Source organism: Engraulis encrasicolus, chromosome 15, assembly GCF_034702125.1.
Source record: "Engraulis encrasicolus isolate BLACKSEA-1 chromosome 15, IST_EnEncr_1.0, whole genome shotgun sequence".
Lineage (NCBI taxonomy): Eukaryota > Metazoa > Chordata > Actinopteri > Clupeiformes > Engraulidae > Engraulis > Engraulis encrasicolus.
In genome coordinates, this window is record NC_085871.1 from 37,295,491 (window position 1) to 37,439,669 (window position 144,179).

The following is a 144,179-nucleotide window of genomic DNA, read 5'->3' on the forward strand; positions in this document are numbered from 1 at the left end:
GTGCGTGTTTCCAGGCGCTACCTGCCCGTCCTGCGGGGTTTCCCGGCCAAGTACATCTACGACCCGTGGAACGCGCCGGAGAACGTGCAGAAGGTGGCCAAGTGCATCATCGGGGTGCACTACCCCAAGCCCATGGTCAACCACGCCGAGGCCAGCCGCCTCAACATCGAACGCATGAAGCAGATCTACCAGCAGCTGTCCTGCTACAGGGGACTGGGTGAGTGTCTGGGATACTGCTGTTCACTATAAATAGTGTTGCACAAATTTACCATATACTGGACTACATAATACTGGAATAGTATTAAAGTAATTTTAAAGTAGTGTTTTCTAATTGTAGTCCTCCTCATTGGTAGTATGACTTATCATTTGTTACTTAACCTAGTATTATTTCTTGTCAAACAATTTATTTGACGGTCTGTGATCTCTGATTCTTTCTAGGCCTGCTGGCCACAGTGCCGTCCAACCCCAATGGGAATGGCGAGGGCTCCAGTGCCATGATGGGGTTCCCCAGCGCAGACAACACGGCACAGGAGGCTGTGGCCACCACCTCTTCAGGTGCGCTACGAGATGAATTTACTTATAGGAGACAATGTTAACTCTTAACATGAAGATGTTAATATAATATTGTGAGCCATTTTTCTGATGGTTGGTTATCTATGTTTTTCACACATCACCTAAGCTCCTGCGACTGCGCCGGTAGTTACAATGTCATTTTGCCATGTGATTGTAGGGTACCAGATGCAAATGGCATGCCAAGGAGAGTGGCACAGTGGGACGATGGCATACACCCAACCAGACCCCAAAACGGCCGCCAATCAACGAACAGGTGAGTCTCTCCACCAAAACACTAATATCTACTATAATAACGAGGACCACTCAAACAAACACATGGTGTAATATCATCGTAAAACAACAAATGGTCAATCAAATTAAACAGGAATAGGGAGCCTCCTTTAATCACTGAACAAAAGAATTAATGACAGTAGTAACTTTCGTATAAAGGGTTGTGTGATGTAATGTGACTCGAGGCAGTTTTGCTGTAATTTATGACACCAATAATGAAAATTAGAGAAAGCACCTGCGTGGTCAGGCAACAGCAGCAACAGTATGGTGTGAAATAAATGAAAATAAAAACGCCTTTGCGTTCTTGTCTTTGTGTTGTGGCAGGGTATCCAGGCAACAGCAGCGGGATGGTGTGCTACAGACAGGAGCCCCAACAGATGACTGCCGCGTTAGTGCAGCAAGGTATGTACTGTTGCCAAGCTTTTACATACGTGTACAATAGAGAATAGATGTCCATGTATTAATAAAGGACTTTTAATACGGACTTCAGAGTGCCTCGGACCCTCTCTCTCTCTCTACAAGTTTGCAACTTTGGATACCGATGAGCACTTGAAGATTTACACATTATTACCCCACAGATGCACTCATCCATTCTCTGTTTTCTAGAACTTAAATTATGCTGTCCTTATGGTGAGAAGCATCCAATAAATCAATCAAAATCTATTTATAGAGCACAATATCACAACTATTCAGTTGACTCAAAGTGCTTTAGAAAACACACACATACACATTCACACACCAAGAAATCTCCAATTGTCTGGGGTTCGTGCGAGGACACACACACACACACACACACACACACACACACACACACACACACACACACACACACACACACACAGTAATAATAGTCCTAATATAGATGTGTTAGTAAGGTAGCCTACTACCACTGGAAGCCTATGTAGCTCTACTTATCTGAAAGCCGTTATCAGATCTTCCATGCAAGGAAGACATCATGCTATCTTGTCCGAATTCCTTCATGCCTTCATCATGGTCATCAATGATCTCATCAATGATTGTCATCATTTGTAAATCTCTCTCCACTCCCACCCCAACCTCAGAGAAAGCCCTTCCCCCGTGCAGCACGCTTGCTCCTCAGAACAGCTTTTACTTAGTCAGACAGACGCAAACATTAACTATATTCTCTCTCTCTCTCTCTCTTTCTCTCTCTCTCTCTCTCTCTCTCTCTCTCTCTCTCTCTCTCTCTCTTTCTCTTTCTCTTTCTCTTTCTCTTTCTCTTTCTCTTTCTCTCTCTCTCTCTCTCTCTCTCTCTCTCTCTCTTCCTCCTCCTCAGGGCGAAGCCTGCCTCCAGTCAGCACTCTTGCTCCTGGCAAGCGGCATATGGAGGACTCTGGACACAGCACAGGCTCTAAGATGCAGCGACAAAGCATCACTTAGCAAGGTGAGGATTAGCGCCAATCACTGCGGAGCAGGGGGGTATTCCAAGAACCTTGCTCAGTAGTAAACCAAGTGAAGTTAACGTTGAGGTAGTGGTAAATCATCTAATAGAAGAGCCTGGAGTCCTCATTTTCAAACAACACTCATGGGCTATCTGCATGTATTAGCATGTTTACTGGTTAACTTCGAATACCCCGCAGGGTCTCTGTTCTTTTGCGTTAATAACAGCATTTAGTCAATTAGACATATATGTACAGTATGTCAATCACTGCTTTTAATTATATAGATATACTGTGCATAAAAATATATGTTAACGACTGGTTTTCGTTCATTATTTAGATGCAGGTTGCATATTATTCAACTTTAACATACATTTTGTATTTTGTTTTTTTTTTCTCCAGGAATTGGAATGAGGCCAAATCAAATCATGAACCCTTGAAAAAACTAATTACACACACACACACACACACACACACACACACACACACACACACACACACACACACACACACACACACACACACACACACAGACACACACAGACACACACAGACACACACAGACACAGGAAAAAATCTGACTCACAAGACAAGACACCCATGGACCGGTGAAGCTGTTCTCTCCCATTACCAAACCTGTTACATGTGCGTTTTGGAGGACGAAGGAAGACAAAAGCAGCCAGCAACATCCACAGATATGGCCAGACTGCACGTTTCTTTTATCTTCTTTTTTTCTTTCTTTTGTGTTTCCTGTAAAGCACATCCATGTCGTCTAAAAGCCGAGAACTGAACTGTCCATCACTGGTGAGGCGTGTCCTCTACGCACCTGACCAATCTCTCCTCCCCTCAGCAACAACATACTGCCCCGTGTGGCCACATGCTGCCACTGCAACACCTGATGTTGCCTGAGCCATCATTTGGAAGGCTCGGGCTCTGAAGACCTCTCTGTCTGTATATAAGGATCTGTTTTGGAGTTTGACTCGCATACAAACCTGTACATATTTGTTATTGTATGTGCATTCTCTCTCTGTTTCTCTTTCTTGCATTCTTTTTTTTCTTTTTGTGTAGTCATAGGGCCATTGATATATTTTTGATATAAAGAATCATTGTGAAATTGGTTTTACTCTGTTCTTTATGACTTCAAACATAAATGTTATATATATAAAATATTTAAAAAAAACAAAAAACAAAAAAGATTTTCTGACTTTGCCCTTTCGAGGGTAAACAATGCTCCGGGTCTTGCTGGCACACTTACCCCTTTCTTAGCCCCCTCCCCAATACTGCCTCTCATACCCCTGTGTTATGCCCTCGCCTATGCCTTCCCTGAACACATACACACAAGCCACTGTGTTTTTGTTGTTTGATACCCGCACTTCATATGGTTGAATTCCGCAACATCTCACCACATTATTTTCCGTCCCTAATTGCAACCCTGTCCCTTGGCTCTCCAATCCCCCCCCCAAATCCACACCCCACCCAACCCAATCACGGTGTTCTGCCTAAATGGGTAACCCCATCGAGATGAGCTATGAGTAGGCTTACCCCCTAGGTATCCACCCTAGGAGTGCGTTGTAATGGCTTAGTACAGGGGTGGGGAACCTTTTGCATTTGAAGGGCCACTTCAAATTCTTCCGAGGGGCCGTGAAAGTCCTCCAAGGGCCGTGCTATGAACACAAACCAGGATTTTCTCCTTCACTTTAGGCCTATATTGAAGGCAGCCACATTTAAACAAACACCACCTTCTTTAGGTTCCCTGAATATAACTTAATTGTATTGCAAATGTATTTTCTAAGATTCCTTTACAAAATGTCATATTTCATGTGAAGCTGAATAACATTAAAATTATATCGGAGGCCTCGAGACATAGGTTCCCCACCCCTGGCTTAGTACCTCAGCTTGACGGGTAGCTTATGTCGGACACCGTGTACCCATACCCCTCCTTTCTCTTGCTGGTATTGGCTCCCTCTCTTGTGATTATCATTGTGTACTACTTCAATGTATCATCACTTTGTGCTTCTTCCTCCTTTATGTTGTACTTGTTTAATAAATAAAATTTATTATAAATGTGACTTTTCGCCGTTGTCTTGTCATCACTCGCATCGAATGGTTTAATCAAAGCTGTCACCAGAGTTCGTGTGAGGAAAATTATGGCAAACTTTTTATTTTTAAGAAGTTTCTTCGGTCGCAAGGGTATGATGAGACTGACTTGGTTGTAAGTGTCAGATAAATTCTTCATGCAAGAGCAGGAAACCACTTGCTCTTGATCTAATTTTGTTTTGAGGAGTCCCGGTATGTGTTGTGAAATCAAACCTACAAAAGATTATAATCATACATTGGAGGTTAAGTAAGCATACGCCTATGCTCCGCTTTACAGGGATGTATCGTCAAGAGTACTCCTTTGAGGGAGAAGGCAGCTCCCAGTAAGAATGTTCTGGAGTCAGTTTCTCGATTATTGTCATTGCTAGCCGTCTTAAGGCCGTAACACCATTCCCTTGGATTTAGTGGTGAGCGTCGCTGTCAAGATGCACTTGAGTCGCTTGTACGAAGGACTTTGCTAACGACGATAGCAAAGACGCTTTCGAGAAACGGACCCCTGATCAGTAAATTGTGGTTTTGGGGAGTAACAGGGATAGGAAGAATATACAATGATTGAAGAGGGGCTGATCTTATTGAAATGTTTTGATCAAAACCATTAACAACCATTGACACTATTCTACCTTTTCTATTCTGCAGTAGAATGTGGGAATGAATGCAAAGTACATTTAAGTACAAAACAGAGGTGCAACATAAAACACTGATGAAATTACATATCAAGCATCTCTAAATCCCCAATTAGCAATTTTTGAATGTTAAACTTTTTCTCAATAATAATCCAGACATAGGTAAATCGATCTCCAACTCCTATTTATTCTTCTTTTCATTGCTCATTTGTCAAAGGCCAGTTCATAGAAAAAGAAACAGTACTTCGTGCATAGAGTATAAACCACTGAGCCATCTGATATGGAAGACTTCAAGCTTCCAGATTAATAGTCAACACATACTGTACATAATTCCTACAAACCAGGGTGTTCCCCTTGATTCATCTGATCGGACGCAATGCTTCAGACATTTGGCCATAGTGTTTCCTTGGATTAATTAAACATTATATTACCTCTGTCTCTGTTCCTCCCAAGTCCCATAGTAGTATGCCATCCAATGTTAACAGTCTTTACAAAAAAAATCTTAAGTGGAGTTCACAACTGTTACACACATAATGACACACACAAACATGACGCACATTTTCATATTGACAGTAGTGATCAGAACAACTGGCTACAGTAGATTAGTTATGTGTTGTGTTGTGTCCCTTCACTTTCCCCAGTCTTGTCCATTGAAAACCAGGATGCACTCCACTCATGACTATACGGTCCACCAGATAATAGCAAAGCTGTGAAGATTGAAACAATCTTCTGCACATTGAATTCCTTTTTGTTTTGTTTTTCATGGCTGTGTTTTCGGTCCCAGACCTGTGTCTGGGGGCACACAGCACACAAGCGGAACACAACTTTCTCCACTCGTGTGAAGTATACCCAGGGAAGGTCTTTGATTGAAAGCTTGGCAATTAAAACACGTGTGCAGATATCTTTGTTTCAGTCTCCCCTGTCTAGACTCTAGACCAGCCCTGCATTGCTTTTCTACACAGCTTATCACTGGTAAGGGGAAGGTGCTTGATCAATGTCACTAGGCTGAAACGCTGCAAATACACTTGCAAAAAATGAAGGCAGTGTGCAGGAGTTTTTTGTTTTTTTTTAACCTTGGTGACCCTGGGGTTCTCCTTCAATATACCTGGACCAAGGAGGTGTGCAAGAAGTCTTCCAAAGAGAGATGGAGCAACACGAGGCATTCATTTACACCGTCCACACACACATACATACATACACACAGTCACAGTCACTCTTCGGCGGACTTGAGTGGTGCCACGGGGTTGAAGATCGGCCTCTCTGCGCGCAGCTTGAGCCGGCCGTAGCTGGCCTCAAAGTCCTTCTTGCAGCCCACGATGACGTCCAGGCTTCCCAGGCGCACGTCGTAGCCGTAGGAGGCCAGCTTGCCGATGCGGTACAGCACGATCTGCGTGGTGAGCTCCAGCACGTTGGGCGTCTCCCGCACCTGCTCCGTGGAGCACCCGGCGTCCAGGAGCCCGTTGAAACGTCCCGCCAACATGGGCACCGAGTAGTACAGGAGCGCCGGGCAGCGCAGCACCATGTCTCTCAGCTCCTCCTTGGAGCAGTCCAACGCGGCCTCGACATAATCCATAGCCTGCTGCATGGAGACAGGGTCCAGCTCGGAGATGCAGGCCCGCAGGCTGCACACCAGCTGCAGGAGCTGCTCCGTGGTGAAGCCGCGGTCGTGGAGGAAGCCCAGGCTGTCGCGCCAGGCCTCGGCCGGCCGCAGCATGATGTACGGGTTCTGGCTCAGCAGCTTCTGCAGCCACACGCGCAGGTTGCCCTCGTCGCCGCCCAGGTCCAGGTAGGTCTCGCGCAGCGTGTGGATGACCTGTGTGCAGCAGAGGTGTATAAAGAAAAAGTATGTGATATTACACACTTATTAGACTAGGTATTCCACTGTGCCTAATGAGAATCTAATGAGGCTTCCTAGTCCAGGTAGGTCTCATACAGCGTGTGGACCACCTGTATAGAAGTAGAAGTCAATTCATTATGTAAGTACCACAGTAGCACATATTACATAGATGTTACACCAGGTCCAGGTCGGTCTCGCGCACCAAATGGATGACCTGTGTGTACAGACAGAGGTGTGCAAAGTAGAAATAGAAGCGGATTACATAGTTCTTCCATCATGCCTAACGGGTATCTAATGAGGGTCCAGGTATATTCCAAGAAGATGGTTCAGCAATAAACCAGCTTAAGTTAACCTTGAGGTAATGGTAAATCGTCTAATAGAAGAACCTGGAATCCTCATTTTCTTAACCAAATGACACCTGCAGGCAATGTATTAGTAGGTTAACTTTCTTCCTGGAGGTTAACCTACCCAAGTTCATCACTTAACCATTTTCTTGGAATACCCCAAGGGTTTGAGAATCCCACGGTTCAGATATTGTTTCAGATGTTTTATGTGTGATGCGAGCCTGCGAAGCTGTGACTGTAAATCCAAAGAAAAAATTCCCCTCTGCAGACAATGAAGCATACTTGACAATTGACATTACTCGAGTTTACCACCTGGTGGCAGCTGGCCTAATGGTTAGGGGGGTGGATAAAGACACAAGCTAAAGGGCAGCCGTGACCTAATGGGCTGGGCATCAGATAAGAGGATTGCAGGTTCGAATCCCACTCTTCCACTCCCTACCACACTCCATGGCTGAGGTGTCCTTGAGAAGGGCAACCTCACAACTCCATACTACTCCAGGGATTATAACCAATGCCCGGTAAAAATATAAGAGGTTCTAGATAAAAGCATGAGCTAATTGAAATGTAATGTAAGTGTAATTGTAATGTAACATATCATGTAAGTTTATTTCCTGGTTGCAGCTGTGGCCTAATGGTGAGGGAGGTGGATAAACTCAACAGCCAAATGTAATATGTGCAGAGGTGTCAAAAGTAAAAATAAATACAAACACAGTTTCCTTCCAATACAAGTAACTTATCTGAGTAATAAGTAGACCCGTGTACTTGTCTTACGATCAGCTAACTCTGCACTGGTTGGATCAAGTTTGTGGTGGGTCCTTGTTAGGCTTTCAGTGTTTTTCAGTAACAACACAGTCTATCTAACTCATTAGGTACAATGGAGTAAATGGTGTAACTGCTATGTAATGCCATGTGCTAATGTTGTAATTACGCCACAAATGCACTTTTACTTTTACTTTGGACACCGCTGGTAATATGCGTAATAATTGTATAGTAATGTGCAATAAAGTGTAATATCAAGTAACATTTACCTCCTGGTTGAGCTCCACGGGCCGGCTGAAGCTCTGCGGTGCGCTGGCCATCAGCTTGCCGATGATGCGCTTGCTGAGCCGCAGGCTCTGCAGGTAGCGGATGTTGGCACGCTGGTTATCGTGGTGCGCCACCGAGAAGAAGGAGGCAGGGAACTTCTCGATGATGCCCACGAGCTCCCTCCGGTTGGGGCAGACCGTCACCCACAGGTCCCGCTGGGCCTCCACGTCCTCCGGCCGGCAGAGGATGGCCTCCGGGTGGCTCTCCAGGACCCTCGCCACGCTCGCTGTGTCGGCCCCCAGGCCCTGCAAGACGCCTGCCGTCTCGTACACGTAGGTGGGACTCTCGAACAAGACCCAGCCCTTGAACTTGCGCACCTGACAAAGACAAAAGCTGTTCTCAGGTGTTTCTTCGTTTAGGTTTTCACTGTTTAATGTATTGTTAGTGCTATTTGAGTGTGATTTTTTTATTGTTATTCTTATTGTTTACTTTTTTTAGTTTTAATTTTTGGATTTTAACTCACTCTGGCCTATGGTGTTTTTTATTCATGTCAAAGTGTCTTTATTTTCTTTCTGTGAAGCATATTGTATTGCCCAAGTGTATGAAAGGCGCTATATAAATTAACTTGACTACCTTGCGGATGTCCACCGACAGATCGTACAGGGAGCTGACGGTGTGCTGGTTCTCTGCCAGGTTGCTGACGGTGACAAGAGGCGTGCTGCTCTGTTGGCGGACAGGCGGCTGCTGTTGTGTCTGAGTGCCGGGGGCGACAGGCAGGAGTCGGAGCCGTTGACAGTAGGCACACAAGGACGCGGTGGTGGCCCGGAACATGGTGTCCAATTTGGAGGCTGGCTGCAGGTCGGAACTTTGGGAACATGAGGAACACATAGATTTAGCATGGCAACTGAAGGATGGAAGCTGGCAACATAACCCTTCATGCAACCATAAAAAAACCATTACTGTTATGAAAGCATGACACGCAGTTGCATTATTACTAGTGTTGAGTGCCATTGAAGACTTTCCTATTACTACTGCTGCTACTTCTACTGTTCTTGTAATTAAACATCATAATGTTGTAATTATCCTCGATGTTTGCATTACATTTTTGTTTATTATAGGCTGCTTGAAGTGAGAAGGACATATATAGAAACTAGGCTATTATGTCACCGATGATATGCTGTGATGTTCTGACAACGCTGCCAGTGCCCAGCCTACTTTATACTGAGCAGCAAAGCCACATGGGGGTGTGAGTTTGGGCACTGCCTGTTACTTGGCAAAGGAACAGAACAACATGTTCCATAACCCCAGTTTAAGGATACGAACAGCGCGGGCACAGTGCGCAAAGCACAATACTGATATGCTACAAGGCTTTTTGAACATGTAGTGGGAGACTTTTTGTGCGTATGTGAAAACCAACCTCCAAACAGCTTACATAATAAGGAATATTACACTGATAAAGGGTTAAGTAACGAATGACGGTTGCTCGTTGAGTACACTTTGTTCATAATGTAATGCCAGTAGAGCTAATACACGTATCTATGCTCTTACGCACGAGATATCAATGCGAGGCGAGAAAGATGAGTTTTTTTTGTGTGCAATGCAGACATGCAAAAATATGCAATGGTTTGTTTGTTATATCAATTGTTATTGTTCAGCTGAAGAGAAGCACACAAAGCAACCAACACAAACTCACCAAAATGAAGACGACTGTTCTCTTCCTCGCGCAGTAGAAGTGTCCTCCCTGATCTTCTTTCAGTTGCACAACTGTCTCGGTTGTGTGTTTTTTTTATGTACACATGGAATGTTTCTGTCCAGACAGCTGACACAGTGTTACCGTTTCAGCGAGCCTGACGTGACTGAGCAAGATTTCATTGGCACAGTTGTAGTTACGCTGCTGTGCGTAATATGACCTACGTGACTGCGATTCTTGATCTGCGCTGCGCTTTCTCACTAAACAGCTTGGATAGGGGTGAGCATAGGACTGTTATGTAGGATGGAGAGCTAGAAGGGGCATTCAATCTTTCAGCAGATTGACGTGCTGTGCTGTCTCACTCATTCATTCATTCATTCATTCATTCATTCATTCATTCATTCATTCATTCGTTCGTTCGTTCATTCAAGCAACCAATCATTTTACAGAGACAAATGTATACAAAATTTAAATTGGTAACACTTTGCAGCATTGGTAAAAGGACAAGTTTACAATTTTGAACATTATAACATCTGAGTTGTCTGCCATGTTTAAGAGCCCACCTCACCATTTTTTTTAGATATTATTATTATTATTATTATTATTATTATTATTATTATTTTGCTGCTGTCTCAAAAAATCCGCTTTTTACATTTTTTATTTGTCATTTTTATTGCCTTTTTTTAATACCCCTGAACACTTGGTGAGTGCATGTTCTTGAAAACAAATGTGGTTTTAAGAACATATTTGGACATGACGGCCATTCTAAGTGGTTGGAGTGGTGGAGACAAAATCCAAATAAGCCAAATAACACAGCAGCAAACATGGAATAAGCTGTGAGGGGGAACTCTAAAGCATTGCAGACAACCAAAGCCAAGGGGTTTAATGTTCAAAATAGTGCACTTGTCCTTTAACACATAGGAGCACCATTTCATCTCAATGCAATGTGATACTTTTTAGCAGCATTTTATACCACCTTTGTTGAACTTTCAACAATAAACATGTTTGATGCTTCATTAAACATTATATTTTCATTAACTATGTTACATTAGATTAATGATGATTACATATCACATCATTGAATTATATTACATGATTATAGTACATTGCATGGATGAGGCATGCATGCTATTTACGTATTTGTCTGCAGTGAGCACTGTGTGCTGTGGAGTGCTGTGTCACATTGATAATGGGAGTGTCCCAGGTGGGCTTTCACTTTCATGCACACTATTACAATGCGCTTGGATGGATGTGCAAATCATATCTCTTGCTTCTTATATTTTTGTTTTCTGACACATATTTTCTTAGAAACAAGACTTTTGAAGTGATGGGTCTATTCAAAAGTGTCTGGTCCACTTTGACACCTGACCCCAGCCATAGGTTCTGATTAGCCCTTTATGGATTCCCTGCCACCGTTTCCTTCAAAAATAGGTGACGTAACAGCTCTTGAGTCTTGAGTGTTAATTACAATCAGATTGCTGGCAGGGTTTTACTTTCTCAATCCAGATTATAGACAATCAACTATATTACCAAAATATTTGCTAACCTGCCTTGACTGATTCGCACACATAAACTCAAGTGTCATCCCATTCCTAGGTTTCAATATGATGTTGGTTCTCCTTTTGCAGCTAGTAAGCCTCAACTCTTCTTTTAAGGCTGTCCACAATACAAGAGAGTGTGTTTATATGAATTGTTGACCCTTCTTCCAAAAGTGCATTGGTGAGATTACATCAGGTGTTTGTCGAGAAGGCTTGGCTCTCAGTCTCCGCTCCAATTTATCCCAAAGTTTTTCTATCGACGTCAGGTCAAGACTCTGTGCAGGTCAGTCGAGTTCATTTACATCAGACTCTGTCATCCACATCTTTACTGACCTTGCTTTGTGCACTGGTGCACAGTCATGTTGGAAGAGAAAGGGGCCTGCTGCAAACTGTTCCCACAAGGTTGGGAGCATGGAAAATGTTTTGGTATCCTGAAGCATTCAAAGTTAATTTCACTGGAACTAAGGGGCCAGGCCAAATCCTGAAAAATACCCCATGCCATTAACCCCCCACCAAATTTCACACTAAGCACAATGCATTCCGAAATGTGCCATTTTCCTGGCAACCTTCAAATCCAGACTCATCCCTCAGATTGCCAGATGGAAAACAGTGATTCATCACTCTAGAGAAAGCATCTCCACAGCTTTAGAGTCTGTTGGCATGCTTTATTGTCACTATATAGATGAGTGAGATGTTGTTTGGAAGCAAACACACAGATGCCCAGACATGGAGTTTAAAAGTCTGATGGCAGTGGGGGATAGAAACTGTCCTTCATTCTCGTAGTGCTGCACAAAGAGTGCTAAAGCAGCTGCCAGATGGTAGCTTAGTGAAGAGCTTGACCAGGGCGCGAGTGATCTTTAAATATATTGCTCTGTTTGTACAGCGTGTATGGAGGATCTCCTCAAGTGTGGTAGTTGGCAACCAATGATTCTCTCTGCTGTTTTAATAATGCGCTGTAACATCTTGTTGTTGTCGTGTGTGCAGCTGGTGATACCAAGATGTAGGCTTAGCTGTAGTCATTGATTCAATGATACACCGGTAGAAATTGGTGAGTAGATCTCGTGGTAGCTGGGCACTCTTTGGTGCCCGCAGGAAATATGGCCTTTGGGCCTTTTGGCTATTGCTGAGGCGTTGGTGGTCCATGAAAGGTCCTGGCTGATGTGCACTATCCAGAAATCTGAAACTCTGTACTAGGGGTAGGCCTACACAAGTTGACATGAATTCGAAGCTCTAGCATTCAACTGTGCAAAAAGTCGGCGGCCTCTTTGCGCTATCCGCCTCAGCATCTGACTCCTCCATCAGTTCACATGGACCACTTTGTTCAGTTCAGTTGTTGTTCCTAAACTCTTTCATTTTCTTATCTTAAAGTTGACAATTGATTGTGGAACATTTAAGACCAAGGACATTTCATGACTTGATTTGAGGAGAATCCTATGACAGTTCCATGGTGGGCTCCTGAGAGTGGTCCATTCTTTCAGAAATGTTTCAAACAGTCTGAATGCCTAGTAGGCAGCGGGGCCAGAAATCCTATCTTGCAAGTTCGTCGGAGTGATCAGGTGGCAACTTGGTTTTTGCTCATATATATCCATCAGAGTGCATAAATCAATATTCTAAGTGTTGCCATCGTCAAAAGTTGCACATTCATATAAAAAACAAAGGTTGAAATAGCGATTTTTGGTAATGTAGGAATGTCATTAAAATTGACCTCTTCAACAAGAAAAGTGTCACCAAATGAATTTGAATTGATCCACAAGAGCAAAATTTCACATATACGTGTGTATTATGCCTATCAATATTTCTTTATGGGTGTAATGGCAGTCAGGCATAGCGCCACCATGTGGTAGGTAAGTGAACTGCTTGAAATGCACTGCAGCTACTGTTTATTCCATATAGGAAAAAGTGGTGAAGTTGATGTGTAGATTCTATTAAACATGGCCTATGAGTGAAATGGCAGTTAAGTATAGTGCCACCATTTGGTAGGCGATTGAACTGCTTGAAATGCACTGCAGCTACTGTTAATTCCATATAGGAAAAAGTGGTGAAGTTGATGTGTAGATTCTATTAAACATGGCCTACTTTGTGAATGGTTTGTTGATGTCTTGTAAAATAAGGAAATTGTGTGGTGACAAACGTACCACAGGTAAACCGTTAATTGTTAATTCAACATTCATTGCCCTTTAATAAACAACGTTTCGGTACTAGACCATCATCACGCAATCTCTTTCAAAAGAGAAAGAGATTGCCTGATGAAGGTCTAGTACCGAAAGGTTGCTTATTAAAGACAGTACAGCGAAATGGTCAGTGTGCAGGAGTTTCTTTAACTATTGCTGAGTGACCCATGGTGCCATCTCCGAAGTTAAACATTCATTGCCCGACATGAATAATAATTAGCAGGTCATGGCTGATTGTAATTATGAACACAAAACACATAATCACAACTTAGTTACTGTCTTCTGCAGACAAAAGACAAAATTCTCAACATTTTAAGCAAGACTCTATTATTAGTTGTGTACTATTATTATAATTTATAATTATGATAATTATGCAAATATGAAAATATAAATCCAAGGTGGTCACAATTTTCCAGCATGGCCACCCTCTCCACTTGCAATAAAGGCCTGGAATAGTTCACTTAATGATGCAAGCATGCAATTTGGTACAAAATGTTCATCAGAATTCACTCTTTGAAAAAAGGTTGCTGGCCTCAGGGAATTCCAAGATGGCCACCTTCCACCAATGACGCCTTAGCCTATATTAACTGATTTGCAGTACAATTATTTTAAGAAAAAATATTTTATTATTATTTTAAGAAACAATTACTTTCCTATCCCCAGTCAGCTGGATTTTCTAACTAGTCTTGGCCTTATCAGCAGATGTATTCCAAAAAACCTTGAACAGCCTCATTTCCCATCCTCTGACAAGTCAAGTGGAGTGTACTGACTACTCATTGGTGCTTTGATGCATTGGTGGCTTTTAAATTCCACTGAGGAAATTGGCAAAGGTGTTGTTATCCAAGTTGACAAGTTGGGGGAACCCACAGCTTTTTTCTTGTTAACTACACATCATTTACAGTCCTTCCATTTTGGCCAAGTTGTACAGTAGGTAAGGACATTGGAATGATTGGCATGATGCTGTGCTGGAAACATGAGACCCTACATCTCCGATAGAATTGATTGTGTTTGATATATTTGACCCAGTCAACTTTGATTTTCCTGAGTAAGTTGGGAGCTGTATATCTTTTGCTGTCTGCATCAGACTTGGTACAACCAAAACTCTCTCTGAATGAGATGGTCCTAGGAGGAAGCCAATAGCCACATCTTTTCCCATGTCAAATTATGGTAAGGGAGATCGCAGCACCACGTCTGTGTAATGATAAAAGAAAGTTAATGCATGGTGTGACCTTTTCTTACTTTTCTCTGCCAAATTATACCAATGGCAATTTTCTCCACTCAATTCTAGATATGCAACACTCAAGGCTGATGTGTGGCCAAACCCAGAGCCTTCAAGTCATTGTCATCCACAAACTTTACAACACAATTGGACAAGAGAAGGCCTAATACATGCTGTTCTGCCATGCTTTTACACAGTGGTGTACTGTCTACGTATAGAACGCAGGTATACGCAGTATACCCTCTTCCAAATTTCAGGAATTTCAGTATACCCACTTAAAATTGATTGATCCATTACTTAGAATAGCACAAATATATACAGTATACCCACCTGAAAAAATTCTCAAAATATACAGTATACCCACCTCAAAAAATTGGTCACAGCCTTCAAAACCAATGATAAAGGAAAGTTGTTGAATGAGAGATTCAGCACTGCAGATTGTATGCGTGATGCGAGCCATTAACTATTTTGCAGAAAGGCCATGTGAAGGCATCCCTCCAACAGCAGCAGCACTGATACAATACACTACATAATATGCAACAAATCAAGCAGAGTGCCTGTGGGTTTTGAAGCATATGCCAACCAGAACTCAAAGAAATTAAATCCAACTGACGGGAGAAGATTGGCAAAGAATGAACAGGGCAGCCATTGCAAAGAGTAGTAAAAGTTTGCTAAGTGCGGCAGGTGCACATGCCTCAGGCTTGGTCTTATATGCATAGTCTAGTGAAGCTGCAAATGTGAAGTACAGTTCTGCTTAATCCTTTTACTTCAGTCCTGTCAAGATTTTGGCATTATATTGTGCAGTTTTAGTATTTGTGAATCATGTTTTTGAATAAGAAATCACAGATCCTTTTCAGACTGTATCACAGTATTGTTCTTCAGTAATTTGTTGATTTCATTGAAGTAATTGCATATATGTTAGTTAGCATTAGTAATTGTTGGTGGAGAGCATCTTGAAACGGAGAGCATAGCATCTTTGCCTTATTTATAAGTGGAGAGGGTGGCCATATTGAAAACGGTGGCCATCTGGATTTTATCAATGGACAATGCTCTTCTTTCAAAAGTGGATTGTAGATAACATTTGCAGTATTTCATGCTATCATAATTAAAGCTATTCGTGGCCTCATTTAAAAAATGGCCATATTTTAAGATGGCAACCCTCTGCACTTATAAAGAGTGCACACTAATGAACATTTGTGCCAAATCTATATGTGCACTTTTCTGTGCACTTACCGGTATATAAATAAGCAAAAACCGAAGTAGCGCCCCCTGTGGTGGCCAAGGGAGCAGGTTTATGCACTGGCAACAGACAGATTTGGATTCAGCACCCCCAAATTGACCAAGTTTTATTTATTTATTTTTAAGTTGCCACTAAGAGGTCACAACAAAACTCATTTTCCAGATGAGCTATGATTTCTGGTCCGCAGCCTATGTGTCATATTTTGGTATTTTCTTCCATCTTGAGTCTAGATTGTAATGTATATGTATGTTGTTCGATAATTCAACCAATTAGCTGTCATGTTTAGAGAAAAACATGGCTTGAAGTAAAGAAACAGTCCAAAACCAGCATTTTAAGTCAGTTTGAACTAGCCCCTGCACCCCCGCCCTGCACCCCCCCCCCCCCCCACACACACACCAAGTCTTCAGTTTCATGGAAAATGTTGTTACAAAGCAATCTGTAAAATGTTATAACTGAACAGGAAAGAAAACTTTAAAACTCTGTTTCTACCCATAAATAAGCAAAAATGAATATAGCGCCCCTTGTGGTGGCCAAACATGCAGGCTGGCGCCGTGGCAACAGGCAGATTTGGATTCAGCACCCCCAAATTGATCAAGAAAACATGTTTTTAAGTTGCCACTAAACGGTCACAACGAAACTCATTTTCTAGATGAGCTATGATTCTTGGCCCGCTGCCTATAGGTGATGAGTGACAGAGACTGTTCTTCTGTTTCGCCACGCTGTGGCAGCACTGTGCCTTCACTGCGTGGCGCGCAAAGTATTGTGGTACTTGGGTGTCATGACGCCAAGTTGAAAACAGAAAACGTCAGAACTAGTCGACAAGCACTGCTAGGGTCAGCAAACTAGTGCACGTCTCTGAGTTAGAATCAGTGCTTCGTTGAATTTTCATCAATTCATCTTTTATCTATGCACTTCAATAATAGGTAACGTTTGGTTCTTGGACATTTCAAGGAACGATGCTGTCAGAAAACGTTAGCAGAATGCTACCTTGATGTCTATGAGTATGCCAGTAGACTATCCAACTAAATTTATCTCTGACTTAAACGCTCTCATTATCTATTTCATATAATCCGCTGTGTTTATCTAACATAACATTACCTAGGCAATTTCGTAGGTATAACGTATTGTACGGTTTTGCCATCTGGGGTGTCGCATCTGTTGCCTTTGGGCAGTGAGAGTGAAACTCACGTGTGTGTAAAGGCTGAGTTGTAGCTAACTGTTTGCTATTTTACTTAGCTTTGATGTTCTGCATGGTGTGTGGCTTTCGAAACCACAACAGCGTGCTATTAAGGTGTGATGTTGTAAAGCACCAATTAGGCTTGTATAGTAGTAGCATGTTTTGACATCGCCGCTTTGGCTTGACATTGGAAGGCAGTTATGAGCAACGGGAGTAAAGCCATAGAGCTACAGATGCAGATGCGTCAAAATACGGAAGATCTCCACAACTTCATGAGAGAACTCGACAGCTGGGAATCGGATATAAAGAAGAAGGACGAACAACTGCGCTCCGGGGACAGTGGTGATTCCTCGGTATGACATTTTATTTTAGTCAAGAGTCTCAATTGGCCAATTGCTGTTAGTTGTTATGCTAAGCAGTCCTGGGGTCTATTAAGCTGGCTTGGTTAAAATCATAATACAAGAGCTTTTCTTCAGAAAATGAGGACTCCAGGCTCGTCTATCACATGATTTACCTCTGAACTTGAACTTATCCTGAACCAGCTTTGTAGTATAGTCCCTGAGGTTAATTTGTTTGTTGTTTACTTTGGTAGAAAACCATACCACCCATAAGAAATAAAGATTTCAAGAAGAAGCGAAGACCAAAAAGTAAAATTCCAGGGAAGGAGGCCAGCAGTGAAGACAAACAGCCAAGGATAAAATCATACGACTATAACGCCTGGGAGAAATTTGACGTGGTAAAATATTAGTTTAATTGTCTGTTTCATGCCTCAACCCCTCTGATGTTACATTGTTACTTACTTTCTCACTGGTTGCTCTGGTATGTCTGTACGTTTGTTTGTTTGTTTGTTTGTTTGTTTATGCATATTTATTTATTGTATGCAATTTGCACTGTTACAGGATAAAGCTCTGGAGTCAATGGAGAAGGAGGACTCGCCAGAAGAGTCTAATGAGTCAGATGCAGAGGATGTTACCCCTGAACTGCCACCTCTTAACTTCAAAACTGACCAAGAAGGAGCTTTGGCACAGAAGGAAAAGGTTTGTCAGTTGTGGTTTGGTTTCATATTATTGGCTGTTGTTATTGAGTGTCTCTGCTGTAACAGAATTTACAGTGCAGTACAGTAATTTCACCACATAGCTATCGGCTTGTTATGGACAGTGTTGTATAGTATTGCACATTATATCCTATTCGATTAAGACTCTGCCTCTGCCTCTGCTCTTTTACAGGGCAACCAGTTTTTCAAAGAAGGAAAGTACGACGAAGCCATGCAGTGCTACAGCAGAGGCATGGATTTAGATCCGTACAACCCCGTCCTCCCCACCAATAGAGCCGCATGCTTCTTCAAGCTCAAAAAGTACGTATTTTCCTCACACTTTCCTGAGATGTCACTGCACTTTTGCCAAACGCACTGATGGTGGTTTGACAGTGACCTTAAGCGCTTGCACTTGGATTTACATGCGCTCAGAGAGCGTGTGAACCTCCGCCCTCTGGTGGACAGAAACACATGCGCATCGTGACCGTACACACAAACTCAGACGATCACATAACCTCCTCGGCGGAGGTTAGCAAGATCTCTTCGACTGCTCCTCAGAACAGAACATGGAACATTCTGAAACATTTCCCTAAGGGATCATGTCTTTCTGTCTATCTGCCCCTGTCTTGTCTAAAGGTATGCTGTGGCTGAGGCAGATTGCAATATGGCCATCGTTATGGACAAAAAATACATGAAAGCATTTGCACGAAGAGGTGCAGCCCGCTTTGCCTTGAAGAAATACCAACTTGCCTTAGAAGGTGTGTGGAGAGAAATATTAGTAATTCGTCTTTGTTTAGAAAATGATGGATATCTGCTTTGTTTGTTTGTTTGTTTTTATTTTGCTGTGTATTGTTTTTTGTTTTGTTTGTTTTTACTGTGATTGAATTTTATCCACACACAGTAAAGTTTGTGGTTATGTTTGCATGATCAACTACCCTTTACATTCCTCTAGCACTAAGATGTATTTTTATGTGTTGCCTGGGGGTTAAGATTACAAGATGGTTCTCAATCTGGATCCGGGCAACCTGGAAGCTGAAAATGAGCTGAAGAAAGTGAAAGAGGTACTAAATAACTGCACCACCGTGAACTACTACACTTAACACAACACATGATAAAATGAGTCTTTTATTGGCGTTTTGCTTAACACGGCCTGTTCCCTTCCCTTGTCATAAGGCCTTAGAGCAAGCAGGAGGATCTCCAAAAGAAGTGGAGACTAAGCCAGAGGCAGAGACAGCGGTGGTGGAAGACCCAGGCGTGCAGAAGAGGCTGGAGGAACAGAAGAGAAAGCAGGAGGCAGTGTTGCACAAGGATAGGGTGAGCATCGCCTGTGGAAACGCTGTGAAAGATGGCAGTGTTCATGGCTGTAGAGGTGTTGCGGTACTATACAAAAAAACACATTCATTTTAATGTGTCAGGCATACATGCATATGTGGATGTGCATATGTCTGTGTTAATTTGTACAATTTGTGTCACACCTAATCATGTTGCACTTGCATGGAACGTACCAGTGAAATACTGCTGTAATGTCATGGCTGTTCCCCCAGGGAAATGCATACTTCAAAGAGGGAAAGTATGAAGCTGCAGTGGAGTGCTATAGCAGCGGGATGGAGGCAGATGGCACTAATCTACTTCTCCCAGCCAACCGGGCCATGGCCTACCTCAAACTGGAGAGGTACTGTATAAACCCTATTTGACCCTCTGCGAAAAAGAACCATGTGATGGCCTGTTCATTTGGCCTTAGACCTGTTGTTACCTCTGCCAAGGAGGTTATGTTTTCGGCCGCGTTGGTCGGTCTGTCTGTCTGTCTGTCTGCAGGATAACTCAAACTTATCAACGGATATGTATGAAACTTTGTGGAGTTGTTGGAAATGACCAAAGGAACAAGTGATACCATTTTGGTGGTGATCCGCATCACAAACCGCAACCAGGAGTTTTTAAAAGATTGTTCACCATTGCTAGCCTACAAATCTAGACGCCTGTAGTGACCGCAAATTCAATTGCGGGACGGGGCGAATTTTGACATTCCAGTTTCTAACTTCACAAAAAGAAGGCAGAAAGACTTAAAATAAATAATAGGGTGTAACGTAGTCAAATGTTCTATCAAACAGCTTCCTTGGCGGAGGTCGGCACTCTTTATATACTAAGTGCTTTTGTAGTCATTAGTGTTTTATCATGTGAAATTAAAAAAAAATATTCAGTTATATTTTTCATTAGCATTTCGATTTAGTTATGTTGCATTAGCTGTGCAACATAGATTATAACGCATACTGTACCTGCCTCAAACTGGAGAGGTACATGTAAATACCATGGCCTGTTCATTTGGGTGAAGGCCAGTTGTGATTAGTATTAATGTTAGTATCTAATCGTGTAATTTGGTTTGATTGTTTGTATTAAGGGTAGTTATGTTGCATTAGCAAGGCATCATAGATAATATCATGAATTATAGCATATGCTGGATTTATAGAGATAACTTGTATCAAACTTTCTTGCAAAAGTTCATACATCCTACCCTGATTCTTATCCTGACAAGTGTAATTCCTTTCATCAGGACAAAAGAGCAAAACATCTGTACTCACAGATTCTTGTTTTGATCATAAAGCATTATCAGTCTTTCAGTTGGAAGAAATGAACAATATGTAACTCTAACTCCTGTCTCTTCTTTTTTTTCTCCTGTGTACTCTCAGGTATGCCGAAGCAGAGCAGGACTGCAGTAGAGCCATAGATTTAGATGGCACCTACTCCAAAGCCTTCGCCAGGCGCGGAACAGCCAGAGCTGCCCTCGGCAAACTAGCCGAGGCCAAGGAGGGTGTGTACAATTAATTTCCTCAAATAATATCCGGGTTTGCTATTAACAAGAAAACACATTATAAAAATAGACACAAACTGTGTGCCAAAGAGGGTGTGTAAATTCCCATTCAAACTTGTTAAGATAATGAGTATTGTCTCTTGACCAGCAGAATGTGTTTTTTTGCTTGGTAATGTTGCTTTAGCCTCGCACCATAAGCCTGGTGATTAATGTCGTGTACATTGTTTAGATTTTGAGGAGGTGCTGAAACTGGAGCCAGGCAATAAACAAGCTGTGAACGAGATCAACAAGATCAAGATGGTAAGTTCACAGGCTATTTTTTGCCACACTAACAATGAGTATATGTCCTGCACACCGTCCATTACGTTGCAGTGATTGCATGTGTAATGGATGGTGTGTGAGATATTTACTTATTACTTTGAACCATTGGCTACATCCAACACTCTGAGGTGTGCAAAAGCATTCTATATGGTGTGATTTCGCCACACTGACATAAGTGACTTTAACTGTGTAATTTAGAGCAATTGGTTTCAATCTGTCTTTTAATGAGGTGAATGTTGTGTGAAGCTTTGTAAAACATGTTGGACTGTTCTCCTCTCTCTTCCTCAAGGATATAAATGCGGGAAGAACATCAACTGGAGCAGACAGCCAGAGACGAGTCATCCAGCCAATAAACAAACCACCTCACCTGCTCTCAACCGTTAGTCACCTCTCGTGCTGTTGTTTTCCTTGAGCTTGAGCATCTTTGATTGGCATCTCTCAGAATAATATTTTATTTTTGAGCGAAAGAGAGTAGATAGGAGGTACTCTGAAATGGAGTGAAAGGTGCACTGTGTAATAGTTATTTCCAGAAATCATGCTGCCCATTCACCACCATCACCATCAAATTCTAAGTATTCATTATGACTGGGAAAATTGCATTTTTAGATGCGTCCCACGCATCTCTATAAGAGGCTTTGGTGTCCGTCCGTCCGTCCGTCCGTCCGTCCCTCCGTCCGTCCGTCCGCCCTCCCGTGATGTGTTTCCCTCCCGTGATGCGTTTCTGAATTGTGATTCCCTCCTGTGATTCCCTCTTGTGTCCACAAGGTGGTAGTCGCTCAGTTTTGGCCTGGAGCTCATGCGTGCAAACCAACCGTGCTCTTTGCCAGTGAGAAAAACATGGCGGCACTTCCTGTTGATTTTCACATGAAAGTTTTGCTTAATTTAAAGTCCCTAAGCGACTATAAATGTTGTGGCTTCCATATATTGATGTAAAAGTGCCCCACGAAGTAATGAAGCACAACAAAGTTACTCCACATTACCATTTGACCACTCGTTTTTCTATGCTAACAGGGTAGCTAATGTAGCATTGTAAATGATCCAGGGAGAAAGGGGGAAATGTTGTGATTTCAGTCCGCCTGAGGCAACGATTTTCGTGGGGAAGATGACCTGCATCTCGGTGGCATTGAACCACGCCCCCGTGCCTTATTTGGCTCGCTCAGCACGTGCGTCCTCAGTCCAATCGCAATGCTTTATTTTCCCCAGACGTTTAATCGCATTTAAGTGAAAGTGCCATGTATACACATCGCAAAATAACTCTAAATCCGATCTATTTAAATCGCATTTATTAAATCGGACTTAAAAACATCATGTACACGTAGCCAATGTCTCATTGATTAGTTTATGGAACTTACGGTTTGTCTGTTACGGTCCACGAAGACAATATCCACGTGAAAACGCAAACGCCTGCAAACCACTGTTTTGACAGAAATACAGTTCACCTGTCGCCTACTCTGTTTTCTTCCCAAAGCGGCATTTAAAAGTATTCCATGAAATCCAACATCAACGTCACTTCAAATAGGTGACAGCATCATGCTCACACATGAAATAACACTTCAGTGAGGGGGGGACATCACTGCTCTCATATTAAAGTGAAAAGAGAATTTCACATTTTAGTTTATTTAATGTAGGCCTATGCAAAATCGCAAATAGCCTATTCATTGAAATCTGTCCAGAAAGGGTTGTAATGTTTGNCTGTTTTTTATGTTTGTAGTTAAAAAAAAAAAATAAAAAAAAAGTGATTTAAAAAAAAAAAAAATAGCCTAACAAAAATAGAGATTTTATGTTAAAAAAAATGTGATATGGGATGGACCGATGGCCCCCCTAAGCTAAATTCGCCTTAGGTCCCCACATTGCTAAATGTAGTGTAAGGGATTATTTTGAAAAGACAGTAACATGTAATCAGCAATGCATTACAGTTTTTCAGTAAATTGCCCAACACTGTTGAAATCCTATGGTACTTTTTCAAATCCAGGCTTATACAGTACATGGTAGGCTTATTGATAAATTGCCTTGACAGGTTATGAGGAGGCCAAGGGGGCGTTTGGGCAAAAAAGGTTCAGAACGGGCATAGACGGACGCATCTGTTGTCCGCCTGTCGGACTTGTTCATACATGAAAAGGTGGATCTTCTCCATTGTCTGCCATTTTAAATGTCCAGAAACAGACATAATGAAATGACGGAATAGAAAAGATTAAATTTGGCTAGACAACACCGTTTCCATGAGCAGCATAGTTGCAATACCTACTCTGTCCACCATCCTACACAGAATGCACCTTTAGAAATTCTTCACTCTGTTACATGTCAGAGTGATCTACTCTCTTACACTCAAGATTGAGTACCTGAAGTTTTATGTTGTTACCCCACAGAAGCAACTATTGCTCTCTCTGTAAACTTTTTTTGTACCCTGTTGGGCTTCACAGAAACCACTTCGACGGATTGAGATCGAGGAAATTGAAGGAGATATCGCTCCTGCTACAGAGGGTTCTCTGAGCAAGGCAGGTGGATCCACCATCTCTCTTGAACCTGGCGTTTCTGCAAAGGCTGGTCCCACTGAACACAAGACGGAGGCCCCTGTGAGCAAGGCAGGTGGATCCAGTATCTCAGTTAAACCTCAGGTTTCGGTACTGGCTGGTCCCAGTACAAGCAAGTCGCAGGACTCTCTAAGCAAGGCAGGTGGATCCAGCATCTCTCTTCCATTCTTCTATACTGTGATGTAAATATCCCTCTGCTTTTATATCTACCTGTACATCAGTGGCGGCTGGTAGTCTGTCAAACAGGGGAGGCTGTTCAATTACAATATGTCCAGAACGCAAATAAAGGGGGGGGGGGGTGGTCAATTTTGACACACATCTTACATTGGTCCTGAGCCACATATGGCCTCACACACTAAAGGACTCTTGTTGAAACAAATTTGTTAATCATTAATCATTATCCCCCTTGTAGCCTATTCATAGGGAAATGTTTTTTTTTAAAATTATTATTATTATTATCATCATTAGGCCTACCTCCGCCACATAATGATGTGATTGAGTTTGCCTTCGTTGTTTTTGTTCATTACTGGGTGCACGGCTTAACTTACCACTAGAGGTCGCAAAATCTTTAATTATTTACCAGACATTGCCAACACAGTAGGAAACAAGGACTCGCCACTCACGGGACTTGGCAGTTAACCAGTTGATCAGACACCACGAAAGCCCAAAAGAAACGGTTGTTCTTCCCTACCTTTTTCACCAAGTCAATATTAGGCAGTGCTCTGCTCTGCTCCTTGATATTCATTTTCTCCTCATAAGGACGACTGGAATTCGACAGAATTTAATCCACAATGCTTGGCATTTTGCATAGCTCTCTAGCGTTCTTGCAAGATAGCCCTAACGAAAAGTAGGCAACTTCAACTTTTGAATTGGGAGATTAAAAAGGATAAGGACGTGCCACTATTAAGACTTTATTCTCAACACTAGGTTTACAAGAATATGTACACAAAACTGGAGTACACCGCAATGAATAGCTTCCCCACTGGTTACCACGACGAAACTTCTCAGTCAAATTAATAACATATCCGCATTTCGAAATGAAATCAACTACTGCAGCCTACTGACACGGGGTTCACCCAATCACAAGTCGGAGCTCCAGTCTCCGGTCCCTCCCCCCTCCTCTCTCTTCTCCATTCACTCCCAGTGAGGCTCAGTCTCAAAATCAAAAAAAATTCACGGCAATAGCCAATAACCGTTTAGCATTTTGCCATTGAAAAAGCGTACAATCCCACATGCCATTGAAGTCCATTGAGACTCGACTCGCTTGCGTTGTCATGAGCGGAAAAAAAACTCGTGCGAGCCTCGGGATCTTATTAGGCTACAGATTGGTTTCATCTCTAAGTTGAGCACATGCATTTTCTATGGAGCTGGGTCTGAAATAGCAATGTTATTAAGTCGTGTTAAGCATTAGTTTACATACTATTCTCCGTGATTTTGGACAGGAGGCGGCGCCTCCCTTGTACTCAAAGAGGAATCGCCTCTGCTGTACATAGCCCACTGTGTTGCACAGTATATACACGTACCTATAATGTACAGTGTATCCCTGTAATGTCTGCACTGAAGTTCACTGCTTTCAGTTTCATTGTGAATGTGAATGGTGACAGTCATTATAACGCAGAGTAGTAGTATCGTAGTAAGAGTAGCTACTAGTATCGCACAAAATCAACTGGACCCAGATATAGGCCTTGGCCGATACTTGTCGATACTTAGTTTAGTTGTGGCCATGCATTTGCTCACATACTAAATTATAATACACACTGGTACTAAACATTCTAAAAATCAACTGAAGTGCCTGGAGCAAAGAATACTTTTTTGAATAAAAGGCATCTTATTCTATTCTATTCTATTCTTGAATCTCTGGTGACTGCACAGGCTGGACACACGGAGACCAAGACCCAGGGCTCTCTAAGCAAGTCAGGTGGAGCCGTCTCTCTCGAACCTCTGGCAACTGCAAAGACTGGTCCCAGTGAAAGCAAGGCTGAAGGCAAGGGTTCAGCACTGGACTCTTCCCCCTCGGCCAAAATACAGAAGATTGAGGAGCTCCCCGCCTCCATCTCTCAACCGCCCACCAAGTAAGACTCAGAGACCAGGGGTGATAGCAGTCCGGCGCCGCGCCGGAAATCCGGCGTAGCGTGGCTGTAGAAAAAAATAAAATAATAATTTCCCCAAAATTAATAAAATAATAAACTATCGCGTAGGCCTTCATTAATGTATGGTGAAAATAAATGAGCGCGCAACAGCCTGTTGTAAGAGACGCGAAAGGAACCCAAATGAGCAGCAGCCCATAATTGTTTGTATCATCCCGACATCTTACTGAAAAATGTATCAATTTGTTACGTCTTGCTCTTGAGTCACTCACCACATCACTGGCGGCAGTCTTCTAGTTCTAGTGAAAGGAGAAGTAGATTGGCTGTCAGTATGCACAGTAAAGAGAGTTCTAGGCCCCTACTGGTTACCCTTCTCAGATATTTTCACTGTCGACGGAGGCAAATCCAAAAATGGCATCTCGTTATACTGAAGAAACGGAAGAAAGTACTATAGGCCAAGTCTAGACCATTTGGATAAAAATTAGCAACTATTGTTAGCACAAATCCACATGGCTTGCTAGTTGTGATGGGTGTGTTGAACCGTGTGGATGTCAGTGGAATACTAGTGAAATTCTGTGATCAAGAAAACGTTTGAAGGTAAGGCCATTTAGTTATTAATTTGCCCACTGTGGCATGTTGGCTTTAGCCTGGCTGCGCGAGAGTCAGGTTATGTTGGCTTGGGCCCGAATGATTTTGCCTTGCGCAGGTTACTCCAAAAACCTGACCATAAACGGCTTATTGATGCGCATAAACGGGCTCAGTGAGAGTTTGTAATAGATTCGTCTATTTTCCTCATTTATGTGCGCTAAATGACTGCGCAATGTTGACAAACTTTGATGGAGATGGACGTTCTTTCAAAAAAAGTCTGTATGCTCAAAACGGTAGGCTATGCTATGCCCGTCATGATACTTTTTTTCTAGGTGTAGTGCGTAAATGTGGTCTGCATTGGAATAGAGGCTACCATTGCGACATGTCCAAATGACAATGGAATGCTTGGATCGCTAATGTTTGGCAAGCCTAGTTAGCCTACACCCCTTGTATATGAAGGTAAATATGTAGCAAAATGCACGAGCGCGCATGCTTGATTTGAGAACTTGTAGAATGAATTTGAGCACTTGCAGAATGGATTTGAGCACTTGTATGAAAGAAGTCGAGAATGTGTAGAACAGAAATTTGCGATTGCAAATCCAATTTGCATATTCCTGCGGATTATATTTGCAGTTGCAGTGAAAAAACACATGCACTTGCTTGAAAAAAATGTACGAACTTGCAGACTGAAATGTTCACCTGTGGAAAATTGTCACACACACGGGATAAAAATATTAATACATTTGTAGATTAATATTGCCATGGCTAGTGATGCCACACATCTATAATGACAGATACAACCACAACTTCGCGCCTCCAACCAAAAATCTCGGCGCCGCGAGTTTTGCAACATATCTTGCAACCTGTGTGTGGCAAAACAGATATGCACTTGAAGGGCCAGATCCAGTGTTGCCAAAAGAAAATCAGCCAAAGTCGCTATGGGCTTGCTGAAAAGTCGCTAGAAGTCGCTAGATGACGTCATGACGTTACGTATGACGTCACAATGTCACGCACGGCGCGCTGATCTACAGAAAACGTGCCCACATGCCTTCGTCCACAGTACAAATGGGCGGTGCTAGCTACTTTTTGGAGATCAGAGCTTATCTGCAGCCCCGCTTAACCGTGGGAAACGCTTCTGACGGCGGCGCAGAGTCAGAATTATGTGGAAAAACGATTCATTTGTCACTGAAAATGCACGTTTTAAAAAGTCGCCACATGCACCAAAAAGTCGCTAAAGGCGCTAGATGAGTTTTTTGTCGCCATGTGCCCGAGATTCACTGCGGTCGGTGCGGCCAGCCTGCTAGTGCTCATTTAAATTTGTCATATGCTTGTAGGGTAGACCCGAGTTAAGTACAGGGTACAGTTTAGGTAAATCAAATATACCTGTGTAACAACAAGACTCTGATCTAATTCCAAAGTGTAGGCATTAACATAACATAAATGACAGTCCCAAAACATTTGGTGACCATATCGAAGATTGTGTAATCTCGGTTTATGTTGACATTCGGTTCCTGCCAAATCTTTGTCCCATATCGCTTGCCGTAGTCTCATACAAGCAGATGTACGTGCATGAGAATTCCTGTGCGTATCACAAAAGCTGCCACACTGGTGCATCATGTGTCACGTCTGTCTCTACCCACCACTGGAAATGCATTGTGTGGTGTCGTGGGGAGGGACACTGATTTGCCTCTCACAAGACAAGCGAAATAGTCGCTAGATTCGGCCAGATTGAGCCTGAAAAGTCGCTAAGTCGCTAGATGATTTTTTTTGTCGCCAGAGGTGGCCAAAAGTCGCTAAATCTAGCGACAAAGTCGCTAAATTGGCAACACTGGAGAGGAAAAGGGCGCCTTCTCTCTCTCCCCACCCCCATAACCCCTCCCCCCCGTAACCCCCTCCTCCCCCTACCACACTCTACACATGCAGATCTGGCCCTTCAAGTGCATATCTGTTTTGCCACACACAGGTTGCAAGATATGTTGCAAAACTCACGGCGCCGAGATTTTTGGTTGGAGGCGCGAAGTTGTGGTTGTATCTGTCATTATAGATGTGTGGCATCACCATCCATGGCAATATTAATCTACAAATGTATTAATATTTTTATCCCGTGTGTGTGACAATTTTCCACAGGTGAACATTTCAGTCTGCAAGTTCGTACATTTTTTTCAAGCAAGTGCGTGTGTTTTTTCACTGCAACTGCAAATGTAATCCGCAGGAATATGCAAATTGGATTTGCAATCGCAAATTTCTGTTCTACACATTCTCAACTTCTTTCATACAAGTGCTCAAATCCATTCTGCAAGTGCTCAAATCCATTCTACAAGTTCTCAAATCAAGCATGCGCGCTCGTGCATTTTGCTACATATTTACCTTCATACTAGTAGGCTAGTGTGAGCTGAGTTCGTGGGTTTTGGTCTACTGTTGATTGAGGGATGGTGTTTTGCGTCATTCCTGACAAACCACGTGTCAAACTGATTTCAGGGAGATGTTTATATTAGTTATGCTGACTAAACCAACGCGCTCTGTGAAAACCCCCAAACAGCCTCGCACAGGTTCACACAGCCTTTCTCTCTCGCGCGCTCCCTGTCGTAGCCCTTCAGCGTAATCGAATCCAGTTATTCCACGCACGATGCACAGGTTGTATTGTCTGCACGCTCTGGGCTACTTAATCCCTACTCTCGGGCAGGGGGCAATTGTCAATATCAGACTCTCATGAACTTCAAATACTTGGCTTGCGTTCATGTGGCCACCACGGTGTCACCTAGACATGCAGTGAATGTTCATCTTATCTTCACGCCCTGTGCTATTTTCATGTAGCTTAATTCGGTCCTGTCTTTGTTTTTGTTGCTTTCTGTTATCTTTTCAACTCGTACATTGTAATGGGCGTGTGTACACGCGAGTGATTTTCATGTATTTTAATTGACTACAACCCAATGCGAAAGTCGCGCAGTAGTCACACAGGCTATATATACTGTCCTGTCCGTAATAACCACTGGTTCTGTCATCCGTGGAGTCGAAATATGCGATGTGAACGTGGGCCTGCATGTAGCCAATCATGCGCTTGTGCCCTAAATATCATGTACCGGTAATTAAAGGGCGTTTCCCTACAACGGAAAGGCAGGGGTTATAGCACAGCCCTTAAACAATCTGTGGTTATAGGTAGACCATGGGGCCACGAGTAGGCTATCTAAACGTATGTCCAGTAGCCTATACAAGTTATATGAGCAATGTCCCAATGAAAATGAAACTTATCAGCTTGCAGCAAATGTCATGTCATTTAAAAGTATTGCTCAATTAATTGGTTATCACCTCCTCTATTTTGGACAGAGTGTAGTTACTGTACTTTGGAGTAGTATTGCCTCCTACTGACCTGTCTTGGTATGGCTGCTACATAGCTTTCAGTTAATTCAATGTGGTAAAATATGCACCATGTTTTCAGAAATGCATTCTGGTGTTGAAATGTTGCATTGGTTCAATACCCACCTCAATAACTTTAGTGCAACATCACAAGCCTAGAATGCATTTCTAACTGCATACGTTGGTATTCGTTTTTACAGCTAGAATTGAACGTGGTGGTCAGTTTCTTTCAGCCAAGTGCTGTAGCCTACCAACAGGGAAATGATCTGTGTTTTCGTGAATAACACTATAGAAATAATGCAAAAATGAAAACATTATCTTAAATGTTTGAATAATGTGTTTGAATAATAATAAGGCCTACATTACGTCTCATATGCAGTATGTCCCGTCGTCCCCCGGCCCCCCCTCCCCGACCAGGAAAAAAGTTCAGGCTCAGGATTTTTTTTCACTATCACCCCTGAGAGACACACATATGCTGGATCTCAAATGGTGCACTTGTACACTTCAGTGTTCATGTTTCAGTGCATATGGCATATTAGTTACGCACTGAAACATGGTGCCCGATCCAGCAATACTGTTGTCTGCAATAGATCACTTTATAAACTAAAATATGTCAACACACACACACACACACACACAGAATACAGGGGAACATCAGGTATCCTCTATGGAAAGGAACGTTTCGGTTTGATGGTGTTGTACATGTGTACGATACTGGGGTTGATGTACATGTTTTTGGAAATCAGAGTGTAAGGGCATCGGCAGTTTTGTTGCCCTGTATGTCTGAAGGTTCGATAAGGCCACGTTACGAATGGAATTCTAATATCCGTAAATGCGAATTCAAATTGTCCATTGAGTGCACGTGTTTCAACACACTCTGTCTATAAATAGAAAGGTGTGCAGCACGCCGGTATCGCTCCACACAATATGGAGGCAGCGGCACACGTGGAGTCTGTCAAGTAAGCAGTGCGTGTAAGCGTTGTGTGTTCAATGCCTTTGTATAAGCACAAGGGCGGTGTGCCAAAAGGGTGCCTTTGATGAAGAGCTAGTTTTCACCTCGCCCCTGTTTTTGTCTTGAGAAACATCGCCACACGTCACGGATGGATTATGTTGCGAAAAAACAAACAATCAACATGATTATGAGCAGACCTTTGGAACACCTGTGCAATCAGCTATGTTCTGCTACTGTACAGTTAAAAGTTACAGTTGCGACCAGGAAGAAAGCTGGCGAAGCTAATGTTAACGTGGAGACTAGCTCGCTTGTGCCTACGTGATCAGAAGACGTGAACTTGCAAGGGTTTTTGTGTATTTTTTTGCCTATAGGACGGTCAAGATTATTGCAGGAAAAGAGATTGGGCAGGGCTGGCAAAGTACCTAGCCCAGGGTTAGCGGGCTGCCCCTCACCAGCCCCAAGCTGGCCTTTATTGATCAATTCTTCACGTGTATTAGACGTGCAAAGTACGGACTGCAAATGAGAAGGAGAGAGAAGTGGGGTAAGGTTGTGAAATGACCTAACCCGGATTCGAACCTGGGTCCTAATGGACAAATAGCCCATATACAGGTATGGACACAGGTGCCTTAGCGTGCTGCACCCCCAGGGCCTCTTTATTTTCAGATTTCTGCTCCTCCTGTTTTGTTGGGATGGTATTGGGATCCTGCGTAGTACTGTAAGTCCCATTATAGTCGCCCCAAGCTTAGTGTGTTGACCAGGCCTCTAAATGTTTCTTTTTTCATCACCAGCCAATATGGTTAGCAGATCTTACTAGCCAAACATACACTCACCACCAGTCACACTGGCTAGTAAGTTGTCTTTTTTACCATTATTTGGCCCTGGTGGCAACCTTTATTTAGAGCTCTGGTGACAACCTTACCGCCAACCAACAAGAACAATCTGAAACACCTTTTGTGAAAAGGAGTAGCCTCATAATGTGTACTGTTTCAAAAGTAAAAAAACAACACATTACTGCCATAGTAGTACACTGCCGTGGCATTTTACAGTCTTTAGTAATACATTACTACAACCTTCTCATACAGCAAACTTATGAGGTGATTAGTCCTTTCTACTGGTTGTTCCCAGGATAAAATCCAGACGGAGTGAAATGGGATTATTTAGCTATTAATCTATCACATGCTGGAACCAGCTTTTTGTTGAAACTAGAACTGCCTCAACAGTGGCATGTTTTTAAAAAGAATTAAAAAAACGTGTTATTTTCATCTGATCAGGGTTAATGACGGAACACCCTTAAAGGAAAAAATACAGAAACGACTGTAAAAACGGAGGTTATGTATATAACCACGGTTCTATGAGTTCCGGATGACCGCCAGAGCTTGGCTGTCACTCGGAGTGTACACGAGAAATTTTGCCAAAGAGGACATTCCCTGGGTGCACCGCTCTTTTGACCCCTACCCCGGGGTCACTGGGTGACGTCACCCAGGTCACAAGTGAATTTGTTGTTATTAAATACTCGACCTGCACGTTCCGTGTAATGGGTATCCATACTGTAAGCACCGCCTCTGGCGGTCAGTAGGAACGATATAGAATCAGAAAGTACACATTCTTACATGGTCTTACATGTGGACACAACAAGTATTTTTTCTCACTGGGATTTCCTAACTGGTCGATTTTCAAAGCAGCACCATAAGTCAGTTGTGTCAGTCATGTTTAAAATGTGCTTCACTGCGTTTCCCTGCACTTCAGGGGGCCTGAGGGTGATTGCATTGAGGCCGAGAAGACCAAACAGACGACAACAAGGAAGAAGAAATCCACAGACGCAACCTCAGCTACAGCCTCAGAGCAGGTCTCGCCAGGTCCGCAGGAGTCTGATGCCGATAGCCCCCCTCCCCCTCCGCCTCCGGCCAACAGCTTCCAGTTGGAGGCCGACCTGAGGAAGATCGGGAAAAAGCCCCAAGTGATTTACAAGTATTTAAAGGTGTGTGTGCTGTTGCCACGTTATCGGGCATTACCAGTGAAAAACAAATATACTCTTGTATCGACTTAATGTTGAACAAACAATCGCCAACTTGCCATTGTTGGGCAATCACGTGTTGAGTACCTGATGGAGATGGCAAATAATTTGAAACACAAACAAAAAGATAATCTTTTTTAATTGGTTCTCCAGAATGCTGTTCCAGGCAATGCAAATATGTTCAAATTATCATCAACATTAGTCATTGAGGCTACATATCTGTCCTGTACATGATGTGGTTTTAATCTTGTTGTCTGTTGTTGTTGTCTTGTTTCAGCAAATTGAGCCAGAGATGTATGCCAGAATTTTCCAGAACTCCTTGGAACCAGAAATTTTAAATCAGATTTTGAAGATCCTTCAGAATTACTACATCAAGTAAGTAATGTATAGAGTAGAAGTAAAAAAAAAATAAAAAAATAAACTCTCATTAGGTTCTCATTGGGTACAGTGGATAATATGGGGTTAAAACTTTGTAATATCATACGCAAGTACTAAAGTGCTAAATGTGTATCTTGTCACCAGGCGAGGCAGGTAGCTGCTAATTATGATCATCAACTTCAAACAACAGTAGCTATGATTTATTTCAGATATTCCTGGCCCAACTGACCCAAGAATAGCCTGTGCTTTTACTAGTACTTCAACTTCTACTGTATACATATCTGGTGATAATTATTTTGAAATTGACACTTGTGAATGGGTGTAAGGCTTTTCAGACAGATACAGCAAATGGTTTCTGAGTGTCTGTAAATGCTGACCTACCCTCTGTCCTCTTCTGTTTAGAAATGAGAAACCGGAGCTCATCCTGGCCATTCTGAAGAATCTGGCGAGTGTGAGACGATTTGACATGGCAGTCATGTTCATGTCTTCAAAGGAGAAAAAAGGTACAGCACAGTCGACGCACAGCTGAAGCCATGAAGACTTCTATCCTATTTTATAATTAAGCAATGAAAAGAAAACGATTCAAATGACTGAATGATGATTAAAATAAAATTAATTAACAAAATGACCGCAGTGAATTAATCTCAATTAGCGCACTCATTTGACAGCTCTGATTGTAATTACATCAGTAATAGTAATACTTATACTTCTATACTTTTCACACCTTTGCCCTTTGTTGCACGAGCCTGCTTGGAATGAAGATTTTTATTGTGTGTCTCTTGTGTGCCTCTGTTACAGTGATTCAAGATTTGTTTGAAGCTGTGCGGCTGGCTGGGCTCAAGGATGCATCGGTACATGACCTGCAGAAGAAGTATGGAGTATGACACTAACTCCCGCTGGTCTACAGTAGTTGTGCTAAAGGCAGCTTGCTGCCAGCCTGCAGAAGAGTCTCCTCCTACCTGTGTCATGTAAATGTGAACTGAACTGTGCTGCGGCCGCACCCCTGTTCTTGACCCTAACTTGGTGAATGAATGCTCAGTGGAGGCAGCAGGGGTGATGTAATGTACAGAGGCCATAAGTTGAGTACACTCAACCTGAATACAAGCGGGTCAATAAAGAGAATGATTTCTTTTTTTTTAAAAAAACCTTGTGTTTATTTCTGTGATGATGTACATGTAAATGTTAACAACAGGTGTGATGACCAGTTTCTGTTTTCAGGTTTAGTTTTTCAGTGATGTGCTACAATGTTTTGTCACAGTATACATAGGTTCGCAGTGTTTGTAAACACGATGTTATGAGGGGTGGCAAGACACTGGCAGCCAACCACGTGAGCTAATTTTTTGACAGCGGTTTCCAACAATCAGAGGTTGAATTGTGCGCAGCCAGGGGAAAACAAAAATTTAGAATCCATGTATTGAGAGGGCATAAATAGTACGTTAAAAATGAAGTTGAATATTTAAAAATGTACCCTAGGTTTAGAAATTAAGTGACCATGGCCTGCTAGTGAAACGGGGTGTTTCACCTGATAAAGCGGGCATATTACATGTCAACGGTCAGGATCAGTGGGAGAGAGAATTAGAGTGTCAATTTGTTTGCTTAATATTAATAAAATACATGACGGACAGTTTTAAACATCTCCAATAGTTAACCTCCTACCAATACCATAATAAATACAGGAATGCTTATATATGTACTATAAGCATAAAATGCTTATTTCTGGTGAGATGTATGGATAAAATGCATAGAAAGGTGAAGCAATCTGCTGTTCATTTGGGAGTAGATATTACCTGCAAGTTGTAACATTGAGAGTTCTATTTGCTATGGTTACTGCTCCAGTGATAACATTCTGTGCATGTGAGGCTCTCAGGGAGCAGGGAGGGGAGCAGGCGGCCGAGCACTCGAAGTTGGACTTCAGCACCACCTGAACTCAGTTTGACCCTGATAGGCTCACATCCCTTGGCCCTCCTGCAAAAACGAGGAACATAAACGCATGTACTGGCAATAATGTCCTGTAGTGGAGCAGGTGTTGTGTCGAGATGAGCTTCCCGTCAAGCATAGCTACTCGTAATAATGCACTACAAAAGCTCTTCTACACTTTTGCACTCTGCTGACACTTTTCAATCGTAAACTAGTGCCTGTTGGATATTTTGACCCTATTTTCCCGTCATGAAAAGAGGTGGTGATAATAATGTTATGTTCTATAATTATATAATAAATAATTATAGAATATGTTGTTATATTCACCAGTATGTAGTCCTATTGGTTTTACTGTAGTATGTGTGTGTTATATATTTACCTCCGCCAGGAGGTTAGGGATTGCCCGAGTTCTGTGTTGGTTTCTTAGTTTGTGCTCGTTCGTGACCAAACGGGGGGTTGGTTACAGTCCCTGGAGCAGTTTGGTGTTAAGTACTTTGTTCAGGGGCTCAGAGACCATGCACACACATTCATCCTACTTCATTGTGGGATTTGAACCTGCAGCCCTCCGATACAAACTCCACAGCCACGGATGCCCCACATGACACCCATACGGTATACCTGCCACTTGTACTATCATGTTTTTGCTGGTGGTTTCCTCTCCAAAGTGGTTGGGTTCCTTGCCTTGCCAGTTCCTGGCCATCTGCCATACCGGGCATTTCCCAGTGGACCCTTGAAACCTCGTGGGCCCCTATTTTCAGAAATGTTTAAAAAAAAAAATTTTTTTTAAATAAAGCCAAAAATGCCCGGGCCCTACAGTGTATCACGAAAGTGAGTACACGCCTCACAGTTTTTGCAGATTTGTGAGTATATCTTTTCATAGGAAAGCATTACAGATATTTCACTTTCACACAATGATTAGTGACCTTTAAGTTTTAACAACATATTTAACCGCTTAGTTTTTTGTACACTCAGAAAAAAACAAAATACAGCCATTAATGTTTGAGCATGTACTCACAAAAGTGAGTACACCCCAGATTAAAATCTGGTAGAGAAGGGGCCATGTTGGCTCGAATCGTCTCGAAATGAAAAGGGATTAAAAGGGAGGTCATCGGTGCGCGTTTCAACCTTTCTTTGTATTGAACTTTTACATTTTGAGTGTGCACCTGGCTTAAATAGATTGGTGTGAGATTTGAATGCAATCCTATAGAGAATATCATGATCTGCTTCAGTAGTCACATTGCATGTTGACATGCATGTTTCTTTTAGGTGTATTTGAGATTGCCAATGTTGACAGCATTCATGCATCCCCAAACCATGTCAGCCCCACTACCATGCTTGGCTATTGAGAGGATACACTTTTTTTGTAAAACTCACTTGTTTACCACCGCACATGCTTGACACCACTAAAGTAAATTTGTTTATATTGGTCCGTCGGTTACCTGTGTTCCACTCAAGTGTGTGACACGAAGCTAGAATTTAAGGCTTGTGATTGGCTACTTATCATGTGAATGTCAATAACCTGATACAATAATAACCCGATTATGCTGGATACATGTCTTCAGAAATCAGTTTATTAGCCAAAAACCTACCTGTGCAAATCGGATTTCTCATAAACCGATAACGGCAATAAACCGATTATTGAAACGGTTTATTCAGTAACTGAGCACTTGAATAAACCGGTTACTCCAAAAACCTGATTATAAATGGTTTATTGATGTGTATATTAACGGGCTCAATGATTTAAGCCTAGGAGCCCAACTGAAATATTCAATTTTCATATCAATCAAGTGAATAATCCAAATACATAGTGTCAGTGACAGCTTGGATGATCTATCTCAATACGGCCATTTCAAAGTAAATTTGTGTTCAGATATCTGTCCAGTCTGGAGTGTAAGATGGAGAGATAGGCATTTTTATGATTCAGTAATTATCAATAAATATGCAATACACCATACATAGGCTACAGTATAGTCCTATTGACAAGTACTGTTTCTGTTCTACTGTCTACTACTTTCTACTACTACTACAGGTTGGCTACCTAACCACCCAATGAATTGATTGCTCATCATTTCTTATTAGTGGATGTGGTCTTTGGTGTGTGGTCTTTAACAACTTAAAACGAGAGCATGTGAAAATCTCATAGGCTTTGGAGCAGACATCTGTGAAAGTAGCCTTCAAGTTATCAGATGTTTAGAAATCAATCTTCTGAAAGCCAGTTAAAAACTTACCAAGTGATACAAATATGAGGAAAGAAGAAATAGACCACTTTTATGCACCATGCACCAAGTATGCCCCAAATAGGCTGAAGTAAATAAGCAATGTTCATATGCTGAAATGCATGGAATGTGTAGGCCTATGTGTGCCTTGCATGTGAAGAAAATGAATAATGATACACTTAATATTATATGCCATATAACTGTTGTTTTATATAGATGTTTCTTCTTTGTGCAAGGGTAAAGACCCCCCCCCCCACACACACACACACACACACACCATTTCAGACCCTGCAGTTTTGTTTTAAATAAAAAATAAAAAAAAAACAACAACTAGATAAGTGCTTCTCAACCTGTGGGTCAAGACCCCCTGTTTTGGGGGTGGGGTCATGATGTAAGGACTCTCAAAGTAAAAGACCATCACTGCATCCAAAGTAATAATCAAACAATGCTAAAAATCAGCCAAATTGTCAAATAATAGCCTACTAAAGAAAGACACATTGTTAAAATAGCAAAACTACAAGCCCACTACGCCTCCCAATGTGAGGAATTCTGGGTTTGTAGATCAGATATTCTCTCAATATCTTTACATGAGAAATACAGTCACACAAATTGGGAGGTTCCCAGTCCAAATATGATCATTTTGGGCGGTGACGGCCTAAAAAGGTTGAAAATAACGGTTCTAGATGGCGGCCATCGTGAATTTCGCTGTCAAAACGAAGTTTTATAACCAAAATGATGTCAGATTTGGAATCCTCATGGTTGACTTATGTGAAAAAGTGTCTTCATACATGATTCTAGGTCATTCAGATCAAAAAATATTTTTTAGAGATGCCGCCGGACGCCATTTTGAATTTGGCTCTCTAGCAAAAAATGCCGGGATTTTTGCGGGGGACATGGGGGCTAAATCTTTTCTAAAGGGTCCATAGAGGTCAAATCAATCATCAAAACACTGTTGCCAGAGGATGGTCACGGAACCTCCATTTATGACCCTACTATTGTAATGCTCACACTACCCTGGACTTGTCAGTACCTGAGTTTTTTTTTTCCGAGATTTTGGTCATTGTAATGGGGGCAGCACTTTGTTTACATTTAAAAAAAAAAACATTTATTTATTCCCAAAAACATCCGAAAGGTTATACAACATCGGCAGACAACTAGCAAACAGCGTAATTGTATGTAGTTTTTCTGTGCGTTCCGGGACCTCTGTCCAACTCATCATCGCTGTGATGTCATATGTGTTTTGCGTTCCAGCACCTTGTGATTTACAAATTAAGCACTGGTTAATTATTTAGTAAATATTAAATTTGGCAACATGCTGCACAGTTCCAATGAGCAGCCTAGTTGCAATTACTAATCTGGCCACCATCCTACAGAGTGCACCTTTAAATCTTGTCAAGTATCTTTCTTGTGGGTAATATGCGTTTTAGTGTGTTTTAGTTAGTGCCATACTTTGCTTGAGGAAAAGTGCATGCTAAATAAATGTGGCACCATAACACCTTAATCCATCATATCACTCACCATTGGCACGTAGTGTACAAATACTGAAGAAGTATGAGTCATGGCATACTGTAAATCCCCTACCTACCTGCCTAGCTTCCTATCTGCCGCCTATCTGTCTACCTACCTACCTACCTACCAAGCAGAGGAGAGCAATCAGAAAGCCATTGGCTATCAGCAAGTCCATCACTGGCTATTTCCGTGTGCTGAGCCGAGCTCTGAACATAAACTCTCACTCAGAGACGTTCATAGCATTGTGTCCTCATTTATACCCCCTAACTCTGGCTCGAATTGTTGCACCAGTCTGTATCACAGGGCTTTTTCTGAACGGGGAAATAGGGGCGCTCCACCTTCATACCTCCGCGGGTGCACCCTCATACTTTTATTTATATATATATATATTTATATATATTTGAGCGCCCCTAGTAAATTTCTCATTCACGGGAAGAACACCCCCCGCAACCTACCATGATGCTCCCTCATGCCAAAAAATCCTAGAAAAAGCCCTGTATCAGAAGTACAAACCAAATGCTTGCATGCCGTGTTTATCAGGACCCAGCTGGCGGCATTATACGGAGTTAGGAGGGCCACTTGTGTGGTTAAAAGGCGTCGAGCACCCCTGCTACCTATTATGTTCTCAGCAGATCAACAGGTGTAAGACTGATGGAGTATAGTAGCTACGCTGGCTGGCCTTAATGCTTTGTTTGAGGGACACATTATGCAATGATAAAAAAAAGAATGACCTAAGTTTCCTTGTTTGCTTGACAAATAGACAATGTGGGTTGGCATTCAATCTTACTGTAGGCTGCCTTCTCAGGAAATGCGCTCAGAGAGGAGGCTGGCAGACTGCACACATGAGGTCATTCCCACTTCATATACTTTTAATTGATCATCATAGTAATTGCATATGATATGTCGAAGATTGCGTAAGATATGTCTAAGTGCTCACACACATGTATGTGAGGCACATTGATGTATTGCTTACACGCACATGCGCACAAACACACACACACACACAGACACACACCTACTGCAATTGCTCTCTCTGTCTCTGCCCCGCTCTCTCTCTCTCTGTCTGTGTCTCTTTCTCTTCCTCTCTATATATCTATCTCTCTCTGAGATCTTGGTTAAGAAATTTGAAAGCTATACAGGCAAGGTGGTGATACTACATGAAACAAGAGTGATGAGTTTGTCAGGTAACTTTGTATTTGCTTGTGAGCAATTGTAAAAGAATAACACACATCTATTTCCAATTGACATCCTATTTGACCTTTACATGTCTGCTCGTCTGACACAATCAGGCTTTTAAAACACGAGTCACAGTACACTTGCAAGTGAGCCATGGCCCCAGCCAGGGCTATGACATCATTTAGGCTCGTGTTTCGCAAACTTTTCAGTTGAAGATGAAGATGAAGATTGTGCACATAGTTTCAAAGTGAGAGGTCCGCACACTTCAAGTCCTTTTTGTTTCCTTTTATGGCTGGATAATGTATCGACTTCACAGTCTTCATCAGATTCTCCTCTCTTCTCTCTCTCAAACTTTTCAGACCATTTCTCCTGACAACAACAATTCACAGTCCACCTGTCAACTGAATTGATAGGCATGCTCACAGTACTAGTTTAACCGTAGCAGATTTGTGGACAAATGGTTTCTTTTTCTATATGAATTACAAGCCTGTCTTATTGTATGGAAAGAACACATTTAGATGTTTATCCTTTACATCTAAGAATGTTACAGATATAACCTAGTATGCTAACGTGTTGGAAACGCTGACTGCATTTGTAGAAACTTCATGGACCACTGGAGGTTTCTGTTGGACCACCAGTGGTGCCCGGGCTACATTTTGAGAGTCACTGACTAGGGCTTCTCAGTGGGACTGTAGTAAAGGGGAGGTCCGTTGCCCTGTCTGTTTTTGAACCTGGGTCTCCAAGGTCCCAAGCATCCTCTGACCACAACACCGTAGAGCCAGTTTCCTCGGTACCATGATCAGAGCACGTTAGTTACTCCAAAGGCCTGGTTTTGAAGCAGAGCAGGGCAACTGTCCTTCCCTTGCAGGATTGCCAGATGAGGCTGACGATTTCCAGCCCAAAAAATTCTCAAATCCCACCTGGGATTCTATGGCCAAAAATTGGGCGTTTTTTCTCTCCAAAATCCTTTTTTTTCATGCACACGGCCATCCTAAGCAGAATCTGGCAACACAGTTTCCTTGGATAAAGAGACGGACAGAAATATTGCATTATAGCTCATACTTTTATCCAAAGCAACTTATTAACAAACCGTTATTTAGGAGCAGGTTAGTGGATACAGTCCTATAGAGCAGTGGTTCCCAAACTTTTCCCCCTGCGCACCCCCTTTTACATTTCAGTGTGGTTCGCGCACCCCCTAAGCGAATGTTGCACAACCGCACATTTTGAGCAAAACTCAACTGACGTTTTTTCTGCCATCATTACAATGGAACTTTTTGCATGACAAGTCTAGGAGTTACAAATTACACTTCAAGATGGATCCTTCCAGCATACAATTCACCGAACAACATGTAATGTTCATTAATTCTGTAAAAACACACATCTCAGCCAGTACTCTATTCAGCTCGCGCACCCCCTTGTGGCAGGCCGCGCACCCCCAGGGGTGCACGCACCCCAGTTTGGGAAACCCTGCTATAGAGCAATGGTGAGTTAGGTGCCTTGTGCTCCAGGACACGTCAGCCATGGGATTCAGCTGTAGGCAAGGTAAGGGTGGGATCTACTCCATAGTTTTATTAAATAAAGCGAGGTTTTGGCCATCTGGCCTTCTTGAAACTTCTTTGAATTAATCCTGTAGCCAGTACCTCAACAAAGACATTTGTGTGCGAAACTTTCCTAGGGTAGGATTTGAACCTGCAATCATTAAGCCAAAGGTGCCCCAAAAGTTTTGGTCAATTATTATTCACATTGCCCTCAAAGAGCCATCTTCCAATGATCTGAAGCACCAGCCCCAGTAGTCACCATCAGGGCCTCTGACAGCCTCGACCGGAAGACCCCCGGGCCTCTGTTGCTATTCTGCAGATTCTAGGCCCCGTCTATCCTATGGGTCTGGGAAAACGAGCCAATTCGCCCACACCCACCCAACCTCCTCATGCATGTAAGTGGGCCTTGTCACAATGGTTCTTGTCAATGTTCCTGGATGTTCCAAATGTTCTAACACGGCTATTTGGTGTTCCAGTCAGCCTATCTGAGGTGGGTATCTCGAGCAATGTCAACACTGCCGGGAAGTGAGCATGCCGATACAAAGGACACGATTGTGTCTACAGGGTTTTGTAATGTATCTGTTGAAGAGGGATGACGTGTATGTCATTATTAGCATTAGTCACTATTGACCGAGGTGCAGACTCAGACTGACTGCTGGGTGGGTCGAATTAATTTATCAGATGGGTGTTTATTTGTCTCCCCCACCCCCAGTTTGACCCAGTTTACATAAGGTAGAGTTAAGATAGAGCTCTGGTTTTCATTGTAACATTTTTAATGTATCAGCTTTTAGCACGTGAAACCCTGAATGGCCACGATAGCAACAGAGCAAAGCTCAAGGTGCGGTACTGTGCGGTACAACTGCCATGTCCAATGTTGCCACTTGTCCCCATTTTACCGCATTTTCCCGTTCTTTAATGCTCTGTGCCAGGGGAAAATATATTGAAGAATGTCATTCTTTGCAGGAATGAAGAATGTTGTTGCTTACAAGCAAAATGACCGATTGGATTCAAAATGTCTTCTCAAAGAGCACTTTCTCACCAGACATTTGGCATGCCTTGCATGGCAACCTTCAGAGCCTGTGTGTGTGTGTGTGTGTGTGTGTGTGTGTGTGTGTGTGTGTGTGTGTGTGTGTGTGTGTGTGTGTGTGTGTGTGTGTGTGTGTGTGTGTGTGTGTGTGTGTGTGTGTGTGTGTGTGTGTGTGTGTGCCTGCGTGCATGCGTGCGTGCGTGCGTCAACTTCCTAGTTAGGATATTGGACTACAGTATACAACTAGATTTTCATTGGTTGGTTGGTAGTTAGACAGACAGACAGACTGATTGAACAACTACAATCCCTTCCTTGACCTGTAGCTTAAAACGTAAAGGTTCCTTAAATAACCCTCAGCTAGTTCATGGGAGAACCCAAAGGTTCCCTGGAGGTGTCACAAAATTACAATAAGGTGTAAATATAACATGTAGGCTATTATTAATGAAATTACTAGGATATAAGAAGTGACAAATTCTTGTACAAGATCTACACAAAAGAGTTTTTGACAGATATTTAATACTTCTAATCAGATTTTGATGTTAAGTCCAGCAGAGTTCACATCTATTTTTTTCTGACATTTGAGTGCACATTTTGACAAATGATACATTTTGACCAAGTTGCACATTTTGACCAATGATATATACAGTAGGTTACCCTAATGTCATTGCGTGATCATAGTTTTGCAGGTGTGCTATTGTATCCTTGAATGTCAATATGGTATCAGGTCAGCCAATCATCTATCAACTTAGACCCATATCAATCAATATTGCCAGTGAGGCCTGTGAGTCATAACATTGTCAACATACGGCACCGCTAATCTATTCTGCCTTTTGAATGAGGGCAAGGCCCCTGTTATTTGATGTAATTTTAATACTCAAGTTGTAATTCATTAGTAAAGACCCTGTACTGTTTTGATGCATTATTAAAGAATCTGTACTTCTGTCATAGTAGTGTAGTACTACGGAACCAGAGAGAGTGGATAAGAGAGAGATTCCGTTGGCCCATTGTTTCCGGGTTCTACTATCACAAGGGGGAGGGGAAGGAAATCCCCCTTTAGGCAGACCTAAGGACTGTTCTATTCATTCTAGGAGTATTATACTCCTAGAATCTCTGACGGTACTAATGACCTTTCGATGAGTGGTACCTATAGTTTCACTGGAGGAGCGGTGTACATCATGACGCTACTGACTCAGGCCCGTAGCCAGCATTGTGGTGGGGGGGATCTTTTCCCCCCGAAAGTGGACTTTATTTGGCTCCCGGCTCCAATGTTTCCCAAATACACGAGCACACTAAAAATATTTTAATTTAGACATACTTTATTCATTATAAGTTTGTCACAAGTCTGTTGTTGCTGTCTTTAATTGTTTGTCTGTTGCTCCCCACTCTTAACATAAATGGACATGAATTGCTTCAAATGAGCTATTTCCCTATATAGTGTCGGCCCAGTGTTGGCTCAGTTACTGCTATCTGACAGTTATTGTCTATGAAAAGGCCTTCCAGTCAAAGTGGGATGCAACGTATTTGGGGGGTTCGAGTGGGGGTGGGGGATGGGAGGGGGGGGTTCGAACGAACCCCTCGAACCCCCCCTGGCTACGGGCTTGTGACTATCTCTTTAGCTGGCACCCCAGAGGAGGTTGGATGGGCCAGGTATTGCAATGACACTGTCTGTCTGTCTGTCTGGTCACTCTGTGTGTGTACATGTGTATTTTGTTTGAAGGGGGTATCAAACACACACCAAGTCAGACAGAAACTTAGGCCAGGGATGGGCAACATTCATGATAAGGAGGGCCACATTTATTCATGGCCACCATCGGAGGGCCACTTGACCACGGACCTGACTGCAACTCACAGAGCTCGAGGTGCAGTTGGTTGCTCACTGATGCTACAACAGATGAATTTAGTAGTGGTTTGAAATAATCTTGTCATAACTTTTTAAGTTATAATTTATCTAAGGGCCACACTGAGTGAGGAGGCGGGCCACATGTGGCCCCCGGGCCTCCAGTTGCCCATCCCTGACTTAGGCCAACACACAGGATCATGAGCATATAGGGCTGGCAGGAAGGTCACGTTGCCATTTCTGATTGCTCTTGTTGTTTTTGTTGTATCCTCAGTTTAGTCAACGGTTATCAATATGACTAATATAAGTACAACAAAACTTCAGCTGAGTGCTTTCCTGTGTAGAAAAGAACTTCTGAAACACATGCCAATAGACATTTGTTCATGCAAATTCAAAATGAATCTTCAGACAAAGTCAGTCATACATTTCGAAGGCACATTTTATTTTTGTAAATAACATATATAATACATATTTATACATTCATTGTATTTACAGTTTTTCATTTTAGTTACATTTCACAGCACGTGCAATAACCAGACATATTATTATGTCATTATATTATTATTATTATTATTATTGTTGTTATTATTATTATTGTTGTTGTTGTTATTATTATTATTATTATTATTATTATTATTATTATTATCTGAAACGCAAGACAGGGCCATGTGCAAAAGTCAATTTTCAGATGAACAGTAAGTTTACATGGTGCAGGAGTGTTTTTCCACTCCTGAAAGTGCTTAACAATGTAGGCCTCACATTCACACTCACATTCACACACTGTTGGCAATGTCCAACACACAGGGAGCAATTTGGGGTTAAGTATCTTGCTCAAGGACACAATGAGGGTCAGGCAGAGCGGGGCTCGAACCTGCAACATTAAAAGGCTGCTGAAGAGGCTCCTCTACCACCTGACCCAAGGTTCTGCATGTAGACAGTCTGTTACGTACTTAGCATCCACACCATTGAGGATCTGCAGAAGAACACATAAGACACCATTCGATTAAGTGGAAAATAAAAGGCATGTAGTGTTTTCTAGAGAAAAGAATGCTTGCGTAATGGTAGAGTAAGTACTTGTAGTAGTTCATTTTCAATATGTATGCTGCCCAAGTGCCCATTCACAAATATGCTTTTTTCATGAATAAGCACTAAGGAACAAATTATTAGTTACTGGCCTAACTAAAGTAGAGGAAGTTTTGCAAAATAAAAAAAAATAAAAATAGTGTATATGGAGAATTGGGTGGTATAAATTCTAGAAATTAACTAATATAAAAAAATACCCCACCTGCAGCAAGTATGCCATGCTAACAGAACCTTTTAAGAATTTCCCTGAATGTTGGGTTGCAGCAAGTATGTCATGCTTCTTAGAACCTTATAAGAATTTCCCTGAATGTTGGTCTAATCCGTTTCTACGATAACTTTTATAAAACCTTCACAAGGCATTTATAGGTAGGGTAGCGCCTGACACAACTTTACAATTTGGTATGATGCTTTATTGTGCCTTATTGGTTGAGGAAAAAAGTTGAGTATTACCTGTGACATCAACTATGGTATTGGTGGCGACAATCTTCTTGGTGGCTGTGTTCTGTGCTATGCAGGTTATGGTTTCCGTTGCTACGTAGTGGCTGATAGTCAGCTCCATCTTGCTGCCGTGTATCGTTCTCCCGTACGCCAGCCAAGAGTAGTCACAAGGCCCAGGGCTGCAGACTGCTGAACACTCAAAAGTGGATGCCTGTCCCACCTGCACCGACTTTGGCCCAGAGATGGTGACTTCCTTTGGGCCGTCTGCAAGACAGAAGTAAATGCATGTGGCATGGGCAAGCATGTAGAGTAGCATTGTGTAGTATTGACCCCGATGGGAGATGAAAGTGTCAAAATACTTAGTTTGAAAATACTTCTATTGAAGAGCTTTGTCTTTATAGCCAAGTCAAGTCAAGTTGGAATTGAAGAACTGAAATTACGTTTTTTTTTTTTTTTTACTTTCGCAGGCATAGACAGACATACTTAAAGTTAATATTTTGATATGAATTGATCTTTGTGTGTCGTTACTCACCAGCCATCTCCACTGTTATCATCACATAAGTCCTGTTGTAGGTTTTTGTATTGTATGGTGCGCAGGCAAGAACTCCCACATCAGCTTCACTCACTGATTGGATGGAGAAGGTAGTAACATTGCTCACTGGGTTACCGTTAAAAAGCCAAGCATAACGGCACGGTGGATTACACTCTGCTGAGCAGGAAAATGTTGCAGAATGCCCGGGAAGAAGAAAGGCTGTCTGATAAGGCAACAGCTTCTCGGCCGGCATCAGCATCATTTGTGGATTTAGTGGTCCATCTAGGCAAGGCGAAACAAGGCAAAAAAAAAAATCTATATCATGCATCCTGTCATCGACCAAACCAAAAGGAATATAATGAGCAATAGCGGTAAATCATGAAGATGACAGGTATAAAACACTCATAATAGAGATAATAGGATGAAAGGATAAAAAAGTAAACAAATCGATACATAAAAAGATAACATTTATAAATAAGTAAATAAATAAAAAGAGAGAGTGTCTATCTGCAGAACTGGTTTTGATCAGCAAAGTACAGCACAGCATCTCCTATTCAACTGGGCAGCTCTTAGTAGGCCTTATATACACAATATTGAATGGAATTAACCCTGAAAATGTTACACAGACCAAAGAGTAAAATGAACAATATTTTTGAGTGTCTGAAACAGAGTTCATTTCAACCATTTAGGAGTTGTATTAACACTGGTATTTTTACTGTGTAGATGCAGGAGATTGTTGGCTATGCACTGCCATAACCCACGTTTCATCGAGCAGTGGACACAGGAGTTAAAAACATCACCACTTGGCCAATGCATCATTCAAACCCATGCTATGTTTTAAAGGTCATGGGTGTAATTATTGTAGTTCATGAATAGACTAATATTTAAGTAATACACAAAGCTAATATTTTTCCTCTGACCAAATGTCTGTGACTGGTAATTCAAAAAGGCGAGCATGGAGAAAATCCACCAATTCATGCATGAAAAGTTTCAAGTTATTATGAATACTTGATAGTGGTGGTGAATGTAGGCCTACATGAATAAGATAACATTTGTGGATGGGCAGCATACATTCTGGAAATGAGTCACTGAAAACTTTTTAAAAAAAATTATTACATGTGTGATCACAGTTCGCTCATTCTGAGATACTCACATAGAACATTCAGCTCGTAGGGGACACCGGGGATGACTTTTCCTTGGTCAGTGGCATTGCAGGCGTACACACCCGAGTCGGACTGCTGCAGTGGCTTAAATGTAAGGGTGGCGTCATTGTCACCTAGATGGACTCTGTCACTTGTTGACAGAGGTTTGCCATTCTTGGTCCACCGGATGAGGGAGTTTTGCGAGGCCCCATCACATATCAGGGTGTAAGAACTGCCTAGTACAGAATTCGTCAGAGTGACGGGCCGTACTGCGATGGGATCTGGGGGGATGATAACATTACATTACATTACATCACATTATGCTTTTATCTAAAGCAACTTACAGTTATTATTGCAGGGTATTGGTTACTGTCCCGGGAGCAATGTGAGAACCTGCAACCCTGTGATCTACAGTCCAAGTCCCTGACCATTACACCAAGACAGAACATCGTGACCAATTCAATTCCAATTCATTTTTATTAAGCATAGCCCTCTATAACAGTAGTCTACGTAGAACGCAGGTATACGCAGTATACCCACCTGAAATTGTCAGGGATTTCAGTATACCCACCTAAAATTGATTTATTCAATATTTGGAATAGCACAAATATACAGTATAGCCACCACAAAAAATGCTCAAATACACAGTATACCCACCACAAAAAAGTAGACAACACCACTGCCCATAAATTATAACTCAAAATACAAAATACTAGTCTGTAGCTTTGCACAATACACTCAGCACAAATCCACCAACACTCATACGCAATCGTGACCAATGGTGAATCATTTACAGCTCAAACAACTCGTGGTCTTTTTACACTACAGTATCAGTAGACAAATATCCTACACACCGTCCATTGCACTTGCACTTTTATTGCTCACAACAGTTCAGAAAACTCACCTGAAGAAGGTCTGGAAGACCAAAATGTTATGAGCAATACATTTGCGAGAACTAGTGTCATGGGCGGCTATCTGTACTTGTTTACCATTGGTTTCATTCAGAGCATCCATTTTAAGGTGTGCAAAAGCGTCCCATAGTGAACACTACAGTATCAAACATACAGTCATTTCAATGTCGGACTAGGAGAAGGAACAGTCAACCTCCGCAATGTGTCACTTACCATTAACTTGCAGAATCTTTGTGCCATTTATAGTCCGGCCAGACAGAGGGTTTGTAACAGTGCACACCAGCTGCTCGGCCTTATGGTACTCATCAATGTCAAGGACGAGAATGCTTGCAGCTTGAGCTTTACCCACTTTGAAGATAGGCACCTGGACTTGATTCCCCTCGTACACTTTGCCTCGGAAATGCCACGTATAGGTGCACCCGGGGGTGCAAGCTGAAGCTGAGCTGCACAAGTATTGGACATTGTCCCCTACAGTCACAGATGTCTGTCCATAAATGTACACAGTACCTGGTCCAGCTGTAGAACATCAAACATACAAAAAACAGCTGATTCAGCAACTGGGATTTCATGTTTACCAACACCGTGCCTGCGCATGCCAGCAAGAGGCAGAAAGGGATCTAGCGCAACTGAAATGAAGGAATATACATTTAATTTGAAGGGGGATGTTACCCAAAAAATGATCTGATAAATTCTAACATGTGACATCCACAACAGTTCGCTCAGCATCATATGCCTATTGTACTGAACAGTAAATAGTGTGTTTTCATTGCCAGCTAGTGCACTGCGCCAACTAGACAACTAGTCACCTGCAACTTATTGTTCATCATAATTATGACAACAGTATATTGATGTAATGAAAAGTTTAATCATTGAGGAGATGAAATCACTTCCACGACACAACATAGTTCGTTCAACATAACATAGTTCGTTTGTCTGACAATACATAGCCTAATTTATCTTCTGTACATAATGTTGAGAAAAACAACAACAAACATTAAAATTATGAATGAAAAATTATGAATGAATTATTGAAATACTGAAAGCATTTACTTACATGCCACAAGTACAGATGCACTCGCTTCCACATAAAGCTGAGACAGAATGTTCTGAGCTGTGCAATACACAGTTTGTTCTGCAATGTTTTGCTCAGGTGTTACGTAAGTAAAAACAGTGCTGTTGATTGCTTTTAGTTTTCGCCCATAATTTGTCATAGTATAGAGACAGGAAGGACGGCAAGTAGCAGTGCATTCAAATGTAGATTCAACATTTGGAAGCAACATTTTTGGAGCCTTTATTGCCAAGTTGGAAGGCCCCTCTGAAAAGGAAATGCATCAAGAAGTCAGACAATGATCATTTAAGTGCCTTTATCATGTCTTTGGCTGTGTGCCATAAATCTAAGAAGGCTTTTTTTTTTAAATGCCAAGACGTGGTTGTAGTGTGTGTAAACCAAGTGGCTTAAAGCTGGGTTAGCTGGATTACTGCCACCACATTACATAAGGTAACATATTTCTGAAGTTTGTGTGGTGCATGCCCTCGTGGAGCACATCCTTCCAAGTGTTTTTGGTCATCAGCAGGATTACCAAATGTGACTGATTATTCCCAGTCCAATAAATGCTTTAAAAAAACGGCTGGAGGCAGTAAATTAAATAAATTATATTGAGTTCTATGGCGATGAATCTACAGAAAAATCTGCACAATATGTTTTTGTAATGCACAGATGGTCATCCTAAACAGCCCAATTGGGCGGGATTATGCCCCAATCTGGCAACCCATCATCAATCATCCAAACAGCAATGTACCTCCAGCGTCGGCCTACATACCTGCAAATTGAAAGGTCTTGCTAATGCTGGCAGTCACTCCTGTCTGTGGGTTCGTAGCTTCACAAGTGATGACTTTTGAAGGGACATAAGTAGTGAAGATGGTGTTGAGCGGGTTCGAATAACTTGTCTTCCCGTCAAGGGTCATGGTGTATGTGCACCTTGGGTTGCATTTTGCAGAGCAGGAGAAACCATAGGGGATACCTATGGTCACATAATTTGGACCACTGATCTGCACGTCTGTGGGGTCACCTTTCAAAAAGACATTAAAAACATTAAGAAAAAGCATTTTATTTGATGTTTTGGATTATTGTTTCAAATTGAATCAGTGTCGCTCAGTTTAAGACTTGTCCGCTCCATGACACAATAAATTGACTTGTTGAATAATTGTCTCAAGAAAAATGGTGCAGTGGCAGATTTAAGTATGAAACCACTTCATTTGACATGACATAGTACTCACTTGCTGCGAGGAGCCTGTAGCTGGTTCTTCTCCGTAGCCTCTCACTGGCAAAAGCTCCTGTCACACATCACATATAACATTATGTCATTATGTAAAACGGTGACACAGTAGCCTCTTTGTGCAGATGGGCTTGCTGGCAGGGCCCATTCACTCTTCGCTGAAAAGACTTACCTACATCTTAACAACAACGATATGACATTACCAAGCCTGACATTACCAAACCTTTTGGTGACAGTAGGTGTGACATGGGCTCTACGCAAAGGAGTTGACCCATGGAGACATGGCCCCTGTTATAAATTTGCTGTACCAAAATGGCAATGACCAAGTTGTGATGTATTACTAAAGGCCCTGTGCCATGTCATAGTACTATTAGTACTATGGCAGTTAAGTCTTTTCCACCACCATTACTGCGCCCCACTGATGGAATGGCGTGCATTATGCGTCTACACTTTTAAAAAATGTTGGTTTTGCCACTTACCTGCCAGGCAGGCAGACAGCAGAAACAGACAGGTGGTGGTGGGCATCATGGCGATGGTGGTGGTGGTGGTGGTAAACGTGGAGATGTGGATGGATGGCGATGGATCGATCCTATGGTTCTCCTACTCAACTCGGCCCTCTGCGGCTGTCCTTTATACTCCACCTCTTGGGCCGCGTCGGGGCAGGCGGGCAGGCGGGTGTACTTTGAGCAAAAAAAAAAATCATATCTGGGAAAAGAACACAATCACACAAGTACCGTACACGACCTTTTCAAATGGGTTATCAAATCAATCCGGGTTGCACAGACTGTATTCTTAAGAATAGGTCAGAAGGGTTGGCTGCTCTATCAAAAAGCCATTTAGTCATGGTGTTGCCTTTTGTTGAGAGAGGCATTAAAGGCAGGGCATGCCATGATGTGATGGGAAAGCTATTAAGAACGATATAGTTCTGAAAGGCATGATACGGTCCCTGGTGGGGGAGGGGGGGATGTCCACCTTTCCCTTCCTTACCAGTCGGTTAAATGATATAGCAGGAATATATAGTACCAAGATGGGATCAGGAATAATATTGCAGGAAGGTAGGGCTTTCATGCCAACATGGGAAATCGGGAATTAGATTCTTAAAATGCATGCTAACCAGGAAAGAAAATTCAGCTTCCCTTAAAAAGTTGGCTAAATTATATTGCAGGAAGGTACGCCTATAGTGGTAAAATGGGAAAGTTATCGAGAATTAGATACAGCAGTTATACAAGGCATGCTGCCCAGGAAATAAAAAACACCTACCACTTCCTTACCAGTAATGTCAGCTAAGGCACGGCAGCTAAAGGCAAGGCAAGCCTATTTGTATAGAACAGGTGTAATTCGGTGTGCTTCACAAGAAAATAAAAGTAAAAAAGAAGTCAATTGTAGTGGGTGCATTTTTTGTGGTTCCAAACCTTTGCAGCAAAGGAGTTAAATGCTGCCTCTCCACACATTGCTTTGACTTTTGAAATAACCTGCAAATTCTTCTCCGTTGACCTTAGTGACCAGTTGGTGCATACTGCTCAAACATATCCAGTAGGCTAAATTGTACTGCAGGAGTAGAGCCAAAAAAACGGGCTATGACAACAAATATCAAGGTTTCCTGCATTGATTAATCATTAAGTGATCTGAACATCCACTATGCCAACAAAGTGCTGGAACCAATGCCTTGATTATTGTCACTTTCTCAGCTTTACATAAGGATAACTCTCGTCAAATAGAGGTCGATAGAAAACCATGTACAGGAGTCTACTAGAAATTCAGACATTTAAACAAAACAAAAGATGAGCTCATATTTGAAGTAAAGATTAAACTTGATAGGGAATGCCAGTGAGCACCCCTAACCACATAGGCCTACTGAGATGCATACTATCGGAAAACATGTTTAGGGCAGTTTTTAACAACATATTTTTTGACATGCCCATAGACAGCCATTGTAAAGTCAATTGAGACAAAATCAAAATCAGCCAAATAATGGAGACAGCAGCAAATATAAAAAATGGATAGGGGTAGGGCTGGGCAATATGACGATATATATCATTATCATGATATAAAAGTGTATATCGTGACCTTTCTCCTTTATCGTTTATATCGTGATTGTAATTTTATCAATTTTATACAATTGAATATCATTTAATTACATTTCATGTTGTCACAATACACACTATAAGTTAATGTAACTGTAAAAATAAGAATAAAAATATCAATTTTAAAGAAAGGTTGTTTTGCGACATGAAAAAATAAAGAGCAAATAAAGAGAATAACTGAAAACGAATGTAATTGTGCTATATCGTGATATATATCGGTATCGTGATATAAAGTAATCCATATAGTGATATTGTTTTTTCCCATATCGCCCAGCCCTAGATAGGGGGCTCTAAAGCATTACATACAACTCAGAAAAGTGGCTTTATGTTAATAATAGTGCAGTTGCCCTATGAGGGAATTTCTAATGTCATCTTCTAGTGGTGATTTATTAGTACTGTAGTTGGCCACTGGCACTATGTATATATATATATATATATATATATATATATATATATATATATATATATATATATATATACAGTGAGTCCAATATGTATTTGATCCCTTGCTGATTTTGTTGGTTTGCCTACTAACAAAGACATGATCAGTCAATAAATGTTATGATAATATGTATTCTAATATGGAGAGACAGAATATCAAAAAGAAAATCCAGAAATTAACTTAAGAGAATATATATTAATTTATTTCCATTTCATCGAGCAAAATAAGTATTTGATCCCCTGCCAACTGATAACAGTTCCGGGCCCACAGACCAGATGGACACTTCCGATCAACTTGTCATCTGAATTAAAGACACCTGTACATACTAACATGCATAAAAGACACATTGAATCAGCAGAATCAGTCCATAGTATGAGTGAATCAGTCACACTCCAACCTCACCAGCATGGGAAACACCAAAGAGCGGTCAAATGAGATCAGGGACAATATTTTAAACCTGAACAAAGATAAAATGGGCTGCAAAGCCAGAAGAAAGAGACTGGGTATTAATGACCCAACTGTTGATGCATTTCTTCCAAAATGTGAGGAATACAAAATGACTATCCATCAGCCTGTCTGGGGTTTTATACAAGATTTGACCTTTTGTAGGGATTTGATAATCATGAGAACAGGAAGAAAGCACCCTAGACCTGTACGGGATGAACTAGGCAATGATATCAAAGCTACTGGGACCAAAATCACTGAGAAAACTACTGGTAGCACTCAATGCCACAGAGGTTTAAAATCCTCTAGTGCACACATGGTACCTCTACTTCAGAAGGAACTTATGCAGTCCCACCTGAGGTTTGCCAACGGGCATCAGACTGGTTTAGGATATGATAAGGAGGCACTGTAGTCAGATGAAACCAAAATCAAGCTGTTTGGCATTAACACAATTCAATGTGTTTTGAGAAAGAGAACTGCTGTCTATGATCCCAAGAACACCCTCCTCACCATCATGCATGAAAGTGGTATCATTATGGTTTGAGGGTGTTTGTCTGGCAAAGACACAGGACAACTTCACATCATCAACGAATGGATGGAGGGAGAAATGTAATGTGCAATCCTGAGTGCAAACGTCCTTCCCTCCTCCACTACACTGAAGGTGGGCCATTTTTGGATCTCCCAACATGACAATAATACACAACATACAGTCAACGCAACGAAGGAGTGGCTCTATAAGAAGCATATTAAAAGTAGTGAAGTGGCCTAGACAGTCTCCAAATATTAACCCTATAGTAATTCTATGGAGGGAACTGAACCTCCCATTTGCCAAGCTACAGCCACAAACTATTAATGTTTTAGAGATACTCTGCAAAGAAAAATGGCCAAAAATATTTTCTACTATATGCACAAACATTGTCATCAACTAAAAGAAGCATCTGACCTCAGTGCTAGACAACTAGGGCTTTGCCACAAAGCACTTTATCTTCTTTAGCTAGAGGGGTCAAATACTTATTTGCCTAAATTAAATACAAATAAATTAAAATATATTATTTTAAGCTATTTTCTGGAATTTCTTTTTGATATTTTGTCTCTTCATGTTTGAATACATATTATCATAAATTTATAGACTGATCATGTCTTTATTAGTGGGCAAACCGGCAAAATCAGCAAGGGATCAAATACATATTGGACTCACTGTATATATATATTGAGGTCAGGTCATAAATAGACCTTTGCCGTCATATGTGTCAGAGTAGGCTACTGTAGCAGCTCGTAGGTGGTCTTAGCATACAGTAATGACAGTACAGTTGTGCTGCTCTCGAGTAGCACAAGCACAAAGGTTTAAGGTTGAAAGGCTTAGATAATAATCAATAATACAGAGCGGAATGATATAAGTTATGAAAATAGTGAAGCGTTTCGTTGGAAAACAGTGTATCCACAATTTTTGACTTTTGCATTTTATTATTGGAAATGACTGTTCAGACGTCCTATCATCTATGTGTGAATTTTTGCCATTCAATTTTTTTGTGAACATACTTTTTAAACCTATATAAAATGGATTTTGCAATGAAATGCCTTACACAAAAATGTCAATTTCCCCAAATTCCGTAAAATGGATATATACCATTTTGCAATAAAACTCTTTAGTTAGAATGCTCTCTTTTCGCACTATGCATTGGATAGTGTCTTTAGAAAGCCCTGTAGCCCTTTGTATTACTGTAGATGGTATCGCAGGTGCCATTCACTGCAGTGGTGTAGTCTACTTTTTTGAGGTGGGTATACTGTATATATTATTCTATTCTAAATAATGGATTAATCAATATTAAGTGGGTATCCTGAAATCCCTGAAATTTTGAAGTGGGTACTGCGTATACCTGCGTTCTGCGTAGACTACACCACTGAGTCACTGTGCAAAAGCTTAAATAACATGATAGCCAACTAGTGTTGCACCGATACCGATACCAGTATCGGTGGATCGGCACTAAAATGGTGGTATCGGTATCGGCGAGTACCAACAAATAGGGTACCGATACCATTTACAGGTGCTTGTATGACACTTAAAGGGACACTGTGCAGGAAATGGTCAAAAAAGGTACTGCAACTATGCTGCTTATTGAAATTGGGCTGCCTATTGCCAAATTTGACCTTGACATGAAAGTTCACAAAGTGTTAAACAAATATTTTCTATTATGGTCCAAGTTCAGTCATTTTTGCAGCTAAAAATGGCTATTTTTGGTAATTCAAAATGGCAGACCGTGGAGAAGATCCCCCTTTTTATGTATGAAAAGTGTAATTTTTCCAGTCATAATGAATACTTAGAATTTGATGGTGGTGGCAAGTATTCATGAAAAAGGTAACATTAGTGAATGGGCAGCATGAATTCTGGAAATAAACAACTAAAAATCTCACACAGTGTCCCTTTAAACAGCCTCGAAATTAGTTAATTCATAAGAGGTATTTAAAACGTTTTGCTGGATTCACTTTGTATTAGTCTTCTTCCTGTTTCACAAAGGTAGACAGCAGCCTGACAAAGCCATGCAATGATTTTACATCCAAGTAGTATGCACTACAGCCATTCATATATTTACATTTCAAATAGGGTGGTATCGGTATCAGTATGGTATCAGTATCGGCCGATACTGCACACCCAAGTATCGGGTATCGGGGCCAAAAAATGGTATCGGTGCAACACATTACCAGTTAACAGATTTAAGACATTGTCATAGCCATTTTGGTTACACTGAGGTTACAACAGAGGCACTGTATGAAAGGCAGAGGCACTGTATTGTTTGGATTGGAAATTAATTACTTGAATAACACCTCAAGTATTCTGTCTCTGAAATGATCCGATTCCTAGGGAAATATGTAGGTCTAGACCAACAGAAGTTTGTAGTTTGTTTAGAGATCCACCACATCGACAACAAGTGCGAAACCAGCTTTCCATCAAGCTTTAGGTGGTATTTTAAATGGTTTAGACTGATCTCCCCTACAAGAAAATGGATTGATGGTTGTAAATTCGTCATCTGCCGCCAATCTAGTCTTGAGGTGCAGTGAAAGAGAGAATGGCTGATAAGTGGTGACGTGTCCACCTCAGACTTAGTCATCGTTTACGGTTTCTCAACGTCGAAATAAAGTTGATTAATTTCTTAATGCGTACTCAACCAACCAATCAGAACACACCATTCTATTTGAGAGGGCCATGAGGACATTTAAACTGTATGTGATCAGATTCAGCACTAATTAAATGGTCACTATTTTGTTATCTATTATTAACCCATCAACATTATTTAAAAACAACCTCTTGAATATTAGTCAACCAGTCTGTCTGCTTTGAACACTAACTTTTTTCATCTCTATTGTGATGACAGGAAGTAGGCCTGTGTGTATAGTCACCAAATGTCTAACGAAAGTACGCCACCCTGTGTTCAGTACATGGCAGGAACTTTGGTATAGGATTCAGATTCTGGTAGGTAGGCTACAGATCGAACAATGTGGTGACAAAAACTATCCCAAGACTTGAAACTCACGGCCACTTGAGTCGAGTGCCCTCCAAATGCATCATGAATGAATGCTGGAATTGGGTCATACTATGGTGACTGGTGTTGGTGGTATGTGATTTGTTGCCATTGTCAATTCCATGGTTACATGTTATGCAATCAAGGTGTTATGGTCAAGTTGAGCTGGGGGCTTTTGAGCATTTTTTGGGCTGGACATCTGACAACCCACTGTTCTTGTGAGACAAAACAAAATTGACAAATTTACAACATTCAGTCAACATTCATCATGTTTTTTCTGCTTGCACACTGAACTCTTAACTCTTGTTGGTATACCAGGCTGTGTTGACATACAGTTTCTTGGTCATTTACAAACATTTGTAAACATTTTGTGAATAATTAGTTCATTAGACTACCTATTTATTTATTATTTCAAGTATTTATAAGCTTTAAGCTTATAAGCTATTCCAAAGTGTGCCCATCCAGTTAACACCTCTCATAAGGGTTCCATGAAATATTGAGAAGTTGGCATGGCTCTGATGAGACGGAGAGTCGTTGATTTTTTTTTTTGGTCAAAATGTTAGCAGGTAAACTCAATCAAAAAAGTCAGGTGGACTGACAGCGGCATCAGATATGGAATGAGGCATTACTGAAACATGGATTACCAATTCATGGCTGCATTATTAGTAAGAGTAATGCATTGATGTATGGCTTACACACAGATGTATTTTGTTATCACAAAATGAGTGATGCAAGTAAATAACTGTTAGCATGAATTTCAAGGGCTCCTCATGGGTTTGTGTTTGTCCGTTCATGGTAGAGCATGTCATATTTTTATAGTTTGTTTCCAGGATTCATGCTGCTCATTCACAAATGTTACCTTTTTCACAACTACCAGTAGGCCTACTTACCACAACCATCAAATTATAAATATTATATGACTGGGAAAACTACACTTCTCATACATGAAAAGATGGATCTTCTCCATGTCCGCCCTTTTGACTTTGCAGTTATAGACATTTTACCGGCAAAACTTACTCTACTTTGGTCATGCTAGTGAATATTAGCTTATTACTTCGCAAGTACTCATGAAAAGATCAATTTTGGGATTAGGCAGCACAGTTGCAATGAGCAGTGTAGTTGCAATACCTACTTTGGCCACCATCCCCCTACATAGTGCATCTTTAAAGGGACACTGTGCAGGAAATGGTCAAAAAAGGTACTGCAACTATGCTGCTCATTGAAACTGGGCTGCCTATTGCCAAATTTGATCTTTACATGAAAGTTTACTAAGTAATAAACTAATGGCCCAAGTACAGTCATTTTTGCAGCTAAAAATGGCTATTTTTGGAAATTCAAAATGGCGGACCATGGAGAAGATCCCCCTTTTCATGTATGAAAAGTGAAATTTTTCCAGTCATAATGAATACTTAGAATTTGACAGTGGTGGTAAGTATTCATGAAAAAGGTGACATTAGTGAATGGGCAGCATGAATTCTGGAAATAAACAACTAAAAATCTCACACAGTGTCCCTTTAAGGCTTTTTCCAATGCAGCAGTGCTGTTTCAGGCCACCACGGGCACCCTTTATCACAAAATAATACAAGACCAGTTACACCTCAGTACACGGGAGTGTGCTTTCCATCTGTGTTTCCAAAGACCATGTGAGGAGCAGTTTGAGGGCTGGGGACAAAGATTTTTCTGTAAAGACAGCGTATGGGACCTATAAACATACATAACGGGTAGGCTTATATGTGCATATTATGTCTATATGACGAGCAGGGTAAGGGGACAGCAGAGCAGACCTTTCTCTTCAAAGACAGTAGCCTAGTAGGGTACTTAAGTGATGACTCGCAGATGGTGGACAGTGTTGCCAAATTGGGCGGTTCCGGCCCAATTAGGCTGCTTAGGATGGCCGTGTGTGGGAAAAAAAGGATTTTGGAGGAAAAAATGCAATGCAATGCAATTTTGTGGCCATAGAAATCAATAGAATTGGGCGGGATTTAGTGCTTCCAGGCGGGTTTTGAGAATTTTTTGGGCTGGAAATCATCAGCCTCATCTGGCAACCCTGATGGTGGACCCTTTTATCATAGGACACCTTACACACCAGACCACCGCAGTCTATCAAGTCGATTCAAGGCTTTATTGTCTGTGTCTTCAGATCATCTAAAATCATTATTGGAAATGTATTGGGTCTTGGCTCGATATTGGATGCAGTAACTATCACTGTAAAAATGACTTATCAGAGATAAGACATGATAACTTAAATAATTAATTCTGCTATAAAACTGTACATTATCAGCATGGTTTAACTTGAAATCACAAGCTTACCAGCTGCCTCAGAATTCCAAGTTAATTTAAATCCTTATTGTAAGTTGTGTAAAGCTTTGAATTGCGGCACAACACAATTCCACACAACTTAAAATCACAAATTAACCAGCTGCTTACCATAGGGATTTAAATTAACTTGGAATTCTGAAGCGGCTGGTATTTGTTTACAGTGTGAACACCTCTTATAAAGGTTTCAGGAAATATTTGAAGTTTGACATGGCTCTGGTCAGTGATATACAGTAAAAAGACTCTCGTTCATTTTTTTGTGTAGCCTCAAAATTTCGGCAGGTAAACTGTGTTACGACAGAGCAGCGTCAGATCGCTATAGAGAGGGTGGCATAACATATGATGAGGGGCCATTGCTGAGGCAAGGATTAGGATATCAAGATTACAGTATTGTTAAAAAATAATTCATTATGAGGTCTTGCGTCCATGACCAGATTTGTTTTTATATACAGTAGTATACTGTATATATTAAAACACTGCTCGAGACTGAGCAACTGGTAAGTATAAGTTTCAAGGTCTTCTCTTGTCTTTGTGTTAGCCCACTAAGTCTTTTTCCTATAGATATATTTAGGCCTTATGCCATCACAAGACAACGAGAGAGTGCGGTAGGAAATGAGCCGGAGAGAGAGGACAAAGATTAAGAAATTACCTTTGTTCAGAATCGAACCTGGGACCCCAGCCTACTGAGCCACCTTGCCCTCTCTAAGGCTTTTTCTAATCCAGCAATTGTGTTCTTGGCCACCATGTGGCGATCTTTATCACAAAACAAGACTGGTCAGGTCACACCTCAACACAGTGGAGCACTCCCTCTACCTCTTAGCCTGGTAAACCAGCACCACCCGCTGGGCGCCGACATTTTTCAGCTGCGAGTGGGTCTGGCCTCGGATCTGAGAACGTTTTGAACACTGTGCCCTGAGTCTGGCAAAACCAATTACAACGCAGAGATTTGTTTTGAATCAAAGCGGGCAGGGTTTTGAGGGAGTGATGACGAAGCTTGCAACACCGTTGGGAAACTTGGCACGGTTTGAAAAAAACAACAGGTTGTTCTCATCAGCAATCGTCTGAGGTAAGGTTCATTGGGGCTAGACTAAATTACTCCGGTCTCACATTTAGGCTGGTTTATCAGGCTATCTACCTCTCTCTCACAGTCGAGTTTTAAGCTAAACCTTGTGGCAAATGAGCAAATTCATCTATTTCGAAGTTGGTTTGACAAGTGTTCTTTTTCAGATAGATTTGTGTTTTAAATTACATTTGTATTTTAAATGTCAGATGAATGTCCAATATATTATTACTAACAGAGGACAGGGGGTTGGAGAGAGCTCTTATTGTACAGGTGTTTTGTGTCTACTATATGTAGGAAGCAGTGTGAAGGAATGCAGAGCCCTCTCTCTCCAAAGACTGTCAGGAGAGATGTTGTCAGTTGCTCTACTGCAGGTTGTAAGTGCAATTGTCTCTCAATGCATATAATATACGTACCTCACATCCTGTGATAATGGTAAGTAACTTTGTATAAAGTGCCAACTAGGTGTGAATTTAAAAAAGATGATCGTGATCAAATATAGCCAATACCTGAGCCAATCGTCTGCTGATGCTGTACCAATCATGTCATATTATGCAGTGCTGTTCTACACTTTTTGTGAATAATGTTTATTGAACTAAAGGAAATTTTACAAAATAACATGTCCCCTTCCAAATTGTGGGTATTACACAGAAAACAAACATATGTAGAACAACCCCAGCCAATGCTGTACTACCCTTGGTGTACTGCAGGCCTAAGAAGTGTGTGTGTGTGTGTGTGTGTGTGTGTGTGTGTGTGTGTGTGTGTGTGTGTGTGTGTGTGTGTGTGTGTGTGTGTGTGCGTGTGTGAGTGAGTGTGTGTGCACAAAATGAGCTGTGAAACGTTCAGAGATTTATTGGGTACATTGGCAAACATCGACAGTCATTACAAAAAAAATTACAATCAAGGTCACATGCAGTACAGTATCCGTTGCCCCATCATTCATTTAAATAGCGTCTAGTCTTTTCCACCTAAAAGAAATGGCTGAGAGTGTTAAAATATTGGTGTGGAGTGAAGAGACTTCAGTGGACTTTGTTTAAGCCTCTGTAGGGTGGCAAAGTGAATGCACGTTTCTTTCACACGTTGATGAACCACTGATTTACGGAAAAAAGAAAAGACCCAAAAACACTAAAAGGGGACTTTACTGTCACTGGATACCTCTCAAACAAATTGGATCTGTGTTTGTGTTTTCAATGCTCTCATCATCAACCGTCAGTACAATAGTGTCTTATTTTTCTTTTTTCCCTGTTTTTTTTAAATAATGCATGTGGGAAAACGTTTGAAGACATAACTAATAGAGCAGCAACCAGGGTGCTGAGGCCCCCTTCAGGGGTGCCGCGGAAACGTGGCTGATAAATAAATTGTGTAATATCATATTTATTTGTCTAAATTAATAAATTAATGCTTAGTCAGTGGAATCTTTTGTCTGCCATTTACGCACAATGAAGTAAATGTAGGTCGCCCCAGCAAGCTGCAGCTTCAAACGTAGGTTGTGTGACGTCTCCAAATGTGTTACTTTTCTAAGCTTGTGTAGTATCAGATGCAATGCCATGTTACGGCTTGTTGGTTTGGGGTGCCTTGAAATTTTTCATGAATTGAAAGGGTGCCTTGCCTAAAAAAAGGTTGAGAAACACTGTAATAGAGAACCGATAAAAACAACAGTATGAGAACAAAATGTCATTCACTTTGTGCTTTGAAAACTGCTCCAATTGGATGACCTATTCTGGAGTCATGAATTACATACTGTACATACAGCTAATCATACTAATGGCATATTTTGCTTCAATTACAATGCTCAACACATTCGATTTATGTAATTGTGTACAAACAGCGTGAACTTTTATTCTACAAAGAACCAGCCCTGTTTTGAACTTCCCTCTGTGGATCAGCAAACAGTAGTATTAATTTCTTTATACATCCAGAGAATGAGAAACAGATTATCAACTTTATTTCTTCCCACAAACAGCCAGCACTTAGCAGCCACACCAGCCAGCATCTGCAGAGGAGGAGAAAACAGGAAACATTGGACGAAACTTTATGAGGGTTGTTTGTAGCTCTTTGAGTGCCATGGACTTGAAAATGCGCCTTTTCAGAATGTAAGGCACAGTGCCAAAGATTTGATATATATATATTTTTTGAATTTGAAAATGGCTAGCACTCAATGAGTTAATTACCATTGCACCTGATCATCTGTACAGTGATACCATAGGCTACAAACAATATGTATGTAGTGGTTTGGCATTGAAATAAAACAAATAACTTATTTTGCTGTAAAAACACTGTAAAACTGTTAAAAGGGCCTTAAGAGGCTCTAGGTTAGACTGCAATGATAAGATAGCTCCAGCTCCTACATACGTATTAGATTACATTACATTTACCAGATGCTTTCATCCCAAGTGACTTAGGCCCGACATATGCTTAATGCTTGCTGCACGCAAGATGCTCAGATGCGTGCATACGGTGGGAAATGATAGCCCCATTGGCTGTCAACCCCCCTACACGATACCGCCAGTATCAAGTTTAGCAACTTTTACAGTGTCCTTCCTGTTACCACTTTTTAACCCATTATTTAAAAAGATATGGTTTCTATATTGATATTCACCAAATTCACAAGTAATATTCTTTCAAACTATATGATGTCTGCTCTTGTGACCTTGCACATTAGCTAGCCAGGACCAAATACGCCTGAAATTGTACATTACCATCAGTAACAAGAAGGACAATTTCAGGCTTATTTGCTCCTAGCCATATAGGTTGAAAGAATATTTTGCTCCTAGTCATATAGTTTGAAAGAATACTGCTTGTGAATTTGGTGAATATCAATATAGAAACCATATCTTTTTAAATTATGGGTTAAAAGTGGTAACAGGAAGGATACTGTAAAAGTCACCACCCCAAAAGTCCAATAAAATAACAAAATTCTATGTTAAATAAGACTGTATATTACTACTTTTTATGTGGTGAAAATCATTTTCCTGTGAGTGATGTAACCTCCTGTAAATTGTGTAATTTGGGGCATGAACCATTATTTTACAGGGGGTTCTTTATCTCAGTAACAGGATTGACATTAACTCAGGGGACACTGCAAAATGATTGAAAAATAAATAGATATTATACTTATGCATGTTGACAACATTGCTAACTGCTACATTACTCTTAGAACAACATAAGAAATAATGAAAACAATGTGATTTCATCTATAATGAACAAATGAGACACCTTGAAAGACAACTTTTTACTGTGAGGGACAGGAATATGTACCGATTCAGTGAATCCCCCTATTACTAATCAACATTACGTGCGCATTTAAAAAAAACTTTGTTGTTACCTGTAACGTCAACTGTTACACTGGCAGTGGCAGCCTCTTTAGTCTCGAGGTTTATCGCCTTGCAGACCAAGTCCTCCGTGGCCACGGAATGGCTGACGGTGAGCTCCACCTTGTTGCCGTGCAGTGTTGTCCCGTAGGCGTTCCAGATGTACATACAGGGCGGGGTGCACACAGCCGAGCACTCAAAAGTCGATTTCTGTCCCACCGCCACTGACTTAGGCCCTGAGATGGTGACATTCTTTGGGCCACCTGCAGTGAAAGAAAAAGCAAATGGCTGGGGGAAAACTCCATTTAACAAATTGTTAACCTTGCCAATGATAGGCAGTCTCTTTGTTCAGTCCTTGTTCAGGCTCAACTACTCCCTAACAACATTGCTATGGCATTACTGAGAGCCTTTAGTAACAGATTAAGACTTGCAATTGGTGACCAGCTGGTGATCTAGACAATTGGTGACAGTAGGGTTATGAGATTAAATAAAATGTATTTAAACAGAGTATTAAGATATTTTTTCTACTAAAGTGTCTTCATTAATATTTTTAGGATTTAATGGATGTATAAAAAAGATTTTAAAAAGTGACACAAATGGCTTTGTTTATCCAGTTGTGTTTCAGCACACACAGGCACCACCCTGTACACTATATTTCAGTATGAGTAAGAGGACACATCACCTTTATTGTGTGTGTGTGTGTGTGTGTGTGTGTGTGTGTGTGTGTGTGTGTGTGTGTGTGTGTGTGTGTCTGTGTGTGCGCGCGTGCGGGCACGTGCGTGCGTGTACGGCCGCCAAAGGGGAAAAAAAATAAAAAGTGACACCATCATTTCCAATTCCTTCATAAACTCCTCTAAAATAAACTATACAAGAAATATTTGTGTAATAACATAATGAATAACAAACTCACCGATCAGCTGAATTTGGGTCTGAACGGACACGTTGGCTTTGCTTTCAGAGTTAGCAACCACACAGCTAAGAGAACCCTCATCAGCTGAGCTGGCTGAACTGATGGAGTAGGTGGAGTTGGTGCCCACGATGTCGTTGTTTAAAACCCAAACGTACGTGCAGGATGGGGAGCACGAGGCCGAACAGAAAAACGTCACGGATGAGCCAGGGCGGAGGATGGTGGCCCTGTCCGCTGGATTGTTATCGGCCAGAGTTAGCTCAGGGTTCACTGGGCCATCTGTAAAACATTTTACAGAAAAGAGAAAAGTTAAGAGATCGAATTTATGGGGGGTGCTGTGGCGCACTACGCTGCACACTGGACAACACACATGAACAGGGCAGAAATGGGACAAATAATCAGGCAGGGCATTTTCATCCAAGACTGGTCCACCAAGCACTGAGAAAGACAATGAAGCCTGTGACAACATTTTTATCCATCTAATATGAGCGGTTTTGACCGCAACACCCACAATGAATATTTAAATCTGACTCGGAGAGGTCAGCTGTAGCAGCATGAGGGCTGATTTCCCTACAATGAGGGGAGGGCCAGGACAAAATCATCAACAGTCCTCTGGGCAAATGGCTTGTATGCCCTAGCCAATCCAGCCAACTCACATGAATGGACTACCGGACGTGTCCTTTGGGTCCCAATATCAAATCCGTCCTGGGTCAGTTCTCGATGCTTCCCAATCCCAACCTCTTTCTCCCACTTACTTCCTGTCACTTCCTTCACTATGTTATCAAATAAAGCCAGATTTTTTTTTTGTAAAGGTACAAAATGTATAATCACAGTGCTACCCTAAAAAGGCAAAGTGTAGTAGCTACACTAATATTGAAACAGAGAGAAAGCCCTTCAAAGCCTTAGTATTAGGTTGGATATGTATAATACCTCCCACCCCCCAAAAAAGAAAAGAAAAGAAAAGAAAAGAAAAGAAAAGAAAAGAAAAGAAAAGAAACACACTATGCACAGAGATGTACTCACAGATAACATTCAATGTGTGCATAATCCCGGGGATAACTTTTCCTTGCTGGGTGACAATGCAGTTGTAGAGGCCGTTATCAAACTGGCTGAGTGGATGAAAGGAAAGAGTGGTGTTGTTCTCCATCAGGCGGACTCTGTCATTAGTGGACAGTGGCTTCCAGAACCTGGTCCACTGAATGCTGTGGAATCCTGGAAGAGCCCCATCACAGCGGAGGGAGTACGTATAGTTCACTATGGCTGGTGTTGGAAGAACGGGGACGACAGCAACTGAATCTGAAGGAAGAGAAGACGAGAGAGGAGATTTTTTTGTTCATCATACAGGAAAATTGTTTCATCATTCAGGTACTGTTTTCACGTAGCAGGATATTTCTTTAGCAGGGTATTTTTTTCTCCTGTTTAGGTGTAAATGCAACATGTGGATAAAAATAAATCCTCCATTGTAACAAATGCATTTCAGCCCCCTAAATAGGATATTTTTTTTCTCCTGCTTTTTATACCTGGATTTTAAATATCTGCTACGTGGAAACGGAAGGCCAAAACCAATGCAACCAGGAGAAAAAAATATCCACATATGAAAATATCCAGCTACGTGGAAACGGCACCACAGAGAGTGTCATCACAGCTGAGGGAGTAAGTAGTAGGCCTATATAGTTTGCTATGGCTGGTTTTGGAGGAACCATGCCCATTGTGAGTCTCTTTAAATTATCAAAGCCAATCAGACTGCCAAAGAAAGACATCAAATCACAATTTAGAGTGGTTTGGGTGTCCCCAGCCCAGAGCCATGTTATTTACAGTTGTGACAATCAGGAGCCCAGAAGTAGATTTGCCACAATGATTTGCATCAATGTAGATTGAAACAGTGCCCAAATCAGCTTTTGTTTCCATAGACAAGCACTGTTAATTGGCTTATTTATTATGAATTAATTAAAATTCACTGACATTACATACATCTGCCAAATAAGATCTATTTTAGGATGTGGGCTACGTATACTCTGGTGTTGAAGCTATTTCCTGGCACTGACAGAGCACCATGAGCAGCCCTAAAGAGGGTGGAGTCCAGCCCTGAGCCGTCATTTTTGTGTATAAAACATGGACTTAAATGGTCAATGGGTTTATCCTGACTCTCCTTATAGAGGGTTCTGCACTGTAAAAATGACAACAGTTTTGCTATGCGGTGTTCCTTAGCCAACTTAAAATACCATGTATGTAATTTAGTATATCCCCAAAACGCGGAGCTATAACACTTTCAAGATGGCTGAATCTAAGACGGCTGAATTGTTTGGCCCTTAACTTCTGACTGGGTGGATGGACTTTTCCAACATTTCTTTTGGCTTTGTTTTCTCAATAGTAGTTTGTTTTAATTTAGGGATATATTATAGAGATATCAAAAATGAAACTGCTCATCTCTGCCCCAAAAGGCAAGCCCGCTTCCAGCATTTTCTGTGAGAATGCAATCTAGTTTTTGTAGGTTTTTGATTATTAATTGAGATGTTGAGTTGATATACAAATTGTAGTTGGATGGAGTCAAATCTACTGTAAAAAGTAAAAGAGGGCTTCAACTCAAATTTTCAAGGCAACTTACTGCATAACATCTTTAAGTTATAAGTTTCAACTTAAGGTTTTGGAGTAGGGTACTGTTATCACTAAGTTGAGTCGACTAACTTTACAAGGGTTGTCCAACTAAATGTTAACTAAGCTATAACAATCTGCTGCAACAGGGCTGCCTGGGGGGTTTTGCAGGGGCGCTTAATTTTTTTTAGAATGTAAGAGTCCCCAATTTACCCCTGAGACAGGCTACAATGTCCTCATGAAACTGTGGTAAATGGGTGGTAAGCAGAGGTGTAGGTTTGGCTCGAAAAGTGGTGGGGACATTTTAATGGCAAATTGTCCGGATATGCTGTTTCTACATTGTATTTGTGAAAAAGTGGTGGGGACAAGCTATGTTTATCTCAAAAGTGGTATGGACATGTCCCCACCGTCCCCCCCTAAAATTACGCCCATGGTGGTAAGGTAAAGGTAATGTGGTAAAACAGGTAATGAGCAAACTGTATGGTTTGATATTCTCTGCATCCATGAAACAATTCAGGACATTTTCATGAAACTGTTTACAACTTCTGGAATGACCAAAATTGTTGTTAAAGCGGAATTAAGGGTTACATGACAGAGCAACATGTTTATTCGGAATTAAAAGAGGAATAAACCACCCATTTTATTCAGAATTAAAAGTCATGTAAACGTAGGGATTTTTGAAAATACTCTATCTGGATTTATATGAGTTTACTTTAAAATACTGACAGCCTTTTTTCATCGTGCCATAACGAATTCTTGCCTCCAGTCATTCCAGTCATTCAAGTCATCACAGTCTTTGACACGCACACGCACACACACACGCACACGCACACACACACACACACACACACACACACACACACACACACACACACACACACACACACACACACACACAACACACCGAATCAACAATTGTCTCCCCTTACCAGTCACATTAAGCGTGTAGATGGCGCTCATGGACTTGCCCGACAGGGCGTTTGCAGTTGTGCACGTCAGCTCCCCTGAGTTGAATAAGTCCTTCACGACCACCACCAGCTTTTCTCCCAGTACCATGTTGCCGCGCCTCATGATGGGCACGGTCACCGGTGTCCCGTGCAGGGTCTTGCCCTGGTAATTCCAGGTGATGTTGCAGCTGGGGGTGCAGTCGGCAAAGCAGTAGTAGACCAGCGTGTCCCCTACCATCACGTTGGTTGGTCCTCGGATGTTCACAGCATTGGGTCCCTCTGAGGATCAAGAAGAAGATGAGACGCTAGATGTCAGACGTCACTCATGATTTCCAGCCCAGAACATGGAGGCACTAACTCCTGCCCAACTACTGAAATTCTGTTGATTTCTCTGGCAATAAATCTGCAGGAAAAACCCGCCCAATACATTTTTTTACCCGCAGACGATCATCTTGAACAGGATTTTCATCAAGCTTTCAGTCATTTGGGTCATTAACAACATTTGAAGCAGATGTCAGGGTGGCGCTGTGGTACAAAGCGTACAAAACTGACTTTAAAAATGCTGGAAATACAGTACATTTTCATGTGCCTCTCAAGAATGAATGCTGATATGTATCTTATTAAGACAAAAGAATATACACAATTGCACATAACAGATGTGAACAAGTTGAATGAGTGGAACTGTTCCCCCCAAAATGTTGAATGAGTTGAATTAAAGTGTTTTTAATTATTACATTGTTCCCCCAATACTATTGAAACCAACTTACGTGCCACTTGAAGAGTAGCTATGCCGGCCGCAAAAAGCCCAGAGAGAGTATTTCGGCTTTGACAAATGACAACGTGTTTGGTGTTGTGAAGTGGCACGGTGTAGACCAGTTCCCTGCCAAATCCCACTTTCTTGCCCTTGACAAGCCAAGTGTAGTTGCAGGATGGGAAGCACTTTTCAAATGAGCACTCAAGTGTGTAGTTCCAGCCATTAACCACCATTTCAGGTGCTCTGATGCTGACACCAGATGGTCCCTCTGAAAATAACATCAGTGACATGTTTGTCATTTTTTAAAATGTATTTTTTAAAGTAAAACGCTACACATTTGCAACCATATTTCAAGTAGTATGTTTTTTTATCGAAGAGGTATTATGTGATGTGTTTTGGTAGAGATATTTCTCTTTCAAAACATTAGCGTCCATGCACAACAGTACTATACCTGCCACTTTTACAGAGTGATGAGCTCTGGTGGACTCTCCAGAGGAGGGGTTGGTCACCACGCAGGTCAAAAGCTTTGACCTCAGCAGTTCATGAATGACAATGTTTGTGGTGTTTCCCTCTCTTGTCTCGCCATCCACTTCCCAGGCGTAGGTACACGCTGGGTCACACTGTGTACTGCACTCAAAAGGGTACGTGACTCCAACTTGCACCACATTCATACCGATGATTGTTGCTTTCCGTGGTCCGACTATAAGACAACATTTGTATATACTGCTATTGAAAATATGAAATATTATACAGCATGCTAGTCATGCAAGTAATCAAATATGTTCTGTAAGTCTGTTTTGTTGCGAATGAGTAGTAAATATAATTCAGCTCATGCACTTTTCTTTGGCTTTTCTTTCAGTTCAGGTCAAACATTCACTGAAAGAGAGCAGAGCAACTTCCGCTGACGCAAAATAAAAATGGCCATCTAAACACAGCCCGCAGAGCCTCTGATATAACGTAACCTTATTGTCTCTAAAATTGAATGACCAAGTCTTGCTACTTGAGACTCTTGGTAATGTCATATCAAAGTTATGATATAGTTCTCTGTCCCATCTAAACTAATTAAAAACTAAAACAAATGCAAATGCAATATATTTGTAGATAATGACTATATGCACGCCAATAAATATAATACAATGCTTGACATAAATACAGTATATTGCTTTGCTGATGATTATATTACATTACATTACATTACATTATATTATATTATATTATATTATATGATATTATATTATATTATATTATATTATATTATATTATACTTATTGTTGGATTTAAGCCTACATGGTTTCTGTTGGCTGACGTCTTCCACAGTTTTGCTGACCACTTCCACAGTCTCGCTGACCACTTCCACAGTTTTGTTAATGCTGGCCCTCTCTCCAGTACTTGGATTTGTTGCCACACAGTTCAGAACTTGTGGTGGTGATGGATCATGAATAACAAAGTCGATGCCACTTCCTTTAATGACCTCTCCATCCACATCCCAAGTGTAGCTACAAGGTGGGGAGCACTCTGCCCAGCACTCAAAAGTGTAGGAGACTCCTATTTTGACAGCATTTATGCCAGTAATCTTCACAGACTGAGGCCCAACTATAAGGCAAGACATTAGAATAACACTATTCAGTATTCAGTATTCAGTCACTGATTCTTGAGAAAGCTGCTAAAACATGTCTCAGCAATAAACTGCCAATTCTGTTGAAAATAAACTACATTTTCATGAACAAAATGAATCCAGGTAAAGACCCAGGGGTCTGTTACACAAATGTACAGTCGTTTGAAATATTTAAGTGTAATTTCATTACTTTCCATGGCTATAAACCTGCCCACACCCTGTAAAAACAGCTGTCCCAAGGACAGACATCATCATTTCAATTGACTTATAATGTAAAAATCACTGATATTATTGAATAATATCACCATGATGTGAAAGTCCATATTGAAGTGGTTCTGCAGATATGCACATAGTGCGTGTAAAGCAATATTTACTACTATTTTCTGATTGCTCAAAGTGTGTCCAGCATATTAGTCACCACCGTCAGATTTTTTTAAAATGACAATAAAATCAGGTATGCACAAGGTCATTGTCATTACTTAGGACCCCTTTTCAAACCTTTAGCTCTACTGAATACTTCACCATCACTGAAGCTCCTGTAAGTTTACTAATTTCTCCTCAATTTGTTAATTTGTTTGGACACTGGTACTGTCCCAACCATAAACTGTCAACACCGTCGGAGGTTTTAATAGTATTATGTTACATTAATGTTAATTATATATACTTTTTCAGAAGCGGCATGAAGCCCCTAAGAAACAGAGCGAAAACGAAGTGGCTAATGTGAGCAAAAAATGCACAATATGTAAAAGAGTGGTTTTTTGTCTCACACCGTCAGATGTCACCACCGTCAGATTTTGTTCCGCTCATCATCTTGTTCCATATTTTACTAAATTGTGCTGGTTAATGAAACATTACCAGACATGTTAGTAATAATTGTGACCCAAACTTATACTCCAGCCTCCACTGAGGTGCATTTGGAGGGTTTTTTGTCACAAAACCTGACGGTGGTGACATCTGATGTAGTTCACAAAAAAGCATGTGTTTTACATGTTTTTGACAAGTTTTAAGAATATGCGTCCAATAAGTATCTACAATTATGTTGAATTGTAAAAGTAATTCACTTAAATACAGTAAACATATTTTTTTACTTCTAATTCTGTCTGACGCTGGTGACAAAACCAAGAAAGAGCCCATTTTATGAAAAATGTAAAACATGGGGAGCTTGGCTAATACATTCACTGCACAGCCAAGACCTTCATCTATGAGAATACACCTCTATATTTAGGATTTGAACAACTTAAAACCTGTTTATGCCACATTTTCAATAATCTAGGCGTACTTCCTAGAGTATCTAACAAATGAAGAAAAATATGTGCACAAACATACTGTGCACACACAAAAATAAAGTGTTTATGCTAGATGTCATTGAGTTGAGAGGGCTATTTATTTTGCTAAATGTAGGCAATAATTAGGTCACTTTCACCACCTTCAGATTACTGTCACCACCGTCAGTTCTTAAGTCACCACCGTAAGAACGAGTTTTGGACATTTTAAATGAATGTCCCTACAAAATTTTCCTTTGGAGTTGTTGAATTATCAAAATACTAGCAAATTTAAGCCTACACGAATATTTGTGAAATTACAAAAAATTGTTTGATCAATTTAGGCATTAAGTAAGCATTGTCTGACAGCACATATTTTTAAATTAGAACACATGAAGTAGTATTAAAATAGAATGAAAGTGAATTTTCAACATTTAAAGGCGTATGTGTGAACCAAAAAACACACACAATCACTTAAAAACTCCAGATACATATGCAACCAAATCAATACACTTTTTATTGCTTTTAATTGTGTCTGACGGTGTTGACAAAAAACAAGGTATGATCGGAGAAAAACCTGATTTCTGAAAAAAATTCAAAATGGGGAGATTGGCCTTGTGCATTTCTGAAAAGCCAAGACCTTTGTCTACGAGGATATACCATATTATTTTGTAATTCACTTCGTTTTTTTCTTTCAAGATTACAACCTGTTTTAGCCACTTTCTCAAGAATCAGTGCAGTATTTGAGTGCCAATCCTGCCTTCATTCACATCATTCACACACAAATGCACATGTGAGAACGCACTCTCACACACAGAGACACAGACACAGACACACACACACACACACACACACACACACACACACACACACACACACACACACACACACACACACACACACACACACACACGTACGCACACATGTACACACACACGCACACACACCTGGAGGCAGTAAGTCAACATGACCCCCCCAACCCCCCCACCAAACCACACACATACACACACATAACTGTATATTAACTGGACTGAATTTAACTGAATTTGGCTGCAAGACCTACTGTACTTTGGTGAAACTCGTAAGCATTAGTTTAATAGTTAACATTCATTAAAAGATCAAATAATGACTCAAATGACACATGGAAATTACACACTTCAGTGATATAACTATTCATCCTCATTATCATGTATTTGATTTAAAACCAAACAAAAGTTTTGTAAACAATCTGTGTATGTCTTAAACAGTACATGTGATGGATGGCCACTATACTGCCCATGATTGCTGGGATGGACTTACATGTCCTCTGGTCGCCAGTACTCCGCAGTCTCATGCTGGCTCTACCTTTTGCAGCTGTAATACATGAAACATGCAAAATCACATTTGACATCCAAACATTTAGAGGACAGTCTGTCTTCAGAGGATAAACGTCTGGATACTGTAGTAGACGTTAACCTGTGCCCACATCAGCTGGATTGGATGTAAATTCAACAAGGCTGACACAGACAGCAGTTGCGCGCAAACCCTTCAAAACCCCTCAAAACAAGAAAGCCGTTTTCCAAAGGACCGAACGACAGACATTAAATAGTAGCTGGGTACAATAAAATAAACAATTTAAATTACTGTTGTTCATCCAGATGGAGCTGCATTTACACAGTGTTAAAGCCCTCACTCTAGGGAAGCCTATGTGCCTCACAAAGTTCTGTAGTAGTGAATCACTGAATTTGTGTATTCCACAGCTCCTGGCAGCATCTGCAGTGAAGGCACCTGGTCTATGTGCACAGGTAGGGGCCTATACAGTACCTCAATTACGATACACTGCGTAGCCCCTTAATGCACGGTGTACTTCCTGAGGCACACTGTTATAGACATTGAAACTTAACTACTATAGTACTACAGGACTATGACAGTGCACAGGGCCTTTAGTAATACATTACGACTTGGTCATTGCCATTCCGGTAACAGATAATTTATAATGCTGTGTCTTAAGGGGTTAATGTACTTTTTCTGACGCCTGAATTTTCCAAATCTTCAAATATTACTTCAAATATCTTCAAATACTCTCATCTCTCATCCACAAGATACATTATAACTATTTTTTGTACGCAAACCTTACCTGCCAGCCAGGTGAAGAGCAGGAACAGCGAGACTGCCGAGTGGGACTTCATGGTGCTCTGATCTGAGAACCGGATGAGAACTTTTGCACAAAAAACTCGCTCTGTTAGAAGGGTGCCTCCTATATACTCCGACTGTGTGGCAACAAACAGTTCTATCAGGCAGAGAAACAATGACTTTATCGCTCGCTGGCTCACTCACATCCAGTCGACTGCTGATAATCAAAAGCAAGTTAAGGGTGTCTAAGGCTAAGTGAAAGAGCTGCTCTGCGGGTCGATTAAAAAAGCATTTAATGGCCATGCCCTGTTGTGTGCTGGGTGTTGATGGTGTTTACTGGGCTTGAATGTTGCCATGTATGACTGGTTAGCGGAGATGTCAGGAGTAGGAGTAGATGTAGTAAAAACTAGAAGTAAGAACAAAACAACCCTGCCACCATTTTGTTCCAACACAGGTCACTTCACTGAGTAACCAGTAGACCAGATGCAATGTTTTACAAAAAGCTGAGTTAGTGCTGGATGGATCATATTGTGATCATATCAGTTTGGTATTTTTTCCCTCGTAAAAACACAGTCTGTTAGGCCTACCGAAATAGGTACAGTGGAGTAACTGGAGTAACAGAAATGTAATATCATGTGATCATGTACTTAGACCATGAATTTACTTATGTTAGGATAATATCGTTACTTTACTTCTGTAACAGTGGGATACGCAGGCAGAACTCAAATAATAACACACGCGCTTCACATGTCTCATATTTGAATGAGCCCAGCCACAGCACATCATAACCCTTGATTTCACACCTGCGAAAGCATTCTTGATAAGTCTAAATGGTCAAACCCAAACAATTTGTTTGTTCAATGCAGTCACCAAATCAGCTTGGTAAGAGTATGAAAGACACTCCCTCTATAGAAATTGTTCCATTGCACTTGAGGTTGCATGTGATAAAGTGTCGTGTGAATACACTAATCACTGTGTGATACAGCAAGGACAACAAGAGTTGTTGAATTGTGGGTGGGTCTCCCTCAATTGTGTACCTCCCACCTCAGACAATCATTACACAAAAAAAACTTATCTGAGTACTGTAAAGCTCAAAATGTGGATTCTCTCTATTTAAAAAGGGTTGAGCACTAAAATAATGAAATTGTTATAAAATCCAGACAAAACACCAATTCATGAGGACTCATTACGAGTAAATACATTTACATTAAATACATAACACACAGCACTTTCTCAAGCACAAGTTGGAGTGTTATCATGTTCAAATAAGGCCATTGTGTATGGGTACTATGAAAGGGGAGGCACTGATCAAGATCTATTTCATATCTGTGGCAGCTCTGAAATGGGTTCCTATGAGTTTGAATTATGTATGAAAAGTGTATGTTTGTAGTATATGAACCCATGCCCGAAATAACAGTATCCAGTAACACAGAATGTATTTCCTCATAACTATGTAGCACAGTGGTTATCAACCCTCTTTGAACAAACACCCCATTGACCTCATCATAAACCTGCCGACGTCCCCTGGACCTCATCATAAGCCTGCCAATATCCCAGAGGTGTGACCAAGTCACTAATGTGCAAGTCACAAGTAAGTCTCGAGTCTTTCCACTCAAGTCCGAGTCAAGTCACAAGTCAAGACACATCTGACCAAGTCAAGTCCAAGTCCAAGTCGTACCCCAGCCAAGTCAAGTCCAAGTCCAAGTCTCATTTTTTTTCAAGTCCTTAACAAGTCACAAAGGGATTTGCTATTTGCAATCACAATTTCGATCATAAATTCATTAGTATAATAATGAGACCTGAGTAAAAAGATGACAATTACTAAAACAGTTGCTGAGAAATCAGTCTAAACCAAACTACTGCTTGTGCTGTGTATGTAAAATGACATTTAATTTCATTTTTTTTCTCACATAAAAATACATTTCATGTGAATTTGTAATTAAACAAAGGAGCAACCATATGCCAAATATTTACTGTCCAGTGGGCAAATAGTCCTGTTTGCAAGAATGTGTGCGTATGTGTGTGTGTCCGTTCCATCATCTGATGGCATAAACCTATTCCACTACTCCACCCTGGTCTTGGTGGTGGGCCGGTCATATCTAGTCAAGGTTGTAAGTTATACAGACTCTAGCATCATAACGCTGAGGACAGGACTATGGTTAACTTTTTCACTAGGAGCACAGGCAGGGCCGCTGACAGCTTTGGCTGGAAGGTTTTGTCAAGACATTAGGGGGGCATATTACACTTCCGACCTGAAAATGCGGATTCACACTTTCAGCGTACTATGTTTGAATTTACCCACAAAGGCCAAGGGTGAAAGTAGAAGCCTATTCATGTCTTACAGGTGCTACCCACCTTCCCCCCCTCTCTTTACTGTAGTATAACACTCGATTAATGTAAACACTTTGGTTTGGCTTTAAAAGACGCCATTTTCCCTAAGGTACCATATTAAGCTCACCATTCTCATCAAGATATGACATACAGCAGGGGTAATCAATTTCTTTTTTTAAATTGAGCCCTGTGTGTGTGTGTGTGTGTGTGTGTGTGTGTGTGTGTGTGTGTGTGTGTGTGTGTGTGTGTGTGTGTGTGTGTGTGTGTGTGTGTGTGTATGCGTATGGGGGGTGGGGCTACACATGTGAGACAGGATGATGAGTTAACAGCACAGCTCAGCAGGCAGCCCTGTCTCAGCTGGTCCATGATGTTCACTTCATCCCATTTTATGTGAACCAAAAGCTGAGCATTGACAGTGTCAGAACTGTGAACTCACCAATGAGCACATGCATGGTGCAGCACTAGGCTATAGTCTGCTGTAGGCTACGTGCCAAATTTAGCCTAGTAGACACTTGTCCATATGGGCTAAGAAATGAGGACAAAGTAGGCCTAGTTAGTTGGATTAAATCCCTGGTAAAGTAATGATGAATTTCCTGAATTTCCCCCTGGGGATCAATAAAGTTACTCTACTACTCTACTCTACTCTACTATTGTTGAAGCTGATATCGGCATTGTCGCTTTCCCCCTCACATTCTCGCCGCAATGGCCCATCATCACCAACCATTTTTACTGCGTCACAGAACTTCGTTTGCACAGTCATTAATCCACGTCTTAATGATATTAGGCTACTAGACTATTCGCCAGCACGCTGTCAATTAAACATGGCGTTAGCGCTGCAGAATGTCAGTTATGGCAACGAGGCAACCTTGTTCTGCGCTTCTACAGTGTAGGAAGAAGGAAGGTGTGTAATGCCCTATCCAACATTTCGCTCTCATTTTCCCCGAACGAATATGCGCCTCGCGCCATGCTCTCGTCTCCCTGTTCTCCCCAATCGCACTCTCCTCCCCCACAAAGGCACTTGTATGCTGTTCATGCCTCTTCAAAATCACCGTCCAGGTTCACCGTCCAGGTCATAGATTGTAGCCAAACAAAGTTCTGCTTCTATGTTTCCTAATTTTTGTTAATTTGGAAAACAGGGTTACATCCCAGTTCTCCAGTGCTGGCGTCGTGTAGCTCTAACGTGTCATTTCCAAGCAGCGGTAATTGCGACTCCAAACTCCCCCAAAATACCAAACAAAGCATGTAGTTCGAACTGTGAGAAACATAAGATAAAGCGGTGTCGACACCACGAGATACAAGGTTCGCGCGCGCAAGGATTGGGCTGGGAACAGCACGCGAGAGGGAACATGCTTTTTATCCACGGGAGCCGACCCATGCCCATGTCTTGCGCTGCTCAGCAGTAGCTTGCAACCTCTACCTCGCATTACATTTAAACTTCACGATAGGCTGCATTAAAGATTGCGTTTGAACTGATGTGGCTGACATGTATCAAGGCTGAGTTTTAAAACTTTCAAGGAACAGGTAGCCTATGGCATTATCTTACCATTTGACACATGGGACACTGCTACTCTTTCAGCTGGCTGAGGCGGTATTCCAGGAATCAAAGATAGCCCTGATGTCCTTAGAAATGTTTCGATTCAAGTCATCGAACAACAAGCAGTGAGGTTCGGGGCGCATAGCTTGTTTATAGCCCTCAAGCGCAAGCTTCGCGGGAAGCAGTGTTGCTTGCGTTTAGTTTCTTCAAAGTTTTTCCAACAGCCATGAAGTATTCCTCATCTCGCGCCTTGACCAATTATTTGACAATTTTGGTCGTATAGGCTAAATTATTTCCCTTTGGAACCATTCACCCAGCATCTAAAGTAGGCAACCGGTGGAGCTCTTTTGATGGATGCAAGACCAAGTGTTCTCTGCTCGCCTATTTTCGATTGCATGCTGGAAGACTAAGACATGTATAAACGTGTCTTTTTGTATCGATTCTAATACTCAACCGATGGTGGCTGGTCAATGCAAAGAATGTTACCGAGAGGTTACTCTTTCTAGACTGAGAAGCGCGAGCTTAACATGCATTTGCAGCGCGTGGAGTTGTGGTCGTGAAATAGCCCTGGGATATCAAGCCATAGCCTACGGACACATCCTGGGTTGGGGGAAACTTAAAAGCAGGCCATATTCGTAACGTTTACCTCGCCACATATCCATCATAACGTGGTTTTGTCCGCGATGGTGGAAATTATTCGCAAGGCTGCACTTCACTAAGTGACTGACTCGCAAGCTGTGGGAGCGGAATATACTGTAACAGCCTTCGGGGGCTGAAGGCAAGCGCATTCATAAAGGACAGGGAAAGCAAAACGGATTGGCGTACTCTTTTATAAAACAACAATAGCCTAGATTAACTCCTGTGGTTCGGTTATGTCAGCAGTGTGTGCTTTTTTATTTCAACTGCTTAAATAGCCTAATGTTCAACAATCAATGTCCATCACCATTTAGCTAAAATATTTAGACAGCTTGGTTCTCACTGAATTTCTGTCGTAAGCGAGGGGCGAGAGAGCGAGAGCTTCACGTGTGTAGCCTACAGACGCGTGTTGCACATCACAGCGCCCCACCACACACACTTCCTACAACATTGATAGAAAATATTTGTTGATCACAGTGCAAACTTGCATAGCCTACCCTAACCCTATTAAGAATGCAAAATGAGTTGGGGCTGAGAGGGAGATAAATTAACTTCCGCGATGGTTTAAAATGTAGGCTATGTTTGTTCTGGAGACTCGCAAATGGTGTTTCACTGTTGCCGCTGGTCGCCGCGTCCAGGCCAGCCGCGCCCGGCTGCATCTTGCCGCCAATGGCATAGCACCGCTTAGGACAATGACTGTAATGATATCATATGACCACTGGGTGGCAGTGTGGTGGTTACGGCACTGTAATACATGAACTGTACGCAAGACACCAGAACAAGTGTAACAGGCAAACCATGAAGCCACGTAAATAAAGACTCCGACTGAGAACACGGTTTATCCCTTTATTCTACAAGTCATAACTTTACATGGTACCAGGAATGGATGCAATAAAGCCACCAGCGGCTCTGAAGCTTACAGGGAACCTTGATGCCAACTGGAGGACGTTTAAACAGCAGTTTGAGCTGTACCTGGCAGCGATCGATGTGGAGGAGTCCGCTCAGAAGAGGAAAGTAGCACTGTTGCTAACTCTTGCAGGGACGGAAGCAATAGAGGTATACAATACGTTTACTTTTACCGGCAGGGAAGACAAGAACAAGTTAGACGTAGTACTGAAGAAGTTTGATGATCACTGTCTGGCTAAAAAGAATGAGACCTACGAAAGGTACATCTTTAGATCTCGGATGCAACGGGATGGGGAGACGTTCGATGTTTTCCTCACCGACCTCAAGCTAAAAGCTAGAACATGCAACTTCGGTGCATTGAAGGATTCATTGATACGTGATCAGATTGTGTTTGGGGTACGTGACAAGAAAGTCAGGGAAAAGTTGCTGAGTGAGGCCGACCTAAAACTGGAGAATGCTGTGCAAATATGCCAGGCAAGGGAGTTAACTAAGCAACATGCTGAAAAATTTGATGGCGAAGATAAAGAACTAGCAATAGCCCAGCAGCCCGCGCAAATGCATGGGGACGTGGATGTTGTTTCCAAAGGACAGTGGCGCGGGAATGATCGTTTCAGGGACGTTAGGGGCAAAGGAAAAATACCGAGGAGCGGCGACAGAGAAGATAGGACTAGAGACAGAGAATTTACCTGCACACGATGTGGAGGCCAGCACAAGCCCAGACAGTGCCCAGCTTTTGGGAAAACATGCTCCAAATGTCACGGGCTGAACCACTATGCCAGAATGTGTATGTCAAAGGAGAAGGGCCGTAATGTCCATGTAGTGAATGAAGACAGTGAGCCCAGTGATGAAGAATTTGTGTACATGGTCCGTGATGGGGCAAAGGAAACACAGTCTGGCAGTGGAGAACAGAAAGGGTTGGCAGTAAATGCGGTGCAGCCAGATAAATGGGTGGCACCTCTGTTAGTCAATGGAGCCGTAGTAGTGTTCAGACTGGACACAGGGGCAAAGGCCAACCTAATAAGTGTAAAAGACCTTAAAGCACTGACAGAGAAGCCAAAAATTCAGACACGCACGGTCCCACTGAAAACATACAATGGCCAGCCAATTGAAACCAAGGGGGTGTGTCGGCTGACAATACAGGGGAAAGGCAAAGCACAACACCTCATGTTTGTTGTGGTTCCAGAGGATCACGAATCATTGCTGGGGGACAGAGCATGTGAGGACCTGGGGCTAGTGAAGAGAGTCTTCCAGCTCAACAGTGAAATTGAGCCAAACATGAACACAGCAAAAGACATAGCGCGCCAGTTTCCAGGGATGTTTAAAGGGCAAGGAACACTGCCCTTCACATACAAGATCCAGCTGAAAAGTGATGCCAAGCCAGTCATACACGCACCACGGAGAGTACCAGCGCCACTCCGTGACAGCCTGAAAAAGGAACTGGACAGAATGGTGGGTCTGGGAGTCATTCAGCCCATCGAGGAGCCGACGGACTGGGTGAACTCCATTACATGTGTAAAGAAACCCAATGGTGAGTTAAGAGTGTGCTTAGACCCCAAAGATCTCAATGAGAACATTAAAAGAGAACATTACCAGATACCAACAAGAGAAGAGATCATGAGTGAGATGGCAGGGGCAAAATTCTTCAGCAAACTAGATGCATCACATGGCTTCTGGCAACTGAAACTAGACCCTGAGAGTAGCAAGTACTGCACATTCAACACACCATTTGGCAGATACTGCTTTCTTAGACTGCCATTTGGAATTAAGTCAGCCCCCGAAATTTTCCATAGAGCGATGGAAACAATCATTGAGGGACTAGAGGGCACCCGGGTCTTCATCGATGATATAATTGTATGGGGCGCAACACTACAACAGCATAATGACAGGCTGCTGACCCTCCTGAAAAGAATTCAGTCTAGCGGGCTAAAATTAAATGAAAACAAATGCCAGTTTGGGGCCAGAGAGATAACATTCCTGGGTGACAAGCTATCCGGGGAAGGCGTAGAGCCAGATCACAACAAAGTCCAGGCTATTCTCGCCATGCCAGCCCCCACAGACAAGAAGGGAGTTCTACGAGCAATGGGAATGGTGAATTTCCTAGGCAAGTTCATTCCAAATCTGTCTGCAAAAACAGTAGCCATCCGTGAGCTGCTGCAAAAAGACAGAGGGTTCGAGTGGACAGACAGACATGACAAAGAGTGGGAGGCGCTTAAACAGACACTTACTAAAGAACCAGTACTTACCTTCTTTGATCCCTCTCGCAAAATCAAACTCTCCACAGATGCCTCCAAAGACGGATTGGGAGCCGTGCTGCTCCAGGCGGACGACGCTGGCCACTGGCGACCAGTCGCGTATGCATCAAGATCAATGACCGAAACCGAAATGAGGTATGCCCAAATTGAGAAAGAGTCACTGGGATTAGTGTTTGGGTGTGACAAATTTCATGGATACATATATGGGCTGCCTACATTCACATGTGAAACAGATCACCAACCACTAATCTCCATCTACAAAAAGAATCTGAATGACATGTCTCCCAGGATCCAACGTATGATGATGAGGCTACAAAGATATGACATGGATTTAGTCTACACACCAGGAAAGTACATAGTCTTAGCTGACGCACTGTCCCGAGCACCTGTACCGCCACAAGCAGTCACGCCAGATAGAAAGACAGAAACAAAATCATCCCAAGAGGTTGAAAGGCACATTAACTTAGTTGTCTCCTCCCTCCCAGTGTCGGACAGGGTGCTCAAGAAGATTGCAAAAGAAACAGAGCAGGATGAAACACTGCAGGCAGTGGCAGAAAAACTCAAAAAGGGTTGGAAAAAAGGGACACTTCCACAATTCTGTTCTATCAGGGCAGAGCTGAGCATTTCAAATGGCCTACTGCTAAGACAGAACAGGATCGTCATCCCTGCATCTATGAGGGAAGACATGCTGAACAGAATCCATGAGGGGCATCTGGGCATAGAAAAATGCAGAGCAAGAGCCAGGGATGCTGTCTATTGGCCAGGGATAAACAGAGACATCGAGACAATGGCCAGTAAGTGTGAGGCATGCCTAAAACACAGATACAAGCAAGCCAAAGAGCCCATGTTGATCCCCGAAATGCCAACAGAGCCATGGCAAAAAGTTGGAACAGATCTCTTTCACGTAAATGGAAAAGACTTTCTTTTAGTGATAGACTATCACTCCAACTATCCCGAAGCAGTGCAGCTAAGCAGCACATCTGCCAGTGCTGTTATCACACGCATGAAAAGCATATTTAGCAGACATGGCATTCCACTGGTCGTCCACAGTGACAACGGCCCACAGTATAGCAGCCAAGAGTTTCAGAGATTTGCAGAGGAGTATGGGTTTCATCACACAACCTCAAGCCCCCTCTATCCAAAGGCGAATGGAAAGGCAGAGAAAGGCGTTGAGATCGTTAAGAGACTTCTAAAGAAGGCTGCAGAGACTAAATCAGACCCGTACCTGGCACTGTTGACCTATCGGTCTTCTCCTCTGGCATGTGGAGCATCCCCCGCAGAACTTCTCATGAACCGCAAACTGCGCAACACGCTGCCACAAATGCCAAGAAAGAAAAACACTGTGCCCAAACAAAAGCACATGCAGTTGAAATGGGCACAGAAAAAGCATCACGACAAGACAGCCAGACGTCTCGAACCCCTCTCAGAACACGACGTGGTCAGAATCGAGGAGCCCCACTCATGGAGCAGAAAAGCAGTGGTGCTCAAAGAGGTGGGCCCAAGGTCGTATGCAGTGAAAACGGAGGACGGGCAGGTACTCCGAAGGAATCGCAGGTGCCTGCTCAGAACAAAAGAGACATTTGAGAACTTTCCCAACACACACCAGTTTGGAGAGCAGCAGACACCTACACCAGAGACAGATGCACCTGTCTGCCGCAGGTCCAGCAGATCTAAGAGATCAAGAGTGCTGATGGACTTGTGAAAGGACTTGAATCAAGATTATATCCTTTTTATTGCATATGCATAACTTACCTTTGTTGTTACAGTTACAGATGGGTTTATTATTAACTAACATTACTTACGGTCCATACCTGAAAGAAAAAAAAAAAAAGTAAAAGCATTTCTGAATATGCCTACTGTATGAGATGACTGTTTCGCTTACAGGTCCAGTCCGGATTAGACCACTGAGTTCACTTCTATTTCTGAATATGCCTACTGTATGATTACTGTTTCACTTACAAGTCCAGTCCGGAAGAGACCACCGAGTTCACTTCTATTTCACTCTATTGATTAATGTTGGAGAAAGGGGGATGTTATGAAATGTTAAGTTGATATATGTTAGTTGTCAATTTTTCATGATACTTCAGAATGATGTGGGTTAAGCATCCATGTCTAGTTGTGTAACGGCTGTTGGCCCATTTTATTAACTTGTTGAATAACCTCAGAGAAAGGAGGATGTAATGATATCATATGACCACTGGGTGGCAGTGTGGTGGTTACGGCACTGTAATACATGAACTGTACGCAAGACACCAGAACAAGTGTAACAGGCAAACCATGAAGCCACGTAAATAAAGACTCCGACTGAGAACACGGTTTATCCCTTTATTCTACAAGTCATAACTTTACAATGACGTGATTCAAACAAAGAATGTGGGCGGGCTGAAAACAAGGGTTGGACTTGGGACTTTTTTTTTAGACCCAACATGGCAAGTCACGCCAAGTCATTGAAAGTTACAACTGTCAAGTCCAAGTCGAGTCCCGAGTCAAAGGCGTGCAAGTCGAGTCGAGTCGCAAGTCCTTTCTGATCTTGAAATTTCAAGTCGCAAGTCTTCACACCGCTGACTCGAGTCAGACTCGAGTCCAAGTCACTGGACTCGAGTCCACATGTCTGCCAATACCCCTCTTAGTAAAATAAAACTAATGCCTAATGCTCCTAATTTGCAACTGAGCACCCCCGCCCCAAACCTGCTTTCCTGTCAACGTCCACCAAGGTCTTCCCAACGCCCTGTGGGGGGCTATAGAGCCCCCGTTGAGAAACAATCTGCAAAATTTCCCTGAGAGGCATTGTCTGATTATCCGTCTGTCCTTTTCCAAAGAGCACCTCTATCTCCCAGTGTTTTAATAAATATCTACTTGACATAGATTAAAAATGTGCATACATTTTTTGGGATGCCTTGTGTTTCCTCACAACTCTGCAGAACTTCCCTGAGAGGGAGGCAGTCCCCAGCTCTGATTAACGGCTGCCTGTCCTTCTCCAAAGAGCATGTCTATCTTCAAGTGCATTTCATTAGTGCATCAAGTCTTTAATGGGTGTCTGTAAACCTGTTCGGTGCGAGAGAATGAGATTCCGGATGGGCAGGTGACTGCATGAAGGGAGTTAGAGAGAGAGAGAGAGGGAGAGAGAGAGAGAGAGAGAGAGAGAGAGAGAGAGAGAGAGAGAGAGAGAGAGAGAGAGAGAGAGAAGACGTGCATATTTCATTGGAAGCCATTTGTATCCAACTGCGCGGGGAGATACTGTTCTATTTTGAGGCTCATCACGGTTCGTTATTGCGGGCCTGGTGATATTTTTCCCATGGAGGAGGGAGTGGGCAGGGGTCCTTCAATGGTGATAAACATTAGCGTGCGTTAATTAACAGTGCTGCCTCAGTGACTGTTGCTAAGAGAAATGAGCAACCCACAAGGTCTCCCGGAAACTCCCTGTGCTTCCAGTGACAGTGACACACAAATAAAACCCAGCATTGTAAGGACATAATACATTCAAAAGCAGTCGCTGTCTCTCTACAAATTCGACAATATAGATTGCTTTTACCACAGGAATCAGAGGAACAGATGGCCTGTTCTGCCTTCAACATTTCTCTTGTTTTGTCTGCTGTCTAGGCAAATCTTACAATCTTACAAAACTTTTATGTGAGATAATACTGAAAAAGTGTTACCTTGTAAGTTGTTAACACATTTCCAGTCTCCATTGTCGCCTACCTCCATGCTTACATACAGCACTTTGCAGGTTGCTTCAACTGTCTCCTCCATAGTCTTTGACGAGCATGGCTTCTGTTCAGTCATGCTATTCCATCATGGCAGTCTTCTGTGGAAATAAAGTAAACATCCAAGTGAGCCAATGCTTTACGCACCATTAACCTTCATATGCAACGCGGACGGATCAAAACACATTTCCTATCCAGTCACCTTTAAAGAATGCCCATATAATTAACCACAGTCTGATAAGCCAATTAGATCCCTGGCCCCTTTAATTAGCACACGCCTGTGGCCTGTAATCAACCCAGTAATGGAACTGCTTGCTCTATGATATAGAAATCTATATGGAAAACTGAGCACTGATGGAAATGTCTGGCGAGCTAATTTATTGCCAGGTCACAAGTATTTAGGTGGGAAATTCAACTACATTAGTGTAACAAAATAGCAGGTGCTGGGTTTCTTCTTGAAGGCCCGGGACAAAATCATCTGAAAAGACCCCCCCCCCCCCTCTCTCTCAAAGCATACACTGTAACAGGAACCATTCCGGGCCCTCTCTCGCTCCTTGGGCCCTGGACAACATACCCGTTTGTCCACCCTGTCCGTAGGCCTGGGGATGGTAATGCATTTTTACGACAGCGGCAAAATGAGATCTGCATTCCCATATACGCCTACATAGCTCATCTGATTTGGAAGGGGGATGAGATCCATCTGTTTATGGAGGGTAGTTATTTTGCCAGTCCAATCTGAAGGTGCAATAAAGGGGGAAGGGTTGAGCATGCCCTTGACTGTTATTGATCTGGGACATTGGTCTGCCACATAGGGTATCAGCTGCAAAAACGGTTCACGCATGTTGTGTAGTTTGTGAGGCTGCATGTATGATTTGTTCTGTGGAAAAGTAGTGGAAAAATTCCTTTAACTGCATGCTTCATGGATGCGTCTAAGTACGGTGCAGTATGTAGTAACCAATAAGCTACACTTGTATCCTTGACATAAAGTTGGCTCAAATAAAGAATCAAATAAAAAATAACCATTAACTTGCACTACCAACGGGCACAGATGCGGTACTAAAATCCTGACCCGTGACTTCCCAAGCAGCGGAAGGGTTTGGGTGAGACACATACACGTAGATCCCCATACCACTGCATTCTGTAGTTCAGCAGGTCCACCAGACAGATACAGACAAAGAGAGAGAGAGAGGGAACGCACCAGAATGACAGAACACAAGAAGACCGGAGAAAAGAATGACTGAGGGAAGGAAAGACTGACGAAGGACGGACTGACTAATATAAAGCTTTTTTTGAGGGGGAGGTGGCTACTGAGATGTGGAGGTTGTGGTGGAGCAAGCAGGTGGAAGGAATGCCCAGGACGAAGAAATAAACACAGCGGCGCGAAGGGGGGGTGAAATGGGCTGCTGTGGCCGCAGATAACGCCAGCGCTCTCCTCTCCTCTCCTCTTCTCCCGCACTTGGCAGATTTACGGTGAGATGACGGCGCGCAGGAACGGTGGGAGGGTTAACTACTTGCCATAAAGCACAGTCTTGGGTGGAGAGAGAAGAGAGGCTGGGGTGCTGGACTGGAAGAGGGTGTGGGTGGGGGGGAGGTCTTGGTGTTGATAGTTTAGTGTGTGTTTGTTTGGGTGGCTCGAAGTGGGGGTAAGGGGGGGCATCTGCACAAGAGAAGGGAACAAAGAGCATCGAGGGGAACAGGGAGGAGCAAGTGTGTGTGAGAGAGAGAGATAGACAGAAAGAGAGCAAGAGGGAGAGAGAGATTCGGGAGCGCGGGAGGGAGCGAGTGTTGGGGAGGCTAGATAAAGCCGCCGCCGGGGCACCATGAACTGCGCACTTTCCTACGACTCGCTGCCGGCGCGGCCAAGCCCTCGTCGATCCAAAGACTGGGAGCGCGAGCATCCACACCAGGCGGTGCGACGGCTGTCGTCTCCCCGGCGCCCCAGCCGCAGCCTCCTCACTACCCCCACGGCGCCCCGCCGGCCCTCGGCTCTGCCCGGGTACCTGTTTACCCCATACAAGGACCAGCAGGAGCTACAGCATCACCAGCAGCAGCAGCAGCAGCAGCATCCATCCCAGCAGCATCAGCAGCAGTACCAAACGCAGCAGCAGCAACAGCTTCATCACCAGCTGCAGCACCAGCAGCGTCTCTCCCTGTCGCTGTGCTCCGAGGCCTCGCTGGCGCCCCCCGTGGCCACCGTGGGCAATGCCCCAACGCCCTGCTGCCGGGCGGTCGGCGTCATGCCCCTGCTGCGGCTGGTGCTGCTGGCCTTCAGCTGCGTCTTCTGGGCAGCCGGGCTGACCCTCTTCACGCTGGGCGTGTGGGCGCAGGCCTCCCTCTCCGACTACATGCTGCTGTCGTCCAACCGCTACCCCAACGCGCCCAACGTGCTCCTGGCCACGGGCGCCGCCGTCACCGCCTGGGGGTTCCTGGGGTGCCTGGGCGTCGCCGCCAACTTACCAACTCTGCTTCGGGCTTACGGGGTGTTCCAACTGGCGGCGTTGATCACGGGCCTCGCCACGGGGCTCTCGGGCTTGTTCTACCGCGAGGACATCGCGGGCGGGTTCCGCAGCGGGCTGCAGCGGGCCGTGGCGGCGTACGGCGAGGACGAGGGCCGCGCAGATGCGCTGGATGCCCTACAGAGGGTGCTGGAGTGCTGCGGTGCCGAGAGCTGGCGTGACTGGCTCGCCTCCGACTGGGCCAAGCAGGACTTCGGAGGAGGGGTCGGCAGCGGGGTCAGCAGTGGTGCAGAGAGGTCGTACAATGGTAGCGGTAGCAGCAGCAACAACAACGTCTCCGCCACCTCTTCTACTTCCTCTGCGTCGTGGGCTTCACTACCCGACAGCTGCTGCATCCGACGCAAAGGCTGCAAGAACCGCCCGCTGGCGCTACCAGAAGGGGGTGGAAGCCAAGGGGTGGAGGTGGAGGCTGCCGGGATCCACCCGCACGGATGTTTCCGGAAAGTCTTCAGCTTCGTCAATGACAATGTCTTCCACATTGCGGCCACCGTGCTGGGACTGGCTTTCACCCAAGTGGTCGGCATCACCCTGGCATGCATGCTCGCCAACCGCCTCTCGCCACGGCCACGCTTCCCACGACCAGGGATTCATTAACGTGTCACCTGGGCAGGGTGCGATTTGTGGGGGGTGGGGGATTGTCCCCTCCATTCTGGTTTTGATATCTCCACTTCCTCTACACAATTTAACGTAATTCCATTGATATTGCTTAAAATCTGAAGAGTAACTATCCCCCATTGTGATTGTTCAACAAATCGCACCCTGCGTCTGTGGGTATTGAGGTGCTATCACTGAGTTGGACAGGGCTGGCTGTGTGTTCAAAGCCTCGGGACTGCATCTCTGAGCAACAGAGCTGGGATATGTACTGCTCATCCACCAGATTCCAGAACTACAGCCTAAAACCAAATTGAGGTGCCATTACATGTCTGTTGTCTTCATTACTGTCGTTGATGTTGTGAAATTATTGTTACATTTCCATAAGTCGTGCCGCTTTCATTTGGACTGATGGTGTGCCAAAAAAGCAGGGCAGCATCTGTAATCAAAAGAGATTTTACAGTATTATTGCTTCCAGCATCTGGACTACATATAAAAAAAACTATTTAAAAAAAAAACCTCATTACAAAATTGTTAATGCATGGACAAGTTGTCAGTGCTTAATGTACTGACTGTATGTGTGTGGGTATTTACAACTGAATAGTGAATGAACAATATCAATTCATCAAAAGGCACTTGAATCATAGAGCACAACAAAATACAACAACACGAGATCAACAAGGGAACAACAATAACGTAATGTTAAGTTTTCATTTTGATATTTCAATGTTTTTTTCATGACCTGTCAGTGTATTGTGTCCTTTCTGTATGGAAGATTCTGGATTGACTGTACATACAACCAAAGTTCTAGAAACTATGACAAAGGGATGAATAAAAATGAATACATATGTCTGCCTGAAGAAGACATAAACCTCTTAGAAATAGTTCAGCTTGTTCAACAACACTCTGTTAGTTGCATTTAGGTAATGTACAGTAAATGTGCGTTTGAAATAGCTAAATGAAAATAAATGTCACCATGAATATAATGCCACGGACATTTATGTTATGTTTCATCATTTACTTGATGTAACATAACCACAGCAAAAGCCACATAATGTGTAGCGTTATATGAGCTGCTGTACTACCCCAGTGTATTAGTATACTTACTTTCCATGTACTTATTTAAAATGGACAGACAAAAGAGATTTGTCATTACATGTATAGTACAGTAAGTGAGCTTAGAGCTCTATTTTTCCTTGTTGTAGTTGATATTCTTGCTCTTGGAAACATATCAAAAATAAAACAAGCTCCTCATCAGGAGTGGAATGTTTCATACAGTATATGGCTGCTCATTCCATAAAATGATTAGTGATGTGTGGTTTATTATTATTAATTAATACAGGATTGTAGTCCATTAAAGTAGCCTCTTACTGCAGATGGGGGTGCTGGCGAGCCTATTCACTATTTGCTGAAAATACTCAACTACATCATAACAACATTGCTATGACAGTGCCGAGAGCCTTAAGTAATAGATGAAGACATAGCCATTAGAATGTTGGTGACTATAAGGTTATAACATAGGCTCTGCGCTAAGGGGTTAAGTAAGCTGCATAATCGTGCTATCTAGTGACAACCTCTCTGCATCCAAATCTTTGCGACCCCTGAACAAGTTTATGACTGCTTGTCATATATTTCTACTATACACCTTCTTTGAAAAATACTGCTGTCAAAATCTCTGCATGAATAACTCTGCATCCAGTTGGCCCCGGTTTTATATCACGTAATTGCTGGGAACCCGGGGCCTCTCTTACTGACTTATTAACCTGACTTATCATGAAAAAGTGCCTGTGTAGGCTACTAAATGTTGTGTGAAATCGGAGGTACCACACTAATCAGCATGAAAAGCTGTTTTTGCATGGCATGATACATTTGACATTTTTGGTGCATATGTATCTTTACATATTATCACATATCACATATTCAAAGATTCAGTCGGAAATTTACAGAATCTTAGTATGAGGGCCCGCATCATGAACTCTCAATGGCAAGCCAGGTGTGTGTGTGTGTGTGTGTGTGTGTGTGTGTGTGTGTGTGTGTGTGTGTGTGTGTGTGTGTGTGTGTGTGTGTGTGTGTGTGTGTGTGTATGTGTGTGTGTGTGTGTGTGTGTGTGTGTGTGTTTGTGTGTGTGTGTGTGTGTGTGTGTGTGTGTGTGTGTGTGTGTGTGTGTGTGTGTGTAGAGACGAATGGACCATGCCTTTACCTGACATTGATTTGTCAGAAATAAATGGACAAGACAAACAAACACATAACTTCTGCCAGCCAGGAGGGAAAGAGCCGGTGAAACCGCTGATCCATATCATTGGTTACATGAGATTTAACCTCCTTATTCTCTAATTAATAAATAAGAGGACAGCCACAATAAATCCTCATGTTGTTTAACATCCTAAAAGGTCACATCCCTACAATTACACATAGGTTACATAAGGTAGTACCTATACTTAGGGTACGTACTACAGTTGTGCCTCTGTTGGCTTGGAGAAGACACAATTTTACCAAAAACTAATTGAAGATGTAGTGGAGGCTCAGACAGTTGATGCAGCTGAATTTTGTGGTTTTACGAGCAGATCAGATAATAATAACAATAATAATAATAATAATAATAATAATAATAATAATAATAATAATAATAATAATAATAATAATAATAATAATAATAATAATAATAATAATAATAATGGCCCTCATTTGGCATAATTGCAGCAAACTGGGTCATGAACCCTTGGTAAGTGTCTGAAAACTCACTGGCCATGCCTTTAAGCTGACATTGATGTGAGAAAAAATAAATGGGCAAAATAAACAACCCCATGATGTTTGGTTGCCAGGAGCAGGGGCGGTTTTAGGAAATCTGAGGCCCTGGGCAAAGAACAATTTTGAGGCCCCCTTTAAATTATTAAGTAATAATCGATGGTGTATAAATGCAGGCAGTGGCGTAACAACGGAAACATGGGCCCAAAAGCAAGATTATCTAGTTGGCCCCATCGAGCTGCGACCAAGGGCCCCGAAAGTTTAAATTGCGACCACATGATGATATGTCATCATGCATCGATGCATAAATGTTGATTGACGACGGGGCCCCTGACTCGACGGGGCCCCGGGCAATTGCCCGACCTTGCCCAATGATAGAACCGCCCCTGGCCAGGAGGGAAAGAGAAGGTGACATATGATGTTGTAATTGCTTCCCATGACGCACATCTGCTGTATCCAATGCCAACTACACATTTGTTACATAACAGTTGACATCCTAATTCGCCAATAGATCCCTAATGAAACAAAACTTCTGTTGTTATAAAGTGCTTCTGTGCAGTGTTTGTGTGCCCAAACCATTACATTGGCAACACTGATGGCAGTAATACTGCAGAATTTTTCAGTAAAACAGCATTTTTTGTAAGGAGGTGCAGCACAGTTGTTTGTTTTATTTATTTAATTATGTATTTATTTTTTTATCTTTTTCCATAAGAGACAATTCATATTAAATACAGAAAAGCTTATTTCATCAAGGTGTATCCCAGTTGGCTTGGAGTAGGCACAACTTACCATGATGTATCTGAGGCTCAGATGGAGGCAGCGGCTGAACAATTTTATTTGACGATTTTATGTAGGGCCTACAGACAGGGCCCCTGTAAAATAAATAATTGAAAGAACCCTATCAAGCCATGGACTGTGGAGATGCCAGTGGGGTTTGTCTTGATTTCGAGTGACACTGGCTCAGGCAGCAACTTTATTTGGGCTGAAATTGTCAGAGGCTCTTCAGTCCTGGTGCCAGGACCAGACTCTGAAATTGGGACTATCAATACCATTCAAGACCAGAAAGTCTAACGGCCTTTCTGCAAGGTATCACCTAGTTTTTTTTTTCTTTTGAAAATAAGTACCGGTAATATAGCACTGTATTCATCTCGGTGTTTTTTTTATAAGTACAGTAATAGCACTGTATGCCTGTGTGTGTGTGTGTGTGTGTGTGTGTGTGTGTGTGTGTGTGTGTGTGTGTGTGTGTGCGCGCGTGTGTGCGTGCGTGCATGTGTGTGCGTGTGTGTGTGTGTGTGTGTGTGTGTGTGTTCAGGGCTCTAAACACCCAACTGGTCAAATTCTGGTGAGATTTCATGTTGGTTGGTAGAAAAGACCAACTTACTAGCCAAACATCTAGCCATTTTGGCTGGTGATGAAAAAGGTTAATTTAGAGCCCTGTGTGTGTTTATTGGCCAAAAGGCCATAAAATAGCTGATACCACACTGAAAGCAAACCACCAATACAATGTAGAATACTATGTGGCTTAGCCTATTGTCAACTAAAATCAATAGAAAGAAGATTGAGAATGATATCTGGGTACGTTCCATGTTCTCGGTCTTTGTTTCACTAGGGGCTTGTAATAGCGATGCACCTAAGGTGCTTATGGATGTTGTAGTACCACTGCACTGTTAGGGTAAAAAATATAGTGGCCACTGATAGCTTTTGGTAGTGCTATTCACCCTGGTAGTGGTGTAAAACACAATTATGTAGGCCTATTATATTTACCTGGTAAACGTTGATTATTACTTTTGAAGAAGCTGGTAGGCCCCCTCATATCGTGCGCTCCACAAACCAAAGCTCGCGCACAGAGCATTTTGCCAGGAAATAGGGAGGATTATTTCCCCACCATTCAGGGAACAGCTTCAGTCACACGCAGCTGCAGTTATTCCCTAACTAAACAAAATAGTCGACAGGGAGGTCGGCATTTGAGTGGTGTTTACCACTCTCGGAATGGAGCTCATGGGCGCCGTGTTCAGTCGTACGCCCCTCGAGCGTCTACCTTTCAATAATGTCGTCATGCGCGCACTACCTCTGGATTCTTCCAATGAACCTGGGTCGAGGACCGTTAAAGGTGCCTGTTTCTCCCGAGTTTCACCGCAGCCACTCACCAACCCTCGATTTGTGGCAGTGTCAGAACCAGGTCTGTCTCTGCTTGGATTGAGCGTTGACGACGTTTTGAGCGACCCACACGGACCGCAGTACCTCAGTGGTTCGAAACGGATGCCAGGTTCAGAACCAGCCGCTCATTGCTACTGCGGGCATCAGTTTGGCCAGTTCGCCGGGCAGTTGGGTGATGGGGCGGTGTGTTACTTGGGCGAAGTGGACTCACGTCAACAAATCAGTCATGATAATCCATGTGGACGATGGGAAATCCAAGTGAAAGGGGCTGGGAAGACGCCATACTCGAGGTGGGATAGCTGTTAAAAAAAAAGAAAATAAAAATCTTGAAATATAGGCCTACAGTAAAATAGGCTTTTCCTAATCTGAAAAATTATTATAGGCCAATTTTTTGTGGTAATATTGGGCTAATCATAGAGCAAATTAATTTTCACATTTTTATTTTATTGTAAGTCATATGAAATCAATAATGAATATTCATGCATTGCAGTTCTTTCCAGAACCTATCTGGACCTTAATGCCCCCTAATCACCAACATGTGGCACCCTGCCTCCATTCTATAGCTGCTTAAAAGATTAGGAACCCTCATTGTTCTTTCTGCTTGCACAATGCAAGTCTATTTCCCATACTCTGATGACACAACAAAACCTTCACTTTCCTGTTATTAGTTAAACTAGAATTCCCTTCAAGTCTACTACTAGAAATAATAAAAGAATACATAATTTGATAAAACATTTAATAATTCACACATAATGTTACCGTAGGGCAGTCATGGGGAGGACCTAAGCGGTTAGAGGGTCAGACTTGTAGCCCAAAGGTTGCCGGGGTTCGATTCCCGACCCGCCAGGTTGGTGGGGGGAGTAATTAACCAGTGCTCTCCCCCATCCTCCTCCATAACTGAGGTACCCTGCATGGTACCGTCCCGCCGCACTGCACCCTTGGGCCGCCATTGGGGGCTGCCCCCTTGCACGGGTGAGGCATACAATGCAATTTCGTTGTGTGCAGTGTGCAGTGAACACTTGTGTGCTGTGGAGTGCTGTCACAATGACAATGGGAGTTGGAGTTTCCTAGGTTGGATTTAAAAGTGAACCCGAAGTGCCCCAGTTAATGGTGTTGTGGTGCCTATAGTGCCTGTTCTGCATCAGGTGGCATCATGACACTAAGTCCCATTGGTCTATGAAGCTGTATTGTATCGAGACTTCACAGTATTGTATCACTTCAGTTTTCATGCATTAAGCTTAAGCCTACAACACAGCCACATCTGACCTCTTTCCACTGTGTTGCAGGCAGTTAGATGGGCATGACAAAGCAGGTAGTAATGGGGAACTATAAGTATCCCAAAGCATTTCTCTCGCCCAGGTGATGTCATAGCACTATTAACTGTAAAACAAACAAACAAAAACCTATTATATGGCCTATTGAGGTTTGAACCGTTTTCAAACCCATCACTGAAGTTTCCATTCACAAAGCCAATAGCTAGCCTAACATGATCTGTGTAGAGACTCATTTATAAACTTTTTGTCACCGAAATTGTATGACAAATTCTTAATCTGTTGCTTAAGACTCTTGGCAATGTCATAGTTGTTGTTTGGACACACTGAGTCTATTCAGTAAAGAGCTGGTGCTGTCGGGTTCACCTGCACAAAGAGGGTACTTTCCTTCAGGATCGACAAAATGTTACATTACATTACATTGCACTTAGCTGACACTTGTATCCAAAGCAACTTACCCTTATTTAGGTTCAGGGTATCGTTTTCAGGCCGTGGAGCAATGCGGGGTGTGCCTTGCTCAAGGGCACTTCAACCTTGGATGAAGGAGGGCCTGGGCTACCAGTGCTTAACCCACAACTAATGCTGCACAGCGTCAGTATGAACACTGGAGTCAGACATGGGTCGGACATGGGTGAGAATGGATGACAATGGGTTGTATATATTACATATGTGTGTTTGTATACTACTGCACATGCACAATAGCAACTTGCGTCTGCTTGAACGGATATGGCGCTGGCCTTTAGATCAGAGGGCTACAGGTTTAAATCCCTCCCTTACCAGCTCCTTCATCCAAGGTTGTAGTGGTAGTGGTAGCTGGTAGTGGCAGATTACGGACAATTCGGCCTGGGAGAAATATACGTTGAGCGCTGCAAGGGGCCGTTTCAGCTCTAAAGACGTGGGGCGTGGTGGCTGTTCGAGTATGTGATCGGCCGCCACCCCCCACTGACAGTGCATGTACTGCAACTGAAGGAGTCTGAACCAGGCTTAAGGGTAACCAAGGTCTTTCTGTGCAGTTTGCCTCTCGAGGCTCGATCCCGCAACCTACCCGTCAACCAGGGCTTGACATTGACTTTTTCACCCACCGGCCACTGTGGCTAGTGGTTTTCCCGAGTCACTAGCCATTCAGATAGTCCACTAGCTACAGATTTTATATTGCTTTTTTTCTTTATCATGATGATGTACGTCTATTCAGAAGATGTGGTGCCAAAGCAAGATGATTTCTACAAGGGAGTATCAAGCAAATAGAAATTGAACTTAAATATAAACAATTAATATACAAGGGGTAAACAACAGAATATAGGGCAAGATGTGTATGTCATACCAAGGAACAAGCTGCCAGCCAAAATGGCTAGTAACACTGAAAGTATTACTAGCCAAAGCCAAGTTTTACCAGCATTTGGCCGGTTAGCAGGTGCCAGTGTCAAGCCCTGCCGTCAACGCTCCAGTTTGGTCAGACTGATAGCTCAGCACCGCCAATACAGGATGAGGCTTCGGAAGGGAGGTTTATTAACGTTCTACCTTGAGGAACCTTTCACCACATTTTTTTAGAGTACCGCTGATTTCCGTTGTGTGTTGCAGACAGTCGGATGGGCGTAAGGTGCTGCGCTCCAGCATCCGTGAGTTCCTGTGCAGCGAGGCCATGTTCGCCCTGGGCGTCCCCACCACCAGAGCCGGCTCCCTGGTGACCTCGGACACCTACGTGACCCGGGACGTCTTCTACAGCGGCAACTCTCGGCCCGAGAGGTGCTCAGTAGTCCTGCGCATCGCCCCCACTTTCCTCAGGTGAAGATGTTGATTGATTTTTAAAAATATCTTTTTAGGGCTTTTTTTGCCTTTATTTGATGGGACAGTTGGAGATGGCGACAGGAAGCGAGTGGGAGAGAGGGACGGGGGAGGATCGGCAGATGACCCGGGCCGGAATCGAACCCGGGTCGTCGGCGCAGCAACCCAGTGCCCCACCGTTAGGCCACAGCAGGGCCAAGATGTTGATTCATTAAACAATATTACATTATAGTACCTCACACTTAGCTGACTCTTTCATCCAAAGCGACTTACTACATCTATCTACAGGGTATTGGTTACAGGAAAGATGTGAGGTGAGGTACCTTGCTCAAGGGTACCTCAGCCATGGAAGTAGGAGGTTTTAGGGAAAGGTAAGGTGGGATTTGAACCTGAAACCCTCTGATCACCACCTCCGTAAACATTAGTCCACGTCTGATTGATTGATTGGTCGAATTTATTTGACATTCTCAGTTCTTCAGATTAAAAAAATAGCACATGATACAGCACCATACTACTAGCTACAGTTCACATATAAGAAAACAGAGAGTGGGGATAACACAATAAAGGCCAAAAGCTTATTTTCACTGTGCACTTACGTTACTCTTAGTGTATGGAATTTGCAACAGCAGGTCTCTGATCAATATATTTTATTTAGTGTTTGCATTAGAAACCTAATCACATAACCATAATGCCCATATAAAAAAACACATGGTAAGTAGGCCTACACAATTTACGATGGGCGACACTGCTTGAAGTTGTTTTATTAGCAGTGTAAACTATTTCATTTTTCAAGCTGTAAATAAAATGTTGCACGTTGAACAGACTCAGAAAATAAATTAACAGGTGCTCTCAAGCATTTTAAGTCACAGTGTGTCTGTGTGTCAGGAAACAAACTAATTTGTAGCAAGATATTGGCTAGACAGTAAGGATAAGGTGCTGACAGGAGTAGAGCTTCTCTTGCATACTCTATGGTCATCAGGTTAACCCATTGTGTCCTGGGGCGACATATACGCTGCATTAAGGTTCTTGAGATTTGAGCTGTTTTATTAAAATTGTGGGTATGTTAAAGCTGAATGAACACATTCTAGTGCAGTGATTCTCAACTGGTGGGTCGGGACCCAAAAGTGGGTCGCGGAGGGTTCCTGGATGGGTCGCGGAGCTGTGATGCAAAGCACTAAAAATGACTATGATGTTGAAGACAGAGTGAAACATGGTTAATAGGCCTTTTCCTCTCCACTGCTTCATAAGACACATTGTATATCAGCATACAATGCAAATAATAATGCATATTATGAAATGCATGATCATATTTTTTATTATTATTGGAAGAATCTGACAGTGCGACACGCAGTTTGGGTCACAACGTATTGACCACGGCAAATTGTGGGTCACAAGACTATTCCAGTTGAGAACCACTGTTCTAGTGCAAAATTAAGGTTCTAGCTTAAAAAAGGCAACTTATTTCATGCTTTTGTGTGCTTCGGAGGGTGAGATATTTAGGTTTTAATAGGGAGAGCACACCTTTTCTCAAAAAGGTCTTAGGCTAAAATGGGTTAAAGGACTGCCTTGCACTATACCAAAACTCCACTTATCCCAACAACTTCCAGATACCAAGACCTTACATGCAGCAGGTATTGCCAATATTTCTCAAAAAAAGGGAAAAGAAAAACAATCCAAAAAAGGAATTAAACTGTTGTAATGCTCCCAGTAGTGTTCATCCTCCACATTGGTAAGGTAAGTTATGTATAACTAAGGTAGATAGATGAATATCTGTAATATATGTCTACTACTTTGCAGGTGCTTTATTGTTTCAATCGGCTGCAAACTGCTTTGGAGAAAATCATCTAAATGTATTGAAATGTAACGAAATATACATGCTGGTAACATACTGCATTTAGACTGTATACATGTACGTGACTGTATAGCACTTGTTTTTGCACGTTCTGATTAGATTTCATCCACCTGCATTTATACATGTGTAATGGCAGTAAAATTGAATGCAATGTAATGTAATTTCATGTGATATTATCTCCATTTACAGTGTAGACAGAAACCCTTCACAACTGAGTGAAGCTGGTCTTAGTTGCTGCTGTGCTGCAGTACCGTGATTTTCCCAATGTCCAAAATGTCACTGGGCAACAAACACATAAAGCTGTTAACAGCATCGAGTGAGAGGTTCAGGATTTACGGAAGCTGTCAGACCAAAGTTTGAACAAGGTGTTCAGATCTGGCAATTGGGGAATGCTATAAACCCACGGGGAATTTGTCCCATAAATCAGAGGGCTGGCTCCATCTTAGCTTGCTGCAATTTATGTCACTCAGTTCCTCAAGACAACATTTAATCAACTTGGCCACATCATTGTGAAACCGATATTTACAAAGGCTCAAAGCTGGAAATGATGAGGTTTGGTTCATTTGAATTTCTGAATGTTTGGACGTTAATATGCGCTATAAATTGTTGTTTTTTTCTTTATCCAGGTTTGGGTCATTTGAATCTCTGAACATTTGAAAGTTCAATGTAAATCAGCTATAAATAGTTTGTTTGTTTACCCATGTTTGGATCATTTGAATTTCTGAATGTTCGAAAGTATACCATATATGAGAGAATGAGAGAATATAATATATACGGTTATACATTTTGTGTTTGTTTACCCAGGTTTGGGTCGTTTGAGATCTTCCTGCCTCCCGATGACTTCACAGGGCGTAAGGGCCCCAGTGCGGGTCAGTATGAACTGCGTGGCCAGCTGCTAGACTACATCATCCAGACCTTCTACCCAGACATACAGAAGAGACACTCGGACCGCAAGGAGAGAAATGCAGCCTTCTTCCAAGAGGTGAGGAGAAGAAGCTGAAAAATGATTAAGAGAGACAGATATGAATTTAGAGAACAAAGGAAAACCGTGCTTCTGAAGTTGATGCTCAAGTTCAATGCGTCAAACGTTAGTCTTAATGCACTGTTGTAGAAATAAATAAGCAAGCACAGAAGACAGCCATGCTGCATCTGCTTTTTCCTTATTAGTAAAGATATGAATTTATTTACAGTATGCCAAGAGGTAACGTGGGATTGTGTCAGAAATTATTACAAGCAAGAAAGAATGTATATACCGTATGTAGATGTTTTGCATTAATGTTTAGTTCAAGCACAGCCTCTATTATAAGTCATTGTTACAAAAGTCTTGTTACAAAATGGTCCAAAAGCCAGTACCAAAGTCTTAATCTGTCATAAGCCTGTTGATACAAAATGGTCCAAAAGTCAACAGCCTACCAAAGTCTTAGGGCCTTTCCCATTACTAATCTCCACCCCTACCCCTTTGCCTTCCTCTTGCCCCTCGTGCTATCAAACAAAGCCGCAAGGTGTAGGGCTTGAAACGCAACCCCTATGGATTGGGATGCCCCTTCAACAATCACGGAATGACACTCACAGCTGTCACTAATTCCATACATTAGGTTGACGGTTAATAGCGATTGTTTTCATGTGCGTTTCACGGAGAAAAAGGCCATACAAGATTAGGACAATGTTAAACTTAGTGCAATGGAATAATTATTACCACTTTAAAACCGTCAATTGCGGCGAAAATACTGAAACTTGTGTGCTGTTGTGGGTGCCGCGGCTTGCCGCCCATTTTTAAATGAATTCGCAATGCATTCAGGGAAACCTGTCGTAGCCCTCCGTGGCGGAGTCTGGGGTTGAAAAATCTCCGCGCGGAGGGGTGGAAAGCCCGTTTCCCTACCCCTACCCATCTGTCTGAACGTGAATCGGGATGCCACTACCCCTACACGTGGACGCGCAAAACGGAGGCAAAGGGGTTCGCGTAGGGCTAAGGGGTGTAATGGGATTCACCCTTAATCTGTGATTTAAGACTCTCCAAAATGTCATAGCAATGTTGTTATGATGTAGTTGAGCTTTTTCAGGAAACAGCAAGTTGGATTGCTGGCGATCCCATCTGCTCCAAAAAGACTACATTACCTACTCCACTGACTCACATAAACCTTTTAGCACCATAAGCTTTAATCACATTATCATAGCTTCATAACATTTCAGTGATTGTATTTACCTACTGTAGAGTGGGATTGCATTTTAGAGCGGGATTGTGTTGGGTGATTTAGCTGATATCAAAGGCATGTATGAGGCAACTATGATGACTGGAAAGGCTATCTTGTCCAGTTTTATAATACGTTTTATAAGAAATCCCAAAACAAAATTTATTCCAACTCAGTTTTGGGTAACCCATTGTTTGTTTAGGATGAGACCGCATTGTCTGTCATCATCATGTTATTGTAGGTTACTGCATTGTGTGTCATGTTATTGTAGGTTACTGCATTGTGTGTCATCGTGTTATTGTAGGTTACTGCATTGTGTGTCACTGTGTTGTTATTGGTTACTGCATTGTGTGTCATCGTGTTATTGTAGGCTACTGCATTGTGTGTCATTGTGTTATTGTAGATTACTGCATTGTGTGTGACTGTGTTGTTATTGTTTACTGCATTGTGTGTCATCGTAGTATTGTAGGCTACTGCATTGTGTGTCATCGAGTTATTGTAGATTATTGCATTGTTTGTCATCGTGTGTGTTATTGTAGGCTACTGCATTGTGTGTCATCGTGTTATTGTAGGCTACTGCATTGTGTATCATCATGTTATTGTAGGTTACTGCATTGTGTGTCATTGTGTTGTTATTGGTTACTGAATTGTGTGTCATCGTGTTATTGTAGGTTGCCGTGCGGACAGCCAAGCTGGTGGCGTTGTGGCAGAGTGTTGGTTTCTGCCACGGCGTACTCAACACAGACAACATGAGCATCCTGGGCCTCACCATAGACTACGGGCCCTTTGGATTCATGGACAGGTGTCTTGCACTTTCACTTATATGACACATTAACGCATTTACATGTAGACACTCAGACTAATGCAGTTATCATTGCCACACATGCACACACAGACACACACACACACACACACACACACACACACACACACACACACACACACACACACACACACACACACACACACACACACACACACACACACACACACGCATTGCAATGTATATGACTGTATTATATGTCTGCAGTATATTTTTAGAATAGTTTTATTTAGACTTAAGTCTGTAGTTTCATCTTAATCAATATTAACAATTAATATTAACAATTATCCTATTGTTTTGTAAGGGTTACTGATGCAGTATCTGTGTGTGTGTGTGTGTGTCAGGTTCGACCCTGAGTTTGCGTGCAACGGCTCAGATAGGAAGCGGCGCTACACCTACGAGGCCCAGCCGTACGTGTGCCGCTGGAACCTGGTGCGGCTGGCCGAGGCCCTGGGCAAAGAGCTGGCAGGGGCGCAGGCTGGAGCCATACTTGACGACTACATGCCCACCTACGAGCGCTTCTACCTGGGCAACATGAGGCGGAAGCTGGGCTTGTTGGAACGCCAGAAGCCAGAGGACCAGGAGCTGGTGGCGGACCTGCTGGATATGATGTACTACACAGGTTAGAGTGCTAGTACTTTATAATGTGATAGCCATCCACTGTAAACGGTGAGGTTTGTTTTTCAACTATAATAACAAATTTAATCACTTAGATATCATTGATTAATCTTGTAGACAGCATTAAATGACCAGTGACCACATTGATGTGTCCTTGAGCAAGATAATTAACCTCAAGTTGCTTCCTCTCCACAAAGGTGCTGATTTCACCAACACGTTTCGGCTGCTGAGCCAGGTGCCGTGGCCTGTGGATGGGTGCCAGGAGGAGGAGGAAGATGAGGAGGAGGAGGAGGAGGAGGAGGAAGATGAGGAGGACGCAAAGGAGGTGGAGGACCAGGCTACGATGGAGCTGGAGCGGGTGGTGGCCCTCCTGCTGGAGCAGGCGTCCCCTCTGGAGGAGCTCAAGGTGGCCCACTACCCCACCATGGAGCCCCGGTGAGGGCAGGGAGCCATGGTGCTGGAGGCATAGAAGGGGGCTCATTGCATAACATTATACAACATTACTGACTGACAGTAGACCCTGTTTACATGTAAATGGATCTTTTTGTAAAGTCCCGTCCCGTCACAATGGTGATTTTTTTGTTACTCCACATACTGTGTAAATGGGATCAAAATATGCAAAAGGATGAAAAATGTCTGCTTTTGAAAACATGTAACCAGGCTTTAGTCGAGGGAAGGGAGTCATTGCGCTGGAGCTATAGAAGGGGTTTTATACCAAAGATTTTCAATATGGTGAACCAAGACAAAGTCCAGCGAGCGTCACCAGTGCAACAAAGTGGGATCAACTCTGGTCTCCTATACTAAATGGGCGTGACTTTCCCCTTGAACTCCATTCATTCTCCTAGTCTCCTAAAGGGCCATGGGTGCCATAGTCAAGTCAAGTCGGCTTTATTGTCAATTTCTTTACATGCACTGGTCATACAAAGAATTTGAAATTACGTTCCTTACTTCCCCTGCAGACATAGACATAGACCTTAGGTGTGGACATAGACCATTAGACATAGACCATTAGACTTAGACAGTAAGCATACATTCCACCTAGAGTACATATACAATACCCATACAGACATATAAAGTGCAAGACTGGGCAACAGCAGGCATACATAGGATGGCAGCTTAGAGCCATAAGGCAATACTGATTCTGGAAGAAACTCCTTGGGTACATTCGCCTCATTGCTGTGGAGAAAACAATAGTTTCCCCGTTGTCAGCCTAGCCTAAAAACTTTTGGGGGACTTTTCCCCATTCAACATCAGATTGTAAATGAGGAAACGACCTTTGAATTGCACTATTGCAAGATATTGAATTAAACTTCTTACAGGTATTACGTGGTATTGGTTACAGTCTTTGCAGCAGTGTGAGGTTAGGTGCCTTGCATATGAGTTTAGAACTTGAAACTTTCCGAACAGCTCCCTAACCAGTATGCCATGACTGTTCTATTGCTCATATCCTCCATCCTGGGCACTGAACCAGTTGCAGAGCACATTGTACCAGTAGATGGCACTGTAATCAGTTGGCGCTCGGTTGAGGGCAGGGGGTCATATTGGTTGATAAGAAGGGGATTTGTCATACTCTTCATTTAATCTTGGCTCTGCTGTACAGTGGATATTGCAAGCAGTTGTGGAGCTCATTCTGCAATGTAACTGTAAATGGCAACATTACAAGACACAATTGCAAGTTGCTCTGCAACTGTTTCAATGCCCAATTTAGGCTATGGGTGAAATCCAGTGTAATGTAGTAAGCTAGATAGCCTTTTAAAACATTTTGATATTTATCCATTTTTTTCTATCAACAAACAACAGATCATTTTATATAAATGTAAAGATGAGATTGTTTTAAAACAATAGATAATTTTAAATACAAAGATGGCATTGTTTCAAAACATCCTGTGAAGTGCTGTTTTTTTTTTAAATAATGTCATTCTTTCAACACAATGCTTGCAGTGCATGTCAAGGCAGACACTACTGGAGAATTGGTAGGTTATGTGTCTAGTTCACTAGTACTTGCTTGCTTATAAAAGCTGTCGCTCTTAACACATTCCCCATCAAACACAGATGGACCACTTTTTCATTTACTTACAAGGGTCATTACATGGACACTATTGTTATTAAAATCGTCTTCTGTATGCAGGGAAGCCAATGGGGGATGGGGTGGGGGCAAAAGGGTCAGTTATCCTGGGCCCATGGGGGTGGGTGTTCAGAGGGGTTTGTCTCGGACACAGTCATAGCTGTCAGCGCTCCTGTCTGTGTGCTAAGTCTGCTATTTTAGTATCTTAGTGATGAAAAGTTGAGCACTTCAAGCCATGACAATGGATGCAGCTTGACTCTAGTGTAGTTCATTGGCAAGTTCTGCATTCTAGTGTAGTTCATTGCATAGTTCTGCATTACACTACCCTGGTATACCAGACTGTACCATTAAATGATTATTCCCCGATTGTGTCTCTCTATACCAACCCACCCAACAAAAATAAATGTGCTAGAGTTCGTCTAGTTTAGGCTACATTATTACAGTGTTTCCCACAGAACAAACACCATAGCATTGTGGTTTTATAAGTAAATAATATTGGACCAGTGAAAGTGTACCTTCTTTGACACATATTGTATGTGCAGCTGTTAATTAATTTTTGGTGCTTGTTTATTTATTATGTGGTGTTGCACCACATACTGTCTTATGTATGGGGAACACTGTATTTTAACAAAGCTCCATAAAACTGACCACATAACCTCATTGCAAAATGTCACCTCCACTTAAATGTAATTCTGGCCTCAGCCATGGCTCAAAAATAAAGGCACTGAACTGTTAAGCCAGGGACCAATTCCGACCAGAGGTCATTTCCCAACCCTCTCCTGTCTCTCTCCCCCACTTACTTCCTCTCCCACTCTTCACTGTACTATCCCAGTAGCCTCTTACTGCAGTAGGGGTCGCCGGCGACCCTATTCACTTGCTGAAAATGCTTAACTACATCATAACAACATTGCTATGACATTACAGAGAGCCATAGTGCTGCGCTAAGGGGTTTTAAACCAGAAAAAAAGACCGGAAATCATATTTGGCAAAAAACTTAAATGTAATTCTCTCCCATGTGTAGTGAGCTGGAGATGCTGCTGTCGATGAGCGAGACGGACCCGGGCATGTTCGGCATCATGGCCACCAAGCCGGAGGTGTCCAAGCAGCTGGTGAAGCTGGGCCGGCTGAAGCAGCTGCTGGAGACCACACAGGAGGAGCTGACCGCCAAGCAGACCGGCGACTGGCTACGCTGGATACAGAGATACAGGTGAGCAGGTCCGCCACCGACGGGACGGGACGAGAGGAACAAAGGGGTCAGTTGCCTCAGGCCCAGGGAGAGTATAGGGGCCCCAGAATTGGGTCCACATTAAATTGCATGTACTGAGAGAGAGAGCACTTTCAGATGATTTTGCCCTGGGTTCCACCCAAGCTGTCAGCACCCCTGTAGGTAGGGACCGGGACACAATTATAGAATTAAACCAGGCTATCAAGATAAGGGAAGACTGTGATGGATATACAATGCTTCAAGTGAGGGTGTAATTGTTTACACTGTAAGGTTTACACAAGTATTCACAGCATACATATTATCAATATGAGGGACGACAACAACATATACAATGGTACAGGTAAGGTGGCCAATTGCTAGTACGCACACAACAAATTCACAGTATCCATATTCTTTTGAGACTGAAATCAAGTAAACTAGGCTGTGAATATGAGGGGCGACTAGCTACCATGGATACAGCGGTACAGATGAGGGGATGAAGGCAAGCCAACGCAATACACTGTATCAATTCTCTGACTAAGGCACTCCTAATTAAAATGTCTTTATTAATATGACAGGTCCTACATGGACATATTAAAAATAAGGCCCACGCGTAGCGCCATGAGTGCCTTCTCCTTAGTCAGAGAATTCTTTCTCATTTTTTGATCCTGGAAGTACTATACCTTGGACTAAAGAGCACCCAAACCCAAGAAGCCAACAAACTATCTGGATAAGAGCACGCCATACTCCACAAACACAAACAAATAAACAGTATGTCAGACAGCTGTGCTGGATACAGCAATGCAGGACAGGGCCTGGGCCCAATTGGTTACACAGATTTACACAAAGTATTCACAGTATCAACATTCAGCAGCTGCTCCTGGGTTAAAAAAAGAGTATTAATTAAAATCTTTTCAGAAAGGTTTGTAGCCCTAAAATGGTTTTGTTTTGTTTGTTTTTAATGGAACATTGTGATCGAAATCAAGATTTTATGTTTAAAAAATTCTGTATACACACGTGTGTAAACAGCACCTAGTGCGCGTTTATCTGATCGCAACTGTTCCTCTTGGGTTATGTAGGAGGAGGTTGGCGCGAGAGTGTGAAGAAGGGTGTGACAAGGCTACTGTGGAGAGACTGAAGACGAGAAGGATTGAGATTATGGACAACACCAACCCCCGCTTTGTTCTTCGCAACTACATCGCCCAGAATGCAATTGAGGCAGCAGAGAAGGGAGACTTCTCAGAGGTTAGTGGTGCAATGGCTGCAAGAATAGAATAGAATAGAATAGAATAGAATAGAATAGAATAGAATAAAATACCGGTAGAATAGAATAGAATGGAATAGAATGCCTTTTGTTGTCACTGTGCACATGCACAATTTGCACTATACACATTCACAGTGAAGTTGAAGCATTAAAGGGATATTCTGTACATCAAAGGGATATACTGTGGAACACTGTTGGCTATTTACGAAAAAAGGTATATGTAAAAAGGGAGTGGCCAGTAATTGGGTTTCTGGGGCCTCATTTAAGAAAAGAAAAAAAAATCTGAACTTCCTACTAAACATCTTAACTTCAGTTAGGAAACCTTGTTATGAAATACCAAAAGGTGTAAATGCCTTCTTATCTTGACAGGATTTCAGAGTTCTGTATGTAGTTCTGAAATGAAGCCCCTGATGAATACTATTACCTTGCCCTATGTGTACTATATTGCCTACTATAGTTTTACTTATGAATAAAGAACACATATATAAACACATAAAGAACACATGCCGAAGATGTGATATGGCTCTCAAATATTTTTTATTTCACTATTATTTCCAACTGTGTCCCACTTCTGTGTCCCAACAAGAAGTGTAAAATGTGTTTGCTGATCTATACTGTATAGGTCCAACGTGTCCTGAAACTCCTGGAGAAACCCTACGCTGCCCAGCCAGGTCTAGAACGCCCTAGCTGGATGGGTAGAGGACCCGAGAAGGCGCCGTGTGGCCTTGGAGGCTGTGGACCAGCTGGAAGCAAAGTGGCGTTTAAGGACAATGACAACAATGGCCATGACACTGACACAGACACAGACACACCCTGCCTGCCCTACGACAGCAAGCCACCCACTTGGGCCAGGGAGATCTGTGTGACGTGATCCTCGTAGCCCCATTCAATTTAACACCGGATGACTGGAGATAAGGGTGTGAAAGTAGAGCTCTGAGGTCCCAACACCCCTAAATCAAGCTAACATGGCCTTTTCGCTGTGCACTAGTCACAAATCATGTGTAGGTACTCTGAGGTTCACAAAAGTGGAAATTCAGTGGAAGAAGTAGTCTCCAGTTTCCAGAAAGTGTCAAAATAATTTTTGGCTATACTGTGGCTCATGCAAGCCAACACTAATACAGTCACGGTATGGAAAGATTTATTCATTTGGAGACCGATTTTACAGATTTTATATATATATATAAAAAAAGATCTATTCTGTCATTTCACTGAGGACACAGGAAAGGTCACAGTAGGGGGATGTCATCACCTGTCTCTTACTTTCCCACCTTTTTCTCTCAGTCAGTCGGTTGTTATAATTGGAGGATATGCTCACGACAGGAACACCTTGGTAATCACATCTTGCACTGACAGTACAGTACTTGTACGGAGCAGCTTGGACTGGGGAACGGTTCTTACTGTAGCCATGTGGACCATCCAGAATGCCACAAACACCTTTTTAGCACAGCACAAACAGCAGACAGTGATTTCCAGTTTTTATATTATTATTAAATACCATTTTTGCAATAAATGGAGAACAACCACAAAAGGATTGTTCTGGCTGGACATTCCACTGTGTGCTGCACATTTGAGAACACCTGCAGTTCATCTTACAGCATAGCCACCACACTAAACATGTCACTGGACTCTGCAATGTTGTGATTAAGTATGACTGTTCAGACCGCTAGTCAAATGTGACAGGTCTGGATATGATGAACAAGAGTGTTCCTGATTGTACACTTTTACGCACACGCACAAGAACTCACACATAGACAAATTTAACCACATACAGAATTGTCATATAATCTGGTAGGATTTGATTTAGCTCTGTATATTAATCTGCACTGTTAATCCAGTGGTTATTCAATCATTTGTCATGACAGGGAATATCAAAACAGTTTTTAAGTAATTATTTAGTGTATCTAATTACCATTAATAAATTGCATCATCAATGTATTGCCAAATAAATAAAATGTCTATATACTGTATTTTGTTTGTGTGTGTTTCTGTTGTGTAATCACATACCACTGTATCTGCGTGCATCTACAAAATAATCACTCAGTTTTAATTTGGAGCTTTGGACTCATTTACAGCCGTTATTTCACACTGAAAAGCTTTTGGTAACCGTACAATATGTACTAATATGCACAACCAGTCTAGGTCAATGGGTAGAGGAGAGTAAGCATAAATGTGACTTGTTACACTTGCCATACATGTCACTCCAAAGCCACTTGTGTTACACAATTAGGATTGGCCAGAACATTAACATTACCCTGTATGGATCAGTCCTTTCTTTGTCTATGGGTGGGACAGTGAGAAAAATCTAATGAAATGAATTTGTTTGTCTAGTATATGAGAAAAAATGTCAATAAAGCTGACATTGACTATACACAAACAACAAATTCAAAATACAAACCTACATCAGATAGATAGACAGACAAACAAACTTTACATTACATGTGATACTAAAGGAAACAGTAGTAGGCCTATCATATCAATAGCACTGCAATGTAATAAGCCAGTGTTTAAAGTCAAGCAGGTTATAGGGTCAAGATTTCGGCCCTGACCTCAGTGGTATCATCTCTGTGCTTGCTATCAGAGCTGCACTCCTGAGAAACCTGATGTAGAGAACTTGCTGACTGTCAACACTACCGTTGCTTATCTTTCAAGACACATGTACACAATGTCCAACACAATGTTGCCCAATAAACTGAACAATTGCAGCATGGTGTCAGTGCTTTTTCTGCCCCCTAGTTAGAACTAAACAAAGCTAAGACGAACGCCGCCAAAACGCTTGGTCAACTTAGTCAGTGCTCAAAGAAAAGTAACCACTTTTCATGGATGAAGCTTTAAAGCAACTATGAGAAGTTAGTCCTCTCTGGGCGCCCTACAGATTGCAAGTAGGATTGTCTCTCATAAACAACAATGGAGGCAGGGTCCGGACTTCTGAACTTGATAGTAATTCAGTAAAGTGCCTTTCACCTTGTTCTAGCTGAGGAACCACTGAAATGACTTTAAACACATTATTCACTGTTGCATTTACAAAGTAGGTGGAGTAAAACTTTGAGAGAGATGGTTCTACTAGTTTGTTTCACTATCGGCGAAACATTGACACGGAACAGTTTTGGGACTTAAGTCACCTTCTGTGAGCTGAATGGAAGGCTACATATTGTACCTGTATATGTACAAAGTTGAACAACAACAACAACAACAACAACAAAATATACATAACCTGACTCTTGGCAGATGGTGGTTCCTCATTGTGAGCCGCCATTGTTATAGGAAGCAACAATGATACAGTATGTAGACCTCCTTGGGAAGCAACTATCGTGGCAATGGCACCAGGCGTTCCAGATTGGCTAGCCCCATTCCAGGTTGAAAAGTTTCCCAAATATCTAGACCTGTGTGTTGAAATCGTGGAGCTGTGCGGAACAACACAGATCTGACGAGAGCCAGGTTTAAATAAACAAGAGACCAGTGTTGGAACAATTGGAAGACAGGGACCCTGATACAGCTTGCCAAGGTCATGATAGGGCCCCCCCACCACCCTAGGGTGTCTCTGTACCCATATCTCCCCCCAAGACACAATAAGCGTTGAACGCTTAAGAGAGAGAGTGTGTGTGTGTGTGTGTGTGTGTGTGTGTGTGTGCTTCATCTTTTACGTATTTCAAGAGTGGAGGTTCATTTTTACAGTTTGTGTTTGTGCAACTAAGTACAAAAAAGTTGTTTGTCAAGCAATAGTGTTGTTTCATTGGGCATCACTTCATACATTACGAACAGGTGTCCTGTCAGATAAGCAATACTGTATGTTGCAATTGAGCTTTCTTCTGAATCGACCGATTTCACACTAAACTGACTTGTGACATCAACCAGACTGATGAAACTCAGGGTCATGTGACAAAGGACGGCTGTAACCAGGGCTACATAAAGCTTGTTTTAATGTCACTTTATTATGCGTCCATTGCATCTGCATCCATCTCATCACCTCACCAGCACAACTCAGCGCACTGTGGTGAGTCTGTAATTGACGCATGCGCGCGCACACACACACACACACACACACACACACACAGTCACACAAACTTTGATTGGTCTGTTACATTTAATGTAATCTGAAGAGAAAATTCAACCTTTATTGATTGGGGTGTCCTCCACTGTGGAATGCTGGATTTCACTCTATACTATGCGTAGTGTTATGAACCGGCAGTTTACTTCCCCAAATTGTACATAGTTTAAAAAAAAAGATTACTCTACATTTGACACATTTATGTGTGTTTTTAGGTGGGATGCCATGCCATGCCATCAGTCCATAAATGCTGCTTTAGTAGCCTACAGCCTTGTCAAGCATGAGAAAGGGACACTGGACCTTTACAAAAACAGTCATCAGTTTCCCTCTCCAAGTGCATCGAGAGATCATTTATTATATTACTGTCACATCAAGATTTAAATTATGCAAAAGAAAAAAACTTTGGGCCATTCAGAGCTCTGCAGACATTGTTAGCGACAGTTTGTATCACAGACTAGGAGGCAACATTGCTGTCTGATTGTTCTGAGCTGAAGAGAAGCCTGTAGGCCTATCCTAAGTGAGTTAGTCACTGTTTAACTAGCCATGCGTGAAGACAGGGTCTTAAGGGTCTTCAGATAGAGTGTGTGAGAATAATTTCATGTGTTTGATTAAGTTGGATATGAAGAATTGCTTGCAGATGAAGGTATGGCCTATAGCCTATAATGTTCACTCAACAGGAGTGTGGAGTTGTTAAAAAATGTATTGGTAATTAGTTGGTCAGCCAGGAGTTAAAGCCATCAGTGCTGCACATGTTTTTGTTTGCTTGTTTGTTTATTTGTGAGTCAAACAAATTCAGTGAGGCTGATGCTTGTTTACACACCATTAGAAAATGATTCGGTCACCCTGAAGAATTCACTGTGCGCAAATGAACTACTCAGCTAGGAAACAAAGCGCTCCCTGTTCTGTGTAGGTGAAGTAATTTGACTCCTCCTCCCTGTTTTCGCTGGACTCGAGGTGTATGTGTCGTGGGTTTGTTTGGAGTGTTCATGAAACCCCTAGTAGTCTCCGAGGAGACCGCCTTGAAAGAAATTTACTGGCGTCTGGGATGCTGGTAAAAGGAGGAGGGAGACGCTGACTGATAGGATCGGGAAATGGTTGTTTGAACAGCTTAGTCTACATGGCTGGCGCATACCTTTCCTGTGAGTGTAAAGGCCGTTTCGGTCGCTTCCTGATAAGTGCGCACCTGACCGCGGAAATGTACATGATATTCTAATATAGCCTAGGCCTATTGTATATTTTAGAACAGGATCTCTCTTTGAGGAAAAGGGTCGTTTGCACCTTAAACGGACTTCGGCGCGTCAAGAAAGTGGAGAGGCACTTCAAAATTTACGGTGAGTAGGCCTAATGTTTTGCTCAACCTTCTCTTTCACGATTGCTTATATGACTGGGACTATTTATGATATTAAAGGCAACAGTGCTTTCTGTTGGGCACATCTAAAATTAGGCTATTTGAAACATTTGAATCGGCAGATTGATTATTAGTAGGCCTAAGCTACGGCTATGTTTATGTCCACGCAACACACGTGTTTTTGTTGTTGTTGGGCAGACCAGTTTGACAGAGGTGAATAAAACCTGCGAAGTTTCAGAGACGCGAAGTGCCGTAATGCATTATGCCTCCACGCAAGCACGCGCGTGTGACTGGAATTGAATTTTAATTAGATCATGATAGGCCTACATTTTGTATTTTTATGTTTCATGTTGCCTGATTTAAAATAGGTTTTGCCTGTATGTAGGCTAGGCCTACCTATCCATTAACCCACCCAGGCCCCGCAGGGGTTGGACAATGAAACACCTGTAATTTTAGTGTGGGAAGTTTCATGGATAAACGGACCAGCCTGGTGGCCAAACTTCATTAATTGCATATTGCACCAGTAAGAGCAGAGTGTTGTTCAATTAACAGGGTACGAGCAGTTTTGCTCAAAATATTTGTAATGCACACAACATTATGGGTGACATATCAGAGTTCCAAAAAGGAGAAATTCTTGGTGCACGTGTTGCTGGTGCATCTTTGACCAAGACGGGATCTTGATGATGTTAAGTCGTAAAGTCTGCATACCACTTAGAGGGGTGAACCTCATCCAACAGGATTAAATGTGGACGGAAGAGGAAGCTTTCTGTAAGGGATGTAGTAGTAGTAGTATATATGAATTATATTTTCAGATTTCTACTTATGGGGAATAAATAAGTAAACATGACTGGAAAAAAAACCCTGTGCATCCCTTCCTTTGATACAGTTACTACAGCATTTAACATGTTTGTGATGCCACATGCCAAACAGCTTTCTAACCGTGGTGCTTGTAGTGTAGGCCTATGTGGTAAAAAGGGTTCTTGTCTGTGATATCCAGTTCCTGTCACAGTTTTCTTTTTACAGTCTAAGTGCCTCCTCAAATGTTGGTTGCAATACATACGGAATTGACAAGTGGAACTTGACAGGCACAATTCCCTGAAATACAAAAGTGTAATATTTGTAAAATTATGTTAAGTTTGTTTTTAATATTGTTTAGGAAGGCAAATTTGAGATCACTAGTTGATAATCTGACATAATATATTAGGTCTATATGGTTGTTCCACTTTTCCATTATATTCTGAATATTCTCTCAAAATGTATACAATTTGAATTTCAAATTATATATTTTTTCTACTGAACAGAGTAATTAATTTACACATTTAGTAGCCTGCCTTTTATTATTTTTGTTGTTGTAGATGGCGAGAACCCTGTTTTCTGTCATGGGAGTGATTCTCCTGTGTACCCTTACTCATCAGAAACAGCCACCAATGGTAAGGACGGCAATCTGTCTTAAACTTTCACACTATACACTGTATACATTATTACATAGCTGTTGTTATTTGTTTAATCATATTGGAACTAAATTTAATCCCTTCAGATACAAAAACAAACACTGGTTGCACAAGGTAAAACATTTTGTTTTTTTTTATTTTATTAATTAATTTTAATTATTATTATTATTTCAGTAGTTTGGTGGTTAGTTTATTTGAAACGATTGTGTTCTGTAATTCACTCTTTGTCTGTGCATTTTCAGGTGAAGACTGTACAAAGATCAAAGTCTCCATACCCAATGCCAAAAGTGGTGTTTACGTCGTACAGCCCAAAGGAGTTCAGAAACCTTTCAAGGTGCAAAAGGATTTGTTTGTAATGTTGTTGAGATGTGCAGGTGGACACATTTATGGTGCCGCTAACTCATATATTAATAGATGGACACACAATCACCAGACAGTCGTGACCCAATCATCACAATTGGCATCAAATAACTCACATTTTCAGTACTCCGTATTTGAACAGCACACTGTGTATTTCCTGCCTGGGGACCGCAGATGTAAATTGGATAGCTCTGTGACAATGCATATTTTTATTGGACATTAAAACTGAAAACTGAAAGTGAATCCAGAATGCTGTGAGAAATGCATAGATAATGGCTGATGAAAACAGGTAGGGATATACAACACTTTTTGTGGAGAAAAGAGGTAAATGTTAAACATATTGTCATGCTCCCTCTCTACAGGTGTACTGTGAGATGTTGGCGGATGGAGGATGGACCGTGTTTCAGAGACGCACAGGGGGCAAAGTGTCCTTCAGAAGAAAATGGACAGAGTACAAACAGGGATTTGGATACCTCAAAAGTTAGGCCTTTTTTAAACCGCTCTTTTTGAGCACCTCAAATGTAATGCCTTTTTTAAACCGCTCTTTTTGGGCACCTAAAATGTAAGGCCTTTTTAAGACTACTCCAAAGTGAGGCCTTTTTAGAATGCTCCCTTTGGACACCTCAAAAGTAAGGCCTTTTTAGACTGCTCCCTTTGGCCACCTCAAAAGTAAGGCCTTTTTACAAGGCTGTCAGGAGCGGTCTGACTTGTCTTTAAAGAGTCGCTTAGTCCTTCAACTGACCAGACCTAGTAGTCCAGCCTACACTATACTATTCTGTAAACTTACTGGCAAAAACATTTAGGGTATGTGTATAAGCTCTTCCATATGTGTAAATACAGTATGCATACGGTGTCTAGTATGTACAGTAGGCCTATGTAGAGTAGAGTAGAGTAGAGAGTAGAGTAGAGTGGAGCAGAGTAGAGTACTTTTATTAATCCCGAAGGAAATTAAGGTGTCTGTCAGCTTACATAAATACACAAATACAAAACATACACAAAGACATTATAATAACAAGACAATAATAAGACATATAATTGAACATTACAGTAAAAGTATATCTATATATGTAAAGTATATGTACTGTATTGAGATGTTTGCGATCCTCTTTAGAGAGCCTGTGACCCATTTGGGTATGTTTTTGGAAGGTAGAAGAGGAGATGATTACTCCAGTCCACCTCCCCACCACCGCATTACTGATAATATCTTTGTGTTTTTGTTTGTTTTGATTCCTACCATTCCCTTAACCTCACCAAATTAACGCCTGCCTAACAGACTTGACTGGTTTGTGATTTCAGAGGATTTCTGGTTAGGTCTGGCCAAGGTGTGGGCTCTGACCAAAGGCAAGCAGCTGACTTCTGTCCTCAGGGTGGACGTGTGGGACTTTGAAGGGGGCTCTGCTTTCGCGGAGTACCAGAACTTTAGGATCGGGGGTGAACGGGCAGCTTACAAACTCAGCGTTGGAACTTACAATGGCACCGCAGGTTTGTGAACTTAAGTGAACATACTGGGATAATGTCAGTAGTAATTTGTTGCTTGGGAGAAGATCAATACAATTCTTGCTACTTATCAATTTCTCCGGTATCCTTCTTCAAGCAACAGTTACAGTTTTTCCCCTCATGATGCTAATTGACTACGTCACACCTGAGAAAACCCCACCCAGCCATCATGATTGGTCCATTTTCTTCCAAATTTGCTAACCTTCTAAAGTGACCGGTTGTCGGCCAAATTGCATTTCACTGTGTTCAGAAGTTTACTTCTGCCCAAATGTTTGTCCATTCTACATGGGAAGGAGAGCTGAACTTTCTGAATTAGCTGGTGAGATGTTAACACTTTCTCAATGTACTTAAAATTACCGTTAGATGGTAACACTTTCTATGAAGCCCATATCTATAGCGCATTATGAGCACATTTATAACACATTATAATGCACATTATAATTACTTACAACACATTACGACTACACCGATGATGTTTCATGATGCTTTATGTTAACAGTAATGAATAACCATGAATCTAGCTTATAATACTTTATAAATCCAAGGGTAATACGAGTGCTCATGACTGGATATAAACTACAGGCTGCCTGATGGGGCTTACAGTACATTATGATGCATTATAGATGTGCATTATACAGTGCATTATAGATGCATCCATATGAACTTCACTTTACTTAGAGCACACATTGACGACTTATGATCTCACATGAAACATTATAGCATCGTATGAGCCCTTATGACAGTTTATCATCCAGGTCTGTGCATAGAGGGGTATAGGTACTCATAATGTACTATAAGCCCCATCAGGCAGCCTGTTGTTTATAGCCAGTCATGAGCATGCATGACACCCTTGGATTTATAAAGCATTATAAGCTAGATTCATAGTTATTCATAACTGTTAATATAAAGCATCATGAAGCATTATGAGTGTAGTCATAATACGTTGTAAGTAATTATAATGTGCATTATAATTTGTTATAAATGCGCTTATAATGTTGGCTTTAAGTAAAGTGTTACCAGTTAGATTCCTACTCACCAAACCCTCAGAATTGTTCACACGTCCCGATGCAGATTTTTTTTAGTTTATCTGACTCCAATTTTTGCGCATCCAAAGATCATGTCGGGCTCAACAATGTAAAAGTATAACTTTTCCCTCGAGTTTATTCCTAGCCAACGACAGCCAGGAGTGGGCATTTGAAACAGAAACAGTATTAACTTAAGACACAGGAAAGGGAACTGGCATGATACAGATGAGGAAATGCAAATGAATGAATGTTATACTGTATATGACAATTTAATTATCAACTACAAGGTAACATTACATTTAACTCAAGGCTACTGTAGGTTACATAGGGTACAATGTAATCAAAGACATTTTAGTCAACCTCAGAATGTTTAGGAGAAGGGTCTCAAAGAGGGGCTCATTATCATAGCCCTGGCCTTTTGTTTCAGAGGGCCAGTGACACCGCAGGGGTTTGGGCCACCACACCTACAGTGGAATGGGAGTGTCCTTCTAAGTCAACTTTTACCAGATAACAGCAACAGTAACAGCAATAATGTCAGTTCTGGGTCATTCAACAATCTCATATCTTACATGATGGAGGTGAAAAAAGTGAAATGAAAGCCCAACTGGGAAACTCCAACTCCCATTGTCATTGTGACTCCACACTCCACAGCACACTGCACACAACAAAATTACATTTATGCCTCACCCGTGCAGGGGGGCAGCCCCCAATTGCGTCCCAACGGAGCAGTTCAGCGGTACGGTAGGGTCCCTCATTTATGGAGGATGGGGGAGAGCACTGGTTAATTACTCCCCCCACCAACCTGGCGGGTCGGGAGTCGAATCGGCAACCTTTGGGATACAAGTTTGACGCCCTAACCACTAACGCATGACTTCCTTTAGGTGTAGGGAGAGGTAAGGGTGGGATTTGAACTTGCAACCTTTTGATCTTAAGACCACCTCCCTAGCCATTAGGCCATGGATGTCATTCTGCTGTTATATCTCCGATTATAGAAAGAAAGTTATTTTGATCTAAACTAACCCTTGCTTACATTGAGCCATCTTGTGAACCATGGCACCTAGAGTTGGCATAGGGATAGTGGTTTTCACCTACCGAAAGCTGCCAATCTCCCTTTTTAAACAAGATATGTGTCTGTAGTGGGTCTATTACAAAATATTCTGTGGCTCAAAAATTGTCTAGATTGCTGGCAAATTTACCGCCAATTTCCGAAAACAGCATGGCATTCAATGTGTTAAGATCACCTCCTTAACCACGACTGCTGCACATATATCTGGTGAGAGCCAGGTTACTGGTAACGCATGTGATGTCTGGCTGAAACCCTGCTTTGTCTTCCTCACATGGAACAGGCGACGCCATACGTGGAGCCTACAAGGCGAGGCCTTCAATTGACCAGAACGGCTTTGGCTTCAGCACCCACGACCGGGACAACGACGGCTGTGACCCCTGCATCTTCGGGGACATCGCCGAGAATCAGTGCACCTTCTCGGAGGGAGGAGGTGGCTGGTGGTACAGCCGCTGCGGATCGGCCAGCCTGCACGGCGACTGGCACCCAGCCGGGGACAACATCGGTTGGGCCTCGGGCCTGCACTGGGACACTTGGAAGGGCCCGGCACCATATTCCCTTCAAGCCACTCGAATGATGATCAAGTCTATGTAAGACCAACACAGGACCCGTAATGCCTCCCTACGAGCCCCCAGAAATATGATCAAGTCCACGTGAGACAACCAGTGACGGGCAGCATGGATTCATTAGTTACGTATATACACAATCCAATGCCCCATACTGTACTCCAAATAGCCTGGTTGTACCTGTCCCAGTTCCACCAGGTGAGCGTTGCCTGGTTGAATTGGACGGTAACACCAGGACGTTTGGAATACAGCATGTGGCCCTGGATTGTAAACTAATAAATCCACGTTGCCCATCACTGGAGACCACCACCACAGCCAGACAGTCATTTGACCTCCAAGTGATGGGGAAACAATCACAAACAAATGACCAGGCGGGTATTCCAAGAACACGGTTAAATGATAAACCTGGCAAAGTTCGCTTAGGTTACACAAAGTGGCCAACCTGCTAATAGATAGCCCACAGGTGTATCGCATTGTCACCAATTGATTGCAGCAATACGCTTGGGAAAATTGGCAACAATCTGACTTGAGTCATTAGCTCTAATACAAAGGAGGGGTCTTCACAGTATTTGATGTTCATACCTGTGTTAATCTGGTTTATTATATGGTTGTGACGTCATCTGTCGAATGCTCCATTCATTTCAACGGGGCTCCCCAACGTTCGGACGTCTGTTATTTTTCGATAACGGACGGGTTGGTCTATAACAGACCGCTGTCAATGGCAACAAGACTTTTCACTGCTAAAGCGACTTTTCAACAAGACTCTAATCAGCTGCTGTGATAGACAGCACCCGTTGTCCTGGCTACCGCTGTCAATGGCAACAATACGTTCACTGCTAAAGCCACTGGCTTGTATACAAGTCAGTGGCTAAAGCGAATGTTTCATATCACTCCGCAGGGGGTCCGGTCTTGTCACTCTAATCAGCTGCTGTGATAGATAACACCTGTTGTCCTGGCTACCTAGCTGTTGCCTAGCGGTGTTCCACAACGGCACTGTTTTGTTTTAAATAGGTCTAAAGAAATGTCCCCGCCATGTGTGAATCATTTAAGTATATCCATATAATAAGCGGGTTAACTTTCGGCGAGTCGGTCGCTTTGTGGAATAGCAGCACTTCAGAGAGAACAAGACCCCTCCGCTCCGCGTCGGGGTCTAAAGATTCTCTCTGTCGTGCTGCTATTCCACGGTAGCGACCTTCTCGCCGAACGTTAACCCTTACTTACTACTAAGATAGGTACTTGAATACCCCACTGTTTTTTTTTTAAAGAAGACTTTATGAAGGACTTAAATCTGTAAAATGAATGTGGCATCCTAAAATTTACATAACTATATTTCATGTAGGCCTACTGTGAGGAGCTATACACAAATGCTTCATTGTTTTTAATGATATGTTTTCATTTAAAATTAAACTTTGCAATCTGATTGAAAATCTTGTGCTTTCAGACAGACTGTCCAGATAAAGAAACTGCCCGATACATTTCAAATACATAGCCTACATATTACATATTGTATGTAGAGAAGGGGAGGTGAAATCACTTCATCTAGTCCCCATGGTACAATACATGACAACAGAGAACCTGGGGTGCATTTCTCGAAACCGCCATTGCTAGTTTCCTCATCAACTTCTAAGAAACTACAGAATCATTTCTGGAATGCATTGTCCAGAAGTTCACATGTTCCAATGTTTACAACTTTGTTAGTCCAATGCTTAGTTCAACAACACAGTCGTTTCACTTCGACTTTTGCTGTTTTGAAAGTAGGTCACTCAGCACCCCATCAACAAAAAACAGTTTGTGCACAAATGTCAATTCTGCCTGTACAACAGAGCAGATTTCCAACCATTTGTGAGTCATTTGGATGTTGACGGGGTGATGAGTGACCTACTTTCAGAAAGTAAAAAAAAAACTACTTGTGCACAAACATTAATTTTGCCTGCACCAACGTGCACACAATCAAAGCACAAACAATTCCAACCCTTTTTGAGTCATTTGGATTTTGATAGGATGCTGTGTGACTTACTTTTCAAAAAAGTAAAAGTTAAATAGCCTAACATAAAAACAGATTGTGGACAAAATTTTACCTGCACAAGCAAAGCATGAACAATTCCAACCATTTTTGCGACATTGGGATTTTGGTGGGGTGATGCGTAAACCTACTTTCAATAAAGTAAAAGTTGAATATCTTAAAAACGGCTTGCCCTTGTTTTAGTACATTTCTTGCCCTTTTTCAAAAATAAATAACCAACATACTATATTGAATTATTAGGGGCAAAAATGAACGTGGACACATTCCAATATGAAGCAGAAATAATGTTACTGATCCGGTCCACTTCAGATCAAATCCATAATGAGTTTGATACCCCTGGTCAGAGTTTCCTCATAACATAGCATGGGGTGGGGTAGGGTAGCCTACCTATAAAGTGAAAAGGAGGTCTAAAGATGATGATAAACAGGGCACATTTTTGAGCAATGTATATGGGCACCAGTACAACACAAAGACTGCTTATCACATATTTTTATCAAGAATACTTGTATTGGCAGCAAACACAATTATCTTGTTTTTTTTTATATTGACTGAACAATGTTATTCGTAATACACATTTGTGCCACATTTTGCCTTTATCGTTTAAAGGACACGTTCAGTCAATTTCAATATGCTGTTGTATTGCTCATGCTACCCTTGATTTGTCAGTACCTGGTGATGCCACATTTTTTGGCTAAGCCCTTTCCGAGATATGAGCTATTCTAATGAGGGCAGCGTTTGTTTACATTTAAAAAAAAAAAAAAGAACATAGGCCTACTCCAAATATTTTCCCAAAAGGTACCGCTGTTTGCTAGTTGTCTGCTGATGTTGTATAACCTTTCGGATGTTTTTGGGAATAAATAAAAAAAAAAAATTGAAATGTAAACAAAGCGCTGCCCCCATTACAATGACCAAGATCTCGGAAAAGACTGAAGAAGAAGAAAAAAAAACCTCAGGTACTGACAAGTACAGGGTACTGTGATCATTACAACTGCATGTTGAAATTGACTGATCTGGGCCTCGTTTCCGAAAAGGCCTTAAGTACTACTTAACGCTACGTGCTACTTAAGTTCACACGTAACACCATCGTAGAGCTCACGGAGCGTTTCCCAAAGCCAACTTAGCTAAGAACCATCGCAGGTTGACACGTAACTCTAAGAGCAATCCACGAGTGGTCTAGAGTAGTCTTAACGCGCTAAGATTGATCGTAGCGGCATGGCACAGTGGAGACACCCACAGGATATGAAGGGAAAAGAAGAAACCTGCGCATAAGATTGCTGTTTTAAGACGCGAGTGGCATGGCACAGTGGAGACACCCATAGGAAAAGAGGAAACTTGCACTTCAAGTTGATGTTTTAAGACGGGAGTGTAAATATCATGGCAGCACAGTTGACACTGCAACGAAAATATGAAGGTAACATTAATTGTGGATGTGTAGGCCTATAATAAAAGCAATGTGTTTGGAAATATGTTACAGGTAGTAAAATAGTTCGACTGTGTTTGATAAACCTGGGCATAATTAAACTGTGATAAATCATAATTTGTGTGGGTGCTTCATGAACAAGAACAAGGCAAAATGAATAAGGGGCTTCGGAAACCAGAGACAAGAGTGTTGATGAGTGGTGATGAAACTTTATTTGTTTTATATGTTTTTAAAGAAAAATGGTCAGCGAGTTGTTGCACCCTCTTTCATTTTCAAGTAGCCTAAGTAAGGGAAGGCGACGCAGAAAATACATGATAGTTGTAGGCGAAGGGTAAGCTATGACAAAAAAGGCAGCGATGGGGATTCGTGTAGATTTTTTGTTTTAATAACAGCAGACTGCCGTGCAAAAATGTCCTCACAGTTGTGAAAGCCGCACGGTAGGCTACTTTGCGCACCGCTCACCACATGTGCCAAGCTCTGCTCTCCCTATTCCGACTCTAGTAGGCTAAGCAATAACAAAAAGGCAGCGAGGGGATGTGTCAATGTTGATGGACATTGTTTTTCATAACAGACGTGCTCCCGACAGTTGTCAAGCCTTGAACGCCTTGAGGTTGTAACTTTGCGCATCCCAATTTGGAACTCCAACTAGGCCTACTTGTCTTCTTAAATAGGCCTATTAAGCTGCAGTAGCGAACTGCACGCGCTTTATCTGGGTCTTAACGGCGTAGCTCATGGTTATTACAGTCAGTTGGGAGTTTTGCATGATTTCATTGTTTGTGTGCATTTTATTTCATTTGCCAACAATAACTCCTATCAATAGTTGCAAACAGCTACAAATGTATTCCACCTTTTATGGAGAGCAACTTTTGACACTTACACACGCCTTACTTTTTGTAAATGGTTTAGCAGCAGATGACGGCGCAGTTCACTCCGAGGACACTTCAGCACCACGTAAATGGACAGCGATCCTTAAGAGCGACGCTACGAATGATCTTAGAGGCTGTGCACGCGCGTTCATGTACGAATGTCTTTGGGAAACAGTCGTAGAAAATCTAAGAACATTCGTAGGATCACTGGTTAACGACACACGTAAGGCTAAGAACCATCGTTATAGTGAAACGAGGCCCTGGTCCTTTAATGTTCTAAGTGATTTTTGAAATGAATTTTACTTTCAAAACACAGCATTGCGCTACCACCCACAAAATGTTTATCGTTTCACTGGAGGTACTGAAACAAACTGTAAATCAATTACATTATAGGCTACTTATTTTTTATTTAATGAAACCCTACCAACTCCAGGATGGTGGTTGTACTCAGGCCGAAACGCGTCTGTGTAATAAAGAAACCTATATGGTGCGACCTTTTCTAATTTTGGTCAGCAGCTCAGGACCCTTAAAAGAAAAAAAAATTGCACCGTTTTTTCTGATTGCACATTTGTGTTCATAAATCCTTGTTTTTAAGTGTCGCTTTGTTTTGCCAACAATGTAAACCACACGGGCATGATAGCAGATAAACAACACAAGTCGATAAGCAAGTAATACAACCCTTTACTTTATACGTTTTGTTAGTTGTTGGGTGCGTTAAGGTTTTTTTTGTTATCTGCTGTTGAGTGCTGCGCAATTCAAACACTTAAAATTCCCATGGGGAATTTTGAATGGAAATGGCGAGGGTACGGGGAGCTGTGAGCACACCAACCGATCTTTTAAATTGGGTGCTCACCATAATAAGTGACAATATACATGTATTTGACTACTTCATGTTATCTGCTTTGTTAAGTCTTAGTTGTTATCTCCAATGTATCAATCTTTTTGAAAGGCTATTAGGTCAGTGGCCTAAGCAAATTTCAGAAATGTTTGTTTGCATACAGATTTCCCTACATTTTCAACACTATAGTAACATGAAAGAGGAAAGAATGTTTTTTTATCATCATCAAAAGGCTTTGACCATTGGGTAACAATGTCATTTCAATATAGCATTTGACGTCTGGTCAGTTAGATTAACTTTTAATCAAATTCTTGCCTCAAGAAACTGGAAGACAGAGCCTTTAAGAAAGGCAGAGTATTTACTAGTCTAACCAAAGTATGGATTTAAGAACAAATTAAACTATAATTCCGCCATATCAAATGGGCTTTTAAAGTCCAGCCATCTGGCATGTCAGCATATCTATCAATCCTCCAGTAACATTTTATTTTTTCGTTCTCATATTAGTCACTAATGCATGTCTAGCTGTCAGCATAAGTGACATATAAGACACATGTTAAGCAAAACCAATCACTTGTTGTTAAATGTGTATTCAAAAATGTCTTTATTGTTGACAATGACACCTTTACTGATAGGCTATAATCTATCTATCAGTAACACCTTAACACATCTCAGGGAATAATTATTTATTTGTTTTATTTTTATTTTTTTATTTGTAGTTTATTTGTCCGGGACAATGCAGTGCACATTATTACAAACATGACATGGCAAGTCCATGACACAGCTTGCAGATGTGAGTACAAAAAGGTTTGCAGCTAGATAGCTAATCTAAGTCCCCTGGTCAGGCTAGCTATTCTAATAAAATAGGACACAAGTCACCTAGACTATACAATTATACAAAATATACAGTATACAATTATATGCTATCTTAAAACATACTTCCTATAACATAAAAGCATGTACAGAAAGAAAAAAGAAAAAAATATATAATGAGTGTGACCTATATGGGCCCTGTATGCTGTGTGTGCATGTATGTAAAAAACTTGTCTTCCACCACCCAAGGGGAGGGGCAGGAATAGCAAAGTGAAGTTGAATGTCCTGTGTTGGAGGTTATGTGAAGACAACACAGAACAACACACGAGACAGCAGCTTCCAGGTTTTCTTCTGATCATCAAAGGCCAGGGATTATAACAACACGGAAGAGGTGAGCTTTATTCACTGCCCCTCCACACCTTCACCAAGCTCTTATAGTTTTAGCAGTTTTAGAGTCTATATGTGATCAGACGCATGAAAACAGGCAGCAAATACGCCCGGGGGCATCTTGAGTTAACCAAAGCTTATGAGAGTGGAGATTCTACGCATTACAATGATACCTGCTTGACAATCTGGTAACACCTGAAGAATTTGTGACCCTTTGAATTTGTTCACTAGAAAGCAGAGGATTCAGCTCTGAAAGTTTCTGAAACATTGAGTACACTCTCAGAAATAAAGGTACAGAACTCATTGCTGTGGCAGTACCCTCAAGGGGAGTATCATTGTGTCGCTTGGGCGGTACCTCAAAAAAGAGGTGACAGATGCACATTGGTCGACATTGCAAGAAACTGAACGCACCTCTTTTTTGGGGTACCAATCAAGCGACACAATGGTAATCCCCTTGAAGGTACTGCCACAGCGACGAGTTCTGTACCTTTATTTCTGAGAGTGAGTAGCTTATTCAAGACCTCAACTTGCACATCCTGAAAAAAAACCCTTTAATAGTGATTTTCTCTGTTTCGCTCTGTGAGATATTTGACTCTGGGATTGAAGTCCGGTCATATAGGTGACGTTGATATACTGTAGCCTACATCTAAGTTGTTATTAGTAATGGTCAGCCTTGGTTTAGAACCTACAATCTCCTACCACTGTCATGTACTGTAAATCTAATAATCACATTTTACCATGTGCACAGGTGATTTCAGTACTTATTATGAGTAGTAAAAAAGTTTGTTAAGGGTTTTGTTTAGATGACTGTCGTGATTATTTAGACAAATTGATTGTAATACAAGTGCATCTACAGTAGATGTGTGTGATACCTCAAATGTCAAAAAAATCATAAAAAGCTGATGAAATCCAGCGGCATGTTATTTACTTGTCATTTACTATTAAACGTACAAATTTAGCACTGTGCTTTCTCATCCGACATGAAAACCAAAATAAAGATGGAAGAACCATGCAGACTGTACAGCATGCTGGCTGTCACCTATTAGGTGTTGTATAGTTTTCTTAACAGGTCACAGAGGTTTTGGTAAGCTATTGAAATGACAATGGTAAATGGGCTAAAACCAAACAGGTGTGTGTATTCTGCAAAGATGTGGTGTTTATCCTCTTGCAAATCCAGGCCTACAGGAGATTTCCAATGCAAATCACAATGGCTACATGGAGATTGGGTCATTTAATGCAAATCAATCACAGTCAGCATGAGGCTAGACAAAAGACATGAGAAACTTGGGCGTGTATTCACAAATGTTGTGTCCATTGCCAGTAAGGCCGTTATTGATATAATCATAACAAGGACCCCTTAATATACATGTCTTATACATCCCTTAACCTAGGCATGTACTATATTACTGGCTAACAAGTGCAGTAAAACTTATTTTAAACTTATTACCAAAACTTGTGGAAAATATCCACCATACAACTTGCAAAGGCAAAAATATTGCCATGAGTTCTTAAAAATGAACACGATTTCTTGTTGCAGTGCTTAGGCTATTAATTTACTTTTTATAAGTTTTATGTGTGTTGACAAGTAAAGTTTTTATATTATATAACATTTTATATATATATTAACAATATTAACATAATATTTCTTTGATGCCTTTTTCTCCTTCTAACAGCAACTATGCAGATTTTATTATGGATCCTTCTAATGGGTAAGAAAAACATCAAAGGTAAATAGAAGAACATTTATATGTAACATAGCATTCATTACCAGTATAACTTGTGTTTGAATGACTGTAGGCACTCAGAAAACACAAGGGCTCATGGCTAACATATTGCACGGGTTAATAAAGGATAATACAGGGCCCTGCTGTCTCTCTCATTTTAGGGCACTGCATTGCTACACTGGCGACCCGGATCAATTCCGTCCTGAGTCATTTGCCGATCCTTCCCCATTTCTCTCTTCCACTCATTTCCTGTCATCACCTTCACTGTGCTGTCCTAATAGAATACAAAAAGCCCCCTGGGATAATCCTGGGAAAATGAATGAAACCTCTACTCTGCTTCTATCTGGTGGCCAAATGATCCACAAATGGCCATTAATAAACTCTATAGAAGACCTTACAAGTGAACACAAGTTATGTATTGAAGAGTATTCGACATTATTTATTTTTGAAGCCTGGGCCTACAGTATACTGTATAGTATTGTTAGAAGTAGAGACACAAGAAATGGTCATTACATTACATGCAAAGATAACAGCTGTTAGTTTTTTCCCCATTGGTTTGGGTCATTTCTTGAAACCAAAATGACATTCTTAAAGCATACAGTCATGGCCAAAAGTATTGGCACCCCTTCAATTCTGTTAGAAAATACTCAATTTCTTCCAGAAAATGATTGCAATCACAAATTCTTTGTTATTAATATCTTCATTTGTTTTTCTTGCAATGAAAAAACACAAAAGAGAATGAAAAAAAGTCAAATGAATGATAATTTTACACAAAACTCCAAAAATGGGCCGGACAAAAGTATTGACACCCTCAGCCTAATACTTGGTAGCACAACCTTTAGACAAAATATCTGCGAACAACCACTTGCGGTAACCATCGATGGGTTTCTTAAGCCTGGCTCAAACTACACGACTATCGCGCCGATTCTCGGCTGAAAACCCCCCTTACGACAATCGCTGGAACGTTACTCCCCAGGACCATCGCAAGCGATTGTCGGGGAAGATTTCCTCGTCGTGAGCGACGTTCTGAGATAGAACTTTGGCAGCTCAAAGAGTCGCCGATCGCAAGTCGTAGAAATCAAACAGTGTTTGATATTTGCGACTGGAAATAGAACGTCGGGCATTGTCTCGGTGGCTGCGAGCAGCGACAAGATTGACAGTTGCGATTCTCTTCTAGTGTGCGGTGCACCCCGACGCCAACATCGGACACACAATCGCTAGTCGTGTAGTTTGAGCAAGGGCGTAGGTTTGGCTGGAGCTTTGGTAGGGACAACTTCAACCAAAAAAAAATACATAGATGCTTTATCTAGATTAATCTGACTGGTATTCTGAAATTAATCTAGGCTCATTCAATATAGGCCTATGCCCCCTACCGAAATAATGACTAGGGCCTATAAGTAAGGAAGACTGTTTCTTTAACCAGGTGGCACATTAGACTAGGGTTCATATCGTTTCCCAAAATGAAAAGTGCTATACAAGTGGTACATGTTAAACACAGATAATTCTATTTAACATTTATTTAAACAAAATTGCTTCAACGACTAAGCATTTCTAATGGGCCTAGAGAGAGAGAGAGAGAGAGAGAGAGAGAGAGAGAGAGAGAGAGAGAGAGAGAGAGAGAGAGAGATGACTTTAAAAGGGCAGCGGCTCCTTTAAAGACGTAGGCCAGGCTACTCTTGGGCTCCTTTCTGTAAAAGCAGTCAAGCTCCAAGGGCGTAGGTTTGGCTTGAGCATAGGGACAACTTCAACCAAAAAAATAAAAAATTACATAGATTCTTTATCTAGATTAATCTGACTGGTATTATGAAATTAATCTAGGCTCATTCAATATAGGCCTATGCCCCCTACCGAAATAATGACTAGGGCCTATAAGTAAGGAAGACTGTTTCTTTAACCAGGTGGCACATTAGACTAGGGTTCATATCGTTTCCCAAAATGAAAAGTGCTATACAAGTGGTACATGTTAAACACAGATAATTCTATTTAACATTTATTTAAACAAAATTGCTTCAACGACTAAGCATTTCTAATGGGCCTAGAGAGAGAGAGAGAGAGAGAGAGAGAGAGAGAGAGAGAGAGAGAGAGAGAGAGAGAGAGAGAGAATATCATTCTGTAGCTGACTTTAAAAGGGCAGCGTCTCCTTTAAAGACGTAGGACAGGCTACTCTCGGGCTCCTTTCTGTAAAAACAGTCAAGCTCCATCAAGACCGAGCCCCTTTGTCCTGGGAGAATAAACGACCCTTTTTGCCTGACAATATATAAAACCCGACTTTTATTCTCAGAATGTCAGAGGAATCACAACTTGAAACTTTTTACAACAGGCGGCACACGCGGCAACCGGCAACCGAAATGAGCAAACATAAATCGCATTTAGCTAGTAGTTTGACAGTCGGAATGTTTTGCAATTATGGCATGTATTGTGTGAGGTGTGTGGATAGCCACCAGGCTACAGCAACTATTTCAAACGGCAGCATCTCCAGCATCTTCCCATGACTCTCTCATTCATTCATTCCCATGTTTATTTGCATCTGCAAGGGCTTAATTGATGGCTACACCGAGACCGTTAAAACTTGCACTCGAAAAAGAAAAGGGAGGGTAGGAGGATAACGCTTATCTTACCTAAACACCGAACAATACAACACATGCATGAAATCTTATGGGGCTGTCGGCTTATTGTTGAGGTACCATAGCCTAGGCCTACTTCTTATGCCAGTCGTCCTTTTCTTTTTGGTATCTCTGAGGCTCATAATAAATGTCAAATTCAGAAGAAAATACGTAGGCCTATGCCGTTTGAGTTTAATTCCAATACGAGACAGATGCGTTCACTTTTCAGCACCACCAGCGTGGACCACGTACTGCTTCCTCCTGGCCGCTTGTTGCAGCCAATAGTGGCATGGGTCATCATAGCTCACTAACTAGCCAATTTAAAATGTTTTTAAATGAATGCTACCACTGCATAGTTTATCGAAATATTAACTTAATCAATGTAGATTTTCGATCAGTTAGGCCTATTTAATTTTTCATGTCAAAAAATGGTCGGGACTATTTTATATCCCTTGAATATTGGTTGTGACATGTCACGACCGTCCCTACCCAAATCTACGCCCATGAGTTTGAGCCTGGCTTTACAATGCTCTGCTGGAATTTTAGACCATCCTTGAGGTGATTTGAAGGGTGCTTTCTCCAAACTATCATTGTGAGATCTCTCCACAGGTTTTCTATGGGATTAGGGGGTGGACTCCTACATTATGCTGCAAAATTTGTTGATAGTCTTTAGACTTCATAATTTCATGCACACGGTCAAGCAGTCCAGTGCCAGAGGCAGCAAAGCAACCTCAAAACATCAGGGAACCTCTGCCATGTCTGACTGTACGGACGGTGTTATTTTCTTTGAAGGCCTCATCTTTTTCCTGCATTCATTTGAATGAACAGGAAAACACTGAGGCCTTCAAAGAAAAGAATACGGTTCGTACAGTCAAACATGGCAGAGGTTCCCTGATGTTTTGAGGTTGCTTCGCTGCCTCTGGCACTGGACTGCTTGACCATGTGAATGGAATTATGAAGTCTGAAGACTATCAACACATTTTGCAGCATAATGTAGGAGTCCACCCCCTAATCCCATAGAAAACCTGTGGAGGGGTCTCACAATGGCAGTTTGGAGAAAGCACCCTTCAAATCTCAAGAAGGATGGTCTAAAATTCCAGCAGAGTGTTGTAGGAAGCTCATTGATGGTTACCGCAAGTGGCTGTTCGCAGATATTTTGTCTAAAGGTTGTGCTACCAAGTATTAGGCTGAGGGTGTCAATACTTTTGTCCGGCCCATTTTTGGAGTTTTGTGTAAAATGATCATTCATTTGACTTTTTTTCATTCTCTTTTGTGTTTTTTCATTGCAAGAAAAACAAATGAAGATATTAATAACAAATAATTTGTGATTGCAATCATTTTCTGGAAGAAATTGAGTATTTTCTAACAGAATTGAAGGGGTGCCAATACTTTTGGCCATGACTGTAACTACAACATAATTTATTTGGCCAAACATTATTAGTTCATTTACATTTCAGACAACTAGCAAAATGTCACGTGTCCCCCAAAACTGCTCATTGCAAGTTGGCTTGGGGATTTGTCCATGTTGTTTTGAGAATGTCATTTCTATTTCAAGAAATGATTAAAACCAAAACCTGTGGCTGCAGCAGCTTCTACCTCATCAGCCAACCTGCTCAGTAAACAGAGTAAAACTTCATAGAGTATCGGTAAAAAGTAGGCTATATGAGAATAGTGCTCTCATCACCACGTCTTCCTTCTCTCTTTCTTCATAATGGTTGTGTCAGTGGCTCCTGCCTCCTCAGCTGCTGACCTGTGGCTGGTGAAAAGAGATGACATATCGTAACAACATATCACTGAGTAAACTGACTAAAACATATTACTAGTAGTGGTTCTACTACTACTACTAGTAAAAAGTATGACAATACAGTATCTCATTACCCTGTCTTCCTTCCTCTTCTTCTTCCTCTTCTTCATCACTGTCAGTGGCTCCCGCCTCCTCCTCCTCCTCCTCAGCCAACCTGCGGCTCGTGAATGGAGATGACAGCTGTTCCGGCAGGGTGGAGGTCTTCTACTCAGGCTCGTGGGGGACCGTGTGCGATGATGACTGGGACATGACCGACGCCACCGTAGTGTGCCGAGCGCTGGACTGTGGTATAGCGATCCAAGCCCCACATTCAGCTCATTTTGGTCAAGGGGTATCCACCATCTGGATGGACAATGTGGCCTGCACTGGGACAGAGACGGCCCTGCATGACTGCGCAATGCCTGGTGCCTCTTGGGGAAACACAAACTGCGGTCACGGTGAAGACGCCAGTGTCATCTGTGGAGGTTTGTTGATCTGTTTTGTAATTTGATTTGGAGGTTTGTGTTTTGAAATGTCACACGAGGAAGGTCTTAGTAGATCAAAATGTCATGAAAAAAGTTAAAGCGAAATGGTCAGTGCGCGTGAGGTTTATACAGTCATGTTCAAATCTATTCATCCTCAAATATATTCAAACCCCAACCCCCAATTTGTGACTGTCCTCATGATTAAATCTTAGAGGGACATTAAAATTTCATATATTCAACTAATATTTTTCACAAATATTTTTGAATTCAGCATTAAATGCACCTTTTGTGATTTCTTCATTGACACAATTATTCAGCCCCTTTAAAAACAGGTTCAATCAAAAAAAAAATCTGAATTACCACCAGAAATATATTACAGAATAGGCCTACTATCAGAAATAGAGCAGGTTTGAAAGGACTGTGAAACTCAGCTCCTTCTAGATTAGTGTTTCTTAACGGGAACTCTACATCCCCTCAGGGGGCGTTGGGGAGCGCTAGCGGGGCGTTGAGAAGGATATACAGCTAAAAGGGGGGCGGTGCTTAGTTGCCATTGGGGAGCATTAGGTCTTTTTTTTGTAATGTGGGGCGTTGGTAGGCTTATGATGAGGGACTCCAGGATGTCATAAAGGATGGGGATAAATTAGTGTTGAGATACTGATACAAGACAAAACTCTTTGGAAATCTTTGGGTCTATGGATCAACTGTATTGTCTGAAGGGGGACAAACGGCGCATGGAGAAGAGAACATTTTGCCTACGGTGAAGCACGGCGGTAGTCATGTTTTAGGGTTGTTTTGCTTCTTCAGGAAATCTTCTGTGCTCTCAAGGTATCATAAATTCTACTAACTACCAGGACACTATAGGTGCAAACAGTCACAAACCTGAAGACTTGGGGAATGTTGGACTGTGCAAAAGGACAACAACCAAAAGCATACCTCCAACTATATCAGTGCTCACAGTTGGACTGTTGCAAGATACTTGTGTCAAACTATTATTCACATCTGAAGGATGTTATAACTGCCACAGGATGTACGGTATGTGACTTAAGGGGTTGAATAATTTTGATAATGTTGTAAACACAGGAGGGACATTTGTCGGTATATTACCAGAAATATTATTACCGTATTAGCCCGAATATAAGACGATCCTGATTATAAGACGACCCCCCATTTTCAGGCTCATGTTTTGGGGAAAAAAGTTTTTTGAAGACTTAATTTTGTTTCACATTTGAAACTTTTCTCAAAATGCAGTTTTTAATTTGTTGGAAAATCTTAGGCTTTTTACAAAGAACAAATTTCACAATATAATTTTCATGGAATTTCCATGATATAAGACCACAGATGGCTACTCATATCCTTTTCCTTTCTTTACTCACTTCACCTGTCAAGCGCCAATAGGCACCGTAACAGGCTACAGCCGTCTGGGCCCGCCTGTTTAAAGTGCGACGCAACATAGCCTACATTCAGAGTCTGCGCCAGCCAGGCAGGCAACCAGTCCAGTAGAGATAAGCAATCTATTGTGCAATGCACAGATTTTGCGAAATGCTTCGTTGACAGCAATATCTAACAAGCAGAAGTCTCGCCAAATCGCCGTTCATTTTATGCACCCAAAGTTTTCCGTTGGACTGTAGAAACGTGACCAAAGGCAGATTGACGCATTGCACTTGAAACCCATGCGCTGCCTATCAGGACCACGTTGACATTAAAAGTCCGATTGATATTCATTTCGTACCAAGGGTAAAACTCTTAGTGATTTTATATGAACAAGACAATCTCTTGCCCTAGCCATTAGGTGCATTCGACATGTGTCAACGCATGCATGCGCATTTAGACAGCAATGCACCCTGGATGGAAAATGCTGCATGACGGTTAGATTTCCTGTCAAACTTCGAAATTTCGTCGACGTTGCGTTGACGAGGTGACATGTCACATGGTGTAAAACTATCGCGGGATGAATGCGGCTGCAGTCAGATCTTGCAACCTCTGCAGTTGCTATCCCCTTCAACGCTCGTCGACGGACTGCCTCCGAGGTCACGCGCCCATGAACTGGTTGGTCAACAACTCACTCACGTGTGTATATGGGTCTTGTCTCACACCTCTACACAAGTTTGCGCAGGTCCCCACTTCAGCTCCTCCTCACTGCCTGTCCCCCCACTCCTCACACGTGGTGTGTTAGTAGAGCAAACCGGTGCGAGCTCATCGTCTCGTTCATATTTGTGGCCGACTGCAAATGCGCTGTATTTAATAACACCCACATCGTGACAACAAGTTCTCGCTGACGTGCCTTGCGCAACGTCGACGCTCGCAACAAAGTCGTATGCGCTTATTCTGTGTTGTTGCATCGTTGCGAGGCATATCGTCGCTTTGTCGCGCACACACAGATGACCATTGATTGGCTTATGACAGCATCCAAAACTTAGCCTACAGGTTGTTCGTCAAATCACCCTTCATTTCTTTAGTTCTAGTGGCGTTATCGGCTGACCAGAGAGAACGACCAAAGCTTTCCTGATGAGACTGTAAAACCAAACACAAATAAAAGCAGAGCAACAAGCCGCGATTGACTTGTGTTTTTCCCCTTGCACTGTCGTCCGCATGGCGTTGACGATAAGCGCATACGACTTTGTTGCGAGCGTCGACGTTGCGCAAGGCACGTCAGCGAGAACTTGTTGTCACGATGTGGGTGTTATTAAATACAGCGCATTTGCAGTCGGCCACAAATATGAACGAGACGATGAGCTCGCACCGGTTTGCTCTACTAACACACCACGTGTGAGGAGTGGGGGGACAGGCAGTGAGGAGGAGCTGAAGTGGGGACCTGCGCAAACTTGTGTAGAGGTGTGAGACAAGACCCATATACACACGTGAGTGAGTTGTTGACCAACCAGTTCATGGGCGCGTGACCTCGGAGGCAGTCCGTCGACGAGCGTTGAAGGGGATTAGCAACTGCAGAGGTTGCAAGATCTGACTGCAGCCGCATTCATCCCGCGATAGTTTTACACCATGTGACATGTCACCTCGTCAACGCAACGTCGACGAAATTTCGAAGTTTGACAGGAAATCTAACCGTCATGCAGCATTTTCCATCCAGGGTGCATTGCTGTCTAAATGCGCATGCATGCGTTGACACATGTCGAATGCACCTATTGACAGTTGATAGACGGGCGGTGCAACACTCATCACGAAACAAGCATCTGCAAATTTGATATGGACAAAAAAACAATCTCTTAACCCATCCATTATTGAGTTTTGTGGCACTGTTGTGAAGCATAGGCTAATGGCCGAATTCAGGTTAAGTTTAAAAAAAAAAAAAAACTTTTTTCTCTAGCGCGTGGAAATAAGACGACCCCCCTTTTTAGAGTACTATTTTTAGAACAAAAACCACGTCTTATATTCGGGCCAATACGGTATATTCTAAGTTGCATTTGTCTAGTTTGCAACTCTTCCTTCATTCTGATTTCAAACCAGATAAAACATAAATGTCAAACTTGCTAAAACACAATGTCAGTGGGGATTGAATCATTTTGAACAAGACTGTAGTTATTTTTTTCCCTCAGGCTTGTTTTCAATACAAATCACTACAGAATCGCTACATTTCTTGTAAAAAAAACCATTTCTAACACATGCATAATGGTCACAGTTTCCTGACGGATGGGCATGAACTAGGCAGTACAACCCATTTAATTAGCGCCATCTACAGCTCAAAGTGGAATTAGCAAAATGATCTTAAATGGTTAGCATACCATACCATACCATTACCGGTACTTGTGAGGGCAAATGCGGGAATGTTACTGCTGTGGACACTGTAGGCTACTTGCTGCAATCAGTGTTCTGTACCAAATGTATCAGGGGTGAACGGCAAAGCAGGTCAATTTTCTATTTTACATTATTTTTGTGATATTTGATATTTAACCTTTCATTTATTTGTATTACGAATTAGTATTTAAATCATTGGCTGTTAAAGTACAGTGGCCCTAACAGGGACCAGTAGCAATTTTACAGGGGACCTAGCTCACCCTGGCCCTGTTTCTTTGAAGCGCCTATTCTTGCAGTGACACTGACATTGACCTCTGCATGCTCTGCCACTCACATGCACTATGTCCGTACACAGAAAACAGGGGAAATGCCCTCATTTGTGACTTCCATTGCTGTAACTTAAATTGCATATAAGAGTCTGATAAATGTAAAATGTAAATGTAAACATATTTGGATAAGCAACCACTTGCTCTGAGGCCCCTTATACACACACACACACACACACACACACACACACACACACACACACACACACACACACACACACACACACACACACACACACACACACACACTCAAATCTGAACTTGTGCGATGCACCGAAGTGTACTGAATAATTCCCGCCACCTCTGACACATGGGTATGATTAGATTATTAGCATTACTTACATGGATATGATTTAAAACAAACACATATTTGATCACTTTCATATATTCTCTAATAATAAACATGATCTCTCACCTTCTGTAGTAAGAGTTTTTTCATTTATTGTGCGTAAAGATATTTTTTAAAATTAGGGCCCGAGCAACAATGTTTTGTAGAATGACCCTACTGTTTTTGTATGGCTTCTTCTTCTTCTTCTTTTTCTTCGTCTTCTTCATGTTTTAATTTTTACTTTTGTGATAAACGTTGTGTTGGGTTACAGAGTTGACTCTACGTAAGGTGGTGAGGGTGTCCATGATGGTGGATGGAGACATGGACCCAAACAGTCCCATAAATCAACAGCATATTTTGGATGAGGTCAGTCCTTAAATATTTACAATAATTTTTATTTAGATGACCTGTATCAGATGAAGTCCAATATGGCTGCAAGACATAGGCCCATGTGTTTTCAAATAGATTTGCCATGTTATATCAAAGGCTTTTATAGTGTTTTCCCTAAATCTACCTCTGCTATTTTCCTTCTTTTTTGGGATTTGCTTTTTTTTTCCCTCTATGTGGCCTGACGACAATTTACACATTTGAGAACAAATTGTTATGAGATTGATTATATGACATTAAAGACAGAAAGTATTTACAGTAATTGTAAGTTTAATTCATAGATATTGTCAACTTTTATGTCAAATAGTCATATTTATGCATTACTTGATATTCTTGTGATTTTTTGATGCATAGAAATATTGGGGGGTGAGGTGGCTCAGTGAGCTAGTGAGATGTACCCGGGTTTGATTCCGGACAGTGGCCGTTTCCGATCCCCATCTCTCTCTCTCCCCTCTCATTTCCTGTCGTTCTCACTGTCATGTCTAAATGCATGTCTATGAAAGTAAAGGTAAAAAATCTCTTCATACACATTTCTTTTGATTTGATAGGTAAGAAATCAGATTGATGAGGAGCAGAGATACAGCATCAGTTGGAAGAAGTCAAGTGATGGAAAGATATTCACAAAGACGGAGTGAGATTGTCAAATGTAAAATGTAAAAAACAGACTTTTGTCTCTACTTATGGTTTTTATTAAGAGTGTCATTATATATTACAAAATCACCTCTGATAAAATACAGAAAGTTGTGGTTTAGTTCACTAGTCCATACACATTCTACAAGCCATGCAGTTGGTGGGTGTTTCACCTTACCCAGCTCCAGCGAAGCAATGCAACGTTCTGTTATGTACAGGGCAATGCATCAATGGAACACATTACCTCATAAGATTACGCAGCTAAATATTCATGCGTTCAAATCGCAAATCAAAAATTATTATATGAATAGCAACTTTGTGTAGTGTTGCTGTCTCTTTTTCTTTTTCTGCTGCTTTCTCTTAGCTGTCTTGAAACTTCAGGAAAACACCTATGTATCATTTGTGTTATTTATTTTCTCCTTGTATTTGATTTTATTTTTGTTGTTTCCCTCCTGATGCAGTAGATATGTATGTCATGTTTACTGCCACTCTGTAATGGATATTTGTTAATGGTTGATTAGAAGGACCACAGAAAAGAATACAATGTAGCCTATGTTATGTTTGCTATGTTATGTTGTGGCTTATTTTCCTTGTTCAGTCCTCAGGTATTGTATGGTATGTCACAAAAGTGACTACACAGCGCCCATTCTTAATTATATATTTTCATGGGAGAATTGAACACTGAAGAAATCACTCTTTGACACAATGAAATGTAGTCAGTGTACAGCTTATGTGACAGTGTAAATTGATTGTTGCAAATAAGTCAACATGTCATAAATGTGAGGGGTGCACTCAATTTTGTGATACACTATACATGTATGCTTTTGCTTTCATCTTAGAGCAATGGTGCTTAAACTGTGGTACGTGTACCACTGGTGGTACTTGAGACATCTCTGGTGGTACTTAGAAGAATTATTTTTTTGTGCATTGATTTGAAGGCTGATGAAGTTGTTGCAGTTGAAAATGTCTCTTCGGTCTCACATTTTGTAATATTGAATTGAATCTAAAAACATAATGCAGAATAATACTAGGTAAGCAAGAAATTTAGAAACAAACTTGCACTGAATGTGACCGTGTAGTGACTGGCAAAAGTGAATATGGAAGGCCTTTACTGCAATATTATAATGCTGGTTGTCAAGGTGGTACTAGGAGAGCTCAATATTTTCTCAGGTGGTACTTCACACAAAAAAATTGAGAACCACTATCTTAGAGCATGGTGCAATATACTGCAAGCATGAAAATAGATTATAGGCCTACTCATAAAAACGTTAAATGTGATTTAATGGAAAATGTGACATACAGTACGTACCTATGCATAAAAGAAGTAGTCATGAAAAAATGAAAACATGGGAAAACATAGGCTATCACTAAAACAATGTGATGAATGAAAATGTGGTAGCATATTTACTTCTACGTAACAATGTATTCCTACCTCAGAGAAATCCCATAAAGCTAAGTTACACGAAAGATCAAAGAATGTTCTAGAATAAGTAGTCCAAGGTGATGTGCTGGCAGTCCCCCTGTCAGAAAAGGCAGCCTATTGTACTGTATATTGTCAAGTTTGCAACCAAAGAGGACTTTGCTGATGTCTATAAATGGTGCTGCACATGTACTAATTGGAGTTACGTATGGTTCATGTATGAGTCAATAAATGTAGTCTACATGAAATATTAACTTGTTTGGTGCACTTAACTACTTTTTGCTAATTTCAGAGCAGCTGTGGCGATAGGTCCAGAGGGGGGGCGGAGGTGCGGGCAGCAAATTATGGGAAAGAAATAGTTTCAACTCCCATAGTCATATAACAATTGTTTGTAACACCAAGGAAAACTGATTACACTACCTAATCAGTTTTATCTATAATTCCATAAGAATTCCTTCCTCTTTACAGAATCAACATCCATTCAGATGCCATATCTATGGTCATCATTAAGGTGAGTGGTAAGGCAAGGCAAGGCGAGTTTATTTGTATAGCGCATTTCATACACAGGCGCAACTCAATGTGCTTCACAAAATTAACATGCAAAAAGAATGGAAACAGGGAAGAAAGAAGGAAATAAATTAGAGTGAAAGAAAAACATTAAGATAAAGCATAAGGTAAAATGATAATTATAACAATAAAATAACAAATAAAATAAGCATAAAAATAAAAAAAATAAGAATTTAAGCTAGGCATAAAATCATGTTTACACTGTAGGAGCCGTTTCTTTATTTTCTATTGAGTTAATTTACCTGCCAGGCCTAACAATCCCTTTCGTAGGCCTATATTGGTGGTTTTGAATTGGGCTCCCAGTCAGCCACTTCCGCACATGCTCTCCCAGTTTACTCACCTTTGACCTGTAGAGGGCACAGGTGAGTAAACTGGGAGAGCACCTGAGGAAATGGCTGACTGGCCCAAACCTGAATTTAATGCTCAGTTTGAAAAGGCTAAATGAGCCTTGTACAATTTGTATATGTAACCAGACAAGAAAACATTTTGAAAAGCCAACCTTAGTCTTGGTTCTTGGATTTTGGTCATGCCCTCCTGATGCTGGTCCTCCTCCTCCCTTATGCTCCTGATGCTGCTCACACGCCTCCTCTCCCTTATGCTCCTGATGCTGCTCACACGCCTCCTCTCCCTCCTGCTGCTCCTCCTCCTCTCTCTCCAGATGCTGCTCACACTCCTTTTCTCCATCATGCCCCTGATGCTGCTCACTCACCTCCTCTGCATCATGCTCTCGCTGGTCCTCCTCTCTCTCATGCTCCTGCACTCCATGCTCACAATCCTCTCCCTCTGGTGTATCCTCTGTCTGCTCTAATACCCTTGTCTGCTGTCTCTTTACTTTTTTGGGTGGGTGAAAAAAAAACAAATTGGGGGGGAGCGCTGTCGTTGTGTCAGCTTCATGCCATGTCTCCCTTCCACCAACATTATCCCTAACTTTAACCCTAACCCTAACCCTAACCTTACACTTAACCGTAAACTTAACCGTAAATCACTTGTTTGAAATGTTTGATTACCGTCGTTTCCAGTTAGCCTTCACTCGCGCTTGATTGTTGACGTCCGTCCGCATTGTTCTTCCCCTCAGAACCAACTACCCCAATTGTCAGTTCACCCTTTCGTCGTCCAACCATGAGAAACAAGGCTATTCGTAAAGGCACCATGAGGCTTCAAGTTGATTTTTTTCTGTTTTTCTCGTAAAGATTTAACGAAAGGGATGAGTTACTGTTGGGCTTGTGGGCTCGGGGTGCGCTCCCTCCTCTACTGATCTTAATTGACATTGTGCGGGGCCAGATGTCAATGGGAGTCATGGTCCATCTTCTGACACTCAAAATAATCTGGTCATTTTTTATTTGTGCAATGTTGCAAACAGACAACAATAGAGAGTTGTTTACCTGGCTCAGTATAAATGGTAAGTAGCATGTTGTTTGCTTAGTAAGTCTGCAGGGTATGCTGTTTCATCTGAATTATCAGACCCCCCGGTTTCAGCTTGTTGGGTCACTTTTTCTATTCATAAAGACATATTTCATGAATCACATAATTCATGAATGAATCACAAAACGTCCTAGTGAGACTTTAAGGTGATGTCACATACTATATCAGAAAGTGGCATACGTGCATATTCAGGCCTACTGTAGGAAGAACCTCATCTGATGGTTATGTGCTGCCCCCTTGTGAGTGTTGGGCAGAAGAACACACTGATGTGGCTTATTGCGTACACTTTGTGTCTTAAATTTCATGAAAAGGGACATGTTATGTGTTCAAAAAAATGGTCAAAGAGCTGTCCTAAAAGTGAAACAAGATTGTGTTTCTTCAGAAAGCTATATAAGCAAGATAGAACAAGGTGTAGGAAACTCAATCTGTCCTACAAAAGTGAAATTGCCATTGACCCTGAGGAAATAGCCAGTGAATTTAGTATTCAGTAGGAAATATTGATAGTCTGACATAGTGATATTCTGCCTTACTGTGAAGAGGTAACATGAGGTGTTCTTCCAACATCAAAGCAATTTGGAGAATAAAATACATTTTGACAGAATGCAGTTACATTTTGGTATGCCAGACCACGTCAGCATAAATAGTCTGTTGTTTTCTTTCACAGATTCTATCCATGGTGATACCCAGGGGTGTCAGACAGAAATGTCCAGAAGTAATTCAAACAGGCCAGGACTTCACCTCCCATATAAATGGTAAATGGACTGCATTTTATATAGCTCCTTTCCACTCCTTCGAGCACTCAAAGCGCTTTACATTTATGCCTCACATTCACTCATTCACACTCTCATTCACACACCAGTGGCTGTGGCTTCCACGCAGGGTACCACGCTGCCACCAGGAGCAACTTGGGGTTAAGTAGGCTATCTTGCTCAAGGACACATCGATGGGGTCAGTCAGAGTGGGGCTTGAACCTGCAACCTGGTTGCTGAGCGACTCCTCTACCACCTGAGCCGTCAACATCCCACTGAGCCACCAACGGCCCACACATGTGCGTGATGTAGACTGACATCATAGGTGGACACTGTCATCTTCATGAAATTACACCTCATGTTATTGTGTGATTATTTGTTTATTGTGGTTGTCGTGTGTGTGTGTGTCGTGTGTGTGTGTGTGTGTGTGTGTGTGTGTGTGTGTGTGTGTGTGTGTGTGTGTGTGTGTGTGTGCGCGCGTGTGCACTACTGTGGCAGTTATCAACAATTTCTTCATAGTACATGTACTGTTGAGTTTTTGTGTACTCCACCAGGCTATGTGTCTGTGTTACGGCATGCAGTGTAATGGGTGGTAAATGTTTTCTGTGTCAATAGGAATTGATTTCAATTTCACAAATAATTTTGTCGTATTGATATATTTAGTTAATTTATATTTATGTCACTAGGGTTGTGTGTATGTTCTGACTGTCATGCCAACGAGCCTCGCTCTTTGGTGTAGCGGTCAGAGCCCCAGTTTACTACCCCAGAAGTTCTGGGTTAGAATCCCGGCTGGGCAACTCTACTCCCCTTTGCTACTTGCCTGGTTAACACCAGACCTAATCACAAGTGAGATTAGGTCTGGGGAGTTGCCTATATTAAATTCCATAGGTGGCAGAATTCTTGGCTATTATGACACACTGCCCTGCTCTCTGATTGGGCAGAGAAACTGTTGAGGTCGGAATGCTTGGCCATTATGACACAGGTACCATGATCTTGTACGTTATGAGTCATCCTCGCCATACTGTCTTTCAGATCGAAACGATTGTGTAGAACTAAAGGCAGTATGGGAGTTCCCAGGCTACTTCGCTACAACAAGGCTATATTATCTGAATTGAGGAGTGGCATGAGATCCCCATTGCTGTACAATATGAAGTTCCGGTACGGTGTGTAATAACGATAGAAATTTGAACTATTAGTAATACATACAGTACATATAGCTGTGCACTACTGTTGCACTACTGTGGCAGTTATGTGCAATTTCTCTGCGCAAATTTCTTTACAGCACTGTTGAGTTCGTGTGTACTCCACCAATAGAATAGGCTATGTGTCTGTGTTACAGCATGAGCTGAAAGGGGTTGTAAATGTTTTCTATATCTGTAGTGGCCGTTTGTCAAACAAAATCAAATTAAACTTAAATCAAACGGAACACTTCAGGCAACATGGGCAGGTAATGTACGCAGGCAAGACAAAGTACAATTTCCAGGCAAAGTTCTTGAGTTGATGGTGGTTTATTTTATTCCAGTTGAGCAAACACATGGCATCTCTCGCTCTGGTAAAAAACCATATGCCCATCACCCAGGTGCCTACACAGATCACCACCTACTTCCTACCTATATACAGGTGTACCTGTGCCCACTATCGCCCCCAAGTGTTCAAATGATATATCGGTAAATAAATCAAAGAAAAATGACTAAAGCTATAAAGCAAAGCAAATAACTAAAGAAGTAGGATTATCATTTATTATTAAAATTACCACATTACTAAAATACTAATAACTAATCATAAAAACAATAAACAAATTAACCATTAACTTTAACATTACTTAAAAAGAATAGTATAGCTCCAACATTCCGGCCCCTAATTGGGCATTATCACAATTACTGAATTATGAAAAGAGGAGCTATACACTAAGCACTAACTAACTACATCAAGCACAAGTGTCTTCTTGCTGCACCTACAAAGAAAAGAGATGTTAATCAGAGAGAGAGAGAGAGAGAGAGAGAGAGAGAGAGAGAGAGAGAGAGAGAGAGAGAGAGAGAGAGAGAGAGAGAGAGAGAGAGAGAGAGAGAGAGAGATATGACCAAATGGCCAAGTCAGTCCACTCCAGCCTCCAGCAGCAGGCACAGCTTCGTCACAGGCCTCTCCAGGACACCGGTCTTCATTTTGAAGTGCACAGAGCGTGCATGGCCCATCGCATCTGCTCGCACTTCCAGGACTCTCCCCATCATCCAGCCTCCTCTCGGTGCTGTAGCATGTGCCATGAGAACAATGTCTCCAGGTACAAGGTTTCTTCTTTCTGTCCACTTCTGTCTCTGAGTGAATGGAGCTTCATCTGTCAACACCCTCTCAGCAGGCGAGTCTAGGAGTAAGGCAAGTCTTGTTCTAGGAGCTTTCCTCTGTTGAGTCTGGTCTCTTTTGAGCTCCGGGTCAGCAGCAGGAATCAACTGAAGGCCATCATCCAATACAGGCCACTGCTCCTTGGACTTGTAGAGAAATTCAGGTCCCTCCATCCAGCTCCCCTGATCGACATCAGTTGCCTCTTTGATGACTGCAATTCTTTCCAATTTGGGCAGTAGCTCATTCTGCAGCTTGAGGTCTACTCTTGACATTTCAATCTGCTCCTCTGATGCTCTTTCGGTGAGGTCATGGTGATGCTGTTTTACAGGAATTCCTTGCAGGTGTTCAACAGAGATGTAATTTGCTGCTACAGAAGAATAGCCACGTTTGCTTCTGCAGCTGCCACCATTATAGACTAACCAACCAACCCGAGTTCGGGTGGCGTACGGGCCGTCATTCTGGCTGTTTATCACCTGCCAAGGCTCCAAGATTTTAGATGCATCAGTTCCTATCAACAGTTCAACATCTGCATGAATGTCATGAAGTTTTACATCTTTAAGATAAGGCCATTGAGCAATGTCAGCTTGTCTGGGAATGTTAAGTGTAGACACGGGCATACTCTTTTGAGTTAAAACATCAGGAAGCTCTATAAAATCTTCAGCATCCATGCCAGACACCTCCAGCCCTGACAGTATGTGAGCATCGACAACTTTCTGTTGGCCCATAGTTTTTAGAAGAATGTTTGTCTTCTCACCTCGCAGCTTCAGCTTTCTTGCCATGTTTTCTGTGCAGAACGTTCCAGAACTGCCAGGATCAAGAAACGCATATGTCTCTGTGGTCTTGTTGGTCAGTTTGCTTCTGACTTTCACAGCAACAATGGAAAAGGTGGAGTGTTCTACTCCGGCCCCGATATGGCTACATGTCTGAGAGGGCACATTTGAATCAGTTGAAGGGTTGACAGATGTACCTGTATTCTGTTTTTCTATGTGAAGGACTCCGGGGTGTTTCTTGTGACATACATGGCAATTCAAACGTCTCCGACAGTTTTTGCTTATATGGCCTATTCTGAGGCAACCGAAACAAATGCCCTTGTTCTTGATGAAGTTTATTTTGTCACTGTGTTCTTTGGCTTTAAACTCTGAGCACTGATTCAATGTGTGGTTGTCCTGCAGGCAAAACAGGCAGCTATGAAAGGAGTTGGTGTTATTCATTGCATGTCCTGAAGGCTGCGCCATAGAGTCTTGGCTGACAGGAGTTACATTTGTGGCAAAACTGCTTTCCTTTCTCTCACTAAGCG

The 144,179-nt window shown here is 42.0% G+C and overlaps 7 protein-coding genes and 1 pseudogene across 9 annotated transcripts in view; 5 read left to right on the forward strand and 3 right to left on the reverse strand.

The window, feature by feature from the left end:
• Positions 1-4,309, forward strand: part of LOC134464016 (cryptochrome-1-like) — a 26,426-nt gene extending 22,117 nt beyond the window's left edge. The window contains exons 9-14 of the mRNA XM_063217455.1: positions 15-217; positions 439-555; positions 731-826; positions 1,168-1,245; positions 2,138-2,245; positions 2,643-4,309. Coding sequence (XP_063073525.1) covers positions 15-217; positions 439-555; positions 731-826; positions 1,168-1,245; positions 2,138-2,241 — 598 coding nt within the window. The 3' untranslated portion in view covers positions 2,242-2,245; positions 2,643-4,309. The remainder of the gene's footprint in view (positions 1-14; positions 218-438; positions 556-730; positions 827-1,167; positions 1,246-2,137; positions 2,246-2,642) is intronic.
• Positions 4,310-5,123: 814 nt separating this feature from the next.
• Positions 5,124-10,056, reverse strand: LOC134464017 (transcription termination factor 2, mitochondrial-like). Its single transcript, XM_063217456.1, has 4 exons — positions 9,861-10,056; positions 8,801-9,032; positions 8,170-8,544; positions 5,124-6,773 (listed from the first exon to the last, which is right to left on the reverse strand). Exons 2-4 carry the CDS (start codon positions 8,996-8,998, stop codon positions 6,171-6,173), a joined length of 1,176 nt encoding a protein of 391 aa, XP_063073526.1. The 5' UTR covers positions 8,999-9,032; positions 9,861-10,056; the 3' UTR covers positions 5,124-6,170.
• A 6,759-nt stretch (positions 10,057-16,815) lies between these two features.
• Positions 16,816-34,400, forward strand: rpap3 (RNA polymerase II associated protein 3). 2 transcript variants are annotated; one of them, XM_063217457.1, is made up of 18 exons: positions 16,816-16,948; positions 17,397-17,555; positions 17,795-17,938; positions 18,102-18,239; positions 18,429-18,556; positions 18,872-18,993; positions 19,226-19,296; positions 19,409-19,549; positions 19,780-19,907; positions 20,920-21,041; positions 21,271-21,341; positions 21,652-21,741; positions 23,783-24,031; positions 25,766-25,965; positions 32,621-32,852; positions 33,166-33,263; positions 33,669-33,769; positions 34,065-34,400. In XM_063217457.1, the coding sequence occupies exons 2-18, from the start codon at positions 17,403-17,405 to the stop codon at positions 34,148-34,150; spliced, it is 2,274 nt and encodes a 757-aa protein (XP_063073527.1). In that variant the 5' UTR covers positions 16,816-16,948; positions 17,397-17,402; the 3' UTR covers positions 34,151-34,400. The 2 variants fall into 2 exon arrangements, with proteins under 2 accessions (XP_063073527.1, XP_063073528.1); XM_063217458.1 differs by having other exon boundaries at positions 17,401-17,555.
• Positions 34,401-44,924: 10,524 nt separating this feature from the next.
• LOC134464019 (carcinoembryonic antigen-related cell adhesion molecule 5-like) lies at positions 44,925-51,468 on the reverse strand. The gene is made up of 9 exons (XM_063217459.1): positions 51,348-51,468; positions 50,870-50,926; positions 50,413-50,661; positions 49,647-49,907; positions 48,806-49,108; positions 47,693-47,962; positions 46,540-46,821; positions 46,020-46,271; positions 44,925-45,459 (listed from the first exon to the last, which is right to left on the reverse strand). Exons 1-9 carry the CDS (start codon positions 51,394-51,396, stop codon positions 45,437-45,439), a joined length of 1,746 nt encoding a protein of 581 aa, XP_063073529.1. The 5' UTR covers positions 51,397-51,468; the 3' UTR covers positions 44,925-45,436.
• A 10,448-nt stretch (positions 51,469-61,916) lies between these two features.
• On the reverse strand, positions 61,917-85,758 carry LOC134464021 (basement membrane-specific heparan sulfate proteoglycan core protein-like). Of its 2 annotated transcripts, XM_063217460.1 has the most exons (11): positions 85,548-85,758; positions 74,237-74,317; positions 73,420-73,473; positions 70,531-70,836; positions 69,695-69,943; positions 69,257-69,511; positions 68,472-68,768; positions 65,974-66,246; positions 64,954-65,229; positions 64,058-64,306; positions 61,917-62,725 (listed from the first exon to the last, which is right to left on the reverse strand). In XM_063217460.1, the coding sequence occupies exons 1-11, from the start codon at positions 85,672-85,674 to the stop codon at positions 62,703-62,705; spliced, it is 2,190 nt and encodes a 729-aa protein (XP_063073530.1). In that variant the 5' UTR covers positions 85,675-85,758; the 3' UTR covers positions 61,917-62,702. The 2 variants fall into 2 exon arrangements, with proteins under 2 accessions (XP_063073530.1, XP_063073531.1); XM_063217461.1 differs by lacking the exon at positions 70,531-70,836 and having other exon boundaries at positions 85,548-85,755.
• A 1,657-nt stretch (positions 85,759-87,415) lies between these two features.
• On the forward strand, positions 87,416-88,705 carry LOC134464259 (tetraspanin-7-like). The gene is made up of 2 exons (XM_063217732.1): positions 87,416-88,296; positions 88,369-88,705. Exons 1-2 carry the CDS (start codon positions 87,416-87,418, stop codon positions 88,703-88,705), a joined length of 1,218 nt encoding a protein of 405 aa, XP_063073802.1.
• Positions 88,706-93,217: 4,512 nt separating this feature from the next.
• On the forward strand, positions 93,218-107,552 carry LOC134464260 (protein adenylyltransferase SelO-1, mitochondrial-like; annotated as a pseudogene).
• A 4,113-nt stretch (positions 107,553-111,665) lies between these two features.
• Positions 111,666-118,624, forward strand: LOC134464022 (angiopoietin-related protein 5-like). Its single transcript, XM_063217462.1, has 8 exons — positions 111,666-111,856; positions 111,959-112,048; positions 113,421-113,495; positions 113,603-113,630; positions 113,759-113,850; positions 114,239-114,356; positions 115,173-115,358; positions 117,745-118,624. Exons 3-8 carry the CDS (start codon positions 113,421-113,423, stop codon positions 118,053-118,055), a joined length of 810 nt encoding a protein of 269 aa, XP_063073532.1. The 5' UTR covers positions 111,666-111,856; positions 111,959-112,048; the 3' UTR covers positions 118,056-118,624.
• Positions 118,625-144,179: the final 25,555 nt, after the last annotated feature.

What these genes read in the sequence shown, in the direction of transcription:
- LOC134464017 (XM_063217456.1), bottom strand. Translation starts at nt 8,998, where the DNA reads ATGTTCCGGGCCACCACCGCGTCCTTGTGTGCCTACTGTCAACGGCTC. An exon ending in TGTCGGTGGACATCCGCAAG is followed by an intron (nt 8,545 to 8,800) that starts GTAGTCAAGTTA and finishes TGTCTTTGTCAG; the next exon opens with GTGCGCAAGTTCAAGGGCTG. An exon ending in CCGTGGAGCTCAACCAGGAG is followed by an intron (nt 6,774 to 8,169) that starts GTAAATGTTACT and finishes TGCTGCACACAG; the next exon opens with GTCATCCACACGCTGCGCGA.
- rpap3 (XM_063217457.1), top strand. Translation starts at nt 17,403, where the DNA reads ATGAGCAACGGGAGTAAAGCCATAGAGCTACAGATGCAGATGCGTCAA. An exon ending in CAGTGTTGCACAAGGATAGG is followed by an intron (nt 19,550 to 19,779) that starts GTGAGCATCGCC and finishes CTGTTCCCCCAG; the next exon opens with GGAAATGCATACTTCAAAGA. An exon ending in ACTAGCCGAGGCCAAGGAGG is followed by an intron (nt 21,042 to 21,270) that starts GTGTGTACAATT and finishes TACATTGTTTAG; the next exon opens with ATTTTGAGGAGGTGCTGAAA.
- LOC134464019 (XM_063217459.1), bottom strand. Translation starts at nt 51,396, where the DNA reads ATGATGCCCACCACCACCTGTCTGTTTCTGCTGTCTGCCTGCCTGGCA. An exon ending in GCTGTCTGCCTGCCTGGCAG is followed by an intron (nt 50,927 to 51,347) that starts GTAAGTGGCAAA and finishes GATGTGTGACAG; the next exon opens with GAGCTTTTGCCAGTGAGAGG. An exon ending in TGCATCTGTACTTGTGGCAT is followed by an intron (nt 49,109 to 49,646) that starts GTAAGTAAATGC and finishes GATGTTCTACAG; the next exon opens with CTGGACCAGGTACTGTGTAC.
- LOC134464021 (XM_063217460.1), bottom strand. Translation starts at nt 85,674, where the DNA reads ATGACTGAACAGAAGCCATGCTCGTCAAAGACTATGGAGGAGACAGTT. An exon ending in TACTGGCGACCAGAGGACAT is followed by an intron (nt 70,837 to 73,419) that starts GTAAGTCCATCC and finishes CTTGCCTTATAG; the next exon opens with TTGGGCCTCAGTCTGTGAAG. An exon ending in GACCCAAATTCAGCTGATCG is followed by an intron (nt 64,307 to 64,953) that starts GTGAGTTTGTTA and finishes CTTTCACTGCAG; the next exon opens with GTGGCCCAAAGAATGTCACC.
- LOC134464259 (XM_063217732.1), top strand. Translation starts at nt 87,416, where the DNA reads ATGAACTGCGCACTTTCCTACGACTCGCTGCCGGCGCGGCCAAGCCCT. An exon ending in CTCGCCTCCGACTGGGCCAA is followed by an intron (nt 88,297 to 88,368) that starts GCAGGACTTCGG and finishes TGGTAGCGGTAG; the next exon opens with CAGCAGCAACAACAACGTCT.
- LOC134464022 (XM_063217462.1), top strand. Translation starts at nt 113,421, where the DNA reads ATGGCGAGAACCCTGTTTTCTGTCATGGGAGTGATTCTCCTGTGTACC. An exon ending in GGGATTTGGATACCTCAAAA is followed by an intron (nt 114,357 to 115,172) that starts GTTAGGCCTTTT and finishes TTGTGATTTCAG; the next exon opens with AGGATTTCTGGTTAGGTCTG. An exon ending in AACTTACAATGGCACCGCAG is followed by an intron (nt 115,359 to 117,744) that starts GTTTGTGAACTT and finishes CACATGGAACAG; the next exon opens with GCGACGCCATACGTGGAGCC.